Below are 121,896 nucleotides of genomic sequence, written 5' to 3'. Positions count from 1 at the left end.
AATATTCACAGCCCTAGGTGTAACCCAGTGGTTCTCAACCTGTGATATATACAACCTGGTCAAACATTGGCCAAATTGTCAAATACAGTTCAGTCAGGTAACTCACGATATATTGAACAATGTTTATTATTAATGAGTAATACAAGTGTGTTGTCACATTTAATTTGGCGTTTGGCTCTGCTATACTTTCTGCCTGCTCAGCAGCAGCACAGAGGAAGAACATCATTAACCATTGATATACCATGATATATAGATATAAACACCCCCCATGGGGAACAGAATTAGCAGAGCCTACTGGTGGTGCTGGGGAGGCGGTGGGGGCAATGCAGTGTAACCTCTCGAGTATACCTGACTGAACTAACTTTGAGGCTTCGCATGCTACGTCTCATTAATATAAAAAAGAAGAAAAAGTATTAAAATAGTCAATCTACAAGCTCACAACACCTCGCAACACGAAGCACTGTGAGCTTGTAGATTGTCTATTTCCCACCATATTTATAGGTGGAACCGAGTCAAACAAAGCCTGAACTCTTATATTCCAATTGCTTATCAGAGTGCGGTGTCCCCAGTTCAAATATGATTATATTGGGGGGGTCACAGCCTGAAAAGGTTGAGAACCACTGGTGTAACCTACACATCTGGCCGGTACTGTAGGTTCAAACCCCACCACGTCACATTGCATCAAAACGCGCAACCTCGGGTCACAGATCAATGGCTGGAACGCAAATCCGATGAGCTTAATGTGCTTGCGTCTTCACATTCAGCTGAATGTTATTGTCTAGCCGCCTACGCGAGTTCACGGCGAACTGAAAAAGCCGTTCATGTGGGGTTATACACGGCGCAATACAGTGCATTCTGTAGGATTCTGTGGAACAATTACTTGCCGCCTACAACACAAGACGATGCCCTTTGTCAATCCACCAAGTGTAGGCAACACAAAAGTAGGCCTGTCACAAGTATTGCGACCGAGGGTCGCAGTTTACCATGAGAAACGCCACAGCGTGTCCGTGTACACGTGCCTATGAGGCGACCGCGGTTTTCCCGGTGAACCTGAGAGCAACGGTGGGGGCCGATGGGCAAGGAGGGTCGCGAGCTTATGAGAAACAAGACCTTAAAACCTGGTGAAAACAGTTGCCTGCTTTAGCGCAAGATTAGACGAGGATAAAGGAAATCATTAAATGGAAAACATTAAATTAACTTCTGAAAAGGCTTCTAAGCCGCGATCTTGCCACATGTGAATAATTGTGGTTGTAAACAATAACACAGACAATATAAATCCTTAGTCTAGTAGTAGGAAGAAGAGGTTATCATCATGGCCCCAAATAACTTTTAAATATCTTGCAGTTGGGGACGAGTCTCTTATGAAATCAACAAGAGTTCCTCTCAATACATGAAGCTATATAACCTGTCCATCATCGGCAATAGTCAGTGGTGTGTTCCCCACACTCCCACGCCCCCACGCCCCCACCGTTGCGCTCAGGTTCACCGGGAAAACTGCGGTCGCGCCTATGAGTTTGCCGCTCTGACATCATGCTCTGATGTCAGTGACGTCAGGGAAACCACTCTACCAGAATGGGTTTGCCGCTCTGATATCACGCTCTGGCTTAGTTGATAGTAGGGATGGGCCGACACGCGATATTATCGTTATCGTGATAAAAAAAACACTCGCGATAATCGTATCGTGGAGATTTCATTTATCGTGATATCGTCCTCCCGTCATGCACTGGGATCAATTCACCTTTTATTTGCCGAGCTGCATTATCTGGTAACACTTAAACCCTCTATAATTGGTAAAAGGTACTTATACGTACTCGATACAGTCTTTTTTTCACACTCTATCAAATGTCTTTGCCAAAAAATAGCCGATCTACAAGCTTGTAGATCTGCAAATTTTTGGCAAATGTTCCGCCCCAGGGTAATGGATTTTGATTATCGTGATAATATCGTAAATCGAGATTTCTTTTGTCACAATAATCCGTGATATGACATTTTCATATTGTCCCATCCCTAGTTGATAGTCAATCCAATAAGGAAACTAATGTAAATGGCAGCGTCCCTCCACCTCCCTCAGGAGATACGACACGTTTCCGCTCTTCACAGCAAACACAGTTGCGCGATGATTGTGGCCGTCGCAGTTTACCATGAGGAATGTCACAGCTTGTCCGTGTCCGTGTAGACGTGTACACACGCGTGTTTCAACTTTCCACCATTTAGCCGGGGACCACCTGGAAACCCCGCATGGACCACTGGTGGTCCCCAGGCCACTGTTTGGCCTGCCTGAATAAGCGAGTGACAAAAAACAATCCCTCTTGCAATTGAAATTGTAATATTTTTAGCGCTGCCTGTACTCCGACACCAGCTGCGAATCCCAGGGTTATTTATAACTGGTGAGAGTGACGCCGTGGCTAAATATAATGCTCATCACTAGAGGAAAAAATAAAAACCCTAACCAGACCCCATGTATCATATCGTTATACTGTCGGGTGGAAACCTTGTATGTACTTTTCCGGAAATGGAAACGATTAACATGTGTTCCAATGGATCTAATGTAGTTATTATTCAGTCACAATCTTGAGTACCTGAGACGAAAAGCAGTCTAAGTCTATATTTTTTAATATAGATATTTTTTGATTTACCAGACTGTAAACCACAAACGAGTCATTTTTAATCTGTTAAATTGTTAATGCACTCCCCCCTCATTTTGTTCAGTTGTCTGTTTTAATGTTATCTGCTCCATGTGTCTGCTGAATATTGCTTGCACGGCCTTATACCGTTGTTCCACAAACTGTTGGAGACATACTCTTATAATTCCCAATATATATGAGTTAAGTAAAAAAAATCTAATACAACAAAATGATGGGGGAGTGCATTAAGAATTTAACAAATTAAAAACTTCTAGTTTGTGGTTTAGAGTCTGGTAAATCTATATTCAACATTATTATATAAATATAATATGGACTAAGACTGTTTTTCGTCTCAGGTACTCATTATTATTGTTAATACTTTTCATTGGTTCAATATTTGTAACCCACAAACACACTTAACCACATTAATCAACTTTAACGTTCAAAGGTATCAAAAATAGCTAAATTGCAACACTGTCTTGTATGATAACAAATTAGGGCATTGATTTACAAAACAAAAATGAGGAGATAAGGTTTCTGCTCGACAGCAACAATATACTGTTGTTGCCACAGTCTAAAGCTGGTTGCACACTGCTGCGTTTTTCGTTGCGAAATGCGTTTTTCAGGGCAAGGAGAGAGAGAGAGATAGAGAGAGCAAGGGACCGAGTGGTGCGCGAAACAGGCGGCAGTGTGCAAACGTGACTGACATAACGTGAGGTTGATTTTTTTATTCACGCGCTCCGAAATTCACTCCGATATTCGGCCCGAAAAACGCAGCAGTGTGCAACCACCTTAACACATGCTCAACATGCTGCATCAACTATTTAATTATTGTATGAGGTTCCAGGAACACACAGCATGCAGGAAAAGCAAAGATACGTGTGTAGGCCTACACAGCTCTAGATAGTGAGGGGAGGTGCCGAGACAAAGAGCCAACAGATCATTTCAATATGCAGTAGGATTGACTGTCTCTTATCATCATTATCCTATCAACGTCATGAGCTGTTACAGTATGCCGCCTTTCAAAGTGGGCTCTCCTGTTTTCGTGTAGATGGGCCGTTAGTAGTCTCGCATGGCCAGACTGTTGACTCCGCGATTTGCAAATGCTCCCGTCATACAGTCTGGGGCAACGGAAGAAGAACGATGAGTAACCGGTAAAAGCGGAAGTGACGCCTCCTCCTCACTTCCGTTTCCGTCTCGCATCGCGCACATCTATCATTATATAAATAAAAATCATCTAAGCATGTTTAGCTTGCTGCTTAGCAGAAATGACATTTTAAAATATATTTTCTTGAACGGTAATGTCAGTTTCCATTACTCGCCGTTCAGGAGGTGTAGTTCCAGACTCTATATAGCATTCAGGATGTGTAGTTCCAGACTCTATATAGCATTCAGGAGGTGTAGTTCCAGACTCTATATAGCATTCAGGATGTGTAGTTCCAGACTCTATATAGCATTCAGGAGGTGTAGTTCCAGACTCTATATAGCATTCAGGAGGTGTAGTTCCAGACTCTATATAGCATTCAGGAGGTGTAGTTCCAGACTTTATATAGCATTCAGGATGTGTAGTTCCAGACTCTATATAGCATTCAGGAGGTGTAGTTCCAGACTCTATATAGCATTCAGGAGGTGTAGTTCCAGACTCTATATAGCATTCAGGATGTGTAGTTCCAGACTCTATATAGCATTCAGGAGGTGTAGTTCCAGACTCTATATAGCATTCAGGAGGTGTAGTTCCAGACTCTATATAGCATTCAGAGATTGTGGAATAGTTGTCTAGCTACGCGAGACTAGGCCGTTACCACCAGAGCAGGTGCAGATTGCGTCTGGACAAGACGGGAGGCTGGAAGACACCACTCTGTGTCATTGAAGACCTCCATTGCATTCTTTCACAACACAGTGAGAGAAATGCCCTAGTCTCTGTGAAAGTCAGTAATCAAACTTAAAGGAGTAGTTCACACCCAAAATGATTTTTTTTCCTATTCCTCATGCCATGGAGACTTGAGTTCGATAATATTTTTTAGTATTTCTCGCATTCTTAAGAGAAACTCTTGACTGACAGAGAGCGTAAAATGAAACCAAATGGATCCGTAATGGTCCATTTCAAAGATTACCAACTCTCCACCATTTAGCCGGGGACCACCTGGAACCAACCCATTGATTCCAGATGGGGACCCCACCCAAATGCATTTGGGTCCCCATCCGGAATCAATGGGGGTATATTTATTGTAATCAAATTATTGTCTTAGGAATGCGACAAAAAACTAAAAATATTATTGAACTCAAGTCTCCATGATATGAGTAATCAATAGGAAAAAGGTCATTTTGGGGGTGAACTATTCCTTTAAACTATGGTGAATGGTGATTCTCCTCTGTCAGCAGAGTGGAAAGATCATTATCATGTAATGACTGAGGTTTTCACATTGCATGATTTAGACTTTGGGTGCACAGACGGGGTGAAACCTTACATTAAACTGCATGATGCAGGTCTGTGCAATAATCACATTCCAAATTCTACCAACTTATGCATTATTGACTAATATAACAAAAACTGTTTCTAATGTAGGTTTTTAGATTTCCACTAGTACCCACACCTGATTGAACCTGCCGTTTGAAACTGACTGAAATTGAATTGGTGGGTGACATGAGGTTCAAATAATGTATATTGTTTTGTTTTGTATTCATTTGGCCTTTCTACATTCATGCCATGAAAAGAAGATGAACATGATGGGTAAGCTAATCAGAGTGACCCCTGCCAGGGCCGATGGCCAAAACAACTGCAGCAGCAGCCACACATCTTTATCAATTAATTTCCAAAGCTTTCCCAGAATATTTAACCCGATTTCCAGGACTATATAACAATAATTCAGCTCAATAACGAGTCGCTTACTCCTATGTGCAATGCCCAAAGACAGGTAGTGTATGCCAGTGGTTCTCAACCTTTTCAGGCCGTGACCCCCAAAATAATCATATTTGAATTAGCGAGCACTAAGCGTTGAGAAGCGCCTTGCGTTGCGAGGCGTTGTGAGCATGTAGATCTGCTATTTTCACAATTTCTGCCTCTAATATTTGACAATTTGGCCAATGTTTAATTAGTCATTTCAGAGGTATTAACAAAATCAATAACCAAAGACAATGCATAGCTATTTTTTCCAGGACCTTCCAGGACCCTTGATCAATTCCAAAACTTTTCCAGTACTGGAAAATATTTTTCTAATTTCAAAATATTTCCAGGAATTTCATGACCGTGGGAACCCTGAGCAGGGCACCACTACACCCACTTCCCCAAATTCTGAAACACCTCCACTGCCCCTCACATTGCCCCCTGACTCTGACCATTGACAATTGACTGACTAGACTACCTCAAGGAGGATTGGACTAAGCTTCTAATGGAATTGAGCCTTTGATTTGGGTATTGAATAAATGCTGAATTATTGTCATTGCATTTTCTTTGTTCATTTCTCAATACATGGCACCATTATCTGCACTACTCTTGGGTTTCTTAATGTTGTAATCAGTATAAATTGCTAGCCTGGCGGGCCATCCCGCATACTGTGTTCACTCATTCCTCCTTCCCACAGTATGAGGTCTGGACTTCAGCAGATAGGCACCGAGTATGAGAAGTTGGCCCCGATCAGAAAATGATCGGGGCCAACTTCTCATACTCGGTGACTGCATTTCAACTGCTGTCCGCACAACAAGTGAAAAGCTTCCCCTGATGGTGACGTAGATGCTTGCTGCAGCAATTTCAAAACAACATGGCTGCCCTCGATGCAACAAGTGTAACAGTTAACGGCTGAAACAATAAAACAAGCAATAAGTGAAAAGTTATTTCAGAGTTGGAATCAATTACAACAATTAAAAAGGAACAGGAGTATGCGCTAGCGGAGTTCATCGGCCGAAAAGACGTGTTTGTTTGCCGTTCTTCCGACTAGCTGAGAGGTGTTTTGCTACGCTGATTGGTTAGAGGAGTCTGTCTGTCAAGGCAAGTACTCCCGCCCACTTTTCAAGCTGCCTATAGCCCAAAGTCCAGACTTATATTGTGGGAAGGAACGAGTGATTGAATGCACAATATGAGGCTGGCTAACAATTTGCCTCAAATTTGCCCCCATTTCCATCCATACATCTGAATGCAGTACTAGTCCAATACAAGCAATTATACTTTTGAATCCACTAAACATTATGCTGCATAATAACTGAATAATGTTAACGCATGGTGGTAGAGTAGACAAGTGGTTCTCAACCTGTGGGTCGGGACCCCCAGAGGGGTACCCAAATTATTTTGGGGGGTCCCCAGATGTTGTTAGCTGAATGCTAACATTGTTTTCTCACTCAACAGTAAACAAACCAACATAAAGGTTAAGTGTATAGAGGGTATCTGCACATTTCTAAAGTGGCAATTTAAGGACTTTAAAGACCTTTTTAGTACCTCTGGTCAAACATTGGTCAAATTGTCAAATATAGAGGCTGACATTGTGTAAAATAGCCGATCTACATGCTCACAACGCCGATCTACATGCTCACAACGCCTATCCAAGTGCTTGTGCAGGGTGGGGGGTCCCCAGTGTAAATATGATTATTTCGGGGGTCGCGGCCTGAAAAGGTTGAGAACCACTGGAGTAGCCAATCTCTCTCTCTCACACACACACACACACACACACACACACACACACACACACACACACACACACACACACACACACACACACACACACACACACACACACACACACACACACACACACACACACACACACACACACACACACACACACACGTGTATCAAAACAACATCCCGGTTCCAACAATGGAACAAGGGGCGGAGCGCTTGTTTTCGGTGGAGATGACGGAGGCACGCCGGCGTTATATTATAAACACAATCTGATCTAGCTATAACAACAATCATGACATAAGTGGCGTTTCCATAAAGCCACTTTTTGCGCATTAACGGCTTATTCGCAAAATCTTTATATGGAAACACTTCAAAATGCAAATAAACTTTCATTATCCGCAAAAAAAATTATCCGCTTGGAGGAGGAGGATTTTGAGGTTTCGTCGAATAAACTAAATGCGCATAAGTGAATGGAAACAGACAATAAATGCGAATAGAATATGACGTTCTGGTCCATATCGTCCTCCTATAACACTTTCCCCCGCCGCTTAATTAACGTCCATTGTATAGCGTTAGCCCACAAAACAAACCGGTTGTTACACAGCAGCTCGCATCTGCGATGCTGCAGGATGCAGTCTGTCTGCCTGGAGGACTCAACCGGGCGGCGGGGCGGCCGCCTCGGCTCGCGGGCACCCCCCGATCGGGGCGCCCCGGCCGGGGTCGCTTGCTCTGTGCTCCCGCCGGCCGCACTTTCTCCGCGACGGTGCGTCGCGACCGGCTCTGGGTCGGGATGCGTGCATGTGCAGCGAGTCACAGCAGTGTCCTCACGTCTCTCGGTCTGAAAATATCAGCCCCATCCCATCTGTATGTGCACTGTGTGCAAACCCGCGGGAAGTGTTTACAGCACGTCGGTTAGACGGACCCAGGCAGGATCTCCCAAGAATCGCATTTCACCAGTTTAATGGAAACGGGCTAAATTCGCTTTGTCTTACTCTTAATGCGTATTTCTGATAATTCGCTTCCCTAATTCGAATAGGTTTATGGAAACATGGCTAGTGGCTATTAATTATAATCACTAATTCACTATGAAGTGTCTTTAATTATAATTAAAGTAAAAATAGTCGAATAACAAGGACAAATTGTTCTGCACACAAAACCTTATCAAACTAAAATGCCTAAACTACTGTAAATGTAGGTCTATTATAACTATGATAATGGTTCTTGTAAGTCCCAATTATTAAGTAGAATACTTGATAATTTCTTGTGTTATATGTTATGAAACATCGCATGTAGGCCTATTAAATTACCTATAACCTATACACGAGTGAGCGCTCGGCACCTCTGCACCATCCAGGCGAACACAACGGAGCGCTCCCTACCTCCGGTTCAGCCAATCACAAGCTTCCACTGCTGGAAGCGGGATGTTGTTTTGATACATGCCACACACACACACGCACAGGGACGTGCTGGCCATTGGGAAAAGCGGGACAACTCCCGAACGGCCGGTTCATTCCCGGCCGGTCCAGGTCAGCCATTAGGACAAAATTAAAAATAAAACGTCAGCCTTCATTCCATTTTGGGGCCTGGACGGCCAACAAAGTAAATTGTCACTGTGGGGCAGAAACCTCGTATCTCCAAGTTTCAAATGTGTACATTTGTAATTTTTCGCACATGAAGCCCTGCTTCATCATACAAGGCCGTCGCACAAAAGTAGTGAAAACAGCAGATCTACAAGCACACAACGCCTCGCGTTGTTTAAATCATTTTTTAAATGATAAATACAAAACAAACGGTTTTGGACATACAAGGTTTCCACCCGACAACGATGAAATATAACTCATGTAATTGGCCCACTGGCTTGTCACTTGTCATGATCTGAAATGGCAAATCTTTGAGTAGTAGCACTAGCAGCAGCGCTATAGAGAGAGATCCCTCTCTATAGCGCGCAATGAGGGCCTCTATACAACTCTTTCCCGGGCTGAATCAGGGGCCCAGCACGTCCCTGCACACGCATTCCAGGCAGAAATAGCCGTAGCGTGATCAGAGAACAATGAGGCTGTCCTGTCAGAGACGACAGCTTTCCTGTCCCCAACGCACCCACCCACCACATTCCTGTGTGCCACTGTAAGAGCGGCTCCAACCTCACGGGCACACAATATCATGCTCTGCTACAATGACGACGGCTGGATTCACGGCAGTATTAGCCTTGTGTCAGGTGTAAGGGGAAATGTATCCAGGGATAGGGCCGTCACAATTGTTACATAATCGTCTAATCACAATTATTTGACATAACCGTGATTATTTGACATAATCGTCATAATCGTTTCCATGTTGAAAAATGTCCATATATTTTTTTCAAAGTAAAAAATAGTGGAAATAGCCGATCCACAAGCTCACAACGCGTTGCATCGCGACGCGTTGTGAGCTTGTGGATCGGCTATTTGCATATCATATCGACCATGTGCAACTTCAAAGCCTAAAAGCCAAACAGAAATGTTATTGTCAACGACAAAAACACAATTAAATTGTTAATCGCAATTATTTGAGTGACAATTAATCGTCATGTAATTGTCACTCATCCAAGGAGAAGCTAGTGGCTGCACCCAATGACAAACTAATAGAGACAGATTATTATTGTTTAAGGACCCTTAGTTTGGTATACATTGGGCCAAGGGCCAACATACATCTGGCAGTGTACAAATGGTAGGGTCCATTTGGTAAACTGTCAGAGTTACAGACCTGCAAGGGTCCATGGTTCAATCAATGAGTTAGCTGGCGACCCCCTGGGACACCCTCAAGGACCCCGGACCCCACTTTGAGATACAGAGTGTTTTTTGCAGGTCGTTCAATCCGAGTGTATCAAAAAAGCAACTGGGTTAAGGCAGCGGAAGCTTGTGATTGGCTGCGCGGAGGTGGCGAAAGTCTGTGGGACGAATATACACCTAAACCTAACCTTAACCCTAACCTCAGGAAAACGAACGCTGGTGAATGCTAACCTGGTGAATGCTAACCTGCCGACGCTGGTCAATGTTAAACTGGTCGGACCAACAGTGCTTAACCCAGTGGCTTTTTTGATACACCCGGACTTAAAGACCTGCAAAAAATACTCTCCCACAGATAAATAGTGGACAGGGGTGGGCAACTTTGATGATGGCGAGGGCCACTATATTTCCACCTTCACTCCAGAGGGCCACATTGCATATTGCTACGTCCTACTTTGTCATTCTAGTATCTCATACAATAGAAGCAAAAATAGCAGATCTACAAGCTCAAAACGCATCGCGCTGCGATGCGTTATGAGCTTGTAGATCGGCTATTTTTGCTTCTTTTGAATTGGAATCCTGAATTATGTTTTGTTATTTTTTAATTAGAATCCTGAAATGTAACATTTTGATTTAATTTCAAACACATTTAGTTATATACTCATGTTAACTTTATGAACCTAAATACAAATACCTACATTGGACATAAAAAGAAAATACATTTAATACTACTATACCAGTCATTAAGCTACTAATATAGACTGATGGAATTAAAGCAAGTCATGTTTGGAATTGTAACAGCTGAAATCACAGTATTCCGGTATTAACCAGCGGGCCGCATTGCCCATGTATGGTCTAAGAGAAACCATGTGACATTTGGGCTGGCATTAGACATTGTCATTGGACGTCCAACACAGAGAGCGGAGCTGAAGTAATGGATTAGGAACCGCTGTCACTGCTTATTACCTGCTAGTGTTAAAATCTGCTGTTTCCTGGGAGAATTAGCAGGAAAATTGGCTGTCTGTTCATCCCTGCAAATGGCTCTTCCACTGATTATAACTGTAATTAGTCATTCAATCAGTGAACAACCACTCAACAGTAAACCATTGCTTGTAGCAGGGGTCTTCAACAGGGGGTCTGGGACCCCTATTGGGTCCTCAGAGTTACTACAGGGGGGCCGCCACATATTTGTGTGAAGGGATAATTATTTTAGATTAACAACTTGAACCCTTGCATTCCCTATTCTGAGGAGAACTTTGGCCTAAAATAGCAGATCTACAAGCTCTCAACGTCTCGCGCTGCGAGGCGCTGAGAGCTTGAAGATCGGCTATTTTCGGCAAATAGGCCGGGTGTGGAGGTAAAAAAAGAGCAGACCAATTACCGAGTGAAAGGTCAAATTTACAAAGTATCAACAATTTAAGTGATTAAATGTCTGGAAAAAACAAACAAACACAAATCTAACATCGACTGATGACGAACGTGCTGTCGAACAAGTCTATGAATCTACCTACGAAATCGATGACAATCTGCAACACAGTTTTATGCAACATGTAGAGGGGGTCCCTTGCTTCATCCGTCTCTCAGCTAAGGGGTCCTTGGCCTGAAAACGATGAAGACCCCTGGCTTATAGTATCCTGAAGCTTTCATATGGCTCCAGTCCCTTATGCACAGATGTGTGGGCCTATCAAGGATCTGTATTGATTTTCATCGTGGACAGGTTTATGCGAAACGCGACTCCACTACATCCGGGGCAAACAAATCCCAAATTCAACATCTTAATTACAGTTTTCCCAAGGGAAATAACGAGGAGGAATACATCTACAATTACCTGCCGCTTAATTGCAGTTTTGCAAGGGGAAAACAAAGAGGAATAAACTACAATTATGTCTGCCCACGTTCCCAACCACCAGTACTAAATTTGATATGACCTCACAATGGCCCTGTGGATATGGTAAACTATTGTGTAGAGATTGATCATCAGCATGCATCCTGCCTGGGACCATTAACGGAGGAAACACTCTGGAAGGAGATTACATCCCGACTCCAGCTGGAATTATGTTAAAGATCACTGTCCTGTCTTCACCTCCTCTGGTGTATGGAGCCAGGGGTGTCGCACCAAATTCTGGGCCCTGGGTGCAAGGATTCACTCACATTTTGTGCTCTTAACTATCGAAAAATAGCAGATATACAAGCTCTGCAACTTCTTTGAATACTTCAAATCCTCCTAAGTTTCTATGTCAGTGGTGCTCAAACATTTTCATGTGAAGGACCCCCAAAATGATATGTATTTGGCCACGGAACCCCATCTCAAAATATTTAGTTCCAGGGACCCCCCAGAAGCAAAATTTTAGTTACAAATGTTCGCTTAAAATGTACATATATTCAAAGATTTGCATACATTTTCACGACTTTTCAAAAATAGCAGATTTACAAGCTCGCAGCGCTGCACTCGGTGCCACGCTGTGACCTTGTATATCTGCTATTTTTCAATAGCTAAAGTATAAAATAATTCCAGGCCCCTCCACCTTGGGCCCTAGTAACTCAGTCCCACTTTCCCCCCCTTGTGACACCCCTGTATGGAGCCTTGGGGAAGAAAGATCTGGTGGTTGCGCGCAGTGATGGAACACGTGTCTGTTACAAGTACAAGTCTGGTATTCAGAATATGGGCTACCTAAATGGGAACTAGGCAAGTCTGTGTGTATACAAACACATTCCCCCCTCCTCCCCTCTATGACAGGCATCAAACAGGTAGTTGTCTCTGATGCTTCCATTGATAAGAGAGATCACTAACGAGCGCTTGACACTTTTATGGCCCAATCAATTACCTCAGTGCACAACCACGTTGAAGTACAAAGGGAGCAATTAAGAGCTCTGACCATGCAGCTCCCCCTGACAAAAAGTCCCTCCAAGGGAAGAATGTCAACATGAACAGAATTAAAATACAGCCAGGTCTTTCTGCAAGGAAACACACCAGCACAATAATATAGTGACTGATAAAGGGAAACGAGTCCGACTGCTAAAAATGTAGGCTATATACATATATATTAAAACTAGACCAGGTCAACCTGGTTGTGCCAGACCCCCTGTCTGTCATCATCATTTATGACATCATGCCTTTTGTAGGCATGTCATCATCATGTCATCATCATATATACCCTTTATATAGAAAACCCGGACCGACATTTGCTTATGTAGGCCTACCCATTTCATGGGTCTGGCAAAAAAATCAAACCTCGGTTCGAAGTGAAGCGGTGAATTTGTATTCTATGTGTTCTAGATCTATACATTCTGTGATCTATACTTTCTATGTGCTTTCGTTCTAGTTCTGAATGAATGAATGATTTTGTCTGGAGAGCCAAATTGTCATGTGAAGCTTGGCCAATCCTCAATGCTTCATTCTGGACATGCACGGGACATGTACGGGACAGACAAAACTAACCAATCACAGCGCAGAGAGGCACGGGACAGGTACGGGACAGACAAAGCCACAACTTGGAAGCGGCTTTCACCGCTTCAAAAATAGTCTTAAATTTGAATCTCAACGCTATTTTAACCATTTTGCAGTTTTACTGGTTTAAGTAAGTAGCTAATAAGATTAATCGATTTAGTTCGCTATAAAAAAAAAATCAAATCAAATTTCTCTGTCAATTTGTTGGTATACTGTAGACGGGTTTCTTGTTTACAAACATTGAGACTAAATGCACAGCTGACTGTATCATGTAATCAATTCCGTCCAATCCCCAAACCTGTTGTTTTGGGGAGCGCTGGTTTGATTGGCTAATTTTGGTACGGACCCTGCGCACGCATCTAGTTTTATCAGTGTAATGTGGACCAGAAACCTGTCTATAGGACCTGCTTCCCAGCCAGGGGCCCTTGAGGGGCTCCAGTGAGTCCCCATAGCAACATTATTGATAGTTACACTACACAGGAACCAAACGGACCCTTACAGAAAGATATGTAACTCGGAGTGTACAAAATGGAACAAACAAATGGGTGAGCAGGTTCTAGGAGACCTGACCAAAAGGCTTTTCTTTCAATAATTGATAAAAGCTATTTCACTTACAGATTCAAGTACAGCACTGACTGAGAGCTTGGCAAACACAAAACAGGAGCTGTTGATGCTGCTATACAAATGCAACAATGCAGTAAAGTAACACAAATATTAAATAAACACACATTGAAGTAGTAATTATGTAGGCTTTGACAATGTGCCACATTATGCCCATTGGCAGCTGTCAACCGATCAAGTAACGGTACTAGTGCAAATACAAAGACTGGCGAAACCATATGCGTCTCGTAATGACAACAATAAGCCAAATATAAATTAGGCATTGCATTAAATAAGTAGGCTCCATCGCACTTACAGTGGTGGATAAAGTACTCTAATTTTTTACTTGAGTAAAAGTATCAATACTGCAATGTAGCAATACTCCGTTACAAGTAAAAGTCCAGAATTCAAAATGTACGTAAAAGTACATTTGTAAAAGTACAAAAGTACAAGTATGAGTTAAAGTACGAAAGTATTGGCATCAAAATGTAATTAAGTACCAAAAGTAAAAGTACGAAATGTTTGAAGATAGCAGAGTTGTGAGCTTGTAGATCGGCTATTTTCAAATAGCCAATTATAAAAGAGGGCTAACATGGTTAATGTTTTATGTTTTATGATGTTATAATTTATATCTGCAAAGTAACTAGTAAGTTACAAGTTTTCAAATCAATGTAGTGGAGTAAAAGCACTATTATTTGGATCCAAAATGATATAGTGGAGTAGAATTACAAATATTGGAAATTGAAAATACTCAAGTAAAGTACAAATACCTCAAAAATAATTGGAGGACTGCCCATAAGTCCGAAGGTTCATTGGTCCGAATTTAATTAGGGTTACTGAGGTTAAGGTTAGGGTTAGAGTTATATAGGCATAGTATTCTCAACAAATTCGGACTAATTAACCTTCGGACTAATGCCATATGGCACCCAAAATTGTACAGTATACTTAAGTAAATCTACTTAGTTACTTTACACCACCGCTCACTTACCATAAAAGAAAATCTATGTAGAGATCAGATCACAGAGGATTGGGCTGCAATGTTTACGCAGCGACCACTTGTTTCTTCGTTACAATCCCTTCTGTGACAATGATCGAGCTGTCGTCTGGCTGTCTGCTGCTGGCTGGGAGTCTGATGTCTGATGGCGGTGGTGTTGGACCACATCACGGGCCGTGGTGGTGCCCCACGTCTCCTCCTGATCCAAGCCGGGCTCCGGGGCTCCGTGGCGGGGATCGCGGCGCCCCTCGTCCCGCTGCTGCTGCCTTCGCTGATCCTCCAGCCGCCGCTGCTGCGCGTCAAGGCGGTGTCGGGGGGGTTTCGCATTATACCATTATTATTCTTTTACGATGGATTTGTATTTCTTTTTTTATGGCGTTTTCCTTCTGATGGTCGCCATCATCATGCAGGCAGCTTATCTAAAAATCGGCGATTCTATTCGATAGACTGCTGGTGGTTGCCAGACAGAAATAGCGTTCATCTCTTATTTATTTAGGCGGAGGGGAGGCGACTTCACATCCGTCTTGCCCGTTACCATGTTTCCGCTGCCACCGACCTGTGTGTGTGTGTGTGTGTGTGTGTGTGTGTGTGTGTGTACTATAACATACACAAACCTGGGCGTCCTCCAGTCCACAGTGAAAAGAAAACACAATTAACCGATTCACAAAATAGTACAAATCTATGTGTTTTTTTTAATCCCTTGTTTGCCGGCATTTGCGATGGTTATGAACTTCAATAAAAACAACAACACTGCCTTGATGATGTAGGCTGATATTATCATGTGTGACTCCCCACGATCAGACCCCCATATGTTGCTGCGGATGACAGGGTTACAATACTGCCCCCACTCTGTCAAAGCCTGTAGTGTAAAGATGATGACAGCAGACTGCTTGATATCATGAGAGGAGAGAGTTATGCGGGATTAAGCAAATAATCCCGACATCTCAATCCACTTGACAACAAAAGAAAGCAACTTGTCCATGCCATCAATACATTCATGGCACGCCTTTCTGTCTGTCTGTCTGTCTGTCTGTCTGTCTGTCTGTCTGTCTGTCTGTCTGTCTGTCCGTCCATCCAGCAATCACAACATGCAGGGCAGGGGTGTCAAATCTAATTCTGGGCCCTGGGTACAAGGATTCACTCCAGGCCCCCCATGAACTGGGAACACATTATTTTGTGCTTTAACTATTGAAAAATAGCAGATATACAAGGTAACAGCGCGGCTGCGAGCTTGTAGATCTGCTATTTTTGAAAAATCGTGAACATTTGTGCAATCTTTGAATATTTCAAGTCCTTCTAAGGTTTCTTTTTTTTAAACTAATTTATGTTTCTATGTCAGTGGTGCTCAAACTCTTTCATGTGAAGGACCCCCAAAATGACATGTATTTGGCCACGGACCCCGATCTCAAAATATTTAGTTCCAGGGACGCCCCAGAAGCAAAATTTGAGTTACAAAATGTTTGCTTAAAAATACATAGCCTATATCCAAAGATTTGCACATATTTTCATGACTTTTCAAAAATAGCAGATCTATAAAGCTTGCAAATCTAGCTGTGAGCTTGTAAATCTGCTATTTCTTTCAATAGCTAAAGTATAAAATAATTCCAGGCCCCTCCACCTTGGGCCCTAGTAACTCAGTTGTGAGCTTGTAAATCTGCTATTTCTTTCAATAGCTAAAGTATAAAATAATTCCAGGCCCCTCCACCTTGGGCCCTAGTAACTCAGTCCCACTTTCCCCCCCTTGTGACGCCCCTGACAACATGGAACACAAATCTCAGTTGCATCTGTTCAAAACTCCAGTTATTTATTGACTTGAGAAAAATATACACAAAATGTACATTCTGTAACCAAAAAAATAAAACTTTGTTTTGTACAATCTCTGAGTTAAGATTAATATGTGTGGTTGGGTCGGGTATCAAAACATTACACGTTGCTATTAATTGTAACGTTATACCATTGAAACATACCGGAAAAGCATCCCTTTTGACACTGATCGATTGAGGCTCGGTAAACCATGCCATATTATATTTCAAGAAGTAGATTGATTTTTTTTTCTAAAAAGAAAAAAGAAATAAATTGGCTCTCACACAATGAAAGCACCCTTCATTCAACATATAACTGACTCTTCATTTGTTATTCTATTTCAAGAAATAACACTCCCTAATAACTGAGAAAGAAAAAAAGAGAATCCACGTGTTCACATTTGTTTTAACACTGTAAAATATGATTGTACAGTAGGACTGTAATGGCATCAGTGTGCTTATATCAGGGGTTCCCAAACCTTTTTGTCTCAGGGCACCCCATAAATATTTTTTTGAGCGGTGGTCACAACGCTCCTATACGTGGCCGTGTGTGTGGGTCTGTCTGTCTGTCTGTCTGTCTGTCTGTGGGTATGTAGCCTGCAGTAACCTTTTCTGACCACACATGTTAAGGGAGGGGCGCTGTTGTTCAGGATAGGCCAGGCATAGGCCAGGCACACTCACACACAAACACACACAGGGGGCACACACACACACACACACACACACACACACACACACACACACACACACACACAGGGGGCACACACACACACACACACACACACACACACACACACACACACACACACACACACACACACACACACACACACACACACACACACACCACCGCTCAGTTCACACGAGTGTGATTTTAATCCAAGGCACCCCTACATTATAATTTTCACTCCCAGCACCTTATATTTATAGCATATCGTCATTGTCGGGTGGAAACCTTGTATGTCCAAAACCGTTCGTTTTGTATTTACCATCTATAAAATGTACTAAACTAGTGAAAACAGCAGATCTACAAGCACTGTGTGCTTGTAGATCGGCTGTTTTCACTAGTTTTGTGCGACAGTCTTGTATGATGAAAGCAGGGCTTTGCTTTACCAAACGAAACTTGGAGATAGTAGGTTTCTGCCCGACAGTGACGATATTTTAGTGATTATGTTGCGAGGAAAACGTTGAGATAATAGCCATTTTGGTTAGAACTGACTGAAAATAACTTTGTACTTCAAGTTTAAAATTATACCAAATAATATTTTGTGTCCAAATAAATTCCAAATATGATCACATTATCTCGCGGCACCCCTGGACTGCTGTCACGGCACCCCAGGGTGCCCCACGTCACCCACTTTGAAAACCCCTTGGCTTATATGATGCAGTGGGTTTGGATAAGTTGCCGGGCCATTTCTGTGTTGCCACTGGCCCGGTAGATGAGGGACAGGTTGAAGGCAATCTCCCCGCTCAGATCCACCTGGTCACGAGAGATACCCTGGAGAAAAAAGAGACACGCGTTGCGTTTCCATAAAGCTTATTCGAATTAGGAAGCAAATTTATATCATTAAGTCGAAAAAAGAACATGCACATTTTGTCCTGTTTCCATTTACTGATAAAATGCGATTCTTGGAAGATAGGTCATGAAATAAGCAGCCGGACAGGCGCTATTTTTCCAGTCAAGTGAGACACATTATTTATCCACCTCTTTATTTATTTTTATTTAATTTACTGGAGAATCTTTTGCACCACACTTCCGGTTAACAGCAGACATACAAGCTCACGTCGCGTCGCAGATGCAACCGTTGTGAGCTTGTAGATACACTCGGCTGCGGAAGCTCTGTGAAACTTCTGCGCAATGCACGATGGGACGTTGGAAAGATGTGGATAGTTTTCATAAGATAAGAGACAGAGAGAGAGAGAAGAGGAGAAGACGCTCCACACACAACCCCGCAACAGCATTGAGCACGATAACAGTACAAGCTCATCACAGCTCGTTGCGGATGCGATGTGAGCTTGGAGGTCTGCTGTTCTCGGCCGTTCTGTGCACGCGACGCCGTCGCGGAAACGGAGAATAATAATGACTTTGAGCGTGTTGGTAACTAGTAATTAGTGTCTTCTCAAACTGCAGATGGCTCAGGTATTTGATCATGTTTAGCTACCACGAAACTCAGCCCAGATGCGATTATTGTTCTAGTTAGTACATTATTGAGATGTTATCAAGTTATTTGTGCCACCGAAAATAATTAGGGTACACAGCACAATAAAAATGTAAAGTGTCCTTTTGACAGATAAACGGTCCAACATTTCTTTTTCTTTTTTTGCACTCTCAGTCCACTGAGGAGTTTACTGCGTGTGTACTTGACTCAGTATTCAGACTGTTCACAATTAGAAACACACTGCGTTGCTATTGATGATGATCAGAGTCAGCTGATTGCTAGCGGTAGTGGTGGCTGCTTAAATGTAAAGAAGGAGAAAAAAAAAAAATAAAACAAGGAATCTCGTGGTTAGTATCAGCAGACGCTCCTCTGGTTAAAGCTTCCGTTTCAATGTGCTCTCCGCTTTATGGGCCATTTCATCCAGCACTTGCTCTCCTGTGATTGAAAACCTTATTAGAAGTTTGGCATAGGAGAACGTACAGTTTCATGACAGTACAGTTCACTGGTACACGGTCAATTAAAAGGATAAACCAAAATAAGCCTATGACTTGTTTAAAATTAAGATCCATTAAAAGAAAAAAACATTAAATGACAGACAGATAGAGCACAGTAGCTCAGGGGTAGAGAAACCATTATTAGAGCACGAAGGGTTCCCAGTTCGAATCCGGACTCCCCCTGAGTTAATGTCGAAGGGTCCTTGGGCAAGACTCTGAACCCACATTGCTCCCGGTGAGCAGGTTGGTGCCTTGCATGGTTTCCTCCGCCACCGGTGTATGAATGTGTGCGTGAATGGGTGAATGTAATGCACAATCTCTGTAAAGCGCTTTGGATAAAAGCGCTATATAAATGCACCATTTACCATTTACCACAGTACAATGCAGAACTTTACCACTGCACCACCCGAGCACCTCAGAGTGAATGCACCGTAACAGATTTAGGTGATTAGGTTTATGTTGACAGAAATGTGTGTGCATGTGTGCGTGCGACGCGTGTGCGTGCGTGCGTACCTCCAGTGTGGGTGCCGGTAGACTCAGAGCTTTCTGGTAGTAGTGTATAGCCAGGTGCGTCAGGCCCACCTGATGCAGAGCTCTGGCCAGGTTGTACATGCTCTCCTGGCATTCTCCACGCAACTCCACGTACCGCCACAGGAAGGAGAAACCCTGACGCACGCACACACACGCACACGCACACACACACACACACGCACGCACACGCACACGCACACGCACACACACACACACACACACACACACACACACACACGATGTTTAGCCGCCGTTTACTATCAGAACCGTCACTGCTTGTCCGTACGTACGGGTAACGCCTGACACTGTGGTTCCCCTGACACATCGCTGTGATGTCAGAGGAACCACACTAACAGAATCCCTTTTATGCCCATATATGTCATCAATATTAAGCCCATATCTAACAGGACTTCATATGGGAATGCCCATATATATGCCCATTTATGCCCATATATATATGGAGGAAGATGCCCATATCTGTGTGGCTGGTTCTACTGCATGGATCTCCATAATATGGGCATACCGGTAAAAGGGATTGTATGTATGATGTCAGATGTCATAGGACTTTCACATAACGAATAACTGAGTAAGCATGTTTGGGGTCTCACAGCATATCTCCATATACAGTACATGGATCTCCATATATGGGTACCAGGTGTCCCCATATATGGGTAACTGGTCCGATATACATCACTGGCCAGACGGCCAAGCCGCTTGTCGCCCTTAGGCGTCTTACTAGTATAAATAATGTATATAAATATCTTTGTAAATCTCTATGAGTGGCACCAGAAAACCACACCCACTACTGTACTATGGCCTATTACAGATTTCAAGTGGATCATTGTCAGCCGCACTGCTGCAAAATAATCTCTCACGTGCCCACACACACACACACACACACACACACACACACACACACACACACACACACACACACACACACACACACACACACACACACACACACACACACACACACACACACACACACACACACACACACACACACACACACCCTACCTGCACTAGCAGTGGATGTCGTTTGGCTACAAACTTCTGTGAAGCCATGTGGAAGAAGGTGATGCCCACATACAGGCTGTGGAGGGGGTTCTTGGGGTGCGTGCGGAAGGCCTGCACATACTGACCTGGAGACAGATAACAGAGGCATGGATGAAGCATGGCAAGGTTGTCATCGTCGCAGTTGTGACCAGTGTAAAGTTGAGGGACAGCGGCTTCTTCAAACGTCCCCGGCTCGTGGCGCGGCACCATGGAGGTGACGCAGGTGATTTTCTTTTATTTTTTTATTTTTTTTAAGATTTGTTTTTGGGCTTTTTATGCCTTCATTGATAGGACAGTAGACTGACAGGAAATGGGGAGAGAGATGGGGAATGACGTGGCAAAGGTCGTCCGGATCGGGAATCGAACCGGCGACGCCAGCAGGCATCATAGCCTAGTATGTGGTACGCGCCTTGACCACCAGGCCAGCGGGCGCCCCACGCAGGTGAAATTTTAACCTGCCGACGATACGGGAGGTAGCACCTAAACCAAACCATAAAGGAGTAGTTCACCCCCAAAATGACTTTTTTTTTCCTATCGATTACTCACGCCATGGAGACTTGAGTTCAATAATAGTTTATGTTTTTTGTTGCATTCGTAAGACAATAATTTGATTACAATACATTTAACCCCATTGATTTCCGGATGGGGACCCCGGGGCCGCGGAAAGAACTCGAGATCTCGGTACCGGCTCCGAAATGCAACAGGTCACGCCACAGGTGCCACGTCACGGGACGGTGACGTTTGAAGAAGCCGTCTTTGATGGTAAAGCTTGTATATGCTTGTATACAGTTGTTCTTGAGTGGTGCTAACCGCTCCTACATCTGGCTTTGTCTGTCTGTACGTATGTATGTCCCACACTTGGCTCACTGGCCAAGCTTCGCGGGACGCTTAATGAAATGAAGTCATAAAATGCACCGCTCACTTCACACTGGGTGTGATTCGTCAGGAAACAGGGGGTGTGTGTAGGGGTAGCTATTTCTTATTTAAGGGCAGCCCATACCGTCTCCGACCACCGAACCCTTCATCGGAAACTACAAAATGGCGTTACTCGAACTTCTGAAAAGCATTAGGGGCAGTCCATACCGTCTCCGACGTCCGACAACCAAACTTTTCGTCGGAAAGTGCAGCTTTCCAAACTCAAATTCGGGCAAATCCTTTTCAGAAGTTGCGAGTGGCGTCATTTTGTAGTTGAACCGTACCTTTCTGACGAAAAGTTCGGTGGTCGGAGACTGTATGGACGGACTGCCCTTTGATTTAATTTATCGTGATATCGTCCTCCGTCATGCACTGGGATCAATTCACCTTTTATTTGCCGAGCTGCATATCCGGTACCACTTAAACCCTCTATAATTGGTAAAAGGTACTTATAATATACGTACTTGATACAGTCTTTTTCCCCTCTCTATCAAATGTCTTTGCCAAAAAAATATCAGATCTACAAGCTCACAATGCATCGCATGTGTGTGTGTGTGTGTGTGTGTGTGTGTGTGTGTGTGTGTGTGTGTGCGCATTAGGGGTGCCACAATACTGAACCGAACCGGTATACCGAACCGAATGGCCCTGTACCGAACCGAACAGCCCATACCGAATGAACCGAATTTCTTTATTATTTGGGTGTGGCCACATAGAAGCATAATTTTAACTCTTTCTGTACACTTTTTTTGGAGAAAGTCTTCCTCCTAGTATAATCATAATAACTGAATATCATGTTTTAGGGGGGAAACAAATGATTGCACCCCAACTTTAAAATGAACTGAACATTTCGGATTCTTTATTTTTTCATTTTAAATTTTTACTTTACCGAAACCGTGAGCCAAAAACCGAGATACGAACCGAACCGTGGGCTGACTGAACCGTGGCACCCCTAGTGTGCGTGCAGGCGTGTGTGTGTGCGTACCCAGAGCATGCTTGAAGCTGCCAGACACCAGGGCATTGTGTCCACAGAGGACACACAAGGCGAGGTTCTCTGGGTTCTTCAACATCAGCCGCAGACAGAAGCGGTGATGACGCTGGTCCTGAGATTTAAACGTCACCTGGGGGGGGGGGGGGGGGGGGGGGCAGTGTTGGGGAAGTTAAAGTTACATGTAACTGAGTTACGTAACTAAGTTACATGTAACCGAGTTACATAACTAAGTTAAATGTAACTGAGTTATGTAACTCAGATGTAACTGATTTACGTAACTAAGTTACATTTTGCTGTAACTTGCTGGTAACTGAGTTACATTCATATTTCTGTAACTAGTCAAGTAACTGAGATACTTTTTGGGTCATTTTTGGCTCAAGTTACAAGTTACAAGTGACGTTACAAATGTCCTCAACAGATCATCATTTTCTTCTTTTTTTAATTTTATTTTAGGAACACAGATGTTTACTAAAAAAAATAAAAAACCTTTTTGAAATAAAACATGAAACTCAGGTGAGAGGTATATTTCTGCTGGCATGTGACTTTTTTTGTAGGATATTATATTTTGTTTCATGTACACCAAATGTACATTCTCAATTTAACGCTGAGAAAAAAAAAGTAACTCAAGTTACTCAAGTAACTTTTTCAATGTAACTTGAAACATTATAAGTTACATTTCTCCAGGGGTATAACTTTAACTTGATCAAGTTACTGCCATGGTGAGTTAGTTGTAATTGTACAAGTTACGCTTTCAAAGTAACTTCCCCAACACTGCCTGGGGGGGCAACAACACACACTGGAAAATGGATCCAGGGCACTTCGGGGGACCGGCATGACACCGATCATCACAGACGCGAGTCAACGCTCATCCGTTTACAAGCATATTTTTGGGAGTGATTTTTTCCCCTTATAGTACAGTGTATAGTAAAGCCCTTTGCACACAGGACAGTTGCGTTTTTTTCGTTTGCGGCATGAATAAAACGCATTGGATTTGGTGTGCAAGGCTGTGCGGAATCGGCGCTGCGGATCCAAAAAGGAGTCATAAAAGGAGTGATGAGTTTTTTACCGCATGCGACAAGACGCACAAATCGAACTGGGTTCGATCGAGAAAAAAACGCACGGCGGCAGCCACTCGTCGCACGGCTAATTCGGAGCCGGTGTGCATGAGGTCATAGAGAATCAGTGTTTTCTTTTCAAAAAATTATATTGTCCGTTTTATCCGTGCGGTTAAACGCGCCTGTGTGCAAAGGGCTTTAGTGAATGAGACCCATGAATTACCCTAGCTGTCAAACATTTTGCTAGGGATGTTGAATTTCAATCTTTGTTAGATATGTTACTAGACACCTTTACGAACACATTGGTGAAGAAATTGTTTGGTAAGGAATTTATTCCCAGGGTTTTATTAAAATTCCCTGACTAAATGCGTGGTACGTGCAGGAGCGATGCTTGCTCAAGCACTCACCTGGTTGAAGATGTTCCAGAGCTGAGGGCGTTCAACATTGTCCATTAGCATCAACCTACAGTATGAGAAAGAGAGAGGCACACATAAACTATTTTAACCCATTTAGACCGCATAATACGCATTATTTATGCTGTAACTATTGAAAAATAGCAGATCTACAAGCTCGCAGCGAGCTTGTAGATCTGCTATTTAAAAAAAAATCTTTTAAATTTTGACCCGATTCTATAAGTGTCTTCTAAATCCTTGTAAGGTTTTTTTGAAAAACACATGTTTCTACGTCAGTGGTTCTCAAACTCTTTCATGTCAAGGACGCCTAGAATTATATATATTTATATATATAAATATTTTGTATCAGGGACCCCCCAGAAGCAAATATTTGAGTTACATGTGTTCACTTTAAAAATAAGATATTCAAAGAGTTGCACAAATGTTTCGTGATTTTTCAAAAATAGCAGATCTACAAGAGCTTGTATATCTGCTATTTTTCAATGGTTAAAGCATTCAATAATTCTAGGCCTAAATAGATTTTCAATTTCAATCAATAAGCAGTATCAGACGGATCGGATCCTTTCATAGACTGCACAGTAGTATCTATCTCAGTGGTCGGCCTTTGTTAAGACCAGTCTTTAGAATAGACATCACGTCGGTTGCCACACCCAAACATAAGCCTTGTATTAACTATGGTGGCGACCAAAGCTGAATGGGTGGAGACTAGAGGCCGCCTGTAAAGTAGAAGGTCCCAGGTTTGATTCCCGACCCTGGCAATTTATCGATGTGTCCCTGAGCAAGAAGACACTTAACCCCTAATGACTCCCCTTTGCTTTCAAGTCTTTTTTTCGCCTGATAAATGAAGGAGAGTTGGTAACCAAACAAACCGGCATAACATTAAACCAAATGGACATGCGCGGGCGGTCGTTTTCATGCCGTGCATGAGCGATCCCCCATCGCCGGGTACGCGACCCGCGTCCGCGTCGGGGCGCAGACCCCGAAGAGGAGGAAAGAGAAACCGCGGCATGGCGGCGACTGTGCCGTCTGTGCTGTCTTCTGCAAGCGCGACTGCAGTCAGTGTCTATTTTCATCATTACGTGCGGTGAAACTTTGGCTGAGTTTCAGCTCTAAATGCAACTGATAGCACTGATAGAAACTATAGTCCTATACTAGTAAGATGCCTCAGGGTGACATGCGACCTCGCCCTAGCGAGGTCGTGCCAATTCTTGGCTATCTGGCCAGTGATGTATATCGGACCAGTTCTACCCATATAAGGAGATCCAGTATATATAGTACATCCCTTTTATGCCCATACATGGAGATCCCTGTCTGAACGAGCCACACAGATATGGGCTGTCTTCACTCCATATTATGGGCATTCCCATATGATGTCCTGTTAGATATGGGCTTACTATTGATGACATCAGGGATCTCCATATATGGGCATAAAAGGGATGCTGTTAAATCATTGCATGCCAGGCCCGATAGTCCCGAGATTATTTCAATGTCTTTCCCTGCCAGGCCCGATAATCCAGAGAAAAAAAAATATATATATATATATATATATATTTTTTTTTTTTCAAAACAATTTTTTTCAAAAGAATGTTTTCACCCCAAAAAATGTAGTAGGCATGATAGCAATCGCGAAATTGCATGTTTAACCCCCATAGCAACCCCATCTTTCAAACATGGCAGCCATCTTTCTTTACATTTTAGGAAAACATAATGGCTGCTATCTCATGAATGCCTAAACGGATTTCCATTCGGATTTTTTTGTTTGAAAGCTGTGAGCAATGTGGATCTAGGCATGGGTGTGCATGATCCGTGCACTATGAATTACATGGAAGTCTATGGAGACAGGGGCATATGAGAGTACGAAGGTATTGTTAAATGGCGGGGAATGTGTGAGTGGTTCCCTTGACATCACAATACAATGTATGTTATGCCCATACATGTAGATCCCTATCTGAACCAGCCACACAGATATGGGCCATGTCTTGGCCATCTGGCCAGTGATATATATTGATGAGGGATCTTCATATATGGGCATAAAGGGGATTCTGACGTCAATCTTTATAGCGAGGTGGCAGCTTGCACTCATCGGTGTTGTCATGCATGCACGGCAACCGGTTGTGTTGTGAGTGAGGTCAGACCAGAGCTCTGCCCAACATGTATAAGATTCTAAAATGTTTTTGAGTGCCACTTCATTCCACAGAGACCAGTGGGTTCAGTGTCCTTACTCAGTGTCGTGAGAGGAGATAAAATAAATTGCCACTAGTACTACCCAACAGCTGTCCCTATAACAGTCCATGTATAGATGCAAATTTGATGATGAACCGCAACTCCAGGAAGGAGTGTGGTCACAATCCTCCCAGCCCAAGGTCTGCTGTTCTGACGACCTCTACTGTCAAATGCCCATACATAGACAGATCCCTTCAGAATCCTTCCAGCAAATCACCAGAATTGCAACCAGCCAGGAACAAGGAGACACAGATGAACAACAATCGTACAGTCATCAAAAGTTTACCAGGACTTTAACTCAACCAGGAGAAGTGAAGACACATCAGCTGACTTATACAGGGAGGAAAACTCACACCTGCAAACAGTGTGACAAGAGTTTCAGTAAGTTAAGTCTCCTGAAGACACACCAGCGTATCCACACAGGAGAAAAACCTTTTCACTGTAAAGAGTGTGACAAGAGTTTCAGTCAGTTAAATAACTTGAAGACACACCTGCGAATTCACACGGGAGAAAAACCTTTCTTTTGTAAACAGTGTGACAAGAGTTTCAGTGAGTTAGGACAACTGAAGATTCACCAGCGTATCCACACAGGAGAAAAACCTTTCCACTGTAAGCAGTGTGGCAAGAACTTTAGTGTGTTAAGTCATCTGAAGACACACCAGCGTATCCACACTGGAGAAAAACCTTTTCACTGTAAAGAGTGTGACAAGAGTTTCAGTCAGTCAGGTCAACTGAAGACTCACCAGCGTATCCACACAGGAGAAAAACCTTTCTATTGTAAAGAGTGTGACAAGAGTTTCAGTATGTTAAGTCTCCTGAAGACACACCAGCGTATCCACACAGGAGAAAAACCTTTTCACTGTAAAGAGTGTGACAAGAGTTTCAGTCAGTTAAATAACCTGAAGAGTCACCAGCGAATTCATACGGGAGAAAAACCTTTTCACTGTAAAGAGTGTGACAAGAGTTTCAGTCAGTTAAATAACCTGAAGACACACCTGCGAATTCACACAGGAGAAAAACCTTTCTTTTGTAAACAGTGTGACAAGAGTTTCAGTGAGTTAGGTTCCCTTAATAGTCACCAGCATATCCACACAGGAGAAAAACCTTTCTATTGTAAACAGTGTGAGAAGAGATTCAGCCAGTTAAGTCACCTGAAGAGTCACCAGCGAATTCATACGGGAGAAAAACCTTTCTTTTGTAAAGAGTGTGACAAGAGTTACAGTGATTTAGGTTCCCTGAAGATACACCAGCGTATCCACACTGGAGAAAAACCTTTCTATTGTAAAGTGTGTGACAAGAGTTTCAGCCAGTTAAGTCACCTGAAGAGTCACCAGCGAATTCATACAGGAGAAAAACCTTTCTTTTGTAAAGACTGTGACAAGAGTTTCAGTGATTTAGGTTCCCTGAAGATACACCAGCGTAGACACACAGGAGAAAAACCTTTCCACTGTAAGCAATGTGGCAAGAACTTTAGTGTGTTAAGTCATCTGAAGACACACCAGCGTATCCACACTGGAGAAAAACCTTTTCACTGTAAAGAGTGTGACAAGAGTTTCAGTCAGTCAGGTCACCTGAAGAGTCACCAGCGTATCCACACTGGAGAAAAACCTTTTCACTGTAAAGAGTGTGACAAGAGTTTCAGTCAGTTAGGTCACCTGAAGAGTCACCAGCGTATCCACACTATAAATAGTGAACGCCACCATCTGAACAATGGAGGGGAAAAAAATTGGTCAAACGGAAATATGTCTGTAGCCTGATAAATCCAGGTTGTGCACACCCGCCTGTTTTGTGCAGACAGTGTAGCCCAGTGTTATGTGAGCGGTGCATTTTATGAGTTAATTTCATTAAAGACCATGTCATCCAAAAAAAAGTTAAATCTTATTAGCCATCACGGAGCGCCTCTACTGTACTGTATATTGAACTGTTTGTCGGCCAGCCCGTCTCCCCTCGCCTGCAGGAACTGATCTTACATGATTTTTTCTTTTTTTCTAAATCGATGTATAAAAAAATATAAATGATATTATATTATTAAAGGAGCTATAGTCAACTTTTTCATTTTAGGGCTGACACTTTGTTTACATCCTAGTCTATAGACTAGAATGTAAACAAAGTGTCGGTCTGACAATGGCCAAAATGAATATTTTATCACCAGTAAGACTCCCTAATCGGGAGATAAGCGACCGTAGGTCACTTATCTCCACAAATAGGGCAAAAATGTTATTTTAGGCTTTTTGTGGTAATTTTTGAATAGAAACACATATATGAAGCTTATTCTTTTTATAAAATATTTTCGAAACATTATTTTTATTTTAGCATTCGTTTTTCAAGAAAAAGTTGACTATAGCTCCTTTAACATTGTTCATGTCAAGTAGATGCTTATTTGTTCAATTGATGAAAATCGCTATGGTTAACTAGTTCACAGCCAAATCGCCAAACGTCGCCATTTTGAGGAGGCCCAGCCAGCCAGATCGCCAAACGTCGCCTTCCTGATGATTTTCTGATTTTTTGGGTATTTTTTTGACATTTTTAGAGCCATAAATGACCATTCTAGCTTCATTTAAGCTTCAGCAATGATAATGCGATGGAAATGATGTCATCGATGACGTAACCCGGAAGTCATTTGCATATAGCATAGCATATGCAAATTTTAGCATTGAAAGCCAACGTTTTTCTTATCAAACTTTACCATATGTAGACGGATTTTCATTCGGAAAAAAATGAGAGGCTGACAGAGTGGTCACCCAGCATCATGGTCGAGTGTTTGAAATAAACTGATTGCGCCCGTGAGGGCGTGCATGATGCTGTTTGTTTGGGCGCTCCGGCCGGCCGTCAGTTCCATTATAAACACAGGCTGCAGGTCATTCTCATTCAGTCTAATGAGTCAGCCTGATCACTTAGTCGTTGGCGCACTCTTGTGGTATACAAATAGACTGCAGTTTACAATTATATTCTGCGCATTGATTGTTGTATTGTAGGACTGAAAAAATAATAATAATCCTGGCAGTATAGGCGCACAAGCATATTGTAAATGGCTGGGAGAGAGTTTTAATTGCCATACATACGTACAATCAGACAAAGCCAGATGTAGGAGAGGTTAGCACCGCTCAGAGAATAAGGGGTGTGTGTGGAAAATATATCCTGACGCAAATGGGCGGGGCCTATGTGTGGAGATGAGTCATGACCCAAGAAATCCAGGGAAAAAGGAAATCAAACTTTCCGACCAACGGTTCAAGAGTTGGCAAGGCTGTTATAGCATCACCATGAGGCCGACTAATGTAATTATTGTTCGATTAATTCTTTAAATGATTATGAATCTCCTCTCCGAGTTTTGAAACTGTAGCCCTTATGGTTTGCAAGAGAAAAAAAATTCAATGTGAGTTTTTTCCCCATTCAAGTCAATGGGTAAGATTAATTCACTAATAAATTAATATCAATTAAACGATACAACTTTTCTCTTAGCAAAATGAGAGCACATGATTCCCGATGAAGCCGGTCGATTTGACATATGGCGTGAGTGTGTGGCGCAAAAACTGTGGGCGGTGAAACATGCCGGAAAAAAAATTATCTAGAAAGAAAGAAAGAAAGTTTCCCCAGGAATATAGTGTGTTGCCCTGTTAGGGCAACCACCAGGGTTCCCACAATTTTTTACCAATTAATTTCCAAAACTTTTCCAAAACTTTTCCAGAATATTTAACCCAATTTCCAGGACTATATAACAATAATTGAGCTCAATAACAGGTCGCTTACTCCTATGCGCAATGCCCAAAGACAGGTAGTGTATGCCAGTGGTTCTCAACCTTTTCAGTCCGTGACCCCCGAAATAATCATGTTTTAACAGGGGACCCGGCACCCTGAAGAGCACTAAGAGTTGAGGAATTTTGTATAACACCGTTCTATTGTGAAAATAGCAGATCTACATGCGTTGCGAGGCGTTGTGAGCATGTAGATCGGCTATTTTCACAATTTCTGCCTCTAATATTTGACAATTTGGCCCATGTTTAATTTGTCATTTCAGAGGTGTTAACAAAATCAATAACCAAAGACAATGTATAGCTATTTTTTCCAGGACCTTCCAGTTACCCTGATAAATTCCAAAACTTTTCCAGTACTGGAAAAACATTTTTCTCATTTCGAAATATTTCCAGGAATTTCATGACCGTGGGAACCCTGAACCACACTAATAATGAGGATAAGATACGTGTGTTGGCTTTCAGCGAGCCCACAGTTACTTACGCCTATTCCCTGTCTTAGCGATGCATTTCCATGTGAATGCCCGCGTGACTGTGGCTATTGCCTAGCAGCGCGCGTTGCTAGGTTACGTTGTTAACGATCTCCTGCTGACTTGCTCATTTGTAGCTGATCCTTTCTAATTTGCAGCAACATTATGGAGGATCAAAAAAAAAGAAAAGGCCATTTCACGGACATAGGGACATGAACATTAATAAGAGCTGTACAGCCAGCCCACACAGCTGACTGACAAGCAGACAATGCTGCACTGTGATCCGACACAAACTGAGTGCAGCGACAGCTATTCAGGGCTGCCGCAACTAGCTATTAGCCAGTAGCTATGCCCCAAAAAAAAAAGCTTTTGTCCAATGCTAGCTTTGAATAACTTCTTGCTTGCCGGTTGCTAAGCTAGCATTGGACAAAAGCTTTTAGGGGAGGGGCAAAGCTACTGGCTAATTACTTTGTAAATGGTAAATGGTGCATTTATATAGCGCTTTTATCCAAAGCGCTTTACAGAGATTGTGCATTACATTCACCCATTCACGCACACATTCATACACCGGTGGCGGAGGAAACCATGCAAGGCACCAACCTGCTCACCGGGAGCAATGTGGGGTTCAGAGTCTTGCCCAAGGACCCTTCGACATTAACTCAGGGGGAGCCCGGATTCGAACTGGGAACCCTTTGGGAACCCTTCGTGCTCTAATAACGGTTTCTCTACCCCTGAGCTATGCCGCCCCACTTTCTTGGTGATTATTCCATTGATTCTTTTTCAATAATCAATATTATCGGGGAGATGTTTGTGTGTATATATATTTGAATAAATCCCTACGCTATACAAGTGAAGTTCAGTCATTCACTCCAACAGAATCTAAAGCTCCCAATGAGCTCGTCATCGTTGTATAGTCCAGGGGTTCCCAAACTTTTTTGTCTCAGGGCACCCCATAAATATATTTTTTAATCCGAGGCACCCCTAAATTTTCACTCCCAGCACCTTATATTTATAGCATATCGTCGTTGTCGGGTGGAAATCTTGTTATGTCCAAAACCGTTTATCATTTATAAAATGTACTAAACTAGTGAAAACAGCAGATCTACAAGCACACAACGTGTGCTTGTATGATGAAGCAGGGCTTTACGTGACCAAAACACATACACAGTTGAAACTTTACGAGGTTTCTGCCCGACAGCGGCGATATTTTAGTGATTATGTTGCGAGGAAAACGTTGAGATAATAGCCATTTTGGTTAGAACTGACTGAAAATAACTTTGTGCTTCAAGTTTAAAATGATACTAAATATGTTTTTCAAAGTGTCCAAATAAATTCCAAATATTATCTAATTATCTCACGTCACCCCAGGGTGCCCCGTCACCCACTTTGAAATCCCCTGGTATAGTGCATGTCCAACGGATTTCTTCGGGTCCCTCTCTCACGTACAGTGAGAGGGAGAGGGAGCTTATACAGGACAGGACATACCTGTATATTTCTATATTGACCAAAGTATTCTTTTGATTTCATTTGTGTTCAGTTAGAGAGAGTTTTAAAAACCAACAATATGAACACTGAACAGCTACATATTTGAGTGGGGCATGAATAGGCGTGGGCGATATGGAAAAATACAATATCACAACATTTTCCCAAGCTGAATCACGATACACGATTTTATCACGATTTTTTTTTTCAATGGATATTTTTCAAGTTACTTGACAAAAACTAGACTCTCTGGGTTCCTTTTGGGAGGTCTAAATTGAACTTTACAATTATGTAACTGACAGTATACAAATGAAACCAAATGGACCCTTACGGGTCCATTTGGTTTCATTTGTATACTGTCAGAGTTAAGTGGAGACCTTGACATTTTACATTTTGAGAACTACTGATTTAGACCAAAATGCAGGTTTAAATTGAATTCTGCAATGAATCTCTGTATTAACGATTAAACAGGATTTTTTACAAGGCTCCCTCAATTGTATCACCATATATACGATACCTCTGAAAAGGCATATCGTGGAGACATTGTATCGTCTCAACGATAATTATCACCATATCGCCCACCCCTAGGCATGAAGACCAACTAGATGGCCATTCAATCTTGTTTTCAATTAAGCACCGGAACCATGTGTAACTTCATTATCAGCCGCACACTGTAAACCCAAAACTCATTTTGAATCCAAGGTATGCCTAACTCCTGTTACTTCAGCCAATTTCTATTATTCTACATCATATCAATCCAAATATGATCAGAAACACGTCCTGTGTATTCCACGGGGGAAAGATGTTTTCTGACTAGCACAGACAAAGCAACAGCAAAGCTATGTTTCCAAGCAACGTTCCCATATACCAGGGTTCCCCAATTAGTCTTGTCTAGGGTACCAAGCCGAGGGCCACAGCATTGCAGGGGACGATGGTGGCGTTCCCGCTACTCCAGCGACAGTTCAGATATCGTCGTTGTCGGGTGAAAATTGTGTATGTGCATTTATCATTTTAAAAATGATTTAAACTAGTGAAAACAGCCAATCTAAAAGCACACAACGCCTCGCCTCGCACCGCACCGCGAGGCGTTGTGTGCTTGTAGATCTGCTGTTTTCACTACTTTTGTGAGACGGCCTTGAATGATGAAGCAGGGCTTTACTTTGCGAAAGAACGTACACATCTGGAGATACGATATACTAGTGTTGTTGCTGCTCTTATACCACCATTATTACTGGGGTTGGTTGGGGCCTGACAGTAGCTCCCCGCGGGCCGCAAATGGCCCGCGGGCCGCCTATTGGGGAACCCTGCCAATCATATACCATCGACCTTCATCATCAGAGCAGTTGAAGGCTCTGTGGTAATTGTGTACCATGCAATAGTTGGATGCCTGGTGCTAGTTATGTACCCGAGAAGAAGTCAAAGCAGTGGTGTTTTTGACAGCAAATTTTGATTTAGTTTTAGGGTTAGGGTCATTTAGTTTTAGTCATAATTTAGTCACCTGAAAAGTTTTAGTTTTAGTCTAATTTTAGTCGACTAAATATCATGAGATTTTAGGCAACTAAATCTACAGTTGATTTAGTCAACTGAAATGTATTTTGGCAGGCCTTGATGGCATCGTAATGACTTATTTTACACTTGGTTGTGTGCTGAAAATAGCCGATCTACAAGATCACAATGCGTCGCAGCGCGGCCTGTGAAAAAAACGCAGTGGACAAACATGTTTCGCCGTACTTTTAGTCGACAAAGTCAACACTGAGTCAAAGGCCCAGCAGTAGTACAGACCCTGACGAAGACCTAGAAGGTCGAAACGCTTTGGTCAACTTTGCTCAGAAAATAAATTATATTTTTTCACTAAAGACGGAGTGACTTGGAATTCCTTTCTCTGAGAGTCTGCTTTCTACACCTTTGGAAATTAGCAGTGCTTCTTTGAAACATTTTTTGTTCGCCCAGCAGTAGTTGTCTGCCTGGCCCGTAGCCGCGTACCTGATGTAATCGTAGGCCCGGCGGAAGTTCTGGTCGAGGAAGGCGGCCGACAGGCCGAAGAACTCCAGCTCTTTCCTCTTGGCTTTGTTCTCGTAAAAGACGACGAACTCCATGGCCGAGTCGACCAGCAACTCCGCCTCTTTGTAGCGCTTCACCTCGCACAGTGTGTACACGCAGCGCACCACCAACTGCCACCAGTCCTCCCTGGAGAGCACACTGGTCTTACCTAAGGAGAGCCATAGCAGAATATATCAGCATATATTCTGTGATACTGTATATCAGAGGTCTTCAACCTTTTCAGGCCAAGGACCCCTTGGTTGAGAGAGAGATGAAGCAGGAACCCCCACAACCTGTTCATAGATTCAATACAGTTTCATTGTTTGACACACAATCATCAGTGTATTTTGGATTCATGTCAATTTGTGTTTTCAGATATTTAACCACTTGAACCGTCAATACTTAATAAACTTCACCTTTCACTATGTCTCCCGGTTTCATACAGTAGTATTGCAGCATAGTGTAGTCCACACACAACACACAAACACGTACGTGCTAGGGCATTAACGACTAGTGATTTTTGCAAGTCGACTCGACTCAGTAAAAGGTTGAGTTGAAGTCGACTTTATCGTTTGATGACGTCATCACATCACACACGACCCCCCAATTATTTTAGGGGGTCCACAGATGATTAACTTAATGTGAAACATTGTTTTCTCACTCAACTGTAAACAAACCAACATAAAGTTTAAGTGTATAGACTAGAGGGTACCTGCACATTTCTAAAGTGACAATTTAAGGACTTTTTAATACCTCTAAAATGGCAAATTAAACATTGTCCAAATTGTCAAATATATAGAGGCCGAAATTGTGAAAATGGCAGATCTATTTTCACAATAGAAAGTCATTTTCTTTTCTTCTTTTTTTCAACTTCGACTTTCTCTGGTGGGAGTCGACTTGTGTAATGAAGTCGACTGAGTCGACTTTTTCGTTAATGCCCTAGTACGTGCAAACAAACAAACACACACACACACACACACACACACACACACACACACACACACACACACACACACACACACACACACACACACACACACACACACACACACACACACACACACACACACACACACACACACACACACACACACACACAACATATTGTATACACATACCCATGATGTCCTGATACGCGGATTCAGGGTCCTCGATATCGCCCATCACGGTTTTGAGCTTTACAAGCTTCATGTGACGTTCCCCAGATTCTGACACCAAACGCGCGTTCACTCGGGCACGCTGCATCGCTACCTGTTACACACACACGCACACACACACACACACACGCACACACACACACACACGCACGCACGCGGCCACGTGTTAACAATTAACACCTCAGGCGTCTGCATTTGTTGTTTATTCTTTGTTGGATTGGTTTTGGTTTACCATAGCAGTAAACATAACATTGATAATCCTTAGGGCAGGGGTCTTCAATGTTTTCAGGCCAAGGACCCCTTAGTTGAGAGAGAGATGAAGCAGGGACCCCCACAACTTTTCATAGATTTCATAGTTTCATCGTTTGACAGCACAATCATCAGTGTATGTTGGAATTTGTGTTTTCAGATATTTAACCATTTGAACCGTCAATACTTAATAAACTTGACCTTTCACTTTGTACTAGTCTACTATTTTCCCCCCTCTACACCAAACCTCTTTGCCCAAAAATAGGCGATCTACAAGCTCACAACGCCTCTATTTTTCTAATTTACAATATTTCCAGGAATTTCATGATGGTGGGCACCCTCGTTAAAAAAAAAATGGGGGATTTGGAAGAATTTTTTTAGAATCTGCCTCTGGTCTTAATGCGTTTAACCCTAATCGTGCCTATCCCGAACAAGTTCGGCTTTATTTCAATCCAATACAATATTTTATTTGCTATTTTACTTACCCCGAGCTGCTTGGAGCAACGTGGGTGGTCCTTGCTCGTCCAGCGCTTACCAACGAGAGACGCTAGATGGTCCGACGATTAATTCCATTGAAAATGGTTTAAAATAAAGTTTAGAGCCCCCCAAAAAAACCTCAATCTATACTGTCGGCGGCACGACGTATTCCGGGGTGCCTATCCCGAACTGGTTCGGGATATTTAATAAAATTAATTATTTAATCGGAGGCCTCAACGAAGCCCCGGTCTAAACGTCCATCCATGGTCCGGGCCAACACTCGCGCCGCCCACTCCAATAATAAATCACATCTTTAGACAGGATTTTCTCCGGATTGTGTTCCCAGACCCAAAGAGAACGTTTTTTTGCGACTGAAATAGCTTTAGATCGGGCTTCTAAAGGGGTTAGAATTTTGGCTACGTGTCAGCTAGCTTCCTCCTCTCGTCCCACATAGCATTGGCTGGACTGAAATCCCAAGGCACTTGGGACAGTGTCGACGGAAGCTAGAGCGCAGGTCTATAGAGAGATTTCTGGCACTCTAGCGACCACTTGTGGCCCGGGGCACTGTATGAGTTAAGATACAATAATATGCACAACATATTACCCAAGAGTTTTAAAGATAGTAAAAGTGTGGTTGAGATGCTGTGCCGTGTGTGCGTTACCTTCAGCAGCATGGCCAGCATGGTGAGCATGGTGTCGATGTTCAACTGCACTTTGCCCTGGGTCTGGAGTAGAGTGGAGCGCTGGAGCAGCAGCTTCAACTCCTGGAATGGTGGACAGTAGGGATGGGACCATATGAAAATGTCATATCACCATTATTGTGACAAAATAACTGTTGACATTATCGCGATAATCAAAATCCATTATCCTCGGGCGGAACATTTGCGACAAATAGCAGATCTACAAACTCACGACGCGTCGCAACGCAACGCGTTGTGAGCTTGTAGACCTGCTATTTTTTGTCAAAGACACCGGTAGAGTCGCCGGAATGAAGCTCGCCGGGAAACGGGGGGTGCGTTCGGAAATGCGCACCGGTGCGCTTTTTCAGTCTGAACTCTGAAGGTAAACTTTCTGAAAAGCAGCAGTTGCTAACCTAACGTTGCTATTGATGTTTATAAACTAGGGTAAATGATGGTGATAGTCTTAATCTCACAGTATCACAAATGTTAATGCTAGAAACAAACACGTAGAGTAGGACAAACAATCACAGTATGCCTTCTTCAGTATCAACATGAATTAATATTCTATTATAATTTACCCTAGTTTATAAACATCAATAACGAACACATTTACAGAACTTCTAATGTACTGACGTGGTGTCAGTAATGGGCAAAATGAGGCTTTCTGAACCACTGAACCTTTTCAGCCTGGGTTCTTTACTCAAAGCTTTAAATAACACAAGCAGTAACATGATTGCCATCTACTGGTGAAATGGGTGTAGTGCAGTCAAATGAAAGTGTTACTGAATGTGGGATTGTTTTGGCTGAGATGCTTGAATAACTAAATACAAAAAAGAAGAAAATGAGATTGATCAATCTTGAGATTGAACAATCTTGACCAATAATTTGTAACTATGTCTTATAACATTATTGCGACCGAAGGTCTACGTTTTTAGACCGTAAAAATGTGTCATCATGATGTCATAATGCGAGGAACCACTCTACCGGAATGGGTTTGTCGCTCTGACATCACGCTCTGGCTTCACTGTGATGTCACACTAACAGAATCCCTTTTATGCCCATATATGGAGTTCCCTGATGTCATCCATATTTATGATGCCCTGTTAGAGATCTCGGTGTGATGCCAGGGGGAACAAATCCCTTTTATGCCCATATATGGAGATCCCTGATATCCACTTCCTTGATGTCCACATCACTGTGGCGCGACCTCGCCCTTTAGGCCGATTGTCGCCCTGAGGCATCTTACTAGTTATATACTGTACAAGGCAGTGTGCTTGTTAATGTGACAGGGGAGTGAGTGTACATGTGTGTTGACCCATTCAGAACGGGTACACATTATTGTGTATCATAATTTTATGCTTTAACTATTCAAAAATAGCAGATATACAAGCTCACAGTGCGGCACAGAGTGCTGCGCTGCGAGCTTGTAGATCTGCTACTTTTGAAAAATCGTGAAAATTAGAATTTTGACCCGATTCTATAAGTGTCTTTTGAATCCTAAGGTTTTTTTTTTTTTTTAAAGCTATGTTTCCATGTCAGCAATCTGGCTATAGTCATTGTCAAAGAAAAGGTCCTTTTCACTTAACTGGAGCTCAGTTAGTCTGCTCTTGAGAGACTAATATGTCAGTGGTTCTCAAACTTTTTCATGTGAAGGACCCCCAAAATGATATGTATTTGGCCACAGACCCCCATCTCAAAATATCTAGTCCAGGGACCACCCAGAAGCAAAATTTGAGTTACAAACGTTTCGCTTTGAAAACACATATATTCAAAGATTTGCACACATTTTCACGACTTTTTCAAAAATAGCAGATCTACAAGCTCGCAGCGCGGCACTCGGTGCCGCGCTGTGAGCTTGTATATCTGCTATTTTTCACTGGTTAAAGCATTCAATATTATTAAGTGTGTTAAATGTTAACGCGTTGTTGTGATTCGCTGTGGGAAGGTTCACCTGCTGAGTGGCGGAGGAGTCGTGGGCCAGCGTGTCGGGGTCGTACATGGGCTCCAGGGCCTTCAGGGCCATGTCGGGACGCCCCAGCTGCTGCTGCAGCGTGGACAGGCAGAGGCGGGCCTCCAGGTGCTGGGGGGCCATCTGCACCACCTTGTTGTAGCTCTCTGCTGCCTGCTCAATGTGACCCAACGCCTTCAGACACTCTGGGGTGGGTGGGTGGAGAGAGAGAGAGAGAGTAGGGCATTCACCGAATATTCGAATATCAAAGTCACTATTCGACGTTGTTCACCGAATATTCGCTTTTTTCTTCTTTTTTTTTTGTCTTTAAAAATACTGTATATATATTTCTTCATGGTTTATCCACCTGTTTCCGCGGGAGTTTACTGGAGATTATTTGGACCACACTTCCGGTTTAACAGCAGACATACAAGCTCACGTCGCGTCGCAGATGCAGCCCGTTGTGAGCTTGTAGATCACACTCGGCTGCGACGCCGGAAGCTCCGTCCAACTAATGCGCAATGCACGATGGGATGTTGGAAACTTGTGGATAAAGCTTGGCTAGATAGGAAATCGTAAGAACCCTGACAAGCACTTGTAGGTAGGGATGTTAATCGACGCATTATTTGCGAATCGACGCGTCGCGGCCGAAAATCGACGCGTCGATCGACTTTTTTTCACTTTTTTTTCTGCTAAGCAGCAGCTGAGAGGAGAGCACAACGGCGCATTACTTTAAGCAACACAACTTATGCAGCTGCACCCATCAGAACTTGCATCAAAGCCCTAATAATAATTGCTCTTCCTTGCGTTAGCAGTACAGAGTCTGTTCTCTAGAGACTAGAAGCGGAGTGACAAAGTCCATGGAACGTAGTATAGTGGGAACGCTCTGGCTGCCGTGGCTGGCACCCCAGGCTGGTGTATCAATGTGGAGCTTTTGTCTGCCCCGCTCTTCTTCCCCGACCGCGTCCACGGGTGTTTCGCATTAACGACAAGTAATGTATTCTGTGTTGTTTTATTGTCAATCTTGACAAAATCACTGCACACGAGGCGACGCTGCCAAGCGAGCTTTCGTGTCAAGCATGCATGCACACAGGCACGTAAACAAAACAAGTCAGCACGCACTGCTATGACGCGCGCATCAGACCAGTCCAGCAGTGTTTCTCAACCAGTAGTCCGCGGACCTGACTAGCGCCGCATGCATGCGAATCTGCGATGCATGCATGCACAACACAGACATGCACTCGTCCCCGACACAGAGACCCACACACCGGTCCTCTCACATTTGGAAAACATTAACGCTTATAACGTTTTTGAAGCGATTAAAACATTTTTGGGGGAAAAACTTTAGAAAAATGTAATAAAAAAAATAATAATAAAAAAAAATATTCGATTTTCGAGTCGATTTTCGATTTTTTTTCACATCCCTACTTGTAGGTGTTACTTTTAATGTGACTCGGTTCCGCAGATAAATATTGTGAAAATAGCAGATCTACATGCTCACAGCGCCTCGCAATGCAACCGTCGTAGTTATGTTATGATGTTTAGTTATGATGGTCAAAATAAAAGTTTTGAGAACCACAGTCGCTCTGAATTAAGAACGTCTGCTAAATGCCTAGATTGTAAACTACTGAACTCATAAAATGCCACAGTCTGGTAGTAAATCATTATTACATATCCTGAAGCTGGAGACGTAGGCCTACCGATATTCAGTGATTGGGTCTAATGATCAACACGAGAACATTATAATGGTGTAAAAAATCAATAAAAAACTAAACATTTCCACGCTGTAAGGCCAGTAAGGGACAAGATGACCCCCGGCCACTTTCATCATCACTGAATACACTGTGGTGGTTCGTTCGGACACCGCCCACCAGGTAGGCCCTGCATGTCAAAGAAGCGCACCCTGGATGGGAGAGCGAGCCCTAGCAGACCAACACACTGTGTGGGCCAAGTGATTGACGGGCGTTACCTGCCGGCCCACACGCTTCATCAGGCACAAGCGTATGCACCTGTGGGCCCCACCCAACACAGGGGTGCATAAGTACTGAGCTCGCTCTCCCCTTCAGTCTGTGCTGGGAGTCTCTGACAAGCTGATCATGGGCAGACAGGCGGTAAGAGCCACCATATTTCCCTCTCCACCGCATGTTACTGTGTAAAGTGCATTATAGTAATGTTCCTTCTACTCATTACTTCTAGGCATGGACTGGGAGCGGACTGACACTGAGGAGTGTGTACCTGGATCAATGAGGAGCGCAAACCTGACTCACTGTGGAGTGTGTACCTATCACTGGAGAGTGTGTACTCGGCGAGCTGAGGAGAAGGACCTGGAAAAGGAGACCACAGCCTTACCTTCCGGACCCCCAGCGAGCCACCCCTATTCCTATTTTGTTGAGTATATCTCACTTCCCTTAAAACCATACTAGTATCCGGAAATTCTCTGGCCCCAGGCCCATTATACCCCGTGTTCATTTTATTTAGAAGATAGAGAATTAGACGGATTTGTGTAAGAGCGGGCACCTACTCCCCTATTACCTGTCACCTGTAGAGAGGAACTATACTCGCCTAGCGCCTGTGGGGAAGAGAGACTATACACTGGAATTATACTGGCCTGTTTCCTGTGGAGGGAAACCCCTTTAAAGTAACTCTTACCTACCCCCCTGGCCCCCCCACGAAGAGGAGAAACAACAGCCCCGTCCGGGGAAAACCTTGTGTTGATTTATTAAAAGACAATTTCAGTTATTCACATTTATGTTGTTCATTCATGCTACGTTGCATTACAATGCTGTTGTAAAATAAGAACTGTTCAATAAATGCCCGAGTTGGCAACACTGTCTTTGCTCTCTTGTGCCTTGGTTTGGGTTCAGTCTCCACACATGGTGTGCAGAATACGGGTACTGAACCTCACCTAGACGCAATATGACAACCACACCGGCCCTAAATGCTCTGTTACAGAGCCAGGCCGAATTACAGCAAGCGGTGACTAAATTAATAGAGAAAATCCAAATTGACCAAAACGTTAATCCCACACGTCCGCCTGGAGAAGTGTTAACGAAACTGTCCCCCGATGATGATATTGAAGCCTTCCTGGAGGTGTTCGAGCGCACCGCTGCCCGGGAACGATGGCCCGTCCCCGACTGGGGCAGCATCATCGCTCCTTTCCTCTCAGGAGAAGCCCAACGTGTGTGCCGTGACCTACCCCTGGCAGAGGCCCGTGAATATAGGCGCCTGAAAGCAGCTATCTTGGCTAGTCAAGGTTATAGTATGCCGGCCCGAGCCCAGCGCTTCCATGGGTGGAACATGCAAGCGGCGCTGCCGCCTCGGCCCCAAATAGCCGCTCTCCTCCGCCTAACTCATGGGTGGCTGACTACGGCCGGTGACCCGCCACTGATTGAGAGAATTGTCATAGACAAATGTATACGTTCCCTGCCGCCTGATGCCCGCCGCTATGCCTCACAGGTGAGCCCAAATTCCGTGGAGGCCCTGGTTGCGCTCCTGGAAAATCACCAAGTGAGTACAGAGATGATGAGAAGCACAAAGTCAGAGATTCCCAGAGGGACGGGGGAGGCACGTTACAACCGGGACCGCTCGCGGCCTCCGGCTACTTCCCTGTCGCCTACTACTACGAGACGAGCCGCCACAGAGCGGACTGCCCGAAGCCAACCGCAGACATCACGCCGGTGCTACGTCTGCGGGAAAGCGGATCATATCGCATGGTCCTGCCCAGACCGGGACCGGGACCGGGACGTATCCATGCCATCCGCCACCGCCGCCTCCGACGGCCGACGCCCCTGCCTTCACTCCGGGAGCCAGCGGCGGTGCCACTCCAACCTGCCGGTGAGAATTGACGGAGTGGACACCCAGGCTCTTCTCGACTCGGGGAGCGTCGTCACGCTGGTACACGCTGAGCATGCCGGGCGTCCCACCTCCAGCCGTATGCCGGTCAGCTGTGTGCATGGGGATGTGCGCTCCTACCCAACGACGCTGATACGCGTCCAATCCACCAAAGGAGATGTCGAAGTGGAAGCTGGAATTGTACCTAACCTACCGGTCCCCCTGCTCATCGGCACGGACTGTGTGCTGTTTGAGAGACATTGGAACCCGGGGGGCAGAGGACCGCCGCGGCCGCGGCGAAGAAGAAAGATCCGGCCGGGCCCCCGTTGGAGGAACTCATTGCCCGCGTGCCCGGTCTTCCGCGCCGAATCAGAGGGACCAGAGAGCGAACCCTCTCCAGACGAGGAGCTGCAGGGAGATGCACCCGAGGCGGAGGAAGCGCCGCGGGGCACCTCGTCAGAAGAGCCAGAGCCGGTGGCGTGGCCTGACTTCCCCGAAGAGGAGGATGAGAGCTCTCCGCTCAGAGGGGACTTCGCCACACAACAGTGGAACGATCCGAACCTGGAAAATGCTCGGAGGAACGTCAGCGCGATTGATGGGAAACTATGTGAAGGGGTGAGTGAATTAATTTCCCCCTATTTCTTTGTGCGGAGGGATTTACTGTATAGAGGGTGGCGGAACAACACTGGGGACGTGATAGACCAGCTGCTCGTGCCAAAAGAATATGTCACCAGAGTATTGTATTTGGCCCACACGCACCAGCTGGGGGCGCACCTGGGCGTGAAGAAAACCACCGATCGCATCAATGCACGGTTTTATTGGCCAGGCATAAAACGAGCAGTAGAGGACTTTTGCAAAGGCTGCGGTGTATGCCAGCTCACCGCACCCCGTCCTTTCCAACGTAACCCTCTCATACCTATGCCTATCATTTCCACCCCATTCAGCCGCATTGGTATGGATATAGTCGGCCCCCTCCCCAAATCGGCTCGGGGACACAAATATATATTGGTAATACTAGACTATGCAACTCGGTACCCCGAGGCAATACCCCTGAGAGCCGCTACAGCCAGAGCAGTGGCGCACGAGCTCTTCATGCTATTCAGCCGGGTCGGAATAGCCGATGCCATTTTATCGGATCAAGGCACATGTTTCATGTCTCGCGTCATCACCGCACTCTATAAATGGCTTAAAATAGATAAAATAAAGACCTCTATCTTTCACCCGCAATCGGACGGATTAGTGGAACGCTTTAATAAAAGTTTAAAGCAGATGTTAAAAAAGTTGATAGATATAGATGGCAAAGATTGGGATCGCTTGATTCCGCTGGTGTTGTTCGCCATACGGGAGGTGCCTCAAGCGTCTACGGGGTACTCCCCGTTTGAATTGCTATATGGACGGCAGCCACGGGGGCTGTTGGATATAGCAAAGGAAACCTGGGAAAGCCAACCTTCCCCACATCGTTCTGTCATTGACCATGTTGAACAATTACAGGAGAGAGCCAAGAAGATCTGGCCGCTCGTTCGTGAACACATGGAACAAGCGCAGCGCGCCCAGTGCAGGGTGTACAACCGAGGCGCCACGCTGCGGAGCTTTGAGGTGGGCGAAAAAGTGCTGGTGCTCATTCCCACGAGCGAATGTAAATTTCTCGCAAAATGGCAAGGGCCATACGAAATTATGGAGAAACTGGGCCCGGTCAACTACCGCGTGCGCCAAATAGGGCGGCGGAAAACTATGCAAATTTACCATATTAATCTGCTGAAAAAGTGGCACGTTGTGCCTCCTGTCGCTCTCCCGGCCCTACTAACCACTCTCTCCTCTCAGAACCCGCCTCCAGTCCCTATTGGAGAGGAACTGTCCCCAGCTCAGGCGCAAGATATACGTGAGCTTCTGAGCAGGAATGCGGACCGGTTCTCAGAACTGCCGGGCCGTACCCACGCTATTGCGCACGACATCCAAACAACCCCGGGGAAAATAGTGAGACAACGTCCGTACCGTATCCCAGAGGCCCGGCGAGGAGCCGTAAAAGAGGAGGTAACAAATATGCTACAACTGGGAGTTATAGAGGAGTCACACAGTGCCTGGTCGAGTCCCATTGTGCTGGTCCCCAAGCCGGACGGCACAATCCGGTTCTGCAATGATTTCCGTAAATTAAATGAGATTTCAAATTTTGATGCTTACCCCATGCCCCGGGTAGATGAATTAATCGAGCGGCTGGGCCCCGCTCGATTTGTAAGCACCCTCGATTTGACAAAAGGCTATTGGCAAGTGCCCCTTACAAAAGAAACCAAAGAGAAAACAGCCTTCTCTACCCCTGAAGGGCTGTTCCAATATACTGTCTTACCGTTCGGGGTACACGGTGCCCCCGCAACATTTCAGAGACTCATGGACCGAGTATTAAGGCCCCATCATCTCTATGCCGCCGCATATTTAGATGACATTGTGATCCACAGCAGCACCTGGGAGAATCACCTCCATCACATCGAAGCAGTCCTGGGAGCTCTCCGACGAGCGGGTCTGACCGCCAACGCCAAGAAGTGCCGAATAGGTCTGTATGAGGCCGAATATTTGGGTTTCACTATTGGGCGCGGGTGCGTAAAACCCCAATTACGCAAAGTGGAGCGTATACGCGAATGGCCCAAACCCGTCAGCAAGAAGCAGTTAAAGTCATTCTTGGGAATCATGTCCTACTATAACAAGTTCATAAATAACTATGCTACCCTTGCAGCTCCCTTGTACGAGATGACCCGACAAAGTCGGCCCAATATGCTGCGCTGGACAGAGGAGACCGAGGCCGTGTTCCGAGGCCTCAAACTGAAGCTCTGCGATGAGCCGGTCCTAAAAACCCCGGACTTCGGTAAGAATTTTCTACTCCACACCGACGCCTCGAACACAGGCCTCGGGGCCGTGCTCTCGCAAGTCATTGATGACGAAGAGCACCCAATAGTCTTCATTAGCAGAAAGCTCTTAAAGCATGAACTTAATTATGCAACGATAGAGAAAGAGGCTCTTGCTATTAAGTGGGCCATACACCACCTACGCTATTATTTGTGGGGAAGGCGTTTCACTCTCATAACGGACCACGCACCATTGAAATGGATGGCTAGAAGTAAGGACACTAATAAGAGAATAACACGTTGGTTTCTGGAGTTGCAGGATTACAACTTTGAGGTGGAGCATAAACCAGGGAAGGATATTCCCCATGCCGATGCCCTGTCCAGGCTCTATGAGGAAGAGCGGCAAGTTTGCGAACCAGTAGCAAACTTAAGGGGGGGGATGTGTGGTGGTTCGTTCGGACACCGCCCACCAGGTAGGCCCTGCATGTCAAAGAAGCGCACCCTGGATGGGAGAGCGAGCCCTAGCAGACCAACACACTGTGTGGGCCAAGTGATTGACGGGCGTTACCTGCCGGCCCACACGCTTCATCAGGCACAAGCGTATGCACCTGTGGGCCCCACCCAACACAGGGGTGCATAAGTACTGAGCTCGCTCTCCCCTTCAGTCTGTGCTGGGAGTCTCTGACAAGCTGATCATGGGCAGACAGGCGGTAAGAGCCACCATATTTCCCTCTCCACCGCATGTTACTGTGTAAAGTGCATTATAGTAATGTTCCTTCTACTCATTACTTCTAGGCATGGACTGGGAGCGGACTGACACTGAGGAGTGTGTACCTGGATCAATGAGGAGCGCAAACCTGACTCACTGTGGAGTGTGTACCTATCACTGGAGAGTGTGTACTCGGCGAGCTGAGGAGAAGGACCTGGAAAAGGAGACCACAGCCTTACCTTCCGGACCCCCAGCGAGCCACCCCTATTCCTATTTTGTTGAGTATATCTCACTTCCCTTAAAACCATACTAGTATCCGGAAATTCTCTGGCCCCAGGCCCATTATACCCCGTGTTCATTTTATTTAGAAGATAGAGAATTAGACGGATTTGTGTAAGAGCGGGCACCTACTCCCCTATTACCTGTCACCTGTAGAGAGGAACTATACTCGCCTAGCGCCTGTGGGGAAGAGAGACTATACACTGGAATTATACTGGCCTGTTTCCTGTGGAGGGAAACCCCTTTAAAGTAACTCTTACCTACCCCCCTGGCCCCCCCACGAAGAGGAGAAACGACAGCCCCGTCCGGGGAAAACCTTGTGTTGATTTATTAAAAGACAATTTCAGTTATTCACATTTATGTTGTTCATTCATGCTACGTTGCATTACAATGCTGTTGTAAAATAAGAACTGTTCAATAAATGCCCGAGTTGGCAACACTGTCTTTGCTCTCTTGTGCCTTGGTTTGGGTTCAGTCTCCACAACACCTTTAATGAACTGGTGGTGTGGCTACCTAAAAACCTATTTTAACTCTTTCTGTACACTTTTTTGGAAAAACTCTTATGCCTCATTCACACTACAGATATATAGTTGAACGTTTTGCTTGGTAATTCAATGTAATCTCAATGGAAACCAGCTTTAAAGATACAGGAGACGCTCAGAACGAAGCTTTGAAAGCTTTAAAGCTGGTTTCCATTGAGATTACATTGAATTACCAAGCAAAACGTTCAACTATATATCTGTAGTGTGAATGAGGCATTAGTCCTGGTATAATCATAATACCTGATAATGTTTTAGGGGGGTGGGGAATCATGGCACTGCATCATTAACTCATTTAGTGCCCCTGAAATTAACGGATTATAAAGTCCACGATGCCACCTTCAGGCTGGCATCACCACCGTTATCTTATTTTGAAGGCCAGAAGTGCACAAGCGAATCACTTCCGGTCTGACGTCATCGGATCGTGCGCTGGAACCGTTCCGTGTCCACGTGGAGTTGTGTAATGGCCGACCGGGAGCTTTTATAACTGTGTAACATAAGCGAGCATCTGCCTCCATCCTAGCTTCTAAACTGTAGTTTTGAGATAATGGACATTAAAGATGAGATCCCCCATCCACCTCAATGTTATGGATGGGACTATTTTGTGCTCGTGGAGCCGTGATGATGCGAAATCAGCGATGGATTTCGTCTCCGGACCGCCGGCCATTCTTCTCGGTAATGTACTCGCCGTTACAGTAATAGATTACTTTTCCCGAGATATCCCGTGAATGGCACTACTGTAATAGATTACATTTCGCGAGACATCTCGCGAATGGCACTAGATGAGTTAAAATGAATATACTTTTGACAGTGTGTGTGGTGTGTGTCCTACCAGCGTGTCTAAGCCAGACCACAGCCAGGTTGTATTTGACAGAGGTGACCAGGCTGGAGAGGAGCGGCAGGGCTGAGGTGTACTGGCCCTCCTCCAGATAAGCTTCGGCCACGTCCAGGTACAGGTCCCCTACCTCCTCTGGACTCTGCTCCATTAACTCTGTCAGCAGTGCCTATGAGTGGGAATAGACACAAACAGGGGTGTAAAAAGTACTCAGTTTTTTTTTTTTTTTTACTTAAAGGTGATACACCATGCATTTAAAAAGTATTTATGTCATATTGTTTATGTCCCAAAAACGTTTTTCAAAAGGTTTGAGGCCAAATTACCACTCCTGAATAGAGAGCATCTCATTTTTGAATGGCTCTCAGAGCATTTTCAGCTCCCCCCCCCCCACAAAAAAAACTTTTTGAAAACGGCCGTTTATGACGTCACAAACGGCAGCAAATCTGGACAGCCTGTTTTGAGAACCCGTGGGATGCTTTTAACCTCCACCTTCCCAAAACCAGAGAAAGACACAACGGTCTGAAATGGGACTTTGTGAGGATAGAAGGTGCTAGTGGGACCCCAAAAAAAGGTTTTAAAATAGGAAAAGTGAATTTTCATGGTGTATCACCTTTAAGTATAAGTATCAATACTGCACTGTAGATGTACTCCATTACAAGTAAATGTCCAGAATAAAAAATGTACTTGAGTAAAAGTATGAAAGTGTTGGCATCAAAATGTAGTTAAACTACCAAAAGTAAAAGTACAAAATGTTTGAAAATAGCAGATCTACAATCATGGCACCTCATCTTTAAAAGAAAATATAACATTGGTGGTGTCCAAGTAGAAGTAGTCTTTACAATTACTGTTACTGACACACAGTAAAGCACCTTGAGACTGGCCGTTACTGGGGGTTCTAAAATAAATGAATATTTCAAATTGAGAAGGAGTTTCACATTTTTATAAAACAAATCTTAAAATTGTCCTAACTGTTAAATCGCTAAAGTTTTAGAACACCCACTCCGTTATTTTCAGCTTCTAAAGCCTTCTCTTTATATGTTTTCTATGATCATGGCCGGGGTCCGGTTTTCGCGGAAAAATAGCGTCATCTGCATCATCTGTATACCTTGTGTATACGTTGGCCAATCACATCGCGGATCATACACACATGATACACTACCGGCCAATCACAGCTTATCTGCCATGTCTTCAGGAAGTAGCCTCACTCAGCTACAGTGTTAACCATGGTGAAGGATTCTTAACCTCTTAATCCCCAAATCCTGGCCAGAAAATTACGTTCTACCATGCGTTCTACACCTCCACGGATTCGTATCGGTCGCGGTATTTTGCGGCGCCGCTCCGGTGGTCCGCGGCAGTGGTCCGCGACGACTCCGGGCGAAAAACGGCAGAAAAAAGCAATACCGCTACTGACCACTAGTTTAGCAACTTACACGGTATAGCTTTAACTTTGCAATACTTAGAGATAGCTCGGGATAAGCCAACAAAGAGAACATAAAACACAATATTTTTCTATTGGCTTTTTTGACATTTTCTTTGTCTACTCTAAATTGTGCTTATCGTGCAGCTTTCAATTATTGACATAAGTCAAAGCAAATTTGTCAAATTATGTTTTTGGTGTCTTATAATAGTAAGGAATGCGTCTTGGGACAATCCATGAAAATAGGAATTCGTTCATTCTTTCATTCACAGACTTACTTCCAGGGGTTTGAAGATCTGCTTGTGTATTAGACAGACCATTAGTTTGGCCCTGATGTCCACCGGCACAGTCTCTGGAATCTCCACCTCCTTTATTTCCCCTGGAGATGGATATGATACATCTATAATTTGCGATAGCATTATATTATGTGATAACACACGCCGGTGGTTAAAAATCATTCTGTACCAATTCTCCATTTTCATACCAACAATGTGTCCACTTAATGTGTACTTGACTGAATGATTGATTGATTGAATACTTTAATACGGGGGTCTTCAACGTTTATAGGCCAAGGAGCCCCTTAGCTGAGAGAGAGATGAAGCAGGGACCCCCAGATTCCATATTGTTTCATCGTTTGACAGCACGATCATCAGTGTATTTTGGATTCATGTCAATTGTGTGTTCTCAGATATTTAACCACTTTAACCACTCAGATATTTAACCACAAAATAGCCGATCTACAAGCTTGTAGATCTGCTATTTTTTGGCTAAAGTTCTCAGAATATGGACGCTAGGGTTCAAATGGTTAATATAAAAAAGGAGAAAAAAGGTTTCTATCACACAAAGATTTGGAGGACCCTGTAGTAACTCTGAGGACCCCCCCTAGGGGTCCCGGACCCCCGGTTGAAGACCCTTGCTTTAATAGTAGCACAGATAACTTGAACTTTAAATATATACAGTATACAGATATTATTTACAGGGTTCCCACACATTTTTACCAATTCATTTCCCAAACTTTTCCAAAACTTTTCCAGAATATTTAACCCAATTTCCAGGACTATATAACAATAATTCAGCTCAATAACAGGTCACTTACTCCTATGCGCAATGCCCAAAGACAGGTATGCCAGTGGTTCTCAACCTTTTCAGGCCGTGACCCCCGAAATATTCATGTTTTAACTGGGGACCCGTCACCCTGATGAGCACTAAGAGTTGAGGAATTTTGTATAACACGGTTCTATTGTGAAAATAGCCGATCTACATGCTCACATCGGCCCAATTTCGGCACAATTTCTGCCTCTAATATTTGACAATTTGGCCCATGTTTAATTTGTCATTTCAGAGGTATTAACAAAATCAATAAGCAAAGACAATGCATAGCTATTTTTTCCAGGACCTTCCAGGACCCTTGATAAATTCCAAAACCTTTCCAGTACTGGAAAAATATTGTTCTAATTTCAAAATATTTCCAGGAATTTCATGACCGTGGGAACCCTGTATTTAACTCATTTAACGCTGATCCCGAGTATACTTGTGAAAAATACTCGAGTATTTAAAGTGCCGATCCCGAGTATACTCGCGTAAAATACTGTATAGAGTAACGCCGGCACCCTTACCCTACGGTCCGTTGTTAAGTCCTGGCACGATTGGACTCGCCGATTCATCATCATCATCACGGATCCACGTGCACAAAATAGTAATCCCTTAACATGGAGGCCGACGGTAGATCTCATCTTTAATGTCCATTTTCTCCAAACAACACTTTTAAAGCCAAGGATGGCATTAGATTCTCGCTACAATAACGTAATAACAAAGGCAACGATCGGCCATTTTAGCAACGGCATGGGGTGACGATCGCTTCCGTTGAATGACGTCATGACGTCAAACCGGAAGTGTTTACGCTATGGACTTCTGGCCTTCAAAATAAGAGAATGGCAGCGTATGGAGCCTTCATGTCTGGAGCACTAAATGGGTTAACAGGGCCACTCACCAAGAAGCTCTTCTTTCACCACTTCTTCTGCCGTTGACTCCGTGGCCTCCTTGTCCTCCTCATCCTCCTCCTCCTCCTTCACACTCATCTGCTCCATCTGCACGGAGGCGTCTGCTGTGCACTCATCCCTCACCAAGACTATACCACAGAACTGAACCAGGGTCTAGGGGGAAAACACACGCACACGCACACACACACACACACACACACACACACACACATTCTACAGATTTTGCCCTAAAATCACACAAAGCGGTACACAGTATCTCTATTACAATGCCAAGTCTGAATGGTAGCCAATCACTCCCAGCACCTTAAATTTATAGAATATCGTCGTTGTCGTTTGGAAACCTTGCATGTCAAAAACCGTTGGTTTTGTATTTATCATCTATAAAATGTGCTAAAATAGTGAAAACAGCCGATCTACAAATGGCTACCGAATGGCTACCATTGCCTTCTAAAGTGTGTATGTATGTATTATCTCCTAATTTAGGGAGTCTTACTGGTTATAATTTAGTAGTATGCAGAAGCTAAATATTCTAATAATATTCAGATTTATCCAGTTTGCTTCTCTGTCACCCACCCACGTACACAGACAGACACACAAAGGCGTCCGTTACCTGCATGGCCTTGGTGTGCTGGCGGTTGGCGATGAACAGCTCGGCGGCCATGTTGGTGAGCTCGTCTGTGATGAGGTCAGGGTGTCTGCCCAGGGCCTCCTCCATCACGCCCAGTGCCGACGGCAGGTCATTGCTCTCATAGTAACTCCTGTGCGCATGTGTGCAGACCCAGCAAACGTTTTTAGGTATATTAGACATCTAATATACGTCTAAACTTATACTAGACGTCTAAGTTTATACGTATAAAAAATGGTCTACCAGAGGTATAGATATGCAAGTTTTTTAAGTTTATACCTGGGTCAAAAGTAGTGAAAAAATGCAGAGCATCAGAACAGAACTCAAGCACCAGAGGCATCAGTTTTTCACTACTTTTGCCGGCCGTTAAGTTCAGCTTTTCACTACTTTTGCCGGCCGTTAAGGTCTAAATATAGACGTCTATTAGACGTCTAAATTTAGACCCAGGTATAAACGTAGACGTCTATTAGACGTATATTAGACGTATATTAGACGTCTAGTCTAAATTTAGACGTCTAAAAAACGTGCATATCTATACCTCTGGTAGACCATTTTTTATACGTATAAACTTAGACGTCTAGTATAAGTTGTTTAGTGGGGACACACAGCGTGTCAACACCAGAACATCTCATTACTATTAGGGCTGTCACAATTATGACATTTTACATGACGATTAGTTGTCACCGAGTAATTGCAATTAACGATTTAATTGTGTTTTTGTCGTTGACAATTACATTTCTGTTTGGCTTTTAGGCTTTGAAGTTGCACATGGTAGATATGACACGTAACCTAAATATACAAAGACATCACATATTTGACAACTTTATAATTAAAAAAGAACAATAGCAGATCTACATGCTCACAACGCCACGCAACGCGAGGCGCTGTGAGCATGTAGATTTTCACAATAGAACCGTGTTATACAAAATGTAACGCCTCAACTCTTAGTGCTCGTCAGGGTGCGGGGGTACCCAGTTAAAATATCATTATTTTGGGGGTCGCCGCCTGAAAAGGTTGTGAACCACTGTTCTAAGACATGTATACTCTATGTCAGGGGTTTTCAAAGTGGGTGAGGGGGCACCCTGGGGTGCCGTGACGGCAGTCCAGGGGTACCGCGAGATCATTTGATAATATTTGGAATTTATTTGGACACTTGAAGAAATATTTAGTGTCATTTTAAACTTGAAGTACAAAGTTATTTTCAGTCAGTTCTCGCAACATAATCACTAAAATATCGTCACTGTCAGGCAGAAACCTCTGTCGCACAAAACTAGTGAAAACAGCCGATCTACAAGCACACTGTGTGTTTTCACTATTCACTATTATATGTGTTTTCACTATTCACTATTTTAGCACATTTTATAGATGATAAATACAAAACCAACGGTTTTTGACATACAAGGTTTCCACCCGACAATGACGATATTCTATAAATTTAAGGTGCTGGGAGTGAAAATTATAATGTAGGGGTGCCTCGGATTAAAAAAATATATATTTATAGGGTGCCCTGAGACAAAAAAGTTTGGGAACCCCTGCTCTACACCTCTGTGAAGTTGGCACCCCATATGATGAAAACATATAAAAATTGTGTAATTCTTTAGTGCTGAATTGTGCCCTAAATTTTATAATTTGAGCTGGTATCACTTCTTAGTTATTCTACAAAACACCACTGTTCTGCTCCTATGTTCTACCATTATCTCTATCGCATTCTGCTGGCCATACCACTGTAATGCTGCTAAATCTGCTAATTCATAACCATATAAATATGTATATATATAAATATATATAAAAACAAAATTGATGATTTCAACGGCACAAATTAGAGCACATCCAGCACTAAAGAATGAGACCCCTTTTTCCCGATTTGGAGACAAACAATTGGGGGTGCAAGGCTCAGCAAAACTATAACTTAGAATATCTCAAAAATGATACCAGCGCAAATTACAAAATTCACGGCACAATTCAGCACTAAATAATGACACCATTTTTATATATGTTTTCATCATATGGGGTGCCAACTTCACGCAGGTCTGCTCTACGTGTCCCTCCTCCTCCTCCTCACTTGGCCATGTCTTTGGACAGCTGGATGAAGTCCTGTCCGCTCTCCATGGGCAGCAGCGAGAGGATGCGGCGGTAGCCGTCCATGCACTGCTTGTGCTCTCCCAGCTGCATGTAGAGGTTGGAGCGCTCCCACAGGAAGCGCACGTTGGTGGGGTCGTACTTGATGGCTGTCGGGGCGGAGCAGGGATAGGGAAGGAGCTTGTTGAATTTGTATTGATAATGAGCACCTTATCGATCCTGCTTATTGAGCCGGGCTTTTATCGAGCCCACTATTGAGCGTTTTCTAATATTTGGTGGAAAGACGAGAGACAACAAATTCTGAACAGCCAGTTGTTGTGACTGAGTTTGTGGCTGACCATCATCTATGAAGATGACAATTGACAAAAGTAACAAATATTATCGTTAAATATCATTAAAACAATCATTCATTAGTGTGCAATAAGTGTTAAATTACTTTATATTATGAATAGTACTGTAATCATTTCTTGATCGCCTCTTGTCTTAGTAGTTTAAACATGACGTCATGGGCCGCTATGCTCGATAACAAGCTTGATAATCCCAAAGTTTATTGATACCGGGTACTCAATAAATTTGTTATCGAGTTTGTAGTGGACCCGAGCTCCATCCCTAATATAAGTAGGGATGGGACGATAATCGCTATTATTGTTTATCGTGATTAAAAAAATCACTCACAATAATCGTATCGTGGAGATTTAATTTACTGTGAAATCGTCCTCCCGTCATGCACTGGGATCATTTCAACTTTTATTTGCCGAGGTGCATATCCGGTACCACTTAAACCCTCTAGAATTGGTAAAACGGACCTGTAAATAACGTACTTGATACAGTATATATATTTCTTTTTACTCCGAATCTCTTTTTTTTTTTTATCGTGACATGACATTTTCCTATCGTCCCATCCCTAGGGTGGAGAGATTGAAATGAGACTGTGAGCAGTGGAGAAAAAACCCCACACTATTTGAGTAAGATCGAGTCCCATGCCAAGATTAGCCGATCTAGAAGCTCACAGCGCATTGTAGTTGTAAGCTTGTAGAGCTGCTATTTTCTGGCTTAAAGGAGTATCGGTAATTCACCCCAAAATGACTTATTTTCGATCAATTACACACCCCATGAAGCCTTGAATTCATGGAGATTTTTTATTTTAGTTTTTGTCATTCTTGAGCCAATAATTTGATGACCGGGCATAGACTTTAAAAAAATATGGACAGTGGAAAGCCATTGGTTTCTATGCTGCGCAAATAAGGCTTTTTTGGCCGTTGGATGGATGCCGCCATCATTTTTTTAATGGAACCAAAGGAATGCCATTGGCTGCCAACGGTCACGTGCAACCGCAGGGATACATGGGACATTGTCTTGAGCTTGCTGAAAATAAAGCACACCAAGAAGAACTATCACAAGCCTATGATCACAAGCCCCTCCTAAAAGCATACCCTGCTATAACATCAAATATATAACATAAATTGGACCATAATTTTCACAAAACGCATATCATGGTGATTCAAAGTTCGGGAGAAATTAATGGAATCCTATGGAGAACATGTTGCTTCTGGTGCCAGAACAGAGCAACTAGCGGCCAATCATAGGAACTTTCAGTTCCGTGTTTGTTTCATTTTAAATCGGGACAACTGGCCCCCTGAGACCGGGTCATCATCAGTCAATAGGAGGCTCAGTCGGAGACTCTGCAAGTCTTCTACCGGAGACTCCTCAACCGGTTATCAAATTATTGGCTTAAAATAATCTCCCTGAATTCAAGGCTCCATGGGATGACATTGATAGAGAATAAGGGATTTTTGGGGGGTAAACTACTAACTCATTTACCGCATCTCCCGATACTCCCGAGAAAATCCCTATGTTCCTCTCTGCCGGTCCCGATAATCCTGATACTTTAATATGCTTTAATCGCTATAAAACATTAAAAAGTGAAATGTGACCGGAAATTTCCGGTCTGCGTAGGATATGGTTTCCATATCCAGTCGGGGCGGGACCATGGAAGCGTTAGCTTCTGTGTAAACAGTAGGAGACGGAGCTCAGCGCTGGAAAGGTATTTTTTTCAATCAGATTTTTTTATTTGAAAGCTGTGATCGGGTCCACACACGCCTGGTACATGATCCGTGCACAGATGGTGTGCGATGTGCACGCACGTCCCCACGTTAAAAGGTAAGGACGACCGGCAGTTAACCCCTTACAGTCTATGTGTAAAAGACAGTAAATGAGTTACTGTAAGTGTTAGGGATGCCCCGATCAGGGTTTTTTTGCTCCCGATCCGATACCGATCAAATATTATTGCTTCCGATTCGATCCCGATCTTTCCCGATCCGATCTTTTGGCAAGGCATTAAGAAGAAAAAAAAATTCTATTCATTCTATCACTTGGTTCTCAACCTTTTCAGGCCGTGACCCCCAAAATAATCATATTTTAACTGGGGACCCCCGACCCTGAAGAGTTGAGGAAGTATATTTTGTATAACACGGTTCTATTGTGAAAATAGCAGATCTACATGCTCACAACGCCTCACAACGCCTCGCAACGCGAGGAGTTGTGAGCATGTAGATCGGCTATTTTCACAATTTCTGGCTTTAATATTTGACAATTTGGCCAATGTTTAATTTGTCATTTTAGAGGTATTAAAAAGTCCTTAATTTTTCACTTTCGAAATGTGCAGATACCCTCTATACACTTAAACTTTATGTTGATTTGTTTACTGTTGAGAGAGAAAACAATGTTGCACATTAAGTTAATCATCTGGGGACCCCCCCAAAATAATTTGAGGACCCCCCTGGGGGTCCCGACCCACAGGTTGAGAACCACTGAGCTAGTTGACAGTGCAGAGAGACATAATTGCCTTCCTTTGATCCATTAGCAAGGGGCCAATTACTACTTATTGGCATCAGCTGCCAGCTGTACACAGAGTCTGACACAATCACCTTCCATCTGCAGTGCTCTGTCTGTCTCATTTCTCCAAAAGCCCTTGAATATGATTGAAAATGATTAAGGATTACTGTGATTATGGTAAGCTTACATTTCATATCGCATTCACCTTACCTGTAACTTTCAGTACTCCCAGAAAATATTTTTTTTTTTTTTCCGATTTTTTTTCCCCGATCTCCGATCTTATAAAAACGGCCATATCGGCGGCCGATCCGATCACGTGATCGGGATCGGGCAACACTAGTAAGTGTGCATGATGTGCCTGTGACCTACCCTTGCCGTAGCACACCACAGCCTGGCGCGTGTTGCCCTGCTCCAGAGACATCTCCGCCAGCTTGATCCACTCCTCGCAGTCGGAGGGGTTGAGGTGAGCGGCGATCAGCCCGAACTGCAGCGCCTTGTCCACGTCCTCGTTGTCCTCGTAGATCATGGCCAGCGTGGAGAAGGGCTCGTAGGCCAGAGGAGCTGCAGAAAGGATAGGTTAGGGGAGATAATCTATAGCAGCTGATTTGGTAGCCTTTTATCTGATCATGTTAGATTTTATCTAGGCCAGGGGTCAGCGGCGGCGGGCCGTATACGCAGACTACGCACTCTGCGTAGGGCCCCGCCGACCAAAAAGGCCCCCCACCGCCCCCTCCTCAGCAGAAAAGAACTAGTGCTGCATGGTTAATCGTTTTCAAACCGAAATCGCGATGTGAAATCCCGGTGATTAGCGAATCGCAAAGGCCACGGTTTCTCTGCGAAGTAGACTTCCCAAGCAATATGGAGACGTTTTAATTTTTAAAATCCCTTCATAATTGACTTAAGCAATGATCAAATCAAACTGTGGTGACTTTCTTTGCTTCCGCGCATCTCCACACCGCTGAAAGAGAAAGTGAATGTGATGTTTTGGCACAGTGGCCACTGTGCAGGAGCGTGGGAACAGCATGGGAACTAGGGGTACTGCAGGTGTTACAGCACCCCTATGGGGAAGTTTTCATTTTTTATTTAAATAAGAAAAGAACAAATCAAACATAGCAAAAATACATTGCCTGTTGTTGTCGTTTTGTATTTATTCATTTATATATACTTTTTTATATATATATATTAGGGCTGGGGATCGATTAAAATATTTAATCGAATTAATCGCACGATTGTCCATAATTAATCACGATTAATCGCAAATTAATCGCATATTTTTTATCTGTTCTAAAACTACCTTAAACAGATATATAATACTCATATCAACATGGGAGGTAGACAAATACCTAGTTTATTCAAATTCTATATGAGAAATAGGCTTACTGTCCAGAATATTCGAGAAAATGTTTCCATTAGGACAGATTTAAATTAACTTTTATATATTTAATCACTTTAACCACATCATCCCTATTCTGGGGGGAACATTCACCAAAAACAGCTGATCTACAAGCTCACAATAAGATGCGTTGTGAGCTTTTAATCTTTTATTTTGTGAAGAGTTTGTGTATGGAAAAATTACTCAAGTACAGTGCAGCGTTTTACAAAGCATAGAGGCTCTAGGTTTAACTGAAGTAATATTGATAGGCTACATTTTAAATATTATCAAAGTATTCTGGGGCAAAATGTGCGTTTCCATTAGGACAAATTAGAAATAAATTAACTTTTTACTTGGCATTTAATCACTTTAACCACAGCATCCCTATTCTGGGTGGAACATTCACCAAAAATAGCCGATCTACAAGCTCACATAAGATGCGTTGTGAGCTTGTAATCTATTTTGTGAAGAGTTTGTGTATGGAAAAATTACTCAAGTACAGTGCAGCCTTTTACAAAGCATAGAGGCTCTAGGTTTAACTGAAGTAATATTGATAGGCTACATTTGAAACATTATCAAAGTATTCTGAGGCACCGCACCCTGGACTGGTGTTACGATTATGGCACCCCTATTTCACTTTGATAAACCCTGTTATTATGTAGACACTGTGATGGCTCGTTGGTAGCCTTAGATTAACAATACATTAACATTAACGTGACGACGCCACAAATTGCGGTGGTATTGCTTGGAGATTACAGGCTATAGCTCGCTGAAGATGTGTGGCACAAGGCATTATGCCCATCCAGTTCCCTGGCCCCTGCGATCATGTTGTGTGCACTGTCAGTGATCAGCAGTTTGCTGACTTTATTTTCAATGATACACTCTCCGGCTACACGCATGGTGGAGGCTTTGGGGCAGACAAGTTCCAGGGCTAGTAGGCTAGTAGGCTACGTCTGAAGCTAACGTGAAGCTAACGTCTTCATAACAGTCAGCCCATGCAACAGAAGCCTCCACTCCCCGTCAAAATAATGCGCTGTGTTCTCGAGAGAACTGTGATTACTGAGTGAAGTCCAATAGTCTCCAATGAGTGCAACCGTGGTTGTCTGTCTGTGTCTGCCCCTGCCTGTGTTCCAAAACCTCCACCGCTCTGACTGTGACTGTCTGTGTGACTCTCTTGTTTACTACTGCGCGTCTCTGAGGCTGCATTCACTTCCTGACTACGGGGTGCACCGAGGCTCAAAACTCACTGCACCGGGGGGCAAAAATCACCGCGTTAATCGCACGTTAAAAATATTATCGCCGATAAAAGGATTTTGCGTTAATTAGTTAATATCGCGTTAACTTCCCCACCCTTAATATATATATAAAAATATATAGCCTTCCTGCGCCCGCAGGAAGGCCCCATAGCAGAATCATGCTTAGGGCCCCCATGGGCCCAGAAACGGCTCTGCCGGGGGTGTCCAAAGTGTGGCCCGGGGGCAAATTGCTGCCAGAGGTTGCTTGTTATATGGCCCACCGCTTCAATCATAAATTGATTATAAACGTCCCCCCAGCACTCTCAAACGAGAATATTTTCCCAGAGTAAAAATGTCCAAGATTCCTTGTTCCCAGTTGTCTCATTCTGAATGGGTCAAAAATGTAATACATTTGTTTACCTTGCACGTCTGGTTACATTTGTGAATGTGAAATAAAGCTATTATTGTCTCCACCAGCCGAAGGCTGAGGGAGAGTACGTTTTCCCCTCCGTCCGTCCGTCCGTCCGTCCGTCCGTCCGTCCGTCCGTCCGTCCGTCCGTCCGTCCGTCCGTGCGTGCGTGCGTGCGTCCGTGCGTCCTCGCAGTTTGTGAGCAGCTAATCTCAGTCACCGTTGGCCCGATCGCTGCCAAACTGAGCACACACACTCCCTGGATGCCAATCTAGAACCTCTGCCCCACATTTTTTAAATCAGCCTCATGGTGGCGCTATAACAGGCCGATTTGTGTGGTCTGGTGGAGACCTGTGCTCGGAAGAGCACTGCTTCTAGTTTTACTTGTTATTTGTGTTTTGTTCAGAGCACACACCTGGCAAAAGACCGTTGATATTAAATATTGATGATGATAGTTAAAGGAGGACTTCACTTGCCAGGTTAAAACCAGACTGCACTCAACACCACCCCCTGGTGGTAGAACGAAGTGTGTGATAGAGTCTGGTTTATTAACCAGGCAAGGACTTCACCACTTTTCAACCTGTCTTCATATACTGTAGGTCCTCACTAATGTTCATGATAAAATAGCACATTTCTTTCCCTACTCAGTCTGGGTCTCATAGGAGAGCTGTGGGTGGGTCAAATCCATCCACCAGTGACATCATCAATGGGGAATCCAAGCTAATAGAAACTGCAGGCTTTCTATTCCTGAAAAGTTGCAATGTTAAAGTGGAAGCCATTGTTCTCGCGATAATAAAAATCTAAATATGTTTTTCAAAAATACTGAAAAAAAGAAAACTGTCAAACACGCACGCGCACGCACGCACACACACACACACTCACACACGCACACGCGCACGCGCACGCACACGCACACACACACAGAGTTCCTTACCCTGCCTGATAATCTCCATGCACATCAGGATGGCATCGTCCTTGTCTCCTCGGGCATAGCGGATGTTGGCTTCACCCATCAGGCCCCGCAGAGCCCGGGGCAGCTTGCTGCGGTGACGACGCTCCTGGACACAAACACACACACACTCATTGCGTGAGTTTAAAGAAAATAGCCGATCTACAAGTTCACAACGCCTCGCGCTGCAAGCTTGTACATCGGCTATTTTTGGCTACAGTTCTCAGAACATGGCCACTAGGGTTCAAGTTGTTAATATAAAAAGGATCGGGAGATTTGGAGGACCCCTTCTGGTAACTCTGAGGACCCCCTAGGGGTCCCGGACGCCCTGTTGAAGACCCCTGATCTAGATGTTATTTAGGGCGGAGTTGTCCTTTAACCTCGCCAACAGCATCCACTCTGCTCCTCACCTTCTGCATCTTCCTGTTCTCGCGGTTCAGCTCCATCTCCAGGGCGAACACGTCCCCCACGCTCGGCTTCTCAGCTCCCTCCTCCTTCTCAGACACCTCCTCCTTGATTGATTGATTGAATATTGTATTAGTCACAATGAACAACACCATAATGTACAGAAGTCACTTTTAACATATGGGTGACTAACCGGTCATTTTGACCAATTTTGAGATCGCAAAGTGCAATAACTCTCCCCGTGAAGGTCTCAGAAATTTCCCCTTCCATGACTTTTCCTAAATATTCAAGACATATGATCTCGTTCTTTTCCCTTCTGAAACGTTTCCTAAGTGTGAAATAATATACATTTATACCACTCTGACTGCATTTACCAGTCAAATTGACAGGTAAAATTCTCTCCCTTTCTGCCCAGGAGAGCAACACCTCCTCCCCTGCTGCCAGCGGGGGTTCTATTAGAAGACAATAGAACCCCCGCTGGCAGCAGGGGAGGAGGTGTGAAGTCCTACTTACTCTTTGGCCCAAAAGGGGGAGATAATTACAGGTCATTTCGACAGATAAATGCAGTCAGAGAAGAAGTGATTGTTTTCAGTCACCCGAGTGTTAAAGGGGCCCCACCATGCTTTTCAAAATATATATTTTATATAAATATTGGTCCATAATACGGTTTTATACAGGTTGTAGCCTAAACAACCACTTGGATATTTAAATTTCATGTTCTGTCTGTCTCTAATTCCAAGCCATTTCAGATTCTCTAGGGGGCCCAATAGGAAATAAGCCCCTCTGTGACATAAACAAGGGCCCGATTTTAAAAAAGTACCGTTCAGACTCGCCCATTCAGAAAATCACTGAAATGAAAGGCAAGGCTTAAGTGTTTTTAAGTGTTTGGTCAGGTATGCGGGCACTGTGGGGGTTCAGGGCAGGTTTGCATTGACTATTTTGAAAGCCAGTCCCATTTTTAGTTGTTTTAGTCAATACCTCCTCCTCCTCATCTGTGTCCTCCTTCTTCTTCTTCTTTCTCCTGCTTCTCCCACTCTGCCTCTTGGGCCTGCACGCCACCTCCTTCTCCTTATAGTCCTCGTCCTTTTCGTCGTCAACGTAGCTCATGGAGTCCGACTCGTTGTCCCCCTCCTCTTCCGAAGAAGACGGCTGGTGGTGCATTCTGTCTTCCAACATGGAGGCGAAGGCCAGCTGGACCACAGGGCTGACTCCCTCCTCCACGTTGCCTAGGGTAGAAAAGAGAAAAAATAAAAATAATGATAGAGAAGAGATGGAAAGAATAGAGAAGAGATGGAAAGAATAGAGAAGCGAAGCGTAAAGAATATCAGAGGGAAGAGAAAGGGAGAAGAGAAGTTACAATTTAGTCATTTGGTTGGCCAAAGATTTAATCAGATGTTGTGGAAGTGAGTGAAATGAGACGAGCAGACGGAGTATGGGAGTCTCTGATCTTTACTTCCAAAACAATTCAAGTTCAAGCACAGGTACAAGCACTTCCTCATGAAACCTCGTATCTCCTCCCATCACCCCACAACCAGTGTCCATTCTGAGGTGAGACACCTCCATCTAGTGTTCACCACACAGGCCCCCCCAGAACGCTCAGAATTGGCATTACATGGAACACATTAAACATTTTACCAACCCCCCAAAACAATACTACACCCAGTGTCAATAGTCTTTTTTAGGAGGTCTGACAACCCGGCCAAAACTACTGTACTTCACAGGCAACGTGGAAAGGGCAGGGGTCAGGGCAGGGGGGCGTCCCCGCCTCCGACGCGGAAGGGTAGGGGCCTCCATGGATGGAGAGCATGAGACAGGGGCAGACTTGGGTGGCCGGCCGCGACGTGGGGGCTGAGCCAACTCCACCGGCTCGTCTGGGATCACGTGAGCAGGCTTGAGCCGATCGACTGATATCTGCTCCTTATTCCCCCCCATGTCCACCACAAAAGTCTTTGGGCCTGCCTCCAGGACCCGGAAGGGCCCGTCGTAGGGAGCCTGCAGCGGAGAGCGGTGAGCATCATGGCGGATGAATACATAGCTGGCAGCCATCAGGTCCTTCGGAATGTAAGATTGGGGAAGGCAGTGATGTGTGGGTACTGGAGCAAAGGCTCTCGCTGCATCCTGGCAGGCAGACCGATGAGCTGTAGAGGACCACGGGGTCGAGGAACCCGGGAGGAACTCCCCAGGGACCCTCAGCGGCTGACCAAAGACGAGCTCTGCTGAAGAGGCCTGCAGGTCTTCTTTTGGGGCCGAACGCAGCCCCAACAGGACCCACGGCAGACGGTCGATCCAATTGCTGTCAGTGAGAGTGGCCCGGAGAGCAGCCTTCATAGAGCGGTGAAAACGCTCACACATCCCATTAGCTTTTGGGTTATAGGCCGTGGTACGGTGGAGTTTCACACATAGTCTCTCAGCCACCACGCTCCACAGCTCGGAAGTGAACTGAGATCCCCGGTCCGACGTCAGGTCCAACGGCGTGCCGAACCGGGTCACCCAGCTGGAGATGAGCGCCCGAGCCACCTCCGCAGTCGTTGTAGATGACAGGGGAACCACCTCCGGCCACCTGGTGGTCCTGTCCACCATGGTGAGGAGGTGCGTGAAACCCTGGGACGGGGGAAGTGGGCCAACTAGGTCCACATGGACATGGTCGAACCGCCTCTCAGGGATGAGGAACGGCTCCAGGGGGGCCTTGGTGTGACGGTGTATCTTGGCCCGCTGACACGCCACGCAGGAGGCCGCCCAGGCCCTGACGTCCTTCCTAAGGCCTGGCCAAACGAACTTGGCCCCCACCAGCTTCACAGACGCCTTTACCCCCGGGTGTGAAAGGGAGTGTATGGCATCAAACACCCGGCGGCGCCAGTCCGTTGGAACCATGGGGCGTGGCTGGCCAGTGGAGACGTCGCAGAGGAGGGTGGCGCCGCTGTCGTGGAACGCCACATCCTCCAGTCGTAGCCCGGTCACAGCTGTCCTGTACGCCTGAAGGTCTGTGTCGGTGAGCTGGTCAGCTGCCATAACTGCATAATCAATGCCCAAGTGCACAGGGCTGACGTGTGCCCGGCGGGAGAGGCAGTCCGCCACCTGATTGTTTTTGCCGGCCACATGCTGAATGTCTGTAGTGAACTCCGATATAGCAGAAAGTTGACGCTGTTGACGCCCTGACCACGGCTCTGTGGTCTTGGCCATGGCAAAAGTCAAGGGCTTGTGGTCAACAAACACAGTGAACTCCCGGCCCTCCAACAGGAACCTGAAATGACGTATGGCGAGGAAAAGGGCCAGGAGCTCCCTGTCGAACGTGCTGTACTTCCTCTCGTTGTCCCGCAGCTTCTTACTGAAGAAGGCCAGAGGCTGCCAGGCGCCCGACACCCACTGCTCACACACCGCCCCCACTGCATAATCGGAGGCATCAGTTGTAAGTGCTATGGGAGCCGCAGGAGACGGGTGTGCCAGCATGGCAGCGCTGGCAAGGGCCGCCTTGGAGTCCTCGAATGCCCTGATCCGCTCCGGGGACCAGTCGACATCGTCGTTGTCTTTCTTCCCTTTCAGCGCCTCATACAGGGGGCTCATCAAGTGAGCCGCGTGGGATATGAACCGATTATAGAAATTAACCATCCCTAAGAACTCCTGGAGAGGCTTGGTGGTGAGGGGGCGGGGAAAATCAGCAATCGCCTCCACTTTGGCAGGCAGAGGAACAGCCCCCTGGGGAGAGACATGGTGGCCTAAGAAATCAATGGCCAGCAGGCCAAACTGACATTTGGCCGGGTTCACAATAAGTCCATGCTCGTTGAGCCTCTGGAACAGTTGTCGCAGATGCCCCAGATGTTCTTCTGCAGATGTGCTGGCCACTAGGATGTCATCGAGGTAGACGAACAAAAAGGACATTCCACGCAGCACAGAATCCATGAGCCGCTGGAAAGTCTGCGCTGCCCCTTTAAGGCCGAATGGCATCCGCAAGAACTCAAACAGTCCAAACGGGGTGATGACAGCAGTCTTGGGCACGTCGAGCGGGTGGACCGGCACCTGGTGATAACCACGCACCAAATCGATCTTAGAGAAGATGGTGGCCCCTGCCAGGTGGACGGAGAAGTCCTGGATATGTGGAACCGGGTAGCGGTCATGTGTGGTGATATTATTTAGTCGACGAAAATCACCACACGGACGCCACTTCCCGTCCGCCTTGGGGACCATGTGGAGAGGGGAGGCCCAGGGACTGTTGGAACGGCGCACAATGCCGAGCCGCTCCATCGTGGCGAACTCCTCCCTGGCTATTGCCAGTTTAGCAGCATCCAAGCGGCGCGCCCGTGCAAAAACTGGCGGCCCCACCGTGGGGATATAATGTTCCACGCCATGCTTGGCGACAGCGGCAGAGAAGGTGGGGACTGTCAGAGCAGGGAACTCGGCAAGTAGACGCTGGTACAAATCCCCTGTGGCGAGCATATTGGCCAGGGCAGGCGGCCCGGGCCCCCCCAGTGTGCACGGGTATGTGCCAAATGACACAGAGTCAATGAGCCGCCGGTTTGCAACGTCAACTAAAAGTCTATGAGCACACAAAAAATCGGCCCCCAGTATTGGCACGGACACGGAAGCAACAATAAAGTCCCAGCTAAACTGATGCCCATTGAAACACACAGTCACATACCTAGTACAAAATGTACGGATGGCAGTTCCATTAGCCGCATCCAGCGGTGGTCCATGTGCGCTTCCCAACGTGTCCGCGGCAGATGCAGGTAGGATGCTCCTCTGCGCGCCCGAATCCACCAGCAGGCGCCGACCAGAAAACGTGTCCTCAATAAACAGCAGCTCATTGATGACGCCAGCGCTCATAGCCGCTAACGAGCGCCGGCTCTGGCGTTTCCCTGGTTACCAAAACAGCATGGTGGAACACAGCGCTTTGCTTTGGTGCCAAAACGGCGATGATAATAACACAGTCCGCTGTCATCATCCCTCCGCGTCTGTTCCCTGCGCTCCGACACAGCAGCCACCGCTGGATCCGAGACAGCAGCCGCAACGTACTGGCGAGAGGCCAGCAGTATCCTGTCCGCTTCCTCCGCTAATCCACGGAAATCCTTGGTGCGCACGAGAGGAGAGATGGCCAGAGCCGTGCGCACTGGAGTCGGGAGTTGCCGCAGGAACAGTTGTATAAAGAGAAACGTAGTGTCACCTGAACCCAAAAGTGCCAGCATGTTCTCCATTAGTTCAGTAGGTTTACTGTCTCCCAATCCGTTGAGTGACAGCAGGCGATCTGCGCGCTCCTCATCGGATAGCTGGAACAGACGCAGCAGCTGCACTTTGAGAGCGTTGTATTTTCCGTCTGCTGGCGGCTCCCTCAGGAAACCCATGACGCGGCGGGTGGTTGAGGAATCCAACGCGGCGACGACATGGTAATACTTGGTGTCATCCACCGTGATTCCTCGGAGGTGAAACTGTGCTTCAATATGTTGAAACCACGGGGCAGGATCATGTTGCCAAAACTCAGGCAACTTGATTGTCGCCGCATACACGGCCGGAGCCACGACAGGAGCAACGTTCTCTCCGTTCATGTTCTTAAACTAAGCGTCAAGGTCACCACTGTGGAAGTGAGTGAAATGAGACGAGCAGACGGAGTATGGGAGTCTCTGATCTTTACTTCCAAAACAATTCAAGTTCAAGCACAGGTACAAGCACTTCCTCATGAAACCTCGTATCTCCTCCCATCACCCCACAACCAGTGTCCATTCTGAGGTGAGACACCTCCATCTAGTGTTCACCACAATGTATTGTAATGACTGACACACACACACACACACACACACACACACACACACACACACACACACACACACACACACACACACACACACAAACATAAATGTGGGGGTTATTAACATTTATTAAAATGTAGTAAAAAGATACCACTCAACCACTAATGATACCACACCTGTGAGGTTAGTTCAGGCACTCAAGAGGTTAATAGGAGATTTTCAGCCTAGAACAGGTGTTTTCAAACTTTTTTGACTCAGGGCACCCCAGTAAATAACTTTTTCATACATGGCACCCCTGAATTACACTGTTAATTTTTAGAATCTTACATTAGCAACGTAAATATGCACATCCTGAGATACGGTAGGCTAGGTCACGGAGCAATATCCATTTCCATCAGAAGTTCATTCAGAACTCACTGAAAATAACTTTATACTTGGTGTCAAACCACTTGAGTTGAAACCCAGTTTCCCTATTCTGGGGGGAAGGTTCACCAAACAGGTGAAGATTTGGCCATAGATGGAAAAGTAACTCATCAAGTACAGTGCAAATAAACACACATAAACACACAATCCTCCAAAGCCAGGGGGACTGGTTAGTGCTTACCTGTTATCCCCAGGCTTTGGCCAGAGGTCGTGGGTTGAGCATCAGCCTCCTCCCCATCCTGCCCATCCTGCCCATCCTGCCCATCCTCATTACCTGAAGACTGTCTCTTTGATTCCTGCCACCAGAGAGAGAGAGAGAGAGAGAGAGAGAGAGAGAGAGAGAGAGAGAGAGAGAGAGAGAGAGAGAGAGAGAGAGAGAGAGAGAGAGAGACTTTAATTCAGTAAGTCACTATTAACTGATGCATATCACTGTTATCATTGTGTCTCATTGTTTGTTGCTCACTTGTTTTCATTATTGCTATATTGCTTGTTATTCATTATAGGATGTATGCTATTCACTTGTGACTTGTTTTATGTAGATTAAAACATATTTTATTGTGCCTATAAAGCATTTTGAAATAGAAAGAGAGAGAGAGAGAGAGAGAGAGAGAGAGACAGACAGACAGACAGACAGACAGACAGACAGACAGACAGACAGACGCAAACTGGAGAATTAATCACACAATGTTATGTGAAATATGACTTTAATTCAGTAAGTCACTATTAACTGCTGCATATCACTGTTATTGTCTCACTGATTGTTACTCGCTTGTTTTCATAATTACTACATTGCTTGTTATCCATTAGGATGTATGCTATTCTCTTGTGACTTGTTTTATGTAGGTTAAAACATGTTTTATTGTGCCTATAAAGCATTTTGAAATAGAAAAGAAATGAGAGAGAGAGAGAGAGAGATGTTCGAGGACAGTGGGACTGAAATGAGTCAAATTACACTGTCTAATTAAGTGTGCCTGCCATGCAATGCAAATGGCAAAACACTTATAGTACAGTGTATCACACTCAGTGATGTCATTACGTGCGCATCCCGCATCAAAAACTCATTCAAGTCGCCCAGGGACTCATTCATGTCATGGTCCTGGGGTCCCGGGGATGCGCCTCCATTGGAGTCCATGTTAAAATAATTTACTTCTTCTACTTAAGTTGCTATATTAGTTTAGATAGTTTAATTTGTTTTTTAATGTATTGTGTAAGATAAACACTGTAAAGATTTATTATCAGTTAAACCTGGAACAGCTAAAAACTATTTTCACTAGTGGTTCTCAAAGTGGGCTCCTGGGTCCTTGAGGGAGTTCCAGGGGGTCCCCAGATAAATGATAGTTAGGAACCAAATAGAACTTTATGGGTCTGTAACTCGGTGAACAAATGGAACCAAATGGACCTGTTCCATTTGTACTCTAGTATTTTAACATTTAATATAAATTGGGGTCCCAGTGATATAAATATAATTAAATGGGTGTCTGTAGCTTAGTGTATTTAGAAATCCTAGTTCTAAGTTCAAACATTAGCCAAATTGTAAAATAAATATAAGAAATAGGCAAACATTTTGAAAATAGCCGATCTACAAGCTCACAGCGCTCGAAAACATTGTATTGAGGACTCATAAAACTTTTCTGGGACCCATTTGAATGACCACCTGTGGGTCCCGGGACCCATTACATTGAAAACCTAGTAACATCACTGCACACTGTACCTCAGGGGTCTTCAACAGGGGGTCCGCGACCCCTAGGGGGTCCACGGAGGTACTGCAGGGGGTCCGCGAAATTATTGGTAAAAAAAAAAAAAAAAGATTTCAAAAAATGTTTTTTTTTTTTTTTTTTTTCACATTTATGTTAAAAAATAAATCATGATTCTATCCATTTTGAATAGCTTGAATACATGATTACTATGCAATTGACAGATTGTTCTCAGTTAATAAGTAGTATGTTTAGAAATGGTAGTGGTACGGCCCACCCTGCTCGCTGTAACTTGTACATGTTTAAAATAAAAAATATGTCGTAGCCCCGACCCCCCCACCCTACGAGGTGGTAGGGGGTCCCTGCTCCATCTCCCCATCAGTTTGGGGGTCCCTGGCCTGAAAACGTTGAAGACCCCTGCTGTACCTTCTTCATGTTACCATCATACTTAGCACGGAAACATACTGTATCTGACTGTCATGTTGACCATGGTCATACTGTACTTCACGGTATGTCATCACACTGACTGTACTGTACTGTACCTTATGGTATCACACTGCAGTGGTTCTCAAAATCTTCCATGTCAAGGACCCCCACATTGACACTTATTAGCCTGCAGACCCCCATTTGAAAAGATATGCCAGGGACCCCCATAAGAGAAGATTTTTTACGGTTCTAGCTGTGCTAATTCAACCGTTTTAATTTCAATGCCCCCCACTTTGACATGCATGGCTATGGACCCCCATTTAATGTCATATTTCTATCTCTGAGACCCCAATTGACTGTAGGCTGTAATAGCCTATGGTAAAATCTATACGTTAGTTTAACTCTGAAAGTGTACAAATGGAACAGAGTTACAAGAGACCCATAGGGTAAATTTGGTTCCTATCATTTAGCTAGGGAGTGGGGGGTCCGGGGACCCCCCGGAATACACAGTACCTTCGTCTCTCGTTCTTCTCTCCTTTTGTCGAACTCCTCAAACGTGATCCTTCCCTCCAGATAGTCTATGAGTTCAGCGCTGAACCCAGACATGATGATGATCAGATCCCAGTCTCCTCACGAGAGATCGATGTTCACTTCTAACTCTGAATTCATAGAATGAATCTAACTATGTGGGCTACCAATACAACGAATAGACGTAGCCTTCAAGGCAGTGCACGCAGCTAGCAACAGCCTACCTTAGAAACGGATAAGAATCGTGCATAATAATGCATATAAACTATGATTATAAAGACTGCTGATTTGTAAAGCCCACTCGTTTGACAACAACGACGTCGGAACCACTTTGAAGAAGAACTACAACCAGAACCATGTGACCACCAACGACTTCCGGGTTAGATGAAGTGATGGTGTTTTGCTGACATCTAGTGGTGACTGGCGACAAGGTCCTACATAATAATGTGTAGAGCAGGGGTCTTCAACGTTTTCAGGCCAATACCCAGGGGGCAAACCAGCCTTTTTTTAGGAAACCTGCATTTGCCCCGACATAAAAGGTTGTCCACCAGAAATATTATCTATGACCCAGTAGGATCACAACCTATATGGACAACCCGGTCAATTTGTATGGCAAAGTTCCAATATGGCCGCCTCAATATTAGCCCCTATTAGTTTTAATGGGGGGTGAATAGGGAAATCTTTTAAACTGAGGGATATTTCCACGAAACTTCACAGGTTGATCAATGGTATACATATGAACATTTTTTGTATTGCAAGTTTCCATGAAATCCAATATGGCCGCCACAATATGGCCGCCATAATGTAAGGACCCAGAAAATAGGTTTTGCCTCTAACTTCTGAACCAGATGAGCTAGAAACGCAAACTTGGTGTGTATTTCATGGTGTCTGACCATGGGAGACTCAATGGAATAGCTAATTGTATTATTGGGTGTGTCTGGACCTTTATTGTGCATATTTGCAAGATGGTGGATTCCCAAAATAGAGCTTTAACATAATTTATACCATGATTGTTGACTGCTTTTGCAAATACAAGCAATATGAATCCATTTGCTAAGATTTATGGCACAGAAGGGACTTATACCTGTATTATTCTTGAGTTTGCATGTTGTCAAAATGGCTGTAAACGAGATATTATATTTCCTGTCCGATTCTACTGTATGTAGTTGTAGCAATGACTTCAGATAAAATCAGAGACCAAAACAATGTATCTTAGAAATTATTAATAAAAAAAAAGAGAGAGATTATCTCAATGAAATGAATGCAACTGCCTTTTTGGGTCTTTCACACATAGACATGCACATGCTTTCCAACAACTTCAGCTTCAGGGAAATTATAATGAACACATGATTAAAACAGGCTGCATTATAATGCAAATAATTGCTAGTCACTATCACTGTCATGTGTACCTATCCTGCTGCATCTTGTCTCCAGTCCTTGGCAACGACACCCCAAGTAGCATGCAATTCCCTTCTTCGCACATGAAGTTCAATCACCCGAGAGAGACTTGGAGTAGAACCGCTGCTCCTTCACTTGGAAAGGAGTCAGCTTAGGTGGTTCGGGCATCTAGTACGGATGCCCCCCGAGCGCCTTCCTAGGAAGGTCCTCGATGCACGTCCCACTGGGAGGAGACCCCGTGGCAGACCTAAGACCAGATGGAAGGATTATATCTCCAGACTGGCCTGGGAACGCCTCGGTATACTCCCAGAGGGAGTGGAGGAAGTTACGCAGGATAAGAAAATCTGGAAGTCTCAGTTGGAACCGTTACCCCCGCGACCCGATTCCGGATAAGCGGTTGAAGATGGATGGATGGATGGATGGCACATGAACAGTTTTTCTGGCAGCCTTTGATACAGCTACATGATATTGCCTTGTCCATTGATATAGGCCAGGCTGGCTCTGTAGATGGACAGGGGACTGCCTTCCCATCACTGAGAGACCATCCATATTCAGTGAAGCAAGGGATGTCTGGCTTTGCGATGTGTGCAGTTTTATCTATTATGGCTGCAAGAGCAGCTCTTTTCAGGTGCAGGCCAAAGGCATTTTCTGTAGGTGGCAGCAGCTTCAACAGGGTTGATCGGTTATTTAGGAACTTGTACACTCTCAGCTTTGCCAGGTCAAAGTCCTCCGAATGGTCAGCTTTTGATGCATATACAGCTATTGTGAGGTCTCTTGCCTGATTCTTGACATCCTCTGAGAGGGAATAAGAGGAATTTTCACCAAACTCCTTAAGTGCAGGGAGATCTAGACCCATGCTGGTCTTGAACCATGCCTTCTTTCCAGTGAAAAAGGGATAGCTGGTGGTATCTCTGCCACTCAGGCTGTGAATAAAGGGCAGGGCACGACACTGTGCGAGTCCAAGGGCTGAGACCATGTGATGGATAGGAAGATATGCATCCTGCTCTGTTCTCACCCACAGCTCTGGAATGTCTAGGAGGTGGGTGGCAGCATGATATAGATGCCTATATCATGCTGCCGCCATGGGAAGGCAGTCCCCTGTCCATCTACAGAGCCAGCCTGGCCTATATCAATGGACAAGGCAATATCATGTAGCTGTATCAAAGGCTGCCAGAAAAACTGTTCATGTGCGAAGAAGGGAATTGCATGCTACTTGGGGTGTCGTTGCCAAGGACTGGAGACAAGATGCAGCAGGATAGGTACACATGACAGTGATAGTGACTAGCAATTATTTGCATTATAATGCAGCCTGTTTTAATCATGTGTTCATTATAATTTCCCTGAAGCTGAAGTTGTTGGAAAGCATGTGCATGTCTATGTGTGAAAGACCCAAAAAGGCAGTTGCATTCATTTCATTGAGATAATCTCTCTCTTTTTTTATTAATTTTTTAAATAAAAAAATAATTTCTAAGATACATTGTTTTGGTCTCTGATTTTATCTGAAGTCATTGCTACAACTACATACAGTAGAATCGGACAGGAAATATAATATCTCGTTTACAGCCATTTTGACAACATGCAAACTCAAGAATAATACAGGTATAAGTCCCTTCTGTGCCATAAATCTTAGCAAATGGATTCATATTGCTTGTATTTGCAAAAGCAGTCAACAATCATGGTATACATTATGTTAAAGCTCTATTTTGGGAGTCCACCATCTTGCAAATATGCACAATAAAGGTCCAGACACACCCAATAATAAAATTAGCTATTCCATTGAGTCTCCCATGGTCAGACACCATGAAATAGACACCAAGTTTGTGTTTCTAGCTCATCTGGTTCAGAGGTTAGAGGCAAAACCTATTTTCTGGGTCCTTACATTATGGCGGCCATATTGTGGTGGCCATATTGGTTTTCATGGAAACTTGCAATACAAAAAATGTTCATATGTATACCATTGATCAACCTGTGAAGTTTCGTGGAAATATCCCTCAGTTTAAAATTTTTCCCTATTCACTCCCCATTAAAACTAATGGGGGCTAATATTGATTAGGGTGGATCTTAAATGACCTTTTTCTGATTTTCTTGAGTCTCACCCCCCAATTATGTTCCAATGTACAAAAAACTGCTTTGGTTAAAATTTGGTTGAATTTCAAGCATATTTAGAGGTAGCTCAATCAAGTCAAAGATTGTACATTTTATTGGTCAAAATCGAATTGCACTGCAGGCACATTTAAGTTATACATTACACATTATTCTTATACTAAGCACAGAAATGATATTTTTTAAGCTTACAAATCTAAACACAAATCTGATTACATGTTTGTCATATGTCAAACCAGAATTAATGTATTGTAGGTAATAGCAAAGCAAAGAATGACAATTTGCAATTTTTCATTTAACGTGCACAATGACATGTCTTTATTGCACACTCTTCAATCATACTCACAACACACAACAAGCACACAGCCCCACTTCCTTGTTTACCCCCAAAACCCCCGAAAGTCACTGCAGTATAGCAATTCAGTAGTTACTGATCAATTAAAGTTTGTTTACGGCTATCGGGATACTTGTGCCGATAGTCCTGCACAATTTGCAGCAAGTATTGGAGTTGGGACTCATCTTTAGTAATGAGACCACAATATTCTTGTATTAGGTCAACCCCACACTCTGCATGATCATTAACAACATTCATCGCCTTCACTACAGCCAGAGCTTCTTGGTAGTCCTCCCTGGGCTCCCACTCAAAGCACCTTGGAAAAAATCTTCAATGTTCTTCCTTGCAATTGTTCCAAGGTCAACAGTAATTCTCTTCATATGCCCCTGTTCACCATAAGTGATTGGAAAACTTTTGAGAAGCAGCTTTAGACACCTCAGCATTTATTGATGAACCGGATACCTCGCTGCTCGAGGTATCCGGTTCAGAGCTCCAGGAGCTACCCATCATGCCCGTTGGATGGCAAAGGTTATTTATTGTATGAAGATCTGGATGTTTCATGGCCAATTCAAACTGACCTTCAGGGAAGAAAAAGCATGCATGGATTTGTGCATTTTTGCAGTTTGCAATTATGTGAAGGCATGGATGATGGCACCTGTTGCTGTCAGCGCTCCACTAAATTACTTGGCAGCTGTTAAAATCGTTGCTGGAATATTCATCAATAAATGCTGAGGTGTCTAAAGCTGCTTCTCAAAAGTGTTCCAATCACTTATGGTATTTTGCTCCAGAGATTGTCGGACTTGCATTGTTTGACAGTCAAGTGAGCGCGCAAACGAAGAGGCTGATGGTGAGAGCCATGAAAGATGGAAATGAAGATCATGAATTGAGAATTACTGTTGACCTTGGAACAATTGCAAGGAAGAACATTGACGTGCTTTTCAAAATGATGGATCTCCCAGATGACTTCCTTGACGTTGATCCCGATGAGTGGGAGCCCAGGGTAGACTACCAAGAAGCTCTGGCTGTAGTGAAGGCAATGAATGTTGTCAATGATCATGCAGAGCGTGGGGTTGACCTAATACAAGAATATTGTGGTCTCATTACTAAAGATGAGTCCCAACTCCAATACTTGCTGCAAATTGTGCAGAACCATCGGCACAAGTATCCCGATAGCCGTAAACAAACTTTAATTGATCAGTAACTACTGAATTGCTATACTGCAGTGACTTTCGGGGTTTTTGGGGGTAAACAAGGAAGTGGGGCTGTGTACTTGTTGTGTGTTGTGAGTATGATTGAAGAGTGTGCAATAAAGACATGTCATTGTGCACGTTAAATGAAAAATAGCAATTGTCATTCTTTGCTTTGCTATTTCCTACAATACATTAATTCTGGTTTGACATATGACAAACATGTAATCAGATTTGTGTTTAGATTTGTAAGCTTAAAAAATATAATTTCTGTGCTTAGTATAAGAATAATGTGTAATGTATAACTTAAATGTGCCTGCAGTGCAATTCGATTTTGACCAATAAAATGTACAATCTTTGAATTGATTGAGCTACCTCTAAATATGCTTGAAATTCAACCAAATTTTAACCAAAGCATTTTTTTGTACATTGGAACATAATTGGGGGGTGAGACTCAAGAAAATCTAAAAAAGGTAATTTAAGATCCACCCTAAGGCGGCCATATTGGAACTTTGCCGTACAAATTGACCGGGTTGTCCATATAGGTTGTGATCCTACTGGGTCATAGATAATATTTCTGGTGGACAACCTTTTATGTCGGGGCAAATGCAGCACACCTTCCTTTGCCCCCTGGGTACAAGGAAAGGACCCCTTAGTTGAGAGAGAGATGAAGCAGGGACCCCCACAACCTGTTCATAGATTCCATTTAGTTTCATAGTTTTTGACAGCACAATCATCAGTGTATTTTGAATTCATGACAATTTGTGTTTTCAGATAGGCTATTTAACCCTCTGAACCATCTATGTATTATAAACTTGACCTTTCACTCTGTACTTGGTCCCTCCCAATTATTCCCCTCTACACCAAATCTCTTTGCCAAAAATAGCAGATCTACAAGCTGCACAACGCCTCGCTCTACGAGGCGTTGTGAGCTTGTAGATCGGCTATTTTTGGCCAAAGTTCTCAGAATATAGACATTAAGGTTCAAGTGGTTAAAAAGGAGAAAAAGGTTTTTACCACACAAAGATTTGGAGGACCCCCTTTAGTAACTCTGAGGACCCCCTAGCGGTCCCGGACCTCTTGTTGAAGACCCCTGATGGTGTATAGAGGCATGGAAATAGTCAAATTGAATTAATTGTGTAGATGAGTGCAAAATACGGTGTCAAATCTAAAGAAATTCAGTTGTATACACATCAAAGATATCGTAAAACAGGGAGGCTCTCTCCATTCCGACATGTCGCCACTCCGAAATTGACTTCTTATTGTCGGAGTGGCGACACTCCCATGGGCCTAAGGTTTAGGTGATGATACTAATTAAGGCTCTGTTTGATTTATTGTACAGTGGTTCTTTAATTTCAAGGACCCCCATAAACTCTGTACAAATGGAATCAACTGGACCCTTGCAGGTCCATTTGCTTCCATTTGTACACTCTTAAGCCCGTATCATAGTCAGGTCCGCGGTGGAAGGCTTTACACCGCGGTGTAGTCTTTTCGAGTCTTTTTGAGTCATGAAACTACAACGTTACATCATTCCTCACGGTGGAGAGCTTTCCACCGTGAGTCCCAACACATCTCTCTGTTTTTACTATCAGACAGGTAGGCTCTACACCCCGTTCACTGATTGGTCGACCTGAACCGGTCTAGACGGGGTAAAGGATTTCACTGTGGGCCGTGACTATGATGGCCTGCACTTATTTTCTGACTTGAGGTGGAAAGCTTTCCACCTCAAATTTGCGGTGGATAGGTCTCCACCGTAGACTCTGATACGAGCTTTAGAGTGACATTTGGAACCCACTCAAGGACACTTTGAGACCCACTGGTGTAGCATGTTTCCAGTGAGCCAACATGCACAATAGCAGCACCCTGACTCTGTTTGACCAGAATGGAACAGAGCCTTCATTAGTATCTTCCGTAACACCTGTGAAGGAAGTCGAAAGACACCCGGAAGTAGAACAAAATGGCGTATGTGCATATATCCTATTAAGTAGGCCTACATATTACTGGGCTACCGTGCCTGAGTAAAGTAGGCTACTGCACTTAATTTTGGCTTTTATCCTGCAGGATTTCTGGCCTTTGACATTTCACAAAAAGATCATACAGCAACATACATTGCATAGGTGCACGCTTACACTTCTGTAAATCATAAATGTTGCATTTATTTAGCGCCTTAATTAATCCAATTCCTACAGCGGAGGAAATCATGCAAGTCACCAACCTGCTCATCAGGAGTGTTCTTGCTCAAGGACATCTGAGGGGGTCGGACATGGGGTCGAACCGGGAACCTTCAGTTTCCATTTCTACTGGACCAACAACTACCTTCTGAGCCTTATTAATAATCTAACTATATCATTTTAATATATCAGTCAGAGGGACCAAACCAGTAGCCTATTTTTACTTTAATACTTAAAGTAAATATGGCTGCGGTGGCTTAGGACAGTGGTTCTCAACCTGTGGGTCGGGACCCCCAGAGGGGTCCCCAAATTATTTTGGGGGGTCCCCAGATCATGAACTTAAAGTGCAACATTGTTTTCTCACTCAACAGTAAACAAATCAACATAAAGTCTAAGTGTATAGACTAGGGTAGCACATGTTTAAAGTGACAATTATTTACCTAAACCCCATATACTTCATTGACCAGGGTGCCCCGGGGGTCTGAACTTGGACCCCTCCCTTCATTTCTTCTGTACAGCAAATGTTTTTGCCGTAAATAGTCATGCAGATCCGGAAATAGGCATGCAGATCTGTTATTTTCTAAGTCCCAAATGTTTGCCGATGATAGATAGATAGATAGATAGATAGATAGATAGATAGATAGATAGATACCTTTATTATCCCACAGGGGAAATTCAGTTGCCCAGAGGCAGCACAGCAGTTAAGGTTACAAGTTACAGACTTAAGAAAAAGAGTACTGTAGTATACAGTCCAAAGAGCACGGACAAAAAAAAAAGATAAATAAAACATAAAGTGTCGAAAGCTATTGCAAAAAGAGCCCAGCATAGGGACAGGGTGGTTACACCAGGACTTTTACTTGTAATGGACTATTAAAAGAAATCACAATGCTGTGTTGGTCATTTCATGTTATTTACCATCACAATTAAAGAATCTAACTGAGTAGTCTACTTCTTTCACCTCATCTGGTTGTATAGGTATTAATGCTGATAAAAATTTGAGTGCTCTTTCCCATAAGAGAAACATTTCCAACTAGTCACGTTTAGAAATTTGTGCTAGACCTCCTTTCTGGTTGTTAAACACAAGTTAAGTAGTAGTCTACACATCAAAGTTTCAACTATCAACAGTAGTTTTATGAACTGTTTTCACACAAATAAGTATACATTTTTTATGTTGTTGTTGAACTAAAGCTCAGCGCCTAGATGGCCAAAATGCAAAACCTCCTATCTGCAAATTTCATGATTTTTGGATTTCACTTGAAACGAGCACAGGTCTCCACCAGGCCACACAAATCGGCCTGTTATAGCGCCACCATGAGGCTGATTTAAAAAATGTGGGGCAGAGGTTCTGAATTAGCATCCAGGGAGTGTGTGTGCTCAGTTTGGCAGCGATCGGGCCAACGGCGCCGGAGATTAGCTGGTAACAACCAGGCCACACAAATCGGCCTGTTATAGCGCCACCATGAGGCTGATTTGAAAAATGTGGGGCAGAGGTTCTAGATTGGCATCCAGGGAGTGTGTGTGCTCAGTTTGGCAGCGATCGGGCCAACGGTGACTGAGATTAGCTGTTCACAAACTGCGAGGACGCACGGACGCACGCACGCACGCACGCACGGACGCACGGACGCACGGACGGACGGACGGACGGACGGACGGACGGAGGGGAAAACATACTCTCCCTCAGCCTTCGGCTGGTGGAGACAATGAAGACAACAGGCTATGCTGCACATGGTCAGTCTGTCTGCAAGATCGTTCTGCCCCTCATTTTGCCAAAAAAAATCATGTGACTAGAAATAGTAGATAGGTTTTAATGTTGAACACACATTTTCTTTTTCATTTTCCCAACAAAGTGAATTCTTCAGATAGGAGGTTTTGCGTTTTGTCCATACAGCTATAGAATATGCTTCAATTACTTGTTCACACTAGGCTTATCTAGAAACCTTGTCACGAAAATCCAGAACCTAATAGTAAACCACTGATTTTAATTAGTTTGAGCTAGGCTCAGTGCTATATATTTTATACATTGTGACAAAATAGGACATTTCATGCATAATGTATAATTTGGTACTTTACTATTTTAATGCCAATACTTGTACTGAAGTACATTTGGAATACCAGACTTTGATTTAACAGAGTCTTAATATATTAAAGTATTGATGCTTTTAAGTAAAACAAATTGAGTAGCCTACTTCTTCCACCACTATAGGCCTAATGCTGATATACAAAGAAGAAGGTAGACTGGTCAGGAAAAAAATAGAAAGTGGGCAGGGTGGTGTTGGAGGAGGACGTGACCTGCAGTACCTCTGCTCATTTCTTCTCAGTCTTCATGATAGGTCTGTGTACTGTTCTGTTGTGGCTCTCCAATATTTTCACCAATCTCTCCTCATCATTCCCGGGAGAAGCTGCTGCCACTCCGTCTACTTGATGTCTGGACAATAAAAGCAGAGGTCAGGTGAGTACAGGGGCGTCACAAGAGGGGGGAAAGTGGGACTGAGTTACTAGGGGCCCAAGGTGGAAGGGCCTTAATTATTTATACTTTAGTATTTGAAAAATAGTAGATATAGGTGCCGCGCTGCGAGCTTGTAGATCTGCTATTTTTGAAAAGTCTTAAAAATGTGTGCAAATCCTTGAATACGCCTACTGTATGTATTTTTTAACGAATATTTGTAACTCAAATTTTGCTTCTGGGGGGTCCCTGGAACTAAATATTTTGAGATGGGGGTCTGTGGCCAAATACATATCATTTTGGGGGTCCTTCACGTGAAAGAGTTTGAGCACCACTGACATAGAAACATGAATCCTTGTACCCAGGGCCCAGAATTTGGTGCGACACGCCTGGGTGAGTATCAGTAGGATCAAAGTTACAGATATTGCCAAGTGCATGTACAGGAATTTGTCTTGTCAGTGGTGGGATCCATAACAGCGGTCAGCGTATTGTCAACAAATAGAACATAATGACATGGAATCAACAGAGAGATTAATTCATTCAATGAGTCGTCATCTTTGCCTTTTTATTTGATATTGTGAGTTCAGTTTTGGTCTCTGCATGACAGTTGAGGACCTTTTCAGGAATACAAATGCATCTGATAAAGTTGTATTTCAAATGTATGATCTTAAAGCAAGAGTTCTTTTGAGTCATTTTGTGTCTCTTTGCTTCTCGTGTGCAGCATATTTTCATTTTGTGCACAGCAACCAGTCGTACGTTTGCATCCCTATCAGTGTGTGGGTAAATAATGTACTGCCAACCCCCCCTTGCACATTTTCTGTTTTTGTCCATGGGTGTGTGAGATGTTGTTTTTGTGCCTTATCATTGGGAACAATTTCACATGGTCAGTTGGCATGCACAAAGGCTACGTCAGTGGCTCCATTGTGACCGGTTTGACCACTGGTCCAATTTGTCACACTATCCATTTCTCTATCAGTTCAAGTGGGTTCAATACGCTTCATTGGCATGATTGTCGAATGGAACTGAGGCCATGGCTACACGAAGCTGGATATTTCTGAAGCTAGACATTTTTTTGTGCTGTTGGGGCTTGCAGCCACATGAAGCTGGATATTTCGGCTGCGAAGCTGGATATTTTTTAAACCGGATAAATAAGTGAAGACATTGAAAAATATCCAATTCACTGGATCCGTGTAGACAGGGAACCCGGATATCTCTGAAGACTTTACTGTGTGTGTGCTTGTTAGACCTAGATATCTCTGTCGTGTGGACCTAGATATTTTTCTATGTGGATATCTGAAAAACCGGGATATATGAAATATCCAGCTCTGTGTGGACCTAGATATTTTTCTATGTGGATATCTGAAAAACCAGGATATATGAAATATCCAGCTCCGTGTAGCCATGACCTGAATCCACTTGCTCTCTCTCACACTTCCTCTCCCTCCCTCTCTCTCTCTCTCTCTCTCTCTCTCTCTCTCTCTCTCTTTCTCTCTCTCTCTCTCTCTTTCTCTCTCTCTCTCTCTCTCTCTCTCTCTCTCTCTCTCTCTCTCTCTCTCTCTCTCTCTCAGTTCAGTTCAGTTCAGTTCAGTTCATTATGCATTTGAAGAAATGCATGCTTTATCAATATTGCCAAAGCATCTCTAATGAGTAAAAGAGCTGAAGGCAAGTTAAAAACCAAGTCTGAACTGATAATGAACCTCTTTTTAATGGCTTTTCTGAAGGTTTCCCTGCACCCAAACATTGACAACGTACTTTTCAAACTCCCATGGCTTCTCCATAACTGTATGTATCCTTCATAACTGTAGGAAACCTGCCTCTATCTCATTATGAATGCAACTCCCGGCTGTTCGTCGACCATGCCGAGAGGTTACGGTTCCGAGCCAGACTTCAAATGGCCATACATTGCCGCTGAGATCATCATCGCCCTGCTGGCCATTGTAGGGAACTTCCTGGTTTGTCTGGCTGTGAGCCAGAACCACAAACTTCGCACGGTTACCAATTATTTCCTGGTAAGAACCATGATTTGTCAAATAGTTGATTCCTCATATACTGTTGGTCTCCTCCATCTTGGCTCACTAACACAACTACAGTAGGCCTACTGGCCAGCAGTGAGAGCTAATATGGTCAAGTTACCACACACTGTCTTTGCTATCGTTTGAGGTCTTGTAAAAATGAGAATTTTCTTTGCCAACCAGAAGTGAATGCTTTAAAATGATTTATCCCCCGCCCTTTCCTTGCATATTCAATTCAGAAATTTGTGTGGCCTGCTCTAATTATATCACTTGGCAGCAAAGACCTATAGTTTCTATCACAATGTTTAGTGCTATCTGGCATATCACAGATTCTTAAAATGTATGCTATCAGGCACATGAACACATAGACATGAAAGGGGGCTTGAGCCCCTGCCCTTTTACCCGTCTGTAAAAAGTGCCCTCTCTAGACCATGAATGCAGTTTTTACTATGGTTATAGAAATGCAAATGCATTTCTATAACTATGGTTATAGAAATGCAAATGCCATACCTGAAGGCAGCATTCAAGAGAATTGCCTTGTCCAAATTCTCCTGAACTTAAACGCAGCATCTTATGTTGAAAGAATTGCCCTGTCTGTGTAGAAATCCATGCGGTATGCCACATTGCCTTTTTCATGCTTAGTTTAGTGTGGTATCAATCACCGAAAATAGCCGACCTCCAAGCTCACAACGCGTCACGCTGCTGTGAGCTTGCTATTTTCGATATTTTCACCAAAAGGACCTTTTAGAAATGTCAGCCCCTGCCTCCCTAACATTCTCTGCACCAGGGGCGTCAATTGGGTATGGCAGGGGTATGCAGCTGCCATACCCTGGGTCCAGGGGGGGGGGGAAATAAAAGTTACTTTTAAATATAAATCCATGAATGTCTCTCTGTCTATCTGTGCTGGTTATTATGTTGTTAAATTACAATAAAATGGTCACTTTAACAAGGTATTATGATTATATTCCCCAGACTTGTATTCTCCCCATCTTGACAAGATGGTATATTCCCAGGTTCCGCAGGTCAGCTGCACAGGTGCAATTCATTATTGTTAATTGTGGCACGTTTACTAACATGATAAGTTTAGCTGCACTTGAACAACCATTCTAGGCTGCCATATCCAGCCCAAGAAACCATAGAAACCTGTGTAAAAAAACTGAAAAAAATAGTTTTTTTCAGACATTGTGAAAATAGCCGATCTACATGCTCACAACGCCTCGCAGCGCGAGGCGTTGTGAGCATGTAGATCTGCTATTTTCACAATAGAACCGTGTTATACAAAATGTAATGCCTATTTTCCATGAGGACTCCCATCTTTGCCATACCCTAGCTTTTGCTGAACTGACGCCACTGCTCTGCACGTCCCTGTATGCTGTCAAGGTATCACTGTCTGTAGCAGACATCCTGGTGGGCCTGCTGGCTATCCCCTCTGCCGTGCTGACAGACCTGGGCCTTCCCCGTCATGACCTGCCCCTGTGTCTTCTACTGCTCAGTGTTCTGATGGTGTTGACACAGGTAGGAAGTGATGACCAGGGGCATCAATTGGGTATGGCAGGGGTATGCAGCTGCCATACCCTGGGTCCAGGGGGAAAACAAAAGTTACTTTTAAATATAAATCCATGAATGTCTCTTTGTCTATCTGTTATTATGTTATTAAACTTCAGTAAAATAACTACATAATGCAACATTTAACAAAATGGTCACTTTAACAAGGTATTATAATTATATTCTCCACACTTGTATTCTCCCCAGTTTGACAAAATGGTATATTCCCAGGTTCCGCAGGTCAGCTGCACAGGTGCAATGCATTATTGTTAATTGTGGCACGTTTACTAACATGCCAAGTTTAGCTGCACTTGAACAACCGTTCCAGGCTGCCATATCCAGCCCAAGAAACCGTAGAAACCTGTGTAAAAAACGGACAAAACTCGTTTTCTTTAGACATTGTGAAAATAGCCGATCTACATGCTCGTGTGAGCATGTAGATCTGCTATTTTCACAATAGAACCATGTTATCCAAAATGTAATGCCTCTTTTCCATGAGGAATCCCATCTTTGCCAAACCCTAGCTTTTGCTGAACTGACGCCACTGGTGATGACTGTTTTGAACAACTATTTACCTTACTCACAAAGCTTCCGTTTTATTGCGTCACAAAATGTATTGACACAACTCCAAAGACCCTGCCCGCTGCAATGTGTCGAAGGGTGTTGCAGTAGTCTATATGAGTCTGTTTGATTTGAAAATGTAGGCAAAATAGCAAATGCTCTGCCACTGTGACTTACAAAGTGCAAGTAAGAGGCAGTGGCACTGGCAGGAGCCTAAATGATAAATAGTTTGTTTATTTATGAATTTATGAGACATAGGAACAGGAAAGGGAGGGACAGATGTCCTGTGTTAGCTGACCTAAGTGTGCTGGAACTAGGAGGTTCTGTACAAACCAGTAAGACTCCCTAATCGGGAGATAAGCGACCGTCAGGCATACTCAAACTTTAGAAGGCAATCGTAGCCAATCAGGAGGGAATATGGGAAATGGGACAGATCCATGTTGATGACATGACTTTAGAGATACTGTGTACCGTGATTTTAGGCCAAAATCTGTGTCCAAAAATGTGTTTAGCAAAAATTGGCCTGATGGTGGTGCTAGAGGAGGGCTGAGAAAGATGTGAGAAATCAGGAGTGGAGGTTGTGATTTGCCATCCAAGGAGTGTGTGTGCAAAGTTTGGCATCTATAGGGTGTGCCAAATGTAGTTCTAAGAGCGGCCATTTCTTGGGTCAACGCAGCCTTACACAGGTGTTCTGATTAGACTATAGCATTAGTTCTATGCAATCAAACAATTGAAACACCTGTGTTTTGACCCAAGAAATGGCCGCTAAGGACTACAATTGCGTCACCGCTGGCACACACTATAGGGTCAAAGGTGGCAGAGATATGAGTAGGGGCAAAAGTGTGACGTGACGTGACGTGACGTGACGTGCCGCGACGTACAGACAGCCGGTCGAGCTTTTCATCGTAACTTGCGACTATGCGGTCGCAACAACTGTCTTTATACTGTATGTTTGCTGTTGCTGCCTTCACGCTGCCATTCTTGTCAATAAAGTATTATTCAACCTAAAGAACGCTCCCCTGAAATTTAGCGTAGGAACTAGTGACGTAGCCAGTTCGGGGGAGTGGTCCAGAGGTTGCGCACGCTCACGCGGTCGGGACCCCTACCCAGAATACTTGGGGGGTTTTGCCCCGTAGCTGTTCAGTTGCCACTGCGCTGCTGCCCCGCCACCTCCCCAGCTCCACCTATGGGTTCTGCGTCAGGCCCCGTGGGGGGTCTCGGATCAATTGACCGCAGATATAGGTTGAAGCCCACGATGTGCGGTGCACTCGGGATCGTGGGCCTGCGGGGATTTATCCGAGCGCAGAATCCAAGGCCATAGTCATGCTCTGCTTAGTCTGTATAGGATGCTGTAATAATGGACATGATGTTATCGTATCTATGCTTGGTGTACGCGGCTGCTTTATGCATAGGCTGCTGCTACAAGTGCTACATATGTCATGCTCTGCTTAGTCCGTTAGGATGCTGTAAGTATTCTCAGGCTGTTATTGCGCCTATGCTTAGTATATGCTGCTGCTTATGCTTATGCTGCTGCTGTATATACGGTATCATGCTGCTGTTTATATGTTTGCTGTTGCTGCCTTCACGCTGCCATTCTTGTCAATAAAGTATTATTCAACCTAAAGAACGCTCCCCTGAACTGTCTCTTGACAAAACTTTTTTTTTTCTTTTTCTCTCTTCTCCCAGAGCTCCATCCTGAGCCTGTTAGCCGTGGTAGCAGATCGCTACGTAGCCATCCTGCTGCCCTTCCAGTACCAGCGCATCATGAGCCCCAGGAACGCCAGGCTGGCCCTCCTCCTCACCTGGAGCCTGGCTATTATCTTTGGCTCTGTGCCCCTCATGGACTGGCACAAACAAACCCAAGACACCAAGTGAGGATTCATTAGCTGTGCATTCACATGTTAAAATCATTACATCAGGGGTCTTCAACAGGGGGCCCGGGACCCCTAGGGAGTCCTCCAGTGGCGTCAGTTCAGCAAAAGCTAAGGTATGGCAACATGACTGTTGACACCAGTCATGTTGCCATACCTTAGCAACAGGCACAATGAAAAGTACATTTTATTATTTCCCCCTGTAGCCAAGGTATGGCAGCTGCCATAGCTTGCCATACCCAATTGACGCCTCTGGAGTCCTCATATTTACTACAGGGGGTCCTCCAAATCTTTGTCCTTATTTATATGAACCACTTGAACCCTATTGGGTCCATAAGCCTGAGAACTTTGGCCAAAAGCTCACAACGCCTCGTGCTGCGAGGCGTTGTGAGCTTGTAAATTGGCTATTTTCGGCAAAGAGGTTTGCTGTAGAGGGGAAACAGAGCAGACTAAGTACATAGTGAAAGGTCATGTTTGTTAAAGTTATACCATGTAACTTTTTTTATAAAACAAATCTTAAAATTGTTAAATTGTTAAATCGCTAAAGTTTTAGAACACCCACTCCGTTATTTTCAGCTTCTAAAGCCTTCTCTTTATATGTTTTCTATGATCCTGGCCGGGGTCCGGTTTTCGCGGAGAAATAGCGTCATCTTCATCATATGTATACGTTGGCCAATCACATCGCGGATCATACACACATGATACACTACCGGCCAATCACAGCTTATCTGCCATGGTCTTCAGGAAGTAGCCTCGCTCAGCTACAGTGTTTACCATGGTGAAGGATTCTTAACCTCTTAATCCCCAAATCCTGGCCAGAAAATTACGTTCTACCATGCGTTCTACCCCTCCACGGATTTGTATCGGTCGCGGTGGTTTGCGGCGCCGCTCCGGTGGTCCGCGGCAGTGGTCCGCGACGACTCCGGGCGAAAAATGGCCGAAAAAAGCAATACCGCTACTGACCACTAGTTTAGCAACTTACACAGTATAGCTTTAAGTATTAACGGTCCAAGTGGTTAAATATCTGAAAACACAAATTGACATGATTCCAAAATGCACTGACGATTGTGCTGTCAAAAGATGATATGGAATCTATTAACAGGTTGTGGGGGGTCCCTGCTTCATCTCTCTCTCTCAACTAAGGGGTCCTTGGCCTGAAAACGTTGAAGACCCCTGCATTACATCATTGCAATAATCCATTACAACTTAATGAGTAGCATTATGACAGAGGGACAGAGGGTTGGAGACACTCGGCTGCGCCTCGTGTCTCCCTATGACTCTCAGCCAGTGTAAAATACCAGGTAACCACTCGCCTCTTGTGGCTTATTGCTACATTAACAACTCTATATCCTGTCCTCCCATGCAGCTACTGCATCTTCACGTGTGTGGTGGACATGGAATACATGGTCTACTTCAACTTCTTCGGTTGCCTTCTCGTTCCCCTCGTCGTCATGTTCATCATGTACGGCCACATCTTCCTCACAATCCGACGCCAGCTAAGACGCATTTCGGTGGCCAGAGGACCCGCGGCGGAAACCGTCCGGAGGAATGCCGGAGCTGTCGGCAAAGCTGGGCCAGGGAGCGGGAGGACCGAGGAATCCAGGGACGTAGAACTCACTGGGGGAGCATAGAAGTTGCATTTGATGCAGGCAGTGGCGTCAGTTCAGCAAAAGCTAAGGTATGGCAAAGATGGGAGTCCTCATGGAAAATATGCATTACATTTTGGATAACACGGTTCTATTGTGAAAATAGCAGATCTACATGCTCACAACGCCTCGCGCTGCGAGGAGTTGTGAGCATGTAGATCGGCTATTTTCACAATGTCTGAAAAAACACAGGTTTCTACTGTTTCTTGGGCTGGATATGGCAGCCTGGAACGGTTTTTCAAGTGCAGCTAAATTTAGCATGTTAGTAAACATGCCACAATCTATACTATAATTTTGCGAATGTCTGAGTGAGTGAGTGAGTGAGTGTCTGTCTGTCTGTCTGTCTGTCACAGCGTTTCTCCTCGGTGGCTGGAGCAATTGATCTGAAATCGCATCACCATCAGCATATGAACACACCTGACATAACTGTGAAGCCCGTTTGTCACTTTCACAAATCGTATGCTGTATATTAGCATTTTTATGGTGTATCTATATCTATTTAGCCTACAGTACCTTTTGTGACCGGGGGGGGGGGGGATGGGGGGGGGGGTAGCCATTAAACGAAACGGGTATTTCTTACATTGATGCTCCTACATATTATCATGCAGGCACCAGTTAAAGTTACTTTCCATCCCTCATATACAGTGCACATCCCATAACCCACACACTGCACATCATTTTGGAGCTCATATCTTTGAACGGGTAAGGGCTAGTTAACAATAATGCATTGCACCTGTGCAGCTGACCTGCGGAACCTGGGAATATACCATTCTGTGGTCTCTCCACCAAGTGTGGAGAATATCATTATAATACCTTGTTAAAGTGACCATTATGTTAAATTTAACATTTGTAATTATTTTACAGTTATTTAACAACATAATAACCAGCGCAGATAGACAAAGAGACATTCATGGATTTATATTTAAAAGTAACTTTTATTTTCCCCCCTGGACCCAGGTTATGGCAGCTGCATACCCCTGCCATACCCAATTGATGCCCCTGGATGCAGGGACAGCGAATGAGAGTGGTGCCGGAACAGCGGAGAGATCTGGGCCCGAATACGAGTCCGAGTCTGGGACCACTTCTAGGGTTAGGGTTGACGTCGTCGATGCTTTTGGAGTTGAAGCGAGGTCTAAAGTATGGACTGGAGCGGAAGCTGGAGCTGGTGTAGAGGAAGGAGCAAGAGTAGATGAGGAAGATGGGATGAGAATCAGACGCGTGAGCGGGACCGAAACTGAAGCTAGATTTGGAGATGTAGATGTGATGGGTACTAATATAGAGGGGATGGGTGCCAGGGTTTCAAATGGACTTGAATCAGTTTTAAATAGAGCTGGGGTAAGGACTGAGGTAGGGTCAGGGACTAGCATAGGGACTGAACCTGGTTGTTCACGTGGAACTGGACTCGCTTTAGAGAGTTCAAATAGGGCTCGGGCGAGGAACACCATTTTTTGGTCAAAACCGGGACTGACAACCGCGTCAGCTGGTTCTGGCGGCTCTGGTCCTACCGCCGTCTCCGTCGATGCCCGCCACAGGCCGGCTAGTGAGAACAAACCCGCCGTGTGTACCTGTCGCCGGGAGTTCCGCAAGGCCACGTCTCTGTTCCTGGTCCTGTTTCTCTTCATGGTGTGCTGGATGCCAATACATGTCATCAACTGTGTCTTGTTCCTCTGCCCACACTGCCCCATACCCATGCCACTCACCCTGACGGCTATTTTGCTGTCCCACGCCAATTCTGCACTCAACCCACTCCTGTACGCGTTCAGGATGAGGTCTTTCAGACAAACTCTCAGAGGGATGTGTCTGTGGACCGTAAGGTTGAAACTCCAGTAGAGTGCTGGCCTATTGTTTTGTTTTTGTCTTCTTATTATATTATTGGCATGTTATATATCGTCGTTGTCGGGTGGAAATGTCCAAGACCGTTCGTTTTGTATTTATCATTTAAAAAATGAACTAAACTAGTGAAAACAGCAGATCTACAAGCACACAACGCCTCGCACCGCGAGGCGATGTGTGCTTGCAGATCGGCCGTTTTCACTACTTTTGTGCGACAGCCTTGTATGATGAAGCAGGGCTTTACTTGGTGAAAAAACGTACAAATGTGAAACTTGGAGATACAAGGTTTCTGCCCGACAGTGACGATATATATTTGTATTATTGTGAAGCACTTTGTGACTCTGATATCTGTGAAAGGTGCTTTACAAACACTACCTTTAACTTACTTATTTACTGGAGAAAGTACTCGACCCCAGTACAGTCAACCTATTGACACCAGACAACATACACATTTTTCAGACAACCTATTCTAATATGGCTAAACTGTAACATTTGAATGGTGGAAATAAATACATCATCACTGGGGGTGTGGGTGATATTGTATGATTCTGGAGAGCGAGTTCGCACTTCACGAGTGGGTGGCTGAGAGGTCAGCAAAAGCCTGATCACCTTTTGTTAGGAACCTGGAAGTATCAGGAGACCCCTGCTGCCTTAGGATGGAAGGCAGCATTCTATAGCTCACATAGATGTAAGTGGATACCAAGCCATGTAAGGCTTTGAGCATTATCATTAAATATTAAAATCCATTCCGGTGGAGAAAGCCAAGGCCAGGAGGGGGCTAATGTGTGTTATATTTAGTTAACAGCCTTTCAGCATGTTGTACAAGAGGAAGGTGTAAAATGTCTTTCTGAGAGGGTGTAGACTAGAGAATAAGAATTGCAGTCCAGGAATCAGAAAAGATCCACTTTCAGATCCAGATCTTGTAATATTCTCCCCCACCCCCCATCTCTCTCTCTCTCTCTCTCTCTCTCTCTCTCTCTCTCTCTCTCTCTCTTTCACAATTCCTATAACTACACACTTAAACTATGAGGAACTATGAGATGTCCTACATAAAACAGGTACTATGTTTTAAGAGATGCTGCTGGGACTTTATACTGTATTGATCACTGAAGATAATAATGCATGGACTAATTATAATTACTTACATCAGCTCTACCACAGGTTTGCAGCATTTTAATTGGACGCGTGGTATGGCAAGTCAGTCAGGGTCCGGTATTGTGACCAGAGTAATTCAAGAAACATTAATTAAACATGAGACATACATTTTACATGCATTTATTAGAAGAGCAATGTTGTGTGTTTACGATGATGTTATGTGGAGTTTGACATTGAATAGGCTTCTATTGGATCAGGTGCTTGCTCAAATGAGTATAAATATTTCATTATTCAATCAAGCCGTTTTCTCAATAAACACCTTATCGTTCATCTGTATATGGCTGAATAACAAAAAAATACTTGAACTTGAACTTTGCATTAGAATGGGTCTTGTGTGTTTATCTGTACAGCTTCCACATTAGTAGCCAGTATTTCCTATCACTAGTAAGACACCTCAGGGAGACAGGCGACCTCGCCCTAAAGGGCGAGGTCGTGCCAATTCTTTGCCAGCTAGCCAGTGATATGGATCTACAAGCTCATAGTATGAGCTTGTAGATCTGCTATTTTTGAATAGCCAAGCAGTGTGCTTTATAGGCTATAGTATAACATCTAAAATAACACAGATGCCTTTCCAGGTCTAAATGGATGAAAATAAGTGTCACACACTTTATGTGGCCACAAGGGGGAGGCACTATCACAACAAATCCATAGCTTAGAACTGAGTCACATCAGTGACACTGGCCTTATGGACAACATACTGTCAAGCAAGAAAACAATGCATTCTAACTGCTAGCTTGTGCAGGAGACAGAAGATGTATATTCTATATCACACACACACGCACGCACGCACGCACACACACACGCACGCATGCATTAACATTGATGACATCAGGGATCTCCATATATATGGGCATAAAAGGGATACTGTTAGAGTGGTTCCCATGACATCACAACATACAATATCTGTTATGCCCATACTAGTGTGGTTGCTTAACCCTGGTAATTGACATTATCGAAACGAAGCGGATAAAAGCGCCAAACTTTTTTTGAGGCTTCTTTAGGACCTAATGATGGATTTTAGCCTTGGGCACCAAACTTGATTTTGAAGTTTACCCATAGAATTATCCATATCAAGTTGGGCTCCCATCGACTTTCTATACAGGAGGAAAATACCCAGAAGAAAATCTGCTGTAAGTAGGATGTGAGGGGTCTAACTAGGGGTTTGTCATGATTCTAAATCCATTGCAAGCATTTGTTTTGCACAAAAAACTTTCCTCGAGCTCGCGGTATCTCGCAGTGTGAGCGGTACCTGTTGTATCTACTCTTTTTTTAAATCATGAAATTCGTTGAATATATATTTTTGAAAGCGAACTAAAATATTTACTTGTAGTGGGAGCCAAATACAGTATTTAGAGATGGGAGGTCTGTGGCCAAATACACACACTTTTCTTTCTCCAGAAATTGTGGAATAGGCCTCAGGTCTTAAGGGGTTAATAGGGCACCCATGGGAGCAGTGAGGGCTTTAGCTCAGGGACACTTCAACACAGAAGCCAAATTCCCATCATCTTTCTTCTGCCTCCTTGCCTCCTTTCCTCCTCTCCTGCCCTCCAGCTGTGACCCAGAAATTGTTTGCGTCCCAAGCGAGTCATAATTCACTTCTCGAGGAGCCCAGAGAGGAGAGGAGAGGAGAGGAGAGGAGAGGAGAGGAGAGGAGAGGAGAGGAGAGGAGAGGAGACAGGAGAGGAGCAGAGGACGTGTTCCACCACTGCTTGTGAGTGGTAGTTTCCTCGTATTTGCCTCCCTGGCTCCCCATCTTCTGTTGAGAGGCAGGGGCTGACATTTCTAAATACCCAGGGGGCAAAGGAAGGTGTGCTGCATTTGCCCCGACATACAAAGTTGTCCACCAGAAATATTATCTATGACCTAGTAGGATCACAACCTATATGGACAACCCGGTCAATTTGTACAACAAAGTCCCAATATGGCCGCCTCAATATTACCCCCTATTAGTTTTAATGGGGGGTGAATAGGGAAAAATTTTAAACTGAGGGATATTTCCACGAAACTTCACAGGTTGATCAATGGTATACATATGAACATTTTTTGTATTGAAAGTTTCCATGAAATCCAATATGGCCGCCATAATGTAAGGACCCAGAAAATAGGTTTTGCCTCTAACTTCTGAACCAGATGAGCTAGAAACGCAAACTTGGTGTCTATTTCATGGTGTCTGACCATGGGAGACTCAATGGAATAGCTAATTTTATTATTGGGTGTGTCTGGACCTTTATTGTGCATATTTGCAAGATGGTGGACTCCCAAAATAGAGCTTTAACATAATTTCTACCATGATTGTTGACTGCTTTTGCAAATACAAGCAATATGAATCCATTTGCTAAGATTTATGGCACAGAAGGGACTTATACCTGTATTATTCTTGAGTTTGCATGTTGTCAAAATGGCTGTAAACGAGATATTATATTTCCTGTCCGATTCTACTGTATGTAGTTGTAGCAATGACTTCAGATAAAATCAGAGACCAAAACAATGTATCTTAGAAATTATTTTTTAATTTAAAAAAAAGAAAAAAAGAGAGAGATTATCTCAATGAAATGAATGCAACTACCTTTTTGGGTCTTTCACACATAGACATGCACATGCTTTCCAACAACTTCAGCTTCAGGGAAATTATAATGAACACATGATTAAAACAGGCTGCATTATAATGCAAATAATTGCTAGTCACTATCACTGTCATGTGTACCTATCCTGCTGCATCTTGTCTCCAGTCCTTGGCAACGACACCCCAAGTAGCATGCAATTCCCTTCTTCGCACATGAACAGTTTTTCTGGAAGCCTTTGATACAGCTACATGATATTGCCTTGTCCATTGATATAGGCCAGGCTGGCTCTGTAGATGGACAGGGGACTGCCTTCCCATCACTGAGAGACCATCCATATTCAGTCAAGCAAGGGATGTCTGGCTTCGCGATGTGTGCAGTTTTATCTATTATGGCTGCTAGAGCAGCTCTTTTCAGGTGCAGGCCAAAGGCATTAGCGAGTTTAAGCTCGCTACGGCAACGGCAGATGACAACGGTAATCGGAAATGATCCGCGCTCGATAGATCAACCTGCCGTCGCCGCGGCCGTCTCTACTACGGCAGAAGGTCCCTTCCCACGTAGCGCCTACTCCGTCTGCTGCATGTACGCGTCGCCATGGGAACCAAAGCGTTCAGTGAAAGGGGTGGGAACCCGTCACCGCCAAGGCTTTGCTTAACCATTTTGATCGCTACGGCGAGTAAGTCATAGCAGCCGTAGTCCGCCTGGCGTTGCCGTATTGAAAACAATCTAGCTTAAACTCGCTATTTTCTGTAGGTGGCAGCAGCTTCAACAGGGTTGATCGGTTATTTAGGAACTTGTACACTCTCAGCTTTGCCAGGTCAAAGTCCTCCGAATGGTCAGCTTTTGATGCATATACAGCTATTGTGAGGTCTCTAGCCTGATTCTTGACATCCTCTGAGAGGGAATAAGAGGAACTTTCACCAAACTTCTGAAGTGCAGGGAGATCTAGACCCATGCTGGTCTTGAACCATGCCTTCTTTCCAGTGAAAAAGGGATAGCTGGTGGTATCTCTGCCACTCAGGCTGTGAATAAAGGGCAGGGCAGAGTTTTTTGCTGTCTCTGAAAACAAAGCAAACCTTCTAAGATTCCTCTGTGAAGAATGGTGTCAAAATGAGACACTTAAGTCTGCTCTTGGTACAACCCATCTTTACCTGAGTGGAGGATTTAAAGAAGAGACAAGGAGTGTGGTGATCAAGGAGGGGTGTGTTGTTGATGTCCCTGCACTAGAGTCAACACAACAGGAGAACGACACAAGGGTAATTCTACACACCATCTACAGTGTCCAGGCTCACAAAGTTGACAGAGTTGTCATCCATGCTAATGACACAGACATCATCATCATGTGCCTATATCATGCTGCCACCCACCTCCTAGACCTTCCAGAGCTGTGGGTGAGAACAGAGCAGGATGTATATCTTCCTATCCATCACATGGTCTCAGCCCTTGGACTCGCACAGTGTCGTGCCCTGCCCTTTATTCACAGCCTGAGTGGCAGAGATACCACCAGCTATCCCCTTTTCACTGGAAAGAAGGCATGGTTCAAGACCAGCATGGGTCTAGATCTCCCTGCACTTCAGGAGTTTGGTGAAAATTCCTCTTATTCCCTCTCAGAGGATGTCAAGAATCAGGCTAGAGACCTCACAATAGCTCTATATGCATCAAAAGCTGACCATTCGGAGGACTTTGACCTGGCAAAGCTGAGAGTGTACAAGTTCCTAAATAACCGTTCAACCCTGTTGAAGCTGCTGCCACCTACAGAAAATGCCTTTGGCCTACACCTGAAAAGAGCTGCTCTAGCAGCCATAATAGATAAAACTGCACACATCGCGAAGCCAGACATCCCTTGCTTCCCTGAATATAGATGGTCTCTCAGTGATGGGAAGGCAGTCCCCTGTCCATCTACAGAGCCAGCCTGGCCTATATCAATGGACAAGGCAATATCATGTAGCTGTATCAAAGGCTGCCAGAAAAACTGTTCATGTGCGAAGAAGGGAATTGCATGCTACTTGGGGTGTCGTTGCCAAGGACTGGAGACAAGATGCAGCAGGATAGGTACACATGACAGTGATAGTGACTAGCAATTATTTGCATTATAATGCAGCCTGTTTTAATCATGTGTTCATTATAATTTCCCTGAAGCTGAAGTTGTTGGAAAGCATGTGCATGTCTATGTGTGAAAGACCCAAAAAGGCAGTTGCATTCATTTCATTGAGATAATCCCTCTCTTTTTTTCTTTTTTTTTAATTAAAAAATAATTTCTAAGATACATTGTTTTGGCCTCTGATTTTATCTGAAGTCATTGCTACAACTACATACAGTAGAATCGGACAGGAAATATAATATCTCGTTTACAGCCATTTTGACAACATGCAAACTCAAGAATAATACAGGTATAAGTCCCTTCTGTGCCATAAATCTTAGCAAATGGATTCATATTGCTTGTATTTGCAAAAGCAGTCAACAATCATGGTAGAAATTATGTTAAAGCTCTATTTTGGGAGTCCACCATCTTGCAAATATGCACAATATAGGTCCAGACACACCCAATAATAAAATTAGCTATTCCATTGAGTCTCCCATGGTCAGACACCATGAAATAGACACCAAGTTTGCGTTTCTAGCTCATCTGGTTCAGAAGTTAGAGGCAAAACCTATTTTCTGGGTCCTTACATTATGGCGGCCATATTGTGGCGGCCATATTGGATTTCATGGAAACTTTCAATACAAAAAATGTTCATATGTATACCATTGATCAACCTGTGAAGTTTCGTGGAAATATCCCTCAGTTTAAAATTTTGCCTTATTCACCCCCCATTAAAACTAGGGGCTAATATTGAGGCGGCCATATTGGGACTTTGTTGTACAAATTGACCGGGTTGTCCATATAGGTTGTGATCCTACTGGGTCATAGATAATATTTCTGGTGGACAACTTTGTATGTCGGGGCAAATGCAGGTTTCCTAAAAAAAGGCTGGTTTGCCCCCTGGGTAAAAAGGGCCTTTTGGTGAAAATATAAAAAAAATAGCCAACCTCCAAGCTCTATCTACCTACCTACCTACCTACCTACCTACCTACCGTACCTACCTATACCTACCTACCTACAGTACCTACTGTACCTACTAACTACTGTACCTACCTACCTACCTACCTACCTACCTACCTACCTACCTACCTACAGTACCTAACTACCTACTGTACCTACCTAACTACCTACGCATCTATCTTATCTATCTTATCGCATCTATTCAACGAATTTCCATCTATCCATCTGTCTATCAGCGTACAGAGGACCAAAAGTGAAACAAGCCCTTGGGGCTTTACAGGTATTTTAATCCTCGGTGATGCCTCTTGACCCTATGCCAGGGGGAGTGCCGCCGCCGCGCCCTCTACTGTGTGGCGTCACCGAACGAGATCAATCACTCGCACTCAATCCCTATACGTCCTCACTGCTTTCCTCTGGGGAAGGTCCACGGCACCACCAAATGATGACGCCAGCCAGGGACGTGCTGGCCATTGAAAAAGCGGGACAACTCCCGAACGGCCGGTTCATTCCCGGCCGGTCCAGGCCGGCCATTAGGAAAAAAGAAAAAAAAAAGTCTTCGTTTCATTGTGGGGGCTGGGCGGCCAACAAAGTAAATCGTCACTGTCGGGCAGAAACCTTGTATCTCCAAGTTTCAAATGTATACATTTTTTCATAAAAGCAAAGCCCTGCTTCATCATACAAGGCTGTTGCACAAAAGTAGTGAAAACAGCAGATCTACAAGCACACAACGCCTCGCACTCTCTCTTTCACAATTCCTATAACTACAGTACACACTTAAACTATGAGGAACTATGAGATGTCCTACATAAAACAGGTACTATGTTTTAAGAGATGCTGCTGGGACTTTATACTGTATTGTTCACTGAAGATAATAATGCATGGACTAATTATAATTACTTACATCAGCTCTACCACAGGTTTGCAGCATTTTAATTGGACGCGTGGTATGGCAAGTCAGTCAGGGTCTGATATTGTGACCAGAGTCATTCAAGAAACATTAATTAAACATGAGACATACATTTTACATGCATTTATTAGAAGAGCAATGTTGTGTGTTTACGATGATGTTATGTGGAGTTTGACATTGAATAGGCTTCTATTGGATCAGGTGCTTGCTCAAATGAGTATAAATATTTCATTATTCAATCAAGCCGTTTTCTCAATAAACACATTATCGTTCATCTGTATATGGCTGAATAACAAAAAAATACTTGAACTTGAACTTTGCATTAGAATGGGTCTTGTGTGTTTATCTGTACAGCTTCCACATTAGTAGCCAGTATTTCCTATCACTAGTAAGACACCTCAGGGAGACAGGCGACCTCGCCCTAAAGGGCGAGGTCGTGCCAATTCTTTGCCATCTAGCCAGTGATATGGATCTACAAGCTCATAGTATGAGCTTGTAGATCTGCTATTTTTGAATAGCCAAGCAGTGTGCTTTATAGGCTATAGTATAACATCTAAAATAACACAGATGCCTTTCCAGGTCTAAATGGATGAAAATAAGTGTCACACACTTTATGTGGCCACAAGGGGGAGGCACTATCACAACAAATCCATAGCTTAGAACTGAGTCACATCAGTGACACTGGCCTTATGGACAACATACTGTCAAGCAAGAAAACAATGCATTCTAACTGCTAGCTTGTGCAGGAGACAGAAGATGTATATTCTATATCACACACACACACACGCACGCACGCACGCACACACACACGCACGCATGCATTAACATTGATGACATCAGGGATCTCCATATATATGGGCATAAAAGGGATACTGTTAGAGTGGTTCCCATGACATCACAACATACAATATCTGTTATGCCCATACTAGTGTGGTTGCTTAACCCTGGTAATTGACATTATCGAAACGAAGCGGATAAAAGCGCCAAACTTTTTTTGAGGTTTCTTTAGGACCTAATGATGGATTTTAGCCTTGGGCACCAAACTTGATTTTGAAGTTTACCCATAGAATTATCCATATCAAGTTGGGCTCCCATCGACTTTCTATACAGGAGGAAAATACCCAGAAGAAAATCTGCTGTAAGTAGGATGTGAGGGGTCTAACTAGGGGTTTGTCATGATTCTAAATCCATTGCAAGCATTTGTTTTGCACAAAAAACTTTCCTCGAGCTCGCGGTATCTCGCAGTGTGAGCGGTACCTGTTGTATCTACTCTTTTTTTAAATCATGAAATTCGTTGAATATATATTTTTGAAAGCGAACTAAAATATTTACTTGTAGTGGGAGCCAAATACAGTATTTAGAGATGGGAGGTCTGTGGCCAAATACACACACTTTTCTTTCTCCAGAAATTGTGGAATAGGCCTCAGGTCTTAAGGGGTTAATAGGGCACCCATGGGAGCAGTGAGGGCTTTAGCTCAGGGACACTTCAACACAGAAGCCAAATTCCCATCATCTTTCTTCTGCCTCCTTGCCTCCTTTCCTCCTCTCCTGCCCTCCAGCTGTGACCCAGAAATTGTTTGCGTCCCAAGCGAGTCATAATTCACTTCTCGAGGAGCCCAGAGAGGAGAGGAGAGGAGAGGAGAGGAGAGGAGAGGAGACAGGAGAGGAGCAGAGGACGTGTTCCACCACTGCTTGTGAGTGGTAGTTTCCTCGTATTTGCCTCCCTGGCTCCCCATCTTCTGTTGAGAGGCAGGGGCTGACATTTCTAAAAGGGCCTTTTGGTGAAAATATAAAAAAAATAGCCAACCTCCAAGCTCTATCTACCTACCTACCTACCTACCTACCTACCTACCGTACCTACCTATACCTACCTACCTACAGTACCTACTACATACCTACTGTACCTACTACCTACTGTACCTACCTACCTACCTACCTACCTACCTACAGTACCTAACTACCTACTGTACCTACCTAACTACCTACGCATCTATCTTATCTATCTTATCGCATCTATTCAACGAATTTCCATCTATCCATCTGTCTATCAGCGTACAGAGGACCAAAAGTGAAACAAGCCCTTGGGGCTTTACAGGTATTTTAATCCTCGGTGATGCCTCTTGACCCTATGCCAGGGGGAGTGCCGCCGCCGCGCCCTCTACTGTGTGGCGTCACCGAACGAGATCAATCACTCGCACTCAATCCCTATACGTCCTCACTGCTTTCCTCTGGGGAAGGTCCACGGCACCACCAAATGATGACGCCAGCCAGGGACGTGCTGGCCATTGAAAAAGCGGGACAACTCCCGAACGGCCGGTTCATTCCCGGCCGGTCCAGGCCGGCCATTAGGGGAAAAAAAAAAAAAAGTCTTCGTTTCATTGTGGGGGCTGGGCGGCCAACAAAGTAAATCGTCACTGTCGGGCAGAAACCTTGTATCTCCAAGTTTCAAATGTATACATTTTTTCATAAAAGCAAAGCCCTGCTTCATCATACAATGCTGTTGCACAAAAGTAGTGAAAACAGCAGATCTACAAGCACACAACGCCTCGCACCGCGAGGCGTTGTGTGCTTGTAGATCGGCTGTTTTCACTAATTTAAATCATTTTTAAAATGATAAATACAAAACAAACGGTTTTGGACATACAAGGTTTCCACCCGACAACGACAAAATATAACTCATGTACAGTAATTGGCCCACTGGCTTGTCACTTGTCATGATCTGAAATGGCAAATCTTTGAGTAGCAGCAGCGCTATAGAGAGATCTCTCTCTATGGCGTGCAATGAGGGCCTCTGCAACTCTTTTTCCCGGGCTGAATCAGGGGCCCAGCACGTCCCTGCCAGCAGTGGATGCCAGATGGAACTGGAATTGGAATTCAGCGACTGACTGGGCGCGCCTGAAGGGGCAGGGGTGTCGCACCAAATTCTGGGCCCTGGGTACAAGGATTCCCTGCGGGTGCCCCCATGAATGTTCTTCATAGGGGGAGGGGGTTTAACCCATTAAGAATGGAGCGCGTTATTTTGTGCTTTAACTATTGGGTCTTTGAATATTTCAAATGCTTCTAAGGTTTTTTGAAAAACCTATGTTTCCCATCTCAAAATATTTAGTTCCAGGGACCCCCCAGAAGCAAAATTTGAGTTACAAACGTTCGCTTAAAAAATAAATGTATTCAAAGATTTGCACACATTTTCACGACTTTTCAAAAATAGCAGATCTACAAGCTCGCAGCGCGGCACTCGGTGCTGTGCTGTGAGCTTGTATATCTGCTATTTTTCAATAACTAAAGTATAACATAATTAAGGCCCCTCCACCTTGGGCCCTAGTAACTCAGTCCCAATCCCACAAGCTATTCTGAGCTTGCAGATCAGCTATTTTCAAATGGCTGTAATGACTGAAGTGTTTCATGTATGTTTTGTAATAAAACCCAAAAAGTAAATAGCAACTAAAGTTTTCAAATAATTGTAGCGGAGTAAAAAGTACAACATTTTCCTCTGAGATGTAGTGGAGTATACATTGGAAATGCTCCAATACAATTACCTCAAAATTCTACATAGGCTAAGTGCAGTGGCGTGCCCTTTGAAAATTGACAGTGAAGTTACAATTTATTAGGTTATTACCTCAAGAAAGAAAAGAGAAAAAGACCATTACTGCATCAAAGGTAATCAACAAACTATATCGAAACTGGTAAAACATTGGCCAAGTTGTAAAATAATATAAGAAAGAGGAAAACATTTAGAAAATAGCCACACACACTACGGTATATCTAGGAGTGCCCTGGGATCTTTTGGCCAAGAAAAGTGTGCCCTGCAGGGATGTGCAGAGAATGTTAGAGAGGCAGGGGCTGACATTTCTAAAAGGGCTTTTTGGTGAAAATATTGAAAATAGCAGACCTCCAAGCTGCGTTGCGACGCGTTGTGAGCTTGGAGGTCGGCTATTTTTGATGCTTGATTTCTACACAGAGAGGGCGATTATTTCAACATAAGATGCTGCATTCAAGTTCAGGAGAGTTGGGACAAGGCAATTCTCTTGAACGCTGCCTTCAGGTATGGCATGGAAAGAGGGCATTTGATTTTTCTTTCACCAGAGTAAAAACTGCATTCATGGTCTGGAGAGGGCACTTTTTACAGACGGGTAAAAGGGCAGGGGCTCAAGCCCCCTTTCATGTCTATGTGTGCATGTGCCTGGATGGTGCCCTGGCAGGAAAAAAGGTTGGGAAGCACTGTTTTACACCACTGGCCCCAGAATGTCTCTCTGCCCACGTAATTATATCTATACTGTACCTCATATAGCATCATGCAGCGAGCATGCATTGGTGTTCATCATCTCGCCATAGGGTTGGGGTGGGATTCTGTGGGATTATTGCAGGCATGAGACATGATATGTGGAACGGTGCGGTGGAGTTATGTGACATGTATCGAGGGGTCTCTGTGCGCGCTGGCGGTCTGAGCCACCGTGTCGCCCGTCGGATTTTCATGTGTCTTCATCTGTAACAGGTGGGGAGCACAGGGCTACACACGCCCTGAATGGCCAGTGGTTCTCAAAGTGGAGTCCGGGGACCCCCAGGGGTCCTGGGCGGGACGCCTGGGGGTTAATTTATTGATAATTAAGCCCCTTTTCGACTGCAGCTTTAACACCACACTACACCACACCACACCACATAAAAATATCTACATTTTCCTATACACAAAAGTACCCCTATCGGTAAGAAACAAATTGTCCATTTTAACTGTGATTATAATAGAGTATACATTTATATTACAACTATTCTACTTATAACACACTATAATGGATTATAACTGTGATTATAATACACTGTAAAGTATTAATGCATTACTATGATAACTATAATACACTAGAGATTAGATTATAATAGTGGTTATAACACAATAGAAACTATTATCATGAATTGCAACTATATCCTGGTGGTCTAAATGAAAAGTCAGTCAGTGATCATTATGAAGTGTTTGGCCTAGCTCAGACCTACTCTAGATTGGATACTTTTTAGTAACACGTTTAGTACCACTTTCACACCACTCTACCCAAGTCATTGTAGTGGGAAACCTGGCACAAGTGGGCGGTGTGGAGTGGTGCTGGGCCATATCAGTGGAAAAGGGGCTTTAGAAACCAAGTGGATCCATAAAGGCCTGTAACTCTGAGAGTGTACAAATGGAACCAAACGGACCCTTTCAGGTCAGTTTGGTTCCATACACTCTTTCAAGAGTATAGATCATTTATCAGGGAAGTTCAGTGTTGGACGGGGGAGGCGGAGGAGAGACTCAGATTTGATTTTGAAATGACAGACTGGGAATCATTTTTCAGTGAACATGGTGATGATGTAGATAGCCTTTGTCAGGTTATCACTGACTATATCTGCTTCTGCGAGAAGGTGTGTGTTCCTACTAAGAAGGTTCGCTGCTTCTCTAACAACAAGCCGTGGATGACAAAAGAAATCATTCACCTCCTTAAGAGGAAAAGGGATCTGTTCCATGCAGGTGACTCGGAGGGCGTGAGGGTGGTGGTGGAGGAGCTTAAAACAGTCAAGGCTCAGGCAAAAGGGAGCTACAAAGCTAAGCTGGAGAACTCTCTGAGGGAGAACAATACGAGACAAGTGTGGGATGGTTTTAGGAAGATCACGGGGTAGGCTCTGCCAACTCTACTGTGTCAGGCACGGAGGAGCTGGCAAACGAGATGAACCGTTTTTTTCAATCGGTTTGACGGTGATCCTGTTAATGTTCAACAAGCAGCGGCTGGGTCAAACGGTGCCTAAGAAGACCCGTCCCTCGGTCCTCAATGATTACAGACCAGTCGCCCTGACATCACAGGTCATGAAGGTCTTTGAACGGCTGGTTCTGAACCTACTGAGACCGGCGGTCAGTGATCACCTGGACCCCCTTCAGTTTGCCTACCAGGCTGATATTGGGGTTGATGACGCCATCACCTACATGCTCCATAAGTCTCTCACCCATCTGGAAGATCTGGGCAGCACAGTCAGAATTATGTTTTTTGACTTCTCCAGTGCTTTCAACACTATCCAACCGTCTCTGCTTGCGGAGAAGCTTACGCTGATGGGGGTGGACAAGGGCTTTGTGGCATGGATCACAGACTACCTTTCACAAAGACCACAGTCTGTGAGACTGCAGGGCTGTCGGTCCGATGTGCTGGTGAGCAACACGGGGGCCCCTCAAGGAACTGTGCTCTCACCCTTCCTGTTCACTCTCTGTACATCGGACTTCCGCTTCAACTCCAAGACCTGTCATCTGCAGAAGTTCTCAGATGATACCGTAGTGATCAGCAAGATCTCGGGTGACAACACGGCTGAGCACGATGGTGTGGTTAGGGACTTTGTGCAGTGGAGCGAGGACAACCATCTCAAGCTCAACGCAAGCAAGACTAAGGAGATGGTGGTGGATTTCCGCACCTCCAAGAGAGTCCCCCCGGTGCCAAGCACCATTAACGGTGAGGTGGTTGAGCTCGTGGATAACTACAAATTCCTCGGAGTACACCTGAATAGTTCACTGGACTGGTCGGACAACGCGCAGGCGATTCACAGCAAGGGGAAAAGCAGGCTGTTCCTCCTGAGAAGACTGAGATCGTTTGGGGTGTGCAATAGGATGCTACAGATGTTGTTAAACAATGTTTGCTTTGTTTAACAATGACAGTGAGATACTTGTTTGCACTAACTAGCATTGACTGCTATGGTCTCTTTTGCAAGACACTTTATGTATATATACTTATATATTATTCGCCCCCTCTATTGATGCACCTTCTCTTTATTGTCTCCACCAGCCGAAGGCTGAGGGAGAGTATGTTTTCCCCTCCGTCCGTCCGTCCGTCCGTCCGTCCGTCCGTGCGTGCGTCCGTCCGTGCGTCCGTCCGTGCGTCCTCGCAGTTTGTGAGCAGACTACAGAAAATATAGGATCTGAAAGTATTTAATTTCCGAACCCAGACAAATTAAATGAAGAAAAAGTATTTCAAATACATGTATTCAAAATACTACAGAACTGCATCACCATCACTGATACGCACGCACGCACAGACTGTTGATGTTCCGTGCATATGCCCCGTTTATATCTGTGTATATTTTTCGCTGTCACGTTAGCCATTGGTTTAGATAATTGACGACGTATGTTCTTTGTGTTTACATAGTGTAAGTGCAGTTTAAACGTACCCGTAAAACACTGTCAACACTGACATAACAGGGGGGGGGGGGGGGGGGGCACACAGTAGAAATGTTAAGCATTCAGGGGCACACACATACTATAAGTGTGTCTGGACTTATTATGCACATTCTGGGAGGTGCGCTTGATTTATTTCAGCTCTAACAACCAGGTGTTATTGAAGCAATAAGCCAAAAGAGGCATGGGGTTACCTGGTATTTTATAACGGCTGAGACTGGTGAGACTCCAACCCTCTCAGCCGTTATAAAATACAGGTAACCACATACCTTGTGTGGCTTATTGCTTTTCTAAAACGGTTACATTATGGCAACATGGAAAATCATAGACATGTACTAATTAAAACTGTTCTATTTCACTAATAATTCACTACAAGGTCTGCAAGAAAGTAGTTCCCGGCAACAAGAAAGTAGTTCCCAGCAACAAGAAAGTAGTTCCCAGCGTCTTTGCCAACAACACAGGTGCAGATAATTGGCGCACTGTGAAACACTGTGGAAAGAAATAACGCACCTGGGTTTGATATAAACTGATTCAAGGTGTGGATTATAGTCTCATATACCACAGCAATTAAAGGGAATCCAGCCAATCAGAATCAAGGAATGGAACTAGCCGTTTTAGAATGTGTCTTTGTGTGGTGTTTTATTATATTTCTTTATTTTTAAGTTTAAGTATGTTTTTGTTTGTTTGCTCTTTGTTTTGAACCTATACAACACTTTGGTTGACTTGTTTTTGATTTGAGTTGAGTTTATTTATTTAGTGCCAGAATCTTTTCCAATTTGGCTGGATATATGTGCCAGCCTTTTTTGACCATTTTGCTACAACTCTGCAGAGCCACAGCGAATCCAAAAATAGTAAGATATTCATTCTGAATGAAGATTAGAATGCCTACTTTCACCTGCAAGATTATGCAATAAAAGGCAAAACCCGGTGATTTTCGGGATAGGCACCACGGACATGAAAATAACCACCCGGAAATCTTTGGGATAGGCACCAAATGAGTTACGGGATATGACGTTGGGGAGATCGCTACCTTGATTTATTTTAGAAATCAGGCGTGGTGGTTTTAAGAGAGCTATTATTGTAGGAAACGTAACAAAGCAGCATGCGTGATTGGGTGACTGCGCTGCTAAGCCTTCACAATTTACAATTTAGGCATTCAGCGGACGCTCTTCAATCCAGAGCGATTTACAACGAGCAAGGACAGCACAAGGTAATACACCGAACGCATAGCAATAGTAATCTAGGATTGCTATGCAAGGTGAACGCGGAGCAAAATGGCAACTACTGTATACAGGGGCGTCAATTGGGTATGGCAGGGGTATGTCCAGGGGGGAAAATAAAAGTTACTTTCAAATATAAATCCATGAATGTCTCTTTGTCTATCTGTCCTGGTTATTATGTTGTTAAATTACAGTAAAATAACTACAAATGCAAAATTTAACAAAATGATCATTTTAACAAGGTATTATAATTATATTCTCCACACTTGTATTCGCCCCATCTTGACAAAATGGTATATTCCCAGGTTCCGCAGGTCAGCTGCACAGGTGAAATGCATTATTGTTAATTGTGGCACGTTTACTAACATGCCAAGTTTAGCTGCACTTGAACAACCGTTACAGGCTGCCATATCCAGCCCAAGAAACTGTAGAAACGGGGGAATAAAATGTATTTCTTAAAATAAATGTATCATGCCTGTTGCTAAGGTATGGCAACATGACTGGTGTCTTGCACACGCGTGAAGTCATGTTGCCACACCTTAGCTTTTTCTGAACTGACGCCACTGACTGTATAGCGCCGTTCAGTAGCTGGAGCTACAAGAGCTCCCCGTGCCCTTAAGCCCTCGTATAGGGCAACATTCTGGACCCTCGCCCATAAAAACAAACGCCATTTACAGCTGAATAGACATGGATAATGTCGGACTCAGCAGGAATGTCGCCAGCATCACTTGATAAACATCAATGACTTCCTCATCAGCAAAATCTGGCGCTTTCCTCAACAAAGTAGCTTTAAAAATAAAAGCTCGAATTATGTTAGCAAGCCACGATTGAAATGCTCTCTAATCGAGGAGGTCAAGTGCCTTGGACTGGTTTCTCTCTCGTCTTTTGGCTTAATTGCTGCCTTTCGTTTAGCACAGGGTGGCATTAATGTAGGTGCACACGGACAAATGTGTCTGATAAATATATTGTAAACAACAACACCTTCTTATTCCCCTATGAGATACATTAATCCATCACACAGAAATAAGACAGGAGAGTGATTCAGAGTGAGAATGGAACAGAAATAATGGTTGGTTCGTGCTCTCTCTGACAAATTATGTTTTGACATGAGTTTATGTATGGTCATTTGGTCAGTCAATGGATGACGTTTCAACAGTTCATAGGATATGTTTCTTGTCCACAAATGACAAGACAAAGAGTCCATATACAGGGTTCCTGGGGGGAGAGATGTCCTTGCTGGTGTCTGGATGACACCAGATGTCCCAGGCTGAGCCTTAGAATACCAAAACAATTCTCATTGTTTTAGTTACAGGCTCCATGGCAGTAGATAAGGCCTCAGTTCTACCAGACAGAAATCTGGCCTTGTAAATGCTGTACATGACATGGCACAGTCACGGACTGTGCCTTAGGGTCCGGTGGTCATCAATATGTATTGATACAAAGATGATATGAACCATAACAAAATACCTATCAGGGTCCGTGGCAAAGACTTGTCTGTGGAAAATGTAAGATTTATAAAGTTCTTATTTTGATCATGATAAGACTCAATTACAGAATGTCAAGTCTCCAGGTTTTATTCAGAATATTCGTCACTGTCTGGTCAAAACCTCTTAACTCCATTTTTGAGGTTTTTGGCATAAATCATGGCTATTGAACACCCTTTACATCTGAGTCTTGGTCAAAATAATATTGAACCAATGGAAAGTAGAACAAAGTCGGACAAAACCTCCTAACTCCACACTTTTATGCCAAACCAGCTCTCCACCTGATTGGCCCTCTCTTTTTTTTTACATAAATATGTGCTATTGAACACCCTTTACGTCTGTGTGTTGGTTAAAATAATATTGAACCAATGAAAAGTAGTAAAAAGCACTTCGGTCAAAACTCCACTTGAGCTCATTTTCCCAAAAATTTACATTTTGGAGTTAGGAGGTTTCGGCCAGACAGCAGAGATATGTATGACACTTATTTGCTACGACGACACTATGGAATATTAGGAGTCCGACTAGTTCTCAAATGTTTTATTTGCACGGAGCCCCTTAACTCCGAGGGTTACAGACCTGTTATGGTCATTCAGGGCTAGCTCTTTATGTGTTTCAGTTATATTAAATACCAGGCACGTGCACACATAGACATCAAAGGGGGCTTGAGCCCCTGCCCTTTTATCCCTCTGTAAAAAGTGCCCTCTCCAGACCATGAATGCAGTTTTTACTATGGTGAAGGAAATGCAAATGCCCTCTTTCCATGCCATAACTGAAGGCAGCATTCAAGAGAACTGCCTTGTCCAAACTTAAATGCAACTTACCGTATGTTGAAAGAATTGCTATCGAAAATAGCCGACCTCCAAGCTCACAACGCGTCGCATGCGGCACGTTGTGAGCTCGGAGGTCTGCTATTTTCAATAGGCCTAGCTATTTTCACCAAAAGGCCCTTTTAGAAATTTCAGCCCCTGCCTCTCAAACATTCTCTGCACGTCCCTGTTAAATACATGGAATTTTGACAAAAATTTCCACCACACGCCAGCATGGTGATGAGCCCTGGTTTTGCGACGCGGTGTAGCCACTACCAGCCAGTGTGTTTACTTTGAACGCTATAACACACAGTCAGGCATGCACACACGCCTGCTGTGCATTCCTCGCATGCTAACAAACGATCAGCAGTAATGAAAGCCCAGGCTCCGTTATTAAGACCCCCTGGACAGGACAGGACAGAAATAACACATGGCTTCATAACCGGGTAATAATCTTCATAACAATGCAACCGGGTGTCCCAACTATAGTGTTGATTTAGACCAGGGGTGCCCTCAAGGTAGATTGTGATACAGTTTACAGTTTAGGCATTTAGCAGACGCTTTTAATCCAAAGCGATTTACAATAAGCATAATGAATGGGTGAATGTAAAGCACAATCTATGTAAAGCGCCTTGGAAAAAATTGCTATATAAAAGCACCATTTACACACACACACACACACACACGCGCACGCGCACGCGCACGCACACGCACACGCACACGCACACGCACGCACGCACGCACACACACACACACACACACACACACACACACACACACACACACACACACACACACACACACACACACACTCTATTAAATATATCTTCATCAGAGAGTCTCTCTCACTCTATCTCATTCTATTCATAACTGAAGTTCATCGGACAATTGTGCATTCCACAACATCACATGCACCTGAGCTATGGGATCATGACCTTACCATACATGGACGGCGCAGGCGCGCACACAAGCGAGTACACATCAAATGACACACATTCATAGTTGCCAGTTGTGGAAAAAATACTTCTGTTACAAATATAAGTTCGGAATAAATGCTTGAGCAAAAGTACAAAAGCATGGCATCAAAATGTACTTACCAAACATTGGAAAGTAGGCCACTCATTATGTAGACTGTGCCATTTCATACGTTTTCAAACGTATGAAATGTATACAAAATCTTTTGAAAATAGCAGGTCTACAAGCACAAATAATTGTAGTGGGCAGTGTAAAAGTACAATATTTGCCTTTTTGAGATGTGTTGGAGTAGAAGCAAAGGTACTTGAGTAAATATAGTTTACACCAGTGGTTCTCAACCTTTTCAGGCCACGTCCCCCAAAATAATCATATTTGAACTGGGGACCCCTCCACCCTATACGAGCACTAAGAGTTGAGACATTACATTTTGTATAACACGGTTCTATTGTGAAAATAGACGATCTACATGCTCACAACGCCTCGCAACGATCATCTATTTTCACAATTTCTGCCTCTAATATTTGACAATTTGACCAATGTGTAATTTGTCATTTTAGAGGTATTCAAAAGTCCTCAAATTGTCACTTTAGAAATGTGCAGATACCATCTATACACTTCCAACTTTATGCTGGTTTGTTTACTGTTGAGTGAGAAAGTGTTGTATATTTTGAGACGAATAGACCATATTCACGGCCCGCCCACGCACGCGCACTCAGCGAATTTCTCAGCAACTTCCTGGTGCTGACGTCAGCTCTGGAGGGTAAAATCACACAGAAATTGCTGGACTTAAAGCCAACAAATCAATATTTCGAACGGTAAAGTAAATTATAACGCTTTGTGCCTTTTACTATCTTGTGTTCTTGATCATGCTAGCCGTATTTTATACATTACTATTGCGTAGCGTGAATTCGGTCAATTAGACTGAGGATGAATGCGCGGAACTGTGAATATTTCTAAGTCTTTTCTGGAGAAGAAGTTGTTGAGAAGACAGGCAGTGGAGGTTCTTGTAGATTTATTGAAGAACATGAGTTCCCAGGATGGAGCCCTTTGGCCCAAGCAGCCTTCTGGCTTGACTTGGGTTTGCTCATATGACAACAGCAACAAGACAGCTTTTATACCATACATACATATAGAAGAACAGAGACGGTCACTAAAGGCTCGCTGGAGGAGTTCCTCTCAGACAACCTAAATAGATCAAACATCTTCTTCATCAACAGACTCCATTGTCTTAAGAAAGCCTCGCATGGTAAGTAAGTTTACCAAACAGCACTGTTAAACAAAAGAGGTGTTATCTCAGCCTCTCTAGCAGAAGACCAATGAATATCACTTTGGTTCTCGTAGACGCACTGTCTCCATACATTCATTACAGTGACATAAGAAATATTGGGTAATTAAATAGAGACAAATTCACATCAAAAGCAATATTGCACATTAAGTAGTCCCCCCAGGAATCCGCTGAGAAAAAGTCTTGATTCCGCGGAGACCAATCCTGATTCTGCGGAATTCTGCGGAGAACATTTCTTGATTCCGTGGACATTAAAAAAACAACCTAAAATGACAAATGAAAAATTATATAGTTCTAACAATCAAGTAAAACCCTTCATGAAATAGCTACAATTAATTGTTATTAGAGGTTAGAATAATCGAATAATAATTTTTGAGAATAAAAATCTAATATTAAATTCATTATTTTTTAATTGCTATTGTTTTTAATAATTACTTTCTGTTGCAAAGACTATATTGTCATCTAAACCATGCCCATAGTAACCACATTAGAGGATAGCCTACCTACTTCCTAGTATGGGTGTAATATTTATGTATTCTCTTCTGCATTAGCATTGTTATTGCCAGGACCATAGAGGCATAGAGAAGAACTATAGTTCAGGACACAGTTTCTGTCAGGAACGAATGTGTGACCAGACGGGACCATCCAGCATCAGTGCTAGCAGGAGGGAAGCTAAGCTATTCCCTCAGACTCTGTATGAGGTGGCCACTGGCCAAACCGGCATGTACAAATCGTTTTATAATAGTAGTAATAACTACTCCCGCCGCTCTGCTGCCACTCGCGACTGTTATTCCACGGCCGTCAGAAAAGTCCGCGAATGGCCGAGAAATCCGCGGGTGGTCGCGAGTTCCGCGATAAATTCCGTGATCGCGGAATCGCGGATTCCTGGGGGGAGCGGGGGACTAATTAAGTTAATCATCTGGGGACCCAAATAATTTGGGGACCCCCCTGGGGGTCCCGACCCACAGGTTGAGAACCACTGCTTTACACCACTGCATTCCGCAGCGACCAGCTCGCATTCAGTTCGATCCTGCTGTGTGATTTACTGCTATTACGGACTGTGGCCCTCATACTGTACATGTCTGGCTTCAGCGGTTTTCTCTGACACTCAAATAATGGACGACGTACAGTAGCTAACCGTAGATGTCAGGTTCCACATCCATGAGTTGAATCAAAGAGCTCAATGCTCTCGGCTGGCTAGAAAACAAAGTGCTTCTAAATCGGATTAGTTTGAATAGTTTTGCCCTGACCAGAGCGAGACCGCAAGCTTTTTTTTATCAGCCTCCACCGAGCAACGATTCTAGCAGGGAGGGAGGGAGATAGGTAGGTAGGTAGGTAGGTAGGTAGGTAGGTAGGTACAGAAAGTAGGTAGGTAGGTAGGTAGGTAGGTAGGTAGGTAGGTAGGTAGGTAGGTACAGAAAGTAGGTAGGTAGGTAGGTAGGTAGGTAGGTAGGTAGGTAGGTAGGTACAGAAAGTAGGTAGGTAGGTAGGTAGGTAGGTAGGTAGGTAGGTAGGTACAGAAAGTAGGTAGGTAGGTAGGTAGGTAGGTAGGTAGGTAGGTAGGTAGGTACAGAAAGTAGGTAGGTACAGAAAGTAGGTAGGTAGGTAGGTAGGTAGGTAGGTAGGTAGGTAGGTAGGTACAGAAAGTAGGTAGGTACAGAAAGTAGGTAGGTAGGTAGGTAGGTAGGTAGGTAGGTAGGTAGGTACAGAAAGTAGGTAGGTACAGAAAGTAGGTAGGTAGGTAGGTAGGTAGGTACAGAAAGTAGGTAGGTAGGTAGGTAGGTAGGTAGGTAGGTAGGTAGGTAGGTAGACGCGAGCTTGTACTGTAGATGCTTTATTTTCAAATAGCCTAGTATACAGTGTTAAAACCTAGCCTATAGTTGCTCCTTTTTTAGGCTTGTTTTCATAGACCTACATGGTCACATTTGTTTCTCTTGCAAAATGTGTCAACACTGATCACCTACATTCCACCTGCAGTCCACTATAGTATAGGGCGGAAGTGAACAGATATGGAATGAAGCAGCAGAAAAGGTTGATTCCATGTGGTACTGATGTTGGAAGTGGAACCATAGGAGAGATAACAACAGGTCAATCAAAATAACAATTTGTCTACGTTCTGCAAAACAAGGGTTCATATTCTAGATTGTAATCAGAGAAAAGAAAAAGTGAGTGTTAAAATATTTTCATTTGCTTCGTTCTATTGTTTTATCGTGTTTACCGTGCTAAAATGTGGGGCATAGGTATTTGCGTACGCATGGGGGCATGTGTACAAGTTGCTAAATATGTCTTTTTAGACACAATAAACCAGCAGTTTCAGTATTGCTATTTACAGTAACACTTCTAGCACCCATAAGTCACATCCAACCATGAAAGGTTGCGTTGTATCTTGGTAATGGGCTCATTCTGTGTAAAATTACATATTTAGTACCTGTACGCATGCCCCCAACCACTGAAATAAAAATCTCTAAAACAATAGAAAGAAGTAAATTAATTCATTTTAACACTAATCTTTTATATTCTTTCATTACAATCTAAAATATGAACCCTTGTTGTAAAAAACTAAAGTTGTCCTTTAACAATAATTGAGAGCGGAAAATGAAACCAAATTTGGTTTCATTTTACACTCTCATTTTACACAATTGTGTTTCATTTGACACTCTTCCCTTATAGATATTAAAGATCCATAAGTTTGTATAGATCTTAAAGATAAGGGGCCATTTGGTTACCAACGCTCCATCATTTCTGCCTTGCGTAGCCAGACGAATCTGCAATTGCAAGAAAAATCGCCCTTATTGGCTGGCTAGGCAAGGCCACCATCATTTAGCTGGGGACCTCATGGAACCCCCTCAAGGACTGTTTTAACCCATTACGACCTGAGGCCGATTCATGCCTTCCAAATGTTTCTAATTCAAAATTATTCAAGATTTTTCGGAAATGTTCAAAATAGCAGATGTTTTAATGACTTTGCCGATCTACGTACATTCCCACTTTGTCACACTGTCAAGACATACACACATGCACACGCACACGCACACACACATACACACACACACACACACACACACACACACACACACACACACACACACAGGTCTGAGAGACAAGCAGCTGTCATGCAGCTCTTCTGTTGCACTCCGTACTCCATCTGCTTGTCTGTCTGTCTGTCTGTTCGCCATGAAGCTTATCAGTGTTAGACGCTTGTTCAACAACACCAACACCACACACACACACACACACACACACACACACACACACACACACACACACACACACACACACACACACACACACACACACACACACACACAGTCACACACACACACACACACACACACACAGAGAGAGAACAGTATAAGGTGTGGGATTGATATATCCCGTAGAGAAATGTGATTGGTGGATAAGAGACAGTTCTGAGTGCATGTTACGAAGATAGGATATCGTCGCTGTCGGGTGGAAACCCTGTATGTCCAAAACCGTTCTTTTTGTATTTATCTTTTTAAAAAATGATATAAAATAGATAAAAAATAAACGATCTACAAGCACAGGCGTTGTGTGCTTGTAGATCTGCTATTTTCACTGGTTTTGTGCGACAGTCTTGCACCATGAAGCAGGGGCTTTAATTTACGTGAAAGAAAGCGTACATTTGAAACTTGGAGATACGAGGTTTCTGCCCGACCGTGACAATACGGTTCTCTGTCCGATGGAATCCAAAAGTGTTACTTTTCAGGGTTCTCATTCGCGAAAATAGCAGATCTACAAGCTCGAAAACTGCTGCTTTTGATGTTTTTTTGTGTGTGACGCAGTAGTGTATGATCAAGTGTAGGGCGTTGATCTGCGAGAGAGATTAAACGAGAGAGAGAGAGAGAGAGAGAGAGAGAGAGAGAGAGAGAGAGAGAGAGAGAGAGAGTACATAAGGTTCTACCACTATCAGCTCTGGAACACTTGTTGCTGCTACTGGCAGCTTCACACACATTCTCTCTCGGGCATGTGCACACATAGACATCAAAGAGGGCTTGAGCCCCTGCCCTTTTATCCCTCTGTAAAAAGTGCCCTCTCCAGACCATGAATGTGTTTTTTACTATGGTGAAAGAAATGCAAATGCCCTCTTTCCATGCCATACCTGAAGGCAGCATCCAAGAGAATCGCCTTGTCCAAACTCTCCTGAACTTGAATGCAGCATCTCACGTTGAAAGAATTGTCCTCTCTGTGTAGAAATCAAGCTTCTACCACTTTTTGTGGTCACATGTTCAGATACTGGATTCTGATTGGCTTAAAACAGTGGTAAATCAGTCAACAACCTGGAGTTGGCTCATGGACACCGCCCACTGTTGTGTTACAGTTGTAACATTGCAAGTTACAACTGTGTTTTCTTTCATTTATATGGTAGAAGTGGTAGAAAAGCCATTTACCATGAGAGGGAGTGGGTTGTTGGCTGATTTACCGCTGTTTCAGGGTTGTGGCACGAGGCGAAGCTGAGTGCCAATCAACCCTGAAACAGTGGTACAACAGTGGCCGACATCTAAAATAGCCGACCTCCAAGCTCACAACGCGTCGCAGCGCGACGCGTTGTGAGCTTGAAGGTCTGCTATTTTCGAAATTTTCACCGAGGCCCTTTTAGAAATTTCAGCCCCTGCCTCTCTAACATTCTCTGCACGTCCCTATTCTCTCTCCTACTCCCCCTCTCTCTCTCTCTCTCTCTCTCTCAGTAGTTCGGTGCAGCACCATGTAAGGTCGAAGAGCTGCTCCCCGAGCCACAGAAAGAAAACAGGAAAAAAGAAAAAGAAAAGGAATCTTTTTACACAGCATTCTTTTTTTAAATGGTTGTATTTTTAGCTGCAGAGCCTCCGCTGCGATGATATAAAGCCTGCTTTTAGCTGTAACGCTGCTCAGCAGAATCTAAGTTAGCTCCATCAAACTGAGAACATTCGAAGCAAAATGTTTGGGATGTATATAGGGCCCTAGAGCAGGGGTTTCCCAAAGTGGGTGCCGTGGCACCCTAGGGTGCATAGATGCCAGTCCAGCAGCATGAGACAGTTTGGGGCTCTCCCCAGAGAGGCAGAGCTGGAAAAGTGGCATTTGCATATGCCACTTTGGCAACAGCATAATTATGCCACTTTGGCAACAGCATATGCCACTTTGGCATCAACATATGCCACTTTGGCAACAGCATATGCCACTTTGGCATCAACATATGCCACTTTGGCAACAGCATATGCCACTTTGGCATCAACATATGCCACTTTGGCAACAGCATATGCCACTTTGGCATCAACATATGCCACTTTGGCAACAGCATATGCCACTTTGGCATCATCATATGCCACTTTGGCAACGGCATATGCCATTTTGGCATCAAAATATGCCACTTTGGCAACGGCATATGCCACTTTGGCATCAACACATGCCACTTTGGCAACAGCATATGCCACTTTGGCATCAACATATGCCACTTTGGCAACGGCATATGCCACTTTGGCAACGGCATATGCCACTTTGGGAAATGGTACATGCCTGGCAGATGCCAAATGCCACTTTTCCAGCTCGCCCTTTATGGTCCCCAGGTTGGCAGAGGGAGAATAGTGCCCACTTAGCAATTGGCACTGGGTGGAAAAAATGGGTTCAAAACATTGTGGGATAAAGAAAAAATAACAAAAAGTATATATAAAAGTGAAGCTGATGAATGGGGTTTCTCTCCTGCTTGGATGCAATTGGTGTCCTGACCTAAAAGAACATCTATTTACTAAAGAGCTGGCCAGATGGGGAGACACATGAGCTTTAAATTTAACAATTTCACTCGTGTGAAATTGCTGTATTCATGCTGACAGAAGTTTTCTAGCTCAGCACAACTAGCATGTTGTTATGAGTTATGTTGGCATTTGTTTACGTGTTTGTGATGTTGAGATCAGTTCTCACTCAAAATTACATTAAGCTAATCATCTGGGGACCCCACCAAATAATTTGGGGACCCCCCTCGGGGTCCCGACCAACAGGTTGAGAACCACTGTAGTAAGTTAACCGTGCAATAAGCGGGATAACAACTCGTTCAGCTCGCTCAGCGGTTGATATGCCACCTCCGCTCCGCGTCGGTGGCATATCAACCCTGTCGGGCTCCTATCACTCGATAATGACCGCTGAACGAGATGTTATCCCTTACGTGGCTCACTGTCAGAGCTAGCAAGATTAACAGCATGTTTACACACAGATTCGCCTTATAAGCCAGGCGTACTGTTGTACTTAACGGTCTGTGGCGCAAAAATAGTTTGTTATACTTTTTTGGACATTTCTTCCTGTCTTTTTTCTTTGCCTGACCTTATCCTTCCACAGTGGGACACGCACGCACGCACACACGCACACACACACACACACACACACACACACACACACACACACACACACACACACACACACAGTCACGCACACAGAGAGAGAGGGGGAGAGCTGGGGGAGAGCTGTATTTGCCAAATTACATTGGATTGCCCCCACATTCTACAGCAACTAACTCACATTAAAGGAGTAGTTCACCCCCAAAATGACTTTTTTTCTATTAATTACTCATGCCATGGAGACTTGAGTTCAATAATATTTTTAGTTTTTTGTCACATTCCTAAGACAAAAATTTGATTCGAGTAAATTTACCCCCATTGATTCCGTATGGGGACCCGTTTCGAAACGGGTCCCCATCCGGAACAAATGGGGGTAAATTTATTGTTATCACATTTTTGTCTTAGGAATGTGACAAAAAACTAAAAATATTATTGAACTCTACTCTCCATGGCGTGACTAATCAATAGAAAAAAAGTAATGTTGGGGGTGAACTACCCCTTTAAGTCCAATAATGTAATATTCTTGTCTGCCTTCAGCTGCAGCAACTTTCTCTGAGTTCTGAACACAAGTAACCCCTCTACGCCACTTTAAAGGAGCATAGTTCACCCCTCTACTTATCTTCAATCAATTACACACCCCATGAAGCCTTTAGTTTTTTGGGCGAATTCTAAGCCAATCATTTTATGACTCAAGAGACTCTTTTGAGTCTCCTAGCGGAAACGCAGCCGGCAGGATATATTTATATCAACAACATTTTCCAGAAAACTCCTAGGATTTATAACAGTGTTTAAAAAAAGAAGATCTAAGCTTGCAGCGAGCTTGTACATCTCCAAAAAAAAAACGAACTGTCGAGAACGAGAATGATCCAGGGCAAAAAGAAACTCTAGCCCATCCCTACTCTAGCCGATCTAGCCCTAACCTGGACATGAACACTGTGAAGTTGTTTACACAAAGTTAGGTAGCAACAACTGGAAAGAAATGCTGTTGGTGTATAACAGGGATGTCAAACTCAAATACACAGTGGGCCAAAATAAAGAAGGTACAAGGCGAGGTCCAGACTGGTTATGTTTACTTAAAACGTGAACAGGATGTGTTCTATGATGGACCCTTGCGTTGGACGTATCTTTTACACAGCCTGATTGGCCTTGAGCTGTTGTTTAAACATGTGCCACCAAAGTAGTTCAGTTGAAGAGCTGACACATAAACCTTTCACACCCAGCTAACACCTCTGAGGATGGGTAAGGGCTAACACCAAGCTCAGCAAGTGCATGGACTACATCATCAGCAGCCTTCATGAACGATTTGAAGCAAACATTTACATTTTTGTATATGTTGAACCGGGACCTAACGTCTATTTTATTGCACGAACATTAATCATGAAATGAATTAAGTAAAACATACTGTAAATAAAATCAGTTGCAATATTTTCTTATGGCTTATAAGTAATTTCAAGTGAAAACGTTTTTACAACGGGCAAAACAGCAACAAAAAAAATCTCCTTCAAAAATCTAATCAAATAATAGCAAGATAAATGCAACAATGAAACTGCGTGAATTATAAACTGAAAATGCATTATTAAAGCTCAGTTTGCTGATCCTCGCCATTCATTGCTTTCATATAGTAAAATAAATCAAATCAGTTGCATTCATTTCTATGCCCTTGGCTTTACATCAGTGAACATGTAGCCTACACTGCCTCCCACCTGGCTTGAACACCCTTGTTTTCAGAGTCCACCTTTGGTTTAGCCATTTTTGGGGAGAGGGGGTAGCTGAAAGTTGACCACAGGCGATACGCTACCGCTGCTGATAAATAGTAGACGCGGGCTTGTGCTCACAAGCCCTCCATACGCACCAATGCACTCGCAGTGCATTGTGGGACTTAGTAGTATATTATGGTGGTGCGTGCAATATACCAGCGGGCCAGTTCTAATAGTAATAACATATCGTCACTGTCTGGCCAAAACCTCTTTACTGTGATTTTTACTTAGATTTTTTTTTTCATGAATCAGGGCTATTGAACACCCTTTGAGTGTTGGTTAAAATAATATTGAACCAGTGGAAAGTAGTAAAAAGTGCTTGGGACAAAACCTCCGAGCTCCACACTTTCTGCCAATCCAGCTAACTCCACCCGATAGGCCCTCTCTTTTTTTCATAAATATGTGCTATATTGAACACCCTTTATGTCTCTGTGTTGGTTAAAATAATATTGAACCAATGAAAAGTAGTAAAAAGCCCTTCGGTCAAAACCTCCTAACTCCACTTGAGCTCATTTTGGAGTTTCGGGTTTCGGCCCGACAGCAGAGATATTCAAGTGCCTGATTTGACATAATATGGTGTATACAATATACCAAACGTTATGCAAATGTGATGCTTATTCTCTCTTTGATCTTTGGTTTTTTGCACCCTTTCTTTTCCTTAAAGGACAACTTTGTTTTTTTACAACAAGGGTTCATATTTTAGATAGTAATTAAAGAATATAAAAGTAGTTAAAATGTTTTTATTTACTCCTTTTGATCTTTTAGAGATTTTAATTATTTAGATTTCAGTGGCTGACGGCATGCGTACAAGTGGCTAAATATGTATTTTTACACAGAATAAGCCCATTCCCAAGATGCACCACAATCTTTCATGGGCAGATGTGACTTCTGGGGTAACTGTAAATAGCAATAAAGAAATTGCAGGCTTATTGTGGCTAAAAAGACATATTTAGCCACTTGTACACATGCCCCCATGCGTACGCATGCGCCACATGCTAAAACGATAGAACGAAGTAAATGAAAACATTTCAACACTCACTTTTTCTTTTCTCTAATTACAATCTAAAATATGAACCCTTGTTGTAAAAAAACAAAGTGGTCCTTTAAATCTTTCTAACCCCACTGCTGCTTTGTCTGAAGGAAGCCAGACCAAAATAAGTTTTACTCTCATGTACACCACATAAGTGTATATAATCAGATGATATACCTGCGACAGGCTGTAATAGTGCTTGTTACTTATAGGAGTGCTACTGTGTTGTGTTAATAATATATTACAATATTGTAGGTATTGTTTTATCATTCAGAGAGCTTAGACTAACAATGGAGCACTGCACAAAGTAAGCTGTAAGACTGGAATGGAATCAGTTCACTTGTTTGGCACACACACAGGCACGCATGTGCGCGTGTGCGCACACACACGCATGCACGCACGCACGCACGGACGCACGCATGCACGCGCGCACACACACACACACACACACACACACACACACACACACACATGCACAGTCTTCTCCCCTCAGATCGAGTCAGGTCGTTAGTGGTGGAAAAAGTACTTGCGTGTCTTACTTAAGTAAAAGTATCAATACTGCAATGTAGAAACACTCCGTTATGAGTAAAAGTAAAGGAATTAAAAATGTGCTAGATTAAAAGTACAAAAGTATTGCATCAAAATGTACTTAAATTAGAACAAGTAAAAGTACTACTCATTGTGCAGAGTGTCCCATTTCAAGTTTTCAAGTAACTAAAGTTTTCAAATACATTTAGTGGAGTCAAGGTATAATATTTGCCTCTGAGATGTGGTGGAGTAGAAGTAAAAGTATTGGAAACTGAAAGTACTCAAGCAGGTGCAAATAACCAGAAATTGTGCTCAAGTACAGTACTTGAGTACATGTATTTAGTTACTTTACATCTCTGAACCTCTGCAGTTCTCCCATTCCTCTCACTGTGATGATCGCCCTCCCTCTCTTCCTCCCTCGCCAGGGACGTGCAGAGAATGTTAGAGAGGCAGGGGCTGACATTTTTAAAAGGGCCTTTTGTGGAAATCTAGAAAAAAGCAGACCTCCAAGATCACAACACGTCACAGCGCAACACGTTTTGAGCTTGGAGGTGGGCTATTTTCTATACAGTAGTTTTTCTTTTTTAAATATTTTTTATCCAACGGTTTTTGCAACCCATTTTTCTCACCCGGTGACTACCTAAAGAACGTGTAGTCCTGTTTTCCGCTTTCCCCCTGCCGCGCCAGGGGACATTGGGGAGCACCCGGCTGGCTAGGGGGAGGTAGTATAGAAACCAGGACTACTGCATGTTTTTGTGTGAGGGCATATGCCCATGGAGACACGGGGAGAACATGCAAACTCACCACCTAGGGTGTGGGTGCTGATGACGCGGGTGGAGGAACACGCCCCCAGCGCCCACAGCTTCCCCCGGCGGGAATCGAACCCAGGTTCTATACAGTACTTGATACCAAACGAAACTAAGCATAACTAAGTCAATACTGGAGATGTGGTTTTACGGCATGGATTTCTACACAGAGAGGGCAATTCTCTCAACATAAGATGCTGCATTCAAGTTCAGGAGAGTTTGGACAAAGCAATTCTCTTGAATGCTGCCTTAAAGTATTGCATTTCTTTCACCATAGTAATTCATGGTCTAGAGCTGTGTTTCTCAAATGAGGGTATGCTACAGGGGGTACTTGAGAGAAAATGGAAAATAGAAACATTTATGTCACTGTTATGTGTAAAGGCCCATTCCCACTGGGCCAGATAACAGATAAAAAATGTATGTAAACGTGCTGCAGCTGCTCCATATAGCTTTAAACCAAATTAAGTAAGATTTTGTTTTACTGTTACTGAATAGAAAACAGGCTACTTACTTTTATTTTCAAGATATTGACATAAAAACTGGACTTTTGATGTCAATATTTTCGAGTCAAAATGTTGTTGTCGATTAAAGGGTGGATTCATATCATCAGGAAAAAGGGGTACTGAAACCCAAAAAGTTTGGGAACCACTGGTCTAGAGCAGGGGTTTTCAAAGTGGGTGACGGGGCACCCTGGGGTGCCGCGATGGCAGTCCAGGGGTGCCGCGAGATAAGTTATTTTCAGTCAGTTCTAACCAAAATGGCTATTATCTCAACGTTTTCCTCGCAACATAATCACTAAAATATCGTCACTGTCGGGCAGAAACCTCGTATCGCCAAGTTTCAAATGTGTACGTCTTTGGGTAAAGCAAAGCCCTGCTTCATCATACAAGACTGTCGCACAAAACTAGTGAAAACAGCCGATCTACAAGCACACAACGCCTCGCTGTGTGCTTGTAGATCTGCTGTTTTCACTAGTTTAGTATACATTTTATAGATGATAAATACAAAACAAACGGTTTTGGACATACAAGGAAAAAATGATAATGTAGGGGTAAAAAAAAATATTCACGGGGTGCCCTGAGACAAAAAAGTTTGGGAACCACTGGTCTAGAGAGGGCACTTTTTAACAGACGAGTTAAAGGGCAAGCCCCTTTGATGGCTATGTGTGCACGTGCCTGTACCCATGCTATTCTCCAACTCTCCTCCTCTCCTCTCTGTTTCTCCTCCTCTCTCCATCTGGTCAACAGAGGAGCCATTCAGTCTCAGACAGCATCAACTATCTGACATACATTCATCCTCCATCAAACGACTCTGCTCTCACTTGAAAGGTAAGTATAAGACCGCGATTATGTTTTTCCTTTTTAGCGTTACACATAGAACGGGTACACATTATTGTGTATCATTATTTTATGCTTTATCTATTGAAAAATAGCAGATATACAAGCTCACAGCGTGCCACGCTGGGAGCTTGTAGGTCTGCTATTTTTGAAAAATTGTGAAACTTTGAATTTTGACCCGATTCTATAAGTGTCTTTTGAATCCTTCTAAGCTTTTTTGAATGTTTCTATGTCAGCGATCTGGCTAGTCATCGTCAAAGAAAAGGTCCTTTTCACTTAACTGGAGCTCAGTTAAGTCTGTTCTCGAGAGA

The 121,896-nt window shown here is 43.9% G+C and overlaps 2 protein-coding genes across 2 annotated transcripts; one reads left to right on the top strand and one right to left on the bottom strand.

The window, feature by feature from the left end:
- Nucleotides 1-18,001: 18,001 nt before the first annotated feature.
- On the bottom strand, nucleotides 18,002-70,168 carry gtf3c3 (general transcription factor IIIC, polypeptide 3; the record flags this gene model as incomplete). Its single annotated transcript, XM_080720219.1, has 20 exons — nucleotides 18,002-18,340; nucleotides 20,009-20,161; nucleotides 21,047-21,171; nucleotides 22,983-23,118; nucleotides 24,451-24,505; nucleotides 34,364-34,589; nucleotides 35,539-35,671; nucleotides 36,966-37,067; nucleotides 38,935-39,137; nucleotides 47,956-48,127; nucleotides 49,654-49,754; nucleotides 51,366-51,528; nucleotides 51,986-52,133; nucleotides 54,063-54,228; nucleotides 57,284-57,475; nucleotides 60,865-60,988; nucleotides 61,290-61,391; nucleotides 62,263-62,510; nucleotides 67,624-67,738; nucleotides 70,076-70,168. 20 exons carry the CDS (start codon nucleotides 70,166-70,168, stop codon nucleotides 18,218-18,220), a joined length of 2,880 nt encoding a protein of 959 aa, XP_080576345.1. The 3' UTR covers nucleotides 18,002-18,217.
- An 11,414-nt stretch (nucleotides 70,169-81,582) lies between these two features.
- On the top strand, nucleotides 81,583-89,191 carry adorb1a (adenosine receptor B1a; the record flags this gene model as incomplete). Its single annotated transcript, XM_080720537.1, has 5 exons — nucleotides 81,583-81,735; nucleotides 83,119-83,253; nucleotides 85,531-85,715; nucleotides 87,082-87,278; nucleotides 88,842-89,191. The coding sequence occupies 5 exons, from the start codon at nucleotides 81,583-81,585 to the stop codon at nucleotides 89,189-89,191; spliced, it is 1,020 nt and encodes a 339-aa protein (XP_080576663.1).
- Nucleotides 89,192-121,896: the final 32,705 nt, after the last annotated feature.

The sequence above is a fragment of the Nannobrachium achirus genome, assembly GCF_963921795.1.
Source record: "Nannobrachium achirus genome assembly, chromosome: 24".
Lineage (NCBI taxonomy): Eukaryota > Metazoa > Chordata > Actinopteri > Myctophiformes > Myctophidae > Nannobrachium > Nannobrachium achirus.
This window is presented reverse-complemented; position numbering and strand designations above follow the sequence as displayed.